Genomic DNA, 144,179 nt, shown 5'->3' with positions numbered 1-144,179 from the left:
TACGGAACTAAAAATACGAATTTTAAAGTATACCTCTACTTAACTAGTACAAAAACAAAAATGTTGTCTAAGATACTAAAATTATGATAAAATACTCTTCTCTGACATCTAATACTCAAAATCACTTGACAAATCACATTTTAACAATTTTGGGTGTATTTTGTTCATAACTTGTTCAAATCCTCTCTCTTGGGCTACAACCTTGTCGCGGTGGAAAGGCTTGCGCGTTCCTATGACCCCTAGAGCTGCAGTGGCGGGATTAATTCTAAATTATTCCCGGTAGGGCAACCCATGCCAGATTGGTCGAAGGGTCGGAGCCAGATGAAAGGTAGTCCACGTGATGGTGTCACGTTAAACACTGTTCGAATAAGAGTGGAAAACCCTACCAACTATTGGTTCCCTGAAAACATGGATTTTGAATGTACGAGTCTCGGACGGAATCGCGGGACTCAGCCCTATAAGGGCGGGTGTCCCAGGTGGCAGCGAGGCCGGCAAGGTCCTGGGGGTCCTAATCATGCAAAATCCTGTCATAGACATATCATCACTAGAGATACGTGAAAATCGCACTTTCATTTTTATTTTATCGCACTTTCAATAACAGTTTATCGCATTTTGTAGCGTCTATTTATTTCATTATGAGGTAGATGATTACAAAATGTAGTGAAACACAGTTATATGACAAAATACAGAATATTTTAAATAATGATGTTGTAGAACAATAATAAATTAAGGAATAAGACATATAGTGGCAGAAGTGTAGCTTGCCCGCGCCCACTTGTAGTTCGCGACCACGTAGAGTCCCAGACAACTAGCAGCTGGCCAGTAGCTCACATGCTTTAAGTGGTGATTGTCGGCGGAGCATTTAAACTGCGCTCGGCACAAAATGTACGAATTTTACCGTCGAAAAGGCAAATTTGCGTAAAATATCATAAAGTTCCAGTCATCGCATCTATGTCACATTTATTTGTGCACATCGCATCTATATCGCATTCATCGCATTTGCAATTTTCACGCATCTCTAATCATCATATGTTTCAGCAGAAGCATCTAAGGTGGATGACAAAAAGACCAAGATGATGGAGATGAAGAAGGCATAGACGATTGTAGGGGCGTGGAACGTGAGGACTGTAATGAGGGCTGGCAAACTAGAATATATAAAAAGGGAAATGCAGAGAGAGAGGATAGATATCTTGGATCAATCCAAAGCTAGGTGTAAGGACAGTGGGGACTACTGGAGTGACGGGTAGAGAGTGATATATAGTGGTGGAGAAGAAAGTCAAGGACGTGTGGCTTTAGTATTAAACGGAAAGATGGGTAAGCGTGGTAAATGGGACTATGAGGAGAGAATATCAGGTACTAGTAGACAATAGTATCCGGGAAATTGGAAGTACACCGACTGTAGAGGAAGGGTGGGACAATATTAAAACGGAAATATTCTTAGCGGCGGAGAAGCCAATTGGCCACGTTGACAGCAGAAGGATAAAGAAGCGTTGGATTATGGAAGCGATGGAAAAAGAAATGGAGGAAAGAAGGAAGTGGAAGAACGTGAACACAGAGCAGGGCAAAAGAATGTATAGGGAACTAAATAATCGATTACGACGTAAAACTAAGAGGGCAAGAGAGGCTTGGTGGAAAAGACAGTGTGAAGAAATGCAAAAGTTCCAGAAGCATGGAGAAAAAGCGCGTTGTACGCCAAAGTTAAGCTGCTATGGGGTGGCAAAAGAGGACAAGCCTTGTTTAAAAATCAGGCTTAAGATGGGAGAATGCTAACCTAGCGAGAAGAGGAACAGAGTAGGTGGAAGGAATACGTGGATGATCTGTATGACGGAAGAAACAGGTCGGAGAGATTGGCTTTAGAGGAGGAACGTGCAGTGGAGGAGGATAATCTTGAGCGGAGAATATTAGATTCGGAAAAAGAGAGAGAGCTTCGTGATACGAAGGCCAGGAAAGGAGTAGGCACGGACAATATCCTATGTAAGCTTCTGAAGAATTTAGGGAAGGATGGTAAGGAAAGGTTTTTCTAAGTAGTACGCAGGATCTATGAGGAGGGTTGTTGGCCGGAGGAATTACGTGAAGACGGTTCTGATTCCGCAAACGAAAAAGAAGAAAGCGGAGGAATGCGGAGATTATAGGCACATCAGTCTAATGCCACATGCGGTGAATGTGGTATTGAGGATATTGAACATACGAATGGAGGCGAGGGCAAGCGAGTATTTGGGTGAAGATCAATTTGGCTTCAGAAAAGGGAAGTCAACTCGTGATGCAATTGCAATAATGAGGTCCCTCGTGGAGGGGAACCTAGAATATGACCAGGACGTATATGCCTGTTTCAAGGATTTTGAAAAGGCGTTTGATAGGGTGAACAGGGTAAATTTAATGGATATCCTCAAGAGAATATGTGTAGATCGGAGGTATAGACGACTAATTCGTAATCTGTATATGGCCCAGACTGCGCAAGTGAGGGTGGAGGAAGGAAAATCTGGTCGGATAAGCATTGGCCAAGGTGTGAGGTAAGGCTGTCCTCTATCGCCGCTGCTTTTTAACGTATACTCTGAGGAGATGGCAAAAAAAGCGTGGGACGAGTTGGACGTTGGAGTGAAAGTCAGAGGAATTATGTTTAAACCGGTAAGGTTCGCGGATGATCAGACGCTGATTAGCTAGTCAGCGAGGGGACTGCAAGCTCTAGTGGATGCGTTAGACGAGCGGTGCGAGGAGCATGGGATGAGGCTTAATCACAAGAAGACTAAGGTAATACGATTTTTAAAGCATCGCAAGCGAGGAATGTGAGACTTAAGATAAAAGTAGGTGGGGAAACACTTGAGCAGATAATGCAAGTAGAGGAGAGTAGGTAGAGGAAGGAGGACGAGAGATGATTGGAGGCATTCGAGATGTGGGTACGGAGAAGAATGGAGAAGGTGAAATGGGCATAGAGGAAAAGAAACGACGAAGTACAGGATATGGTTGGCAAGGTGAGGGAGCTTTCAGATAAGATACGGAGGAGACAGAAGCTATGTATGGGGGGAGTACTTAGCGGGTAGGGGATGTTGAAAATGGTGTTAGAGGGGAGAAGGATAAGGAAACGAGGGAGGGGAAGGAAAAGAGTAGGATTTTTAGGTAGATTGAAAGGGAGTAGGCCTTACAGTGAATTGAAGAAGGCAGTGCTGGAAGGAAAGAGAAGCTCCCAGATCACTTCTTTAGTACTTACTGCATAGAAACCTACCTTAATCGGTTGAGTACTATAGTAATTATAATTTTTGAGAATATTATTAACGAATTTGTGGGACAAATTTTGAAAAACTATGTACGTTCACAGATAAAATACAAATAGGCACCCACTGAAAAGCATTGGTAAGATTAGCAGGACCTGGAATTTAACTATATCTTGCCATTGTGAAACTCATAAAATGTTTTATTCTTTTCTTCACTTTGTTCTTGTTTACGTGAGGAGACGTTTGATTCTTTGATCACAGTTATAATTACTTTTTAAAGACTTCCTATAAAATAATTAAAATAAAATACTATTTTTTATTAATATTATTACTATGCTTATTATTATATAGCGTCAATGATTGTGTGCTCCCTTTAGTGACGTTTCAAACAAGTTACAATGTATATGCTTACGAGCAGTGGAGGTCCTGAATGTCAATGACCGCTGGCACTACAAGCATGTGTCCATTGAGCCTCTCCAACGCAGACGTTGGCCTTATTTCCTTGGAGGCGTACCGCAGGAGCTTGAAGACCTCGCAGTCGCACAAGAAAGGGTTGTGTCCCAGAAGTAATTTGACACGGGAATACTTGCTGTCTATGTCGCAGCCGGGGATGACTACTTCAATCTGAAAGGGAGAAATGAACACAGATGATAATATAACCTCTGTAATATAACCTGAAAGTTAATTTTCCGCAGAAAATTTGCTTTTCCTCTTATTTCTACATAAATAGAAGAGATAAATATATTTTTAACACTAGAACCGCTGAACTTTCCAACCCCACCAAAACCGCGGCATGGGACTTTTTTTGTCCCATTGACAAAATACGTTGATACTGTCATGTTTAAGTATAATTGACGGTTTTTTTGTGGTTTGTGTGAACAAAACACGTGTTTAGGTAATGTTTAAAATGTTTTATCAAGTATAACTAGGAATACAGTAAACTTATTTTGACGTGTTGATTGCAAGCTCAGACCTGCAGACGCGCCGGGCAGAGGTGACGCGGCCGGCGCTGCGTGAGTAGGCGGCCGGCGCAGTGCACAGATTATTCCCTTCTGCGCTTCTAACTGGCAGAATAACGGTATCTGTGCATCAATCCCCTTCGTAATAAATTTTTATTATGCTGAATACAAAATAATTGTACACAAAAAACTGAAATTGTATGTTTTCCCTATATGGGACAAAAAAGTCCCATCTCGCGGTTCTAGGTAAATCGTCGTTTTTTTCTCGCGAACCAAACATCGTACAATGTTTTCGACATAACCATTCGAAAGAACATAAAAAATGAGAAAAATCAGGAAATTTCAAAGGGATCAAAGTACATGAATGGCAAGCATTGGCAAAGGGCAATGGGACAAAAAAGTCCCGTCCGCGGCTCTAGTGTTAAATTATCGTAGCGTTAGTGCATATCCCATGATACGTAAAAATATGGCAACAATTACATGGAAAGCATTTTATGAAAAAATAAAAATTTTGCACACATTCTGAGTGTTGGTGTAAATATAAGGTCGTGTTATTGAAATAGTATTAAATTAGTATTTAAGAATAGAACTCATATTTCTAAATGCCACTACTCACTCATTGTAGAATAACACCAAGACTTCGTCAGCGACCACGGCTGAGATTCAAGAGAGATATGGAAAACAGGTGAGTGAGTTCAAGCGTAGCATGTATAGAATACGTTACAAGCAGCGCTCAGCACTTGGAAACACTATTAGATCAGGAAATAATAAAAAAAAATCAGATCCGTCTCAAATTAAACAGTGTGACTGAAGGGGATTAACTATTTCTATAACTAGTATGCATTTCATGAAAAATCGTTAATTTTTATTTCTCCCGTGCTCTTAATCAATTAGTTTAATGGACCTTTTATAGTTTCACTCTGAAATTGCGTCGATAATAGTTTAGTCTCTTCTGACGTAGTGACCGTATTTGTCTGAATTCTAACTGAATTTTCTGGTGGAAGTATCACATTTTTTTCGGAGGCAGTTACATTACCATATTGAGCAGGTAGAGCAATTCAACTATATAGTCAGCTCATTAGAGGAAAGCGGATAGAGTTGAAAAGTCATCAGGATGAGAATTGCTTTGGAAAAGGAGGCGTTCATTAAGAGGATGGAGCTTATGAGCGATTCGTTATGTAAGAGTGTAAAGAAAAGGTAAGTGAAGATATTGATTTGGAGTGTGCCTCTTTAAAATACCGAAACGTGGACACTTAAGATGGAGAACCGAAGTCGTCCGAGGTGTGGGTATGGCGAGGAAAGCAGAAAGTTAAGTGGACTTGGAGGAAAAGGAACGAAGTGCTGAGCATGGTGGGTGACGAGAGGCAGCTTTTAGATCAGTTACGCAGGAGACAGAAGGTATGGCTGAAGCCAGTATTTAGCGAGTAGGGGACGTTGGAAACGGCGTTGGAAGGAGGAATGTGAAGTAAGTAGGGAGGGAAAGGAAGAGAAAGGGATTTTTATAATCAAGGAAAGGGAGTGGGCGTTACATTGAATCAAAGGCGGAAGTGATTGATGATAAGGGAAGCTCCCATAATGGCTCTTAGGTACTCCATGGAAACCTAGCTTGATCGACAGAATACTGTAATAATTATCAGCGGATTCTAAATGGGCTCTAACGATGGAGAAGTAGCTAATTTATTTAACTTTTTCGTCGCATTTTCCTAAGACTCTTTCAACAAAACCCAATTTACGAGTAGCTTGGCCTGTTATTAACCGAATGTTTGCTCCATGGTCAATCATTATTGAGTTCAGCTGTTGGGCATTTCACGGATTTTAAAGTTTTAAATTTCTCACTCCAATGGTTACCATCCTTCCCGAGTAACGCCGGGTGGCCTGCTTGTAAGATTAAAAAAAAAATAATTTTCGTAAATAAGTGATAAATTTTAGTTTTTGGACGGATTAAAATGAGAATGAAAACTCAGATTTAATTTAAGGAAAAGTGTATCCTCTTCAGTCATACAGTTTCATTTCAGATGCATCTGGGTTTTTTTTTATTATTTCCTGATCTAAGACCACCTCCAAGTGTTGAGCGCCGTTTGTAACGTATTCTATACATTCTACGCTTGAAATCAATCAGCTGCTTCCATATCTCCCTTGAATCTCAGTCGTGGTCGATGACAAAAGATTCGAGTTTTGGTGTTACTAATTGTAATTGTAGTACAACATGTTACAATACCTTCTCGTCTGAGAGTTACGGAGGAGAGAGAAAGTGTGGACGAAGACAGTTTTCAGCGAGGAGGGGATGCTGAAAACGGTGTTGGAGGGTAGAATGTTGGGTAAATGAGGGAGAGGAAGAAAGAGAAAAGGATTATTAGAATCAATAAAAGGAGTGGGCGTCACTGTAATATTTAAAGACGGGAGTGTTTGACGATAAGGGAAGCTCCCAGAATGCCTCTTAGGTACTCCATGGAAACCTACCTTAACCCATTAATCCCCAGCGTTGCGTTAACGCAACATTATTGAATTCTAATTGTCAGAACAAGTTTCTACCTCAGAATAATTTTTTCTTCGATTTACTGACTTTTTTTTAAGTATCTCTAGTTCTAATTTTGTCACATCCACCAACATCCTCATTCATATAATTGTATTCTTATGACTGATGGCGTTTGGCATAAAAATCGATGCGCACGTACGGGACACCCCAGGAAAAATTGCATTCCCCTGCATGTCCGTTGAAAGGCAGAATGGGGCATTTCCTTCAAAGGAATACTCATTACTCCCGGCGAAGATGTCGAGTGTACAAATCAAGATAAAAAATAAAAGATGTAACCTAATTTTTAAAAATTACTTTTCTTATGAATAAAATCTTCTCGGGTTAAGCACCGGGTCAGGCTTTTTGAGGCCAACGTTTCAATGAGTACCTCACTCATCGTCTTCAGGGCTGAGACTGAAGACATTCAGTCGGCATTCAGTCTAAGCCCTGAAGACGATGAGTGAGGTACTCATTGAAACGTTGGCCTCAAAAAGCCTGACCCGGTGCTTAACCCGAGAAGATTTTATTCATTCGATTCGCCGGGAAAAACTACGATCATTTACTTTTCTTATGTTTATTTACCGGGGTTTTCCCAGCGTTGCGTATACGCAGTATTTGAAAAAATCATGTAACATAATAAAAATATTTTTTCCAAAAATTCATCTTAATTACGCCAAAATAAATCGGAAAATGCGAAACAACCGAAGTAAAAAGTCCTACATACAGTCTGGGGAATAATGGGTTAATCGACAGTATACTGTAATAATTGTAGCACAACATGTTACATTACCTTATCGTCTGGGAGTTGCAGAGAAGCGATGAAGTTGTGCCTGAGGTCGATCGTCAGATTTTTCGAACCTGGATATCGATTAAGGAAGGCTTCCGGACCTAATACACTAATATATCTCGTCCGAAACAATTCCAGGTCCATGTTTTCCCGGGCTCTGGTGAAAAGAAGATCTCCATGCCACAGTCGTTTGATTTTGTTATGGGTTAGATCGACGAAACGTAGGTTTGGCAGGTAGTGCTGGAACTCCATGGGTAAGTAGGCAATTTGATTGTGGGATAGTATGATGACCTGCGATTAAAGTTGAAAGGTATGTTGTAATTAGAGATGCGTGGAAATAGCACTATCATTTTAATTTTATACCATTTTCACCAACAGTTTGTAGAATTTTGTGACATCTTTTTTTTTCTTTATTTTCATAACTTTTCACTAGTAGTTGACGGCAGAGTGGGACGAAACACATTTATTTGAAAGAATACGGAATAGCTTAAATAATTACGGATTATAATAATGATAAATTAAGGAATTATATTCAAAAAAGTAATTAAAATGATGCTGGTAGCCTGAATATAATTTGCACTAGTCGAACATCAACATTGAACAAGTCTCAACACTTTCTTTCTTCAACCGGTTGCATGTACCAGTCACAACTACCCAGACAGCACAGAATCCTCCGTATCTAATTCGTATGCAGATAGTATCCATTGACGGAAAGCGACGGAGCGGTAGTCAATGGATGCATACGAATTAGATACGGAGGATTCTGTGCCGTCTGGGTAGATTTTACTGGTTGAAAACCCTCCCTGCATCCATTGTGCTAACTGGCGTTCTGATTTTGCGGAAAGGAGATTTACCAAACCATTTTTTTTTTTCGAGGTAGATGGCAGGAAATATTTGCTCGACATCGCATAATCTACCAGGGTTCTCTCAGAACTTCTCAAGTCGCTGCCGATGAAAATACATGTAATAGGTTAGTTTCCTTCATCAAAGAAAACGAAAGGCATTGATTGCGATTCGTTACCCACCATTAGTGTGTTCATAATATACAAGTTATTTGGTTTTAGAAATCCCAGTTCAGACGAAATGGCAATGGTCACTTTTAACCTCATTTGAAAAAGGCCAGATTGGCGCCCATGCGATTCCACTCCACGTGACGTCACAGGGACCTAGTTTCTATGCATGAGGCACAGAGCTCAGGGAAACAGTTCTTAACAATCTCCTATTAAAATGACTTAAGTTCGAAAATTTTATCCTCAGGCAAGATTGGCGCCCATACGATTCCACTCCGCGTGACGTCACAGGGGCCCAGATGCTATACGAGTAGATAGGAGTTTTACATCGTCTGAGATTACCAATGCATGCATGAGGCTCAGAGCTCAGGGAAACATGTCTTAATAATCACCTATTAAAACTGGCTAAGGTCGGAAAGTTTTCTTCGTTTGATAAGGTTTTAATAATCCTTATTTAAGCCAAGCGCTACCTGCTAGCAAGGTACTCTGCTACCTGCTAGCATCCCGCGTCGTATCAGCGTTCAGGGCCTCGCCCCAAGGTCACCCCACTTGCGGCAGCGGGAAGCAGAACGACGTCACGCGGAGTTTTTCCCGCCATTCATTCTTACCCGTCGCGTTTTCGCGCGCTTGACATTTTTCACTTTTCATATAATCGCGAAAAATAGATATCGTCGTTTAAAAATCTAAAAGCGTGAAATACGTACTCTTTCGATTCAGGCAATAAAAAAATGATAGAATACCACCCTATTATCTAAGTAGCAGTAAGGCCCAGCGTTCAGTGGCACAGCAAGAGGCGGGTTTGGCTTTAAATTTACGAAATTCGCCAAAAAAGAAAAGTCAAACATGCGTTTAAAAATCATATAAGTTCAGTCATCGCGCCAAAGTCGCATTTATTCACGTGCAATGCATCAAAATTGCATTAACCCGGTAACGCCTGAATTTAAAAGTTTCTGCGATTTTTGTGGTGATCATGTACCTAAATATCAATGAAATTCGGAGTCATTAGGTGCAACATTTATTTTTTTACCACTAATAATTACGCCTTATGGTAAGTTACCACTTATAGCGGTACCATGTGTTACCGTTAAACTTTTTTGCATCATCGCATCCCTAATATTAGGCTCATATCAAATAACCATATTTTATATGAGATGTACATGTTTTACCAACCATATTTTCATAATAAAACCTCTTAATTAACAGTACATAAGGCGTAAGTTAAGAAAATCGTAATGCTTGGTCTAAGAATTCCGTTATTTTTTTTTGGGCTACTTGATTATTCACAAATTTCAAACGGCTCTAAATCCGTTTATCACGGCTTTAAATACTAAGATTTTCGGAAACATTTTATTTAAAATATATTTTTCTCAATTGAAAACTCAAAAACCCTAATAAATTACGATGAATGACAAAAAAAGTTACGTTTAGCACTGCACTACCAGAGGGTACCATTTGGTACCGCTTGGCGTTAACGGGTAAATTTCATGCACGATTTTCACGTATCACTCATCATTTTTTTTACAAATAATATACCCTAAATTTTCTCACCTCCAGTGCAGCAAGCCCGCTTATGGGCGAGAAACATCCCCACACAAGCCTTGCGGAATGCATATACTCGCTGCATTCCTCCAGGTCGATACGGTTGTGGGAGAGATCCACGTGTTTCGTCTTCCCAGATTGCCAGAGCCAATGATCGAAGAATTCAACCGACTTTAAACGGTTACGTGACACGTCAAAGGTCTCAAGTGCTAGATCAATCAACAATGTTTTCCGTATTTCAGGTTTGAACGCAAACTCTGTGATGCAGTTACCGCTGAGGTTGAGGTGTGTTAAGGTGGTAACGATGGACGAAATGTTAGGACAAACTGTCAATCGGTTAGATCATAGGTCGATGACTTTCAATTTTGACAAATGACTGCTGAAGAGTGTAACATCCTTGCCGGGCTTCAATTCCGGCATATCAACAGTATGAATCAGGTTCCGGGAAAGGTTGACCTCTCTCAGACGTGGTGCTTGCGACAACATGTCGGATTTGATCAAAGCCAGTTTATTTTCGGATAGCCTTAGGTGTGTCAACAACGGAAGCGACAACATCGGCAAATCCTCCAGACGATTCCCGCTCATATCGAGAACGAATTCGTTACATCTCGTGTGCCGTGCTAGGAAAGGTTTAAATATCTTGTCTGGCAAATGGCGGATCCTGTAAAGAAAAAAAAGACTTATTTTTTATATTTCCTTTATCAGCTTATTCTTAAAACGTAATTATATTCAAACCTGTTGTTGTTGAGATAAATGAAGCATAATGAACTGGAATTACTGAAGAAATCCAAGTCGAGAGTGCCGATTAAATTGTGCGACAGGTCCAGTGTATTTAGTCTGCTGTTGTTTCTCAATAGTGTCGCCGAAAGGTGGGTGAAGCTGTTGTTCGAAGCCAGGAGCTTTGTTAGATTTTTGTTGCGGGAAAAAATATTTTCAGGCAAGTTCGTAATGTTGTTTCTGGAAATGTTCAAGAATTTAAGTCCGTCCATACCGTAGAATGCTTCATGCGGCAGTGACGATAAGGAATTATTGTCCAGGTGAAGCTCCTCTATCGAAGACCAGCCGATCCATGCATTATTTAAGTTTTCAGAATGCTTAAGCATTGAAGATGAGTTTGGAAACGTTTCATCAGAGCTCAATGCTTTGTTGTAGGTTTGTGTTGGCCTTTCCAATGCAAGCCCCATGGTTACAAGCTTGTTACCGTTGAGGTAAATACTAGACAGGGATCGGAGGCCATGTAAACAATCTTGAGGGATGAAACTGATCCTATTATAATCTAAATATAGATATGTAAGATTTCTTAGGTGGCATAAACTCGTCGGTATTGTTTTGAGTAAGTTATTTTCTAAATCGAGGAAAATCAACTTCTCCGTTTGCAGAAAAGTATCGTCGGCCAAGCTTTCTATCTCGTTTTCACGAAGAATGAGTACTTCTATATTTCTCACGCTGCTCAGAATATTACGTCGAAGTGACCCGAGCTTATTTTTCGGAAGATCTAACCACTTGATCATTTCCATGTCCGCGAAAAACCTTTTTGGTAAATCTCGCAATTCCGTTTCTGTTATTTCAAGGTACTCGAGTCGTTGTGATGACCCAGACAGAAATTCCTTATCTAAGCTCGACATTTTTGGACAGACGAGTCTGAGTTTCTTCAGTTTTTTTAGGCCACTCCAATTCTGCTTGGAAATATGTGAGTTTTTCGACTCCTTGCAATGTATCGTTAGAATTTCCAGAGGAAGGTCCCTCCAGCCACCAATGGTACCAGAACTCCCATCTCCAAGTGGTACAGATTGATTACTAGACGTAGCTGAACAGTTAGTCACATCCAAGCGGGCCCCGGTTGTGTTCACGTAGGAAGGCGCTGAGAAGTTGGCGAATAGAAGAATGGAGAGGTAATTATATGGATCTACCACTGTTTCTCCCATGCATTCCATTTGATAGTGTACCGGCATACCCGCGTCCACGCTTCGGCGTAATAATACCTTGTCTTCGCAGACGATGACATTATTTCTCTGATTCCTCGCACTGAAACACAGACACCTGGGATCAGCTTCACAATGATAGCCCGTCATCTTTCCGTCTTCGCCATCAATCGCCAATTGTTCTGTAGAACAACCCATGAAAGTTATCACGGTAATGACGATATAAAAGTATCTATGTCCTGTGCCTACATTGATCCTGCTGCGCTCTTCAGCTCCAGACATTATTTGTACCTGAAAAAAATCAATAATATTACTATTTTTTTAAATAATAATATTTATTTACTACATATTTATATAAGTAATCTTTCCCTAAATATATTTAAAAACTTTTTCATTATCTCATTTTTATATAGTGTTATTTCTGGTTCTCTAAACCAAAATCGACCCTTCAGCATGTGCACCATTACGCTTTACAATTTGTGTCATGCCAAAAAACAAAAATTAAGATATTTAATAAAAATTCTAAATGGCAAAAACATTACCATTCCATAAATAATTTTACACATTTACAACCAGAAAGTATTCATGTCTTAATTTTTTTACCTTCTCAATGTTTTCAAATATATCAATACACTCTTTAGATTTTTAAGCAGTTTAGGAACAAATACTTCAAACTGCCTGAAACCCTTAAGTACATAACATGGCGGAATCTAATACTTTAATAAAGCTCTCCATTTTATATTAGCACTATTATTTCTCCCTCATGTATTTATCATTAAAATAATAAAAATTATAAAAATAGTAAAGATAATAACTATTTATTTACTAACTAATAACTATTTAATCAAATACAATGACAGAATTTACCAAGAAAATATCAAGCCAATTCATTAGAATAAACAAAAAATATACAAAAATCTTTAATGAAATTAACGTAGATTCTTTGTAGGAAGAAAATTTTTCAAGAATAATAATTTATAATTTTTAAAGAAGCTTTTTGAGTTGCATAACGTGGATAATTAAGTACTTAATTAAAAAAGTACCAATGTACCAAAAAGTACCACCTTGATAATGTTATTCTGTAACGAAACCATGGTCGGTCTCAATAAATTACTATGTGGAAAAAGCAAAGTCATTATTCCTTCTATTCCTACGATATAGGATTTCCACCAAGTTTCGCCCGCTAATATTAATCATAAAAAACATAATTAAAATGATAACCCAAGTGTTATTGATATCAGTTTTTGATCATGTTTCAAATGACAATTTCACTGAAAAAGTTGGTTCCTATTTGGAATGCATAATAATGAATATAAGTTTTGTAATGTTTGAGGAGTCAAAGAAACATTAAACTAAGCAATAAAAATGACTTTGCAACGTTTTACGAATGTTTTCTTAATTGCGGTCTCCCAGACCGCACGTCACTGGCAGTGTAAAAAGAATTGCACGTCACTTGTTAATGATTAACATAGTACGAGGTCACATGGTCATAAATATTAACATTGTATAATATATAATCTTAACATTAACATTGTATATCTTGTACCAGAACTTAACATAGTTTGTAATTTATTTATTAAATCACCGGTTAGGTCAGAAAATACAAGTGAGCAATAATCAATGTGCTGAATTAACAAAGAATTTACCAGCTTCATTCGTAACTCCTGTGGAATAAAAGATTTGAATTGTTTCATCTGCGCTAGTGTTTTGCATATATTCTTTAAAACAGACGATACATGTTCATTCCAGGTAAGTTTGTTATTAATATGAACACCTAAGTTAGTAACTTCATTTGAGTACTCAATTGCAGTGATTTCTGCTTTAATTTTCGGGATTACATCATAAATTAGCTTACTGACAAGCAGAGTAGTGCCGATTATTATAGATTTTGTTTTATTAGGGTTTATTTTCAACAAATTTGCATTGGCCCAGTTACAAATACTGCAAACGTCTTCATTCATTTGTGTAATAGCCCTGCCGATGTGAGATGGGTGACAGTTTAAGTAATTTTTTTTAAATTTGTAAGTCATCTGCGTAGAATTGATATTTATAATGAACAATTGAAAGAGGCAGATCGCGTATAAATATAGAAAAAAGAAGAGGACCGAGAATTGAGCCCTGCGGCACACCACAAGGGACCATCGATAAACTAGAAATTTGATCTCCATCTCCTTTTAAGACCTGAGTTTTCCGAGATAAATAAGAACGAAACCAATGCACAGTTGTGAGAGAAAATCCCAGTCGGTGCATCTTTGCCAACAGAAGATTGTGATCTACACAATCAAATGCCTTGAGGAAGCAAAATGCACAAGTATAGTAATTTTTTGTTGTCCATTGAGAGGCGAATGTCTTCTATCACTTTGATAAGGGCGGTTTAAGTATTGTGTTCCTTACGGAATCCTGACTGGTACTTATAAAGCAAATTATTTAATGATAAAAAATGAATAACTGAATTATGAACAAATCTCTCAAGTGGTTTAAATACAGTGGATGACAGTGAGATTGGGCGACAATGTGAAGGTTGTGTAGGATTCCTGGATTTATTAATGGGTAATGAGATTAGGTGGGATTAGGTGAGATTAGGGATGTAGATGAAGGAGCGAATAGCAATAAATGACTAGTTACGCTAATGAGTTTACTATTTCAGCGAAGAAATTGCTGACACAGTCCAGGGATGAGAGGATGCCATGTAATCAGATAGAGCATATAGGACAAGAACAGATAATAATTGGAAGAAAGAAAGAGGAAAGAAAGTTCGAAGGGCTTAAATATCTAAGAGCAACAAATTAGAATATCGCCTGTAATTGGATAAACAAATTGCAAGTATGAGTTCTGTCTAAAAACGTTTATTCTCAGTATCGTACAATCAGTCATGATGAGGACATTGCGAGAGATCTACAAAGAAGCCTTTCTGGTCACGTACCAGTCATGGTAGAGTCACTATATAAAATATGTAAATGACCAAGAGCAGTACTTGGAAGAATTTGAGGAGTTTATGCAAATCTATTCAAAAAATGATTTCCAAAAAAATATTCGCATTACTTTCGTAGCAAACTCTCTATGCATTGTAAAGATAGTCAGAAAACCGCAGCCTCTCCTTAAGCTTAAAAATTAGGACGGAAGTCGAGAGAAACAAATAATATGCATCGCAAATCCACATCCGGTGATGATACAAAGTTCGATCATCAGAGTTATTTGGAGCATTGATAAATATCGATAAAAAAAATTATTTCCGGTACGACAGAGGAGTAGGCTCACAATTTTACTTTGAAAAGAAATTTTAAACATCATAATTCTTCAACTTGAACACTTGATTGTATTTCTTTTTCAATCAAATATTTATCATCATATTTATCGTTCTGTCCTTCTGGGTAAGCTATAATAGTAAATCAACGTCACTGATGTATGAATTACCATTTTAAATGATGAACTGACGAAAAATACTAATACAATATAAAATATTACTACTTACCAATTAATTTGAATAATTAGTTTCGATAGTTCGATTCAGAATACTCGATCGAGGTATATCGACCCACAATTTTTTTATTCTAATCTTAATGAAGGTTTAAAAACCCGTAAAATATCCATAACTAAACCAACGAAACGTAGACCAAACATGAAAAAATATTTAAAAAAGAGAATCTATTTGAAAGGGTGATTAATTAAACAGAAATAAATTGAACTAAGATTCTCAATGTCCGATCTTTCATTATAGTTGTAATTAGTTTTATATACATGAACCATTTATTTGAATAATCTTATTTTCAAATCAATTTCATAATCTAAAATTTCGGAGTTATCACAATCGAAAATATGAATGTTGTTTATGCTATGGTTAGCTAGGGCACATGATGATACGCTATTTTTATTAAATTTCTCGTTTCCTTTTATTTATGTATCAATATTGTACGCTCATTGTTTTCATTTACAACGCTGAGAGCAGTTTGCCATTGGAAGTAGCATTCGTCGTTAAACTACTGTAAAGCTTTCTATGCGCTCGGTCATAAAATTTTCTCCTGGTGTAAAGGAAGAAAATTTCGTAAGGCAGCAATGAATATCTCCATGGAGAGATAAAATCAGTCATTTTCTGGAATCTTTCCTGAGATTATAACCTGTTAGATTGTCGGCTGTTTCAATAAAACATATATAGGGTTCTATCTAAAAATGTAAATGATCAGTATAGTACTAAAAGACATTACGAGGACTTTGCAAGAGGTATCCAAAATAGACTCCTGGGAGTATCGCTTGTGGTTGGATAATCATATTGCAAATGTGAATTCTGTCGAAAACAGTAAATTATCTGTATTGTACAAACAGTCATGACGAGGACCTTGCCAGAGGTCTACAATAGAAGCCTTCCTGGTCGCGTATCGGTCATTGTAGAATAATGAAGAAGAATTTATTAAAGAATATATTAAATGAGAATTAAAGAATATTATTAAGAACTAATTTTTCCAGTAATACTCATTTTTCAACAAAAATTGAAATTATTTTTTTCAGCAAACTGTTTATTATTAAATATATATTAAAAATACGATGTGTATGAATAGAAAGTAACATCATTTATATATTAAAATATAATATGCTTTTATTTCTTTTATTTAATATGCTTTAAACCTATAATTGTTCACTATACACATAAAAGAAACTGCCTTAAATTGTACTGACCTGTATTTTTATAGCGTGTACACTCTTCTGCACGTTCATGCACGAGCTCTTTATATTTAATGAACTTATACGATATACACTAAAGATTTTTATTTTCAATTTTAATATTTTTTAAACAAAAAGACTTTAACGGACTATACATTAACAATATACTAACAAAGTGTATATATTAATCTCTATTAACAGTCTACAAAATAATACACACTGTATAGAAAAAGTACATATGTACAGAATAGAACTAGAAGCAGACAGATGCCAGCATTCAGTATGTAAAAGTATAGCGGTGACGCAACCTATACCATTGTATACACTATACACACTATACATACGTATATCTCGCTGTAGCGATCGCGGTGTCGGGTCGGTGACGCTCACGCGAATTCTATGCTTTTTCCCCATCCCGCAAAAGTGCTTAACGCCGCTAAAGAAGTTTTCACTTCAAAAAGTTCATATTGCAATATTTTAAACAAAGTTCTAATTACATTTCAAATTTGAAAGCAGAAAGAATATGCGCACGATTCACGAAAAAGATGAACATATACATACATGTAAATTCAAAGGTAAGGAAAGAAAGGGATAGGAACATGGAATAGAAAAAAGGACGAGGACAATGGTGCTGTGGTTTATGGAAAAAGCCAGAAATCAGAGGGTAAAAATGCGGCCTGACTGGGACTCGAACCCAGAGCCTCATGGTTGCCGGCCAGGTGCTCTACCAGTTGCGCTACCAGGACGCTTAGATTTACTAGGTTGGTGAGTGGTGAGCTGCCCCAGTGCCATCTATTGGTTACTCTAGTGGGCCAAAGCAAAGAGAGTTTCCTGTGTATAAACCCCCGCCGAAATCATGGGAACGAAATAATATATATCGCGAATCCACTTCCGGCGATGATACAAAGTTCAAGCATCGGAGTAATTTGCAGCATTGATAAAAATCGATAATGAAATTCATTTCCGATACGACAGAAAGAAAGCGTCAGAAGAGTAGGCTAACCATTTTATTTTGAGAATAAATTTTAAGCCACATAGTTCTTCAAATTAAATACAGAATATGCTAGGTAAACTGAGGAAGTCCATGCTGAGATATATCAGCATAGCATTAAATAACAAATTGTATAGGAATTGCCGAAATCAGTTTTGAAATCAGTCTGTTAACGTGACTGCGACTCAAATAATGGAAGAAAAAATCTTATTATAAAGGACATACATCATGACTAGAAAGTTAGTAGTACGAATCAACATAACCGCCCTGACACTGTCCACCAACATTTATTTCATGGTTATTGCAGCCGATAGTAAAAAACTTGTCGTATTTTCGCAGCACCATTTTATTTTGAAAAAAAAATTTAACAACTTAATTCTTCAACATAAACAGAGACTATGTTAGGTAAACACTGAGGTAAAGTATGCAATTATCCTCTGATATACCAGCGCAACATAAAGAAACAGATTGTATAGAAAATGCAGAAAATCAGTCGTGAATTCAGTTTGTTAAAGTGACTGGAGGAAAAAATCTTGTCATAGACGACATACATAATGAGCAGAACATTTGTTGTACCGATCAAAATGAGCGCTCTGGCTCTATTAGGCTCTGTTTATACGTCATGGCTGATGTCGGCGATAATAAAAATACTTGGCTAGTGGTCGAAGGACGAAAATCATTAAAAATTACGAAACTTTAACAATTTTAACCGCCGCTATGAAGGATAAGACCATTTGAAATTCAAAAACGGGTAAATTGACATCTCTGGCGCTTCTATTTTTATCCCTTCCGCGAATGCGCGCGGTAACTCGGTTACCCCAAATTTTGTTAATGCTGTTTAATTTTTTTACCTTTTGCTTTTCCTTTCTGATATTTTTTGTATTTTAGCTCAGCCACTTTGTCGTTTATGAGGCAATGAATGATTTTTTTTAGATTTAAATTGTCCTTGAAAACAGCTGCTGGCGGTTAGAAAAAAAACTTTTTATATGACTAACTGATACATACTCGCATTGGATTACTAGTACAATGTATTACAGTTGCAAATACACGGCTCATGAGATGTATGTGTTATTTTATAAACCCTACCGCGTGAGCGGCGGTGAAATATTCATGAATTGCTTTTATAAAACGTTCCCCACGACCGGGAATCGAACCACGGATCTATAGCATAACGGGCCAATGCGCGGACCACTATGCTATCCAGATTTCTTGATTCTTATGGCTGCTTTACCGGAGCTCACGTCACTACATGTTAGGCCTTCGCCGTCCATCAACGATGGCAACGCGAGTGGGAAAGTAAGTCACAACCGGTTGAGAGCCTCAAACCTGCGCTACAACCGCGAAAATCGTGGGTAACATTTCAAATTTTGAACTCGTGTTAAAAGAATATTAAAACAAGTGCGAGAAGAAAGTGAGAGAAATTAGCTAAACCTCCCTCGTATGACTTTATTTAGAATACAATGCCAGTGTTTGGGATTCTAATGGAATAGGAATGGAAACAGAGTTAGAACGAGTGCAGAGAAGAGCTGCCAGGTAGTATAGGGGAATAAAGCATCCCAACAAAGTTTCTGCCCCCGCTATCGCTCCGCGGGATGGTGGGTTTCCTTTCCAGTGGGTTGTTATTCTTTGCTCAGTGAGGGAAATTCAAACAAGACAAAGCATTTCCTATCTTCGCCGTCCAAATAAGCGATCGATTACTGAGTCTTCCGCAACCCAGAGCATGACTCGCGATGAACTCCGCATAATTGAGGCGCGTTCGACGGCATCATGTGCGCACATTGGGAACGCTCCTAAGAATTTTCCTCCGCCTATCCCAACGAAACGGCAAAAATCATAGCAAAACGGGCCACAGCAAGCTGTCTCGTAAGGTAAACAAGATAGTCAACGAGAAGATTCGATGGGCCACGTATTTGAATGAAGTTGATTTTGAAGAAGTTTGAACTTTTCCGTAGGGACTGACGAGCACATGGCCAGAACGCGTTTTTCTTTCGATCGAGAAGGATATATTCCTATCTTGATTGAAAATGCTTTTGTAAGCAGGCGAAAGAGGGAAAAGTAAACCAGACAGTCGATGAGTGCAGAGAGGAGCTGCCAGGTGAAATAAAATCAAATATAATAATAACGTATAAAGTCGTTATTATAGTCTTGTTAGTGTTCTTGATCTATTAATTAAATTCGGATGAGAATGCCTACCAGGTTTTAGACTGAATAATAGATTAAACCAATTAGATAAATTCATGAGCATTTCCGATGAAATTAGCCATGTAATACGAGCGCCAACATACTACGGTAGTTAAAATCATATACATAAAATAAATGAGATGGGCTAAAGAAAAGGTTTATACTCCTGTTTTTCCTAGATAAATAAGAGACAATAACGGCAGCATTAGATTGACCTATTATTGTGTCTAACTCCTTGGTATTTCATGGATTCTACAGTCCCTCGCGAGTTTCCCTGAATGATATAGCTAGATGTAGGGGAGTTATATATGATTCAACACTTTACCGGCGAACAATATTTGAAAAATCTTCTCGGGATACCGCGCGGGTAAGATTATATGAGAGCGCCGACGTTTCGGGTACCGACTCGCTACCCATTCTCACGGCTACTGACAGAAAATTCGAAGCGACCTTTGAAGCCCAGCATTAGGAGGGGCCGGATTGGTCGAGATTCGATTGTTGTCGCGGAAGACCGTGAACCAGAGTGGACTTAGCTCTGGCAAGCATAACTCTTTTAACGGTTCTATTCCAAGAGCTGCTGATTGAAAGTCCGGTGTCTCTGTGTACATTCTTATTTTCAAGTCTTATTTCAATCGCCTCTTTGGTTAAACGATCCCAGAAATGATCTGATCGCCATAAAACTCTGGTGTCATCCCACCGTATTTTATGGTCCTCATCGAAGCTATGCTCGACTATGGCAGATTTTTCCGGTTGACCAAGTCGGAAATGCCTTTGATGTTCTTTGAGACGAGTGGATATTGTTCGCCCAGTCTCACCCACGTAGACATTACCACACTCACAGGGGATTTTATGAGCTTTTTTATTTTTGTAGGGGAGTTGTTTTTTTTCAATAAATTCATTACTGCGCATCTTTTCAAATTCATAGGTTAGTAGCACTGATTACACTATAGCAAAGACTTTAAATGTTCCTCTTATCTGTACGAGTTCTAACTCAGAAAGGGCACAAATTCAGGAGGGGGACCATAAAGAATCATAGAAAAGAAAAACTAACTACGGGTCGGACTTAACCCTTGACCGGTGACGTAAGGTCCTAGAGAACGCTGCGTTTCTAAAATTATGAAAATTTTCAAAATTGCTATTTCAAAATATTTATAATCCTCTTAATTTTGTATAATAAGGACAAAGCACTCTTCAAATTTAACATTCTTATTATTTATTTCTGAATATTTGCAACTGAATTTTAGTAGTGGTGTGTCAGACGTCACGTCACCAAATTGGAAATACCAATGAACGTAATTATGGTGGAAATGGTTAAAAAAAAAGTTGTTAAAAACAATACGTAGTGATTGTTCAAGAATAATAGTAAATAATAATTTTATAATGAATCATTTTTAGATGCATAACGTGGGTAATAAGTACTTTATTTAAAAAAAAAAGTACGATGATAATAACTCAAGTGTTTTTAATATCATTTTTTAGATCCTGTTTCAAATAAAAATTTTTACTGAAAAAGTTGGTTCGTATTTGGAATGCATAATATTAAATATAAGTTTTATTATAGTTGAGAAGTCAAAGAAACATTGAACTAAGCACAAAAAATGACTTTGCAACTTCTTATGCATTTTTGTTTTATTGCGGTCTCCCAGACCGCACGTCACTGGTAGTGTAACGAGAATTGCACGTCACTGGTTAAGAGTTATGAATCATAGAAAATAAAAACTAACTACGGGTCAGATTTAATTTCCGACCAGCAGATTAAATGTAAAAATACTTACGGTCCAGTAACTGCTGGCTCTGATCAATCTCACACGTCTATAGCTCTGGCCGGAAATAATGTCCTATAAGTAGACCGCTTAGGGGGCCTTTTAAGCCCGGCTCTGCGTTGACGCCACCGCTCGCAAGCCAATCAGTGCCCTTCTTTGAGAGTTGATGATGTCATGTCGCCAGCTCGCCTAGTCATCGCAGAAAAATCTTATCGTGTCATATTTTTATCTACGATATGACGGCCGTACGCCGGTGATTACGAATTGGGTGTTTCTTTATGGCAAGCTTAGGTATACAAACATGCAGTGGTGTCTCGCAAGGGAATAACGATTGCTATTTAACTTATTATTCGCTATTATTGAGAAGTTTAAAGCTTATATTTTTATATATTTCCTAAGAATAAGACACATTTTAACCCTAGGTCAGGTTACAATACCTGAGGAGCATAGATTAGCGTCATACATACCTGTCAATGGTATCACAAGCAAAACATAGCGTAAGAGCTGCTTGCTGGTGATTACTGTCGTTTCTATTTCAATTTCTATAATGCAATTATGCCCTCATGATCTACTCAGATGAAGCTATTTGGATAACATGGCTGTTTGAACAATAGTTATCATAAATAAATCATCCTGATAACTTTTCACGATACAATTGTTCTCTTTGTGTATGCAATTTGTTGTTTTTCGTATATTCCGAGTTAGGAAATAAAACATAAAGGCCATTATAATGCAACGGCAAGTGCCATAATGGCATGCATTATTAGCGGCTCTGTGGCGGACTTATTTACTTCTCATGCAATCAATAGTGAAAGAGAATATTTTGAGGAATGATTCGACGCGAAAATGTAATCTTCAGCATACGTATTGTGCGTTTGGTTCGACATCATAAGATGAAATGCTCCCGGACTGACTTTCCGAGGCCGTCGCATCTAACCTTGCATTTGTTTTATCAACGCTTAGATGTGAACGCCGGGTCTACAGTAGTAACTTAAGTGACTACGTAAGTTGATTCTCTACGGTTGGGGTGGGGCCCACAAAACGACATTGAACCCTGCAGTGGTACCTACTTCAAAAAAAGTTAATTAGAATAATTGCCAATAAAAATCATTTTGAGCCTTTTTACCACCTATTTGTTAGTCTTAAGTTATTGCCATTGGGGTACATGTTTGTTTATAAAACTTTAAAGTTATTTTTTTGCGAAGTGGTAGTTTTCCAGCAATTTCTGGAACCGAGCATGGTTATAACTTACGTAGTAATGTTAATTTTATAGTTCCTAAGCCTAATCTTTCTTTATTTAAAAGATCATTTCTTTATTTGGGGCCAAAGAATGTTTTTAATAAATTACCTTGTTTGATCAAAGAGTTAAGGAGTATAAATAAGTTTTGTAAAAAGTCCAAAGATTGGTTGTTATCCCATGATAATATAAATGTTCTTTTTTGATGTGTTTGTGAATAATATACATATTATTATATATTATTTTCATATTTTTATGAAAGGAGGAAAAAGAAATTTATTTTGTTTTGTCCATATATTAAACTTTGTTCCAGTTAATTGTAAGTTATTTTCACGTATATGTTTCACAGTGATAATGTTTCAAAAAATGAAACTTTCTTTTTGTTTTCTGGTCTGTCTTGAAAATAATTTTTTAATATGGTAGTTTCCATGCTGGTTCTTTTTATTTTAGCCATTGAAGCTACCTAAAGCTCCATTAATTTTGTGCTGTTAAAAAAGTGTACATTCAAGGTTGGAGTAATAAAATTCATTCATTCATTTAAGGTGGTAGTGTACGTGTCACCAGCTTCCTTTAACCCATTAATCCCTAGCGTTTCGTTTATAGGATTAGCAGGACGTAATATTACGCCCATGGTACGCAGAGTGTTAACCCGGTAACACCTGAATTAAAACCTTTCTGCGATTTTTATGGCAAACATTTATCTAAATGTCATTGAAACTCTGATTCATTAGGTGCAAAATTTATCCTTTTACCACTAAGAGTTACGCCTAGCGGTACCATATGGTACCACCAACATATTTTGCATCATAACATCCCTAATATTAGGCTCACATCAGATAATCATACTTTATACGAGATGTACAGGCAACAAAAATCGTAATTACATAATAAAACCTTTGCATTAGCAATACATGGGGCGTAAGTAAAGAAAATGAAATGCTTGCTCTGAAAGATTCCGTTTGTTTGGGCCAGTTGATAATTCTCAAATTTCATACGGCTCTAAATTCGTTTAATACAGCTTTAAAATACCAAACTTTTCTGAAAATGTCATTATAAATGTTCTCAGCAATTAAAAACTCTCAAAAACCCTAATAAATTACTATAAATAATAAAAAAAGTTACGTTTAACACTGCACTACCTGCTGGTACCATTTGGTACCGCTAGGCGTTAACGGGTTAACATTGAGGCAAAATTATCAAAATGACTTTTGCCATTGGCATTGGCAAAAACTGGCAAGGGGGACGTTTCTTAGGAGAACACATGATTGACCTATTTCTTGATTTTCGTCGTAACTTTCGTCGTCTAGACACCAAGTCATTTCCTTTTCTCCACCAACATCGTGCTTTCAAAGTTATAGGAAACTGTCCTTACTTCTCCCTTATTATTTAACCCATAAATCCCCAGCGTTGCGTTGACCCAACATTATTGCATCCCAATGCTCAGAGCAAGTTTCTGATTCAGAATAGTTTTTTCTTGGATTTACCGACTGTTTAAAAGTATATCTAGTTTTAAGTTTGACATTTCCACCAACATTTTCATTCACATAATAGACCTCTGGACACCTATCAAGGTAAAGACCTTTCTGAAAAGTACGTGTAAATATTAATCTAAGTGGCGTAACACTTTGGCCGTATAATCTTGCATTTTTTTATTTCGAGCATTTCAAATAGCTGTCACTTGCCATGCAAGAAGAACGTAATTCGCACCACTGCCATCTTGAATGACGTCAGCTCATGCAATAGTGTTGTTCGCGTCCGTGCGCATTACTGTAGAGGAGGTAAAGAATTAGTGATTTTGTGGATATTACGCCGTTTCTGCTGTCGTACGTATTTCGTCGATTTGTCGAAGCGCAGCTATAAGTACGGCATTGTGCCTATGTGCAGTAATACTTGTGGAAATGGCTCAAATAAGTATTTTCACACGGTCCCCCAAGACGGTGGACGACGAACTGTTCGGATGAAAAAGTGCAGACGAATTTCAGTCTCTTGATTTATTGGTACTTACTACGAAAACTCTAATATAATTAACTGAAGTAATTCTTTCTTGAAACTAGGGAAAGACTGGACAATGTTAGAGTAACTCGAATATATGCTTACAAAACCAAATGAATAAGTACCGTAGAACTCTACAGCTCATCGATAGGTAACAAATGTAATAATAATAAGCGGATAGTTTTATTTCCTATATTTTTGCTGTAGGTAAAGAATGTAAGGAACAACAACAGAAAAAGGGGATTTTTTTATCCCATTAAGTTACTTAAAAGTGAAATTTTGAGCAAGTGTGCTACTTCGAAGAAGTTCCATATTATATTTTCCACACTTCAGGAAATACTAATTATTATGTCTATTAAATCGGAGATTTCACCACTTAAAAATTTCATCAGGTTTTTCTACACGAATAAATAACGGGAAAATTTGTTTTCCTTAAAATGCCAAATAAAAAAGATACAATACCACTTAGAGTAAAGTCTTACGTACCCAAACTGGCTATGCAATCCTTACACGAAAGAGTCACAACTTCGCTTTCGCCGCTCTCCTCCAAAAGACGGGCTTCAACAATATCGCTCTTAGCGATCAGATTACGTTACCCATCGGCTACATCGATATATTGTTTCCGTACCTAGACAACACAAAAGTAAAAATAAGGGAAGTTTAAATTTTAATAACGATCTCTGCCACTCACCTTATTAGATTGTATGATTGACAAACTGTAATTAACAACTTTGGTTTGCAATAAACAAAAATTAATTTCTTTAAATTTTGCCTGCAGAAAATGTAGGTTTTTTTGGAGATTGACCCAGTTACACTTTTCCTCACTCTCTGGACTCTTTGCGCCTGTTTCCTACCCCCTCTCAAAACATTTGAAATCCTCACCACCACCTTCTAATGTATATAAAGGTGATCTTTATATTTATCACAATATCTTGTACCGGAGGATGGCTATGTGAGCCCAAAAGCGTTGTACGTATTACAATATTGTGGAAAGGTGCTGCCAACTTTCATTTAAATACATGGAACGTGTTAAGATTTCTTTGAAAATCGTAATTTAGTAATTTCCCGGATAATGTCGTTTTCATCTTCGGAAAATTTACTAAGTACTTTGGTAGTCAAGGTTTTTCGAATTAGTTTGCCGAGAGTTACTTTTACGAATGGTTGAGAATAAAAAACCGAGGTGAGACATTGGAACCTGATTTTTTTTATTTCTCTGGACTAACTGCCAAAGCCTTTTTAGGTGCGCGAATTATTCGATTACGGATTACCGCAATAATAATTTTTTGTCAGAACTTCCACCGTATAATGTCTGAAACTGTTTAACTTATTCGAACTGTTCCTCTCCCTAAAATTAAATCGCAAATACGAATATCGCTCATTAGGCCCTGTTCATTCCCTCCAGACGACGTTTAAAAATGTTTATATGATTCATTGTTGTGGTCGAATAAAGAATGAGTAAAACTATATATATTTTGGGTGAATTTCATACAAATGTCTAAATTTCTGCTTTCTAGCAAGTTTTCGCCGGTAGAGGATAGTTTTAAAAAGCCTTACTAAATAATAGCTGCATCAGGAAAAAGTTCTGAAATTTACGAAAAAAAAATACGAAAAACAGTCAAAATTTTATTGGTCGAAAATTATCAAAGAACTTTTACCATATAACAGCCTGTAAACAAGCTGCCATGTTGTTTATTTAAATGAATTAACACAAACAATAGTAGTGAGGAGGCAATAATGGTAGGGAGGGACGCGAAAAGAAAACGGGGAGTCGTGTATGGAGAGAAGGAAGAGATAGACGTGTTATAAAAGATCGGGAGAAAAATTAAAGTAGTGGTGTATTGAGAGACCGGAGGAAGAAATACGGCAGATCTCAAGATCGGCAGAAAGAAGAAAAGGACGCAGAGAACAAGGAGGCATCTACGAGAGAGAAAGAGACCGGAGGAAAGGGATACGGCAGAACTCAAGATCCCCACTGGTGCAGTTCACGGCAGTGGTTCAGTGAGTGGTAGTACGGATAGTACAAATGGGATTGTAATTGTCATGGCGGCTTGTTGTTGTTGTTTTTGCTCACAAGTTTTAAATTGTAAAATTTATTTATAAAGTGTAACAAAATTATTAGTTAAGTAAGAGAAGGAAAGTAAATCAAAACGTTACGAATCTGTTGTACTTATTCAAACTGTTTTTCTTACTTAAAATAAACCACAAATACGAATATCGCCATGCTGGCAGTAGAAATCGCCGCGGGGCGACGTTTAAACAATGTGAAATGATACACTGTTGTCGTCGAACAAACAACGAGCAAAACTATATATATTACACGAACCTATTACCTGGAGTTTTGGCAGAATTTCATATCAATGTCTAAATTTCATCACTCTACCATTTTTGCCTTTCCCTTGGGCTACAACCTTGTCGCGGTGGAAAGGCTTGCGCGTTGCTATGACCCCTAGAGCTGCGCTGGCGGGATTAATTGCAATTATTCCAGGTAGGGCCACCCATGCCAGATAGGTCGAAGGGTAGGAGCCAGACGAAAGGTAGTCCACGTGATGGTGTCACGTAAAAAACACTGTTGGAATGGAAGTGGGAAACCCTACCAACTATCTCTTCCCTGAAAACATGGAGTTAGATCAAACTAGCCTCGGATGTAATCGCGGGACCCAACCCTTAAGGGCGGGTGTCGTAGGTAGCAACGAGGTCGGCAAGGTCCTCAGGGTCCTTATCATGCGAAATCCTTGCAGAGACATATCATCATCATCTTTTTCAGCATCAACAGCAGCATCCGAGGAGCAGGACAAGAAGACCAAAAGGAAGGAGAAGAAAAATGCGTCGATGAATGTAGGGACGTGGAATGTGAGAACAATGATGAGGGCGGGTAAACTAGAAAGTATAAAAAGGGAAATGCAGAAAGGGAATATAGGTATCTTGGGTCTATCCGAAGTTAGGTGGAAGGACAGTGGGGACTACTGGAGTGACGGGTACAGGGTTATAAATAGTGGTGGGGAGGAAAGTCAACGAGGGGTAGCTTTAGTAGTAAACGGGAAGATGGGAAAGCGTGTGGTAGGCATGGAGCAGGTAAGTGGTAGAAATTGAGGCACGACCCACCAACCTTGTGGTGGTTCAAGTTTACCTGCCCACAAGCAATCATAGGGAAGAAGAAGTAGATGAGGTGTACGAACAGCTGGAAGAAATAATTAGAGAAACAACGGGTAAGAAAAATCTGGTAGTAATGGGGGACTGGCACGCTTCAGTCGGGGAAGGGAGGGATGGAAACGAAGTAGGAGAATTTGGATTAGGAATTTGGAACGACAGGGGAGAGAAAGCAGCAGAATAAAGATACATATTGTCATTTCATCAGCAGTCTTTTCATGTTCCACTGATTTATATAATATTTGTTGATCTCATTTCCAAGATTTATATCTTATCTACTTATGTTCACAGGTTTCCATAGTTCACTGATCACAACAAGAAGTTTCAACTGCAAGGGAAAGATGAATTATTTCAAAATACCACTTATATATTCCATATCACTTAGTAGCAATTGATTTTCCAATGTACCTTCAGTATTAGAAGGCGGCCAGATGTCAAATTAGCATGTCTTTGGGAAACAAAGATATATATTGTCATTTCATCAGCAGTCTTTTCATGTTCCACTGATTCATACATTTCCTGATTTTATTTCTTAGAAGTACAACTCATCTACTTATGTTCACAGATTTTCATGGTTCACTGATCACAATAAGAAGTTTTAAGAAGAGGAGAGGGCCTGAAACACTGTGAGAGTAGCACCAGGGGACAACTTTAGGCGATCTAACTCGTAACTTTTAACTTCACCGTTCTTGTTCATGTAAGTTACACGGTGTAGGATATCACGCTCAGCACAATGCTTGACGCAAACTATTGCGCTTGAAGAAAGATTCCAATCCTTCCGAGGGATATTCTTCAGCCACTTCTGTCTTCTGCGTTCATCTTTGGTGAACTGGAACACAGTCACATACCCCTTGTTCTTGGTGGATAGGTAGTTGCTTCTGCAATATGGCACACAACAACGCTTGGGCACCTTAAATGAAAACAATGGAAAGTTGCATGAATAAAAATAGTTCCGCTGATCACAGAAAAAAAGTGGTGCATTCATGATTAGTTTCGAAAATATGAATAACATTAGTTCCTAGAAACATTAGTAGAGTTAATGAGTAGCCATTCTTCCTTCAATAATATACGACGTTATTATAAACACAACTACACATAGTTATTCACAAGGCACACCAAATATAGCAATCACTGTTAAACCAAGAATAATAATATTATAAAAAACAACGCAGCATTTAAATACCCGACAAATACTCTTCGTTTCATTTTTGTACTCTCAATGTTCCTTCGTGGCCGGCCGCCAAGAGACGCAATGCTTTGGATGAAATACTGCTGAATATCCACTCACAATAGGGAACTTGCATACATTTCAGATATAATCAATAGCCCCAAAATTATATAAAAATATATGTTTGCATACCTCGGTGAAAGTTTTTTTTATTATTTTATGACGTGGTTTGCGATATTTAATGCATCAAAGTTCACGAGAATTTTCAAATTCAAGTGAGAAGCGAAAACGCCCGATGATTGGCTGGTAGAAAAGTGACGTCATAGTTCAGTACGAGGCACGGCGGCACGGCCATAGTATAGGTTGCATACTTGAATACATGCGACGGCGTGGTTATGATTCATTTATTGAAGTGCAGACGTATCGGAGTTGTTCATTGTGACTTCAGGGCTATTATTTGATCTATTTCTCCTCCATTGAAAGCGATAGATTGCGTAAAGATGAAGGCATATGGTTATTCTTACGCTGATCCTAGCAAGCTTCCTGTTACTGATTCCATCATGATAACAGGGTATTTTAGTGAAACTGTAGACTCGGAAAGTCGATGCCGGGAAATGGAAAGGTAGCTGATGAGCATCTGTAATGTTTTATAGTTCATAACAAAGTGAGACTTGCGTATAATATTGGCGAAAGCCTATACTCATGTGAAATGTGTATTCTTTTGGCAGTCCGGTAGAGTCTTATGGTGAACTTATTTCCACCTCGAAGCTGTCGATGATACTTTCAACTTAAAAATACCTTGCCTGGAGGGCGACAGGAAGCTCTGAGGAAGCCAGAATATTAATGTTTCAATTTAGTAGCGATAATATAGACGAACTTTCAACACAATCTACCATCTTGTGACTCAAAACCCCGAAACCACTTCCTATTCTGCAGAAAGAATCGGTCAATCGCACTTCAATCATTATAATAAACACAACGTCTTCAGGTGTTAATAAGTTACTTTTGAAATGAAATACTTCCTAAATTAGCATTAAAATGTGCATGTTTTCCAAACAGAGTCTTTATTGCATTTTGGGAGCTTTTCTCACGATATATCTGAAACCTTCTCTAAAGGCGAGCTCATCGTCATTGCGATCGGTTGTCACTTAAAAATTCCGTATCGGAAATCCTAGAGGGATGACCTTCGACGATAATCATGATCACCTGCACTCTCACTATCACTGGAACCCGTGGTGAAAATATCATCCCAATCCAATTTCTATTTGGTTTTAACTGGGGAAAGAGCAACATAGAACTGCACATTCTTTGGGCAACTTTAGGTTTGACTTTCCCTCAAACACCCCATTTCCCCTGTGGTGCACATCAGGATCCTATCTTTATACGATGGCCTGACAACCTTTAAATGGATCCTTGGTTTATCCTGACAAAACCAACTAAATGGAAATTGCTGATCCACACGTCTTCCTCTTGTTACGTTTCCACCCACGGTAGGAGCATTAAAATAAACACTCAGATGTCTCGGGATTTAACTATTTATTCTACAGCACACTATCACATACAACCGGCCCATGTGGCCACACAACGCTTCCCCATCACTCCCACCAGGGGATGCCACATCACTCAAAAGACAATAGACTGTCGAAATACCAATACACCACACCTCTATCTCCACAGTTTCCAAATCAAGGGCCGCGGAGCATTCCTCTTGTGACTCAACTTTTTCTGAATAGCATAAGCAACGGCGTAGAATAAAATCAAAGAATGCTGCGATTTTTTTTTTGTGACCACCTCTGGATTCCATTATTTTTCCATCTACAACTTCCTTTATCTTTCGGGATAAACTATGGGACAAGATAATGTTTAAATATTTTCATTAATTTATAACAAAATATAAGTTCTAAAAATACCCTAAAGTCATTTTATTAATCCGCACTAATGAGTGTAAATTAATGTGGAAGATGAATGCTGTAGACGTAGTAGTTTTCCCTAGGTTGAGTTGCAAAGTTCATGAAGTTGACAAAACGGCTAATTTTTCGGTGCGCGGAGTCATTTATTGCACTGGCCGTGTCTACATTTTTGAAATTTTTTGTAATAAAATAAATCAGAATTTAGGATAAAATTTCCTTTAAAATGACGAATAGTTCATTATTATAGCATGCAGTGAAGCCAGGATATAAATTTGCAAAGTACAGCGGCACATCATTTTGACGCCGACAGTAAAAGAAAACGCTGACTTCTTGGCTGGCACTCGAATGCATGAGGATCAACGTTGCTCTATATTTTCATATTTCCTCCCTTGATTTTAAACATCATGGAATTTTCTATGTCCTTCCGTAACTGAAATTGAACAAGTGCCTTAATAATCATTAAGGCACTTTAATTTGAGTCCATCGTAACGATCGTAACCATCGAGAAACACCTATCTCGATTTTTGTTCGGAAGTTGAGTTTTTATTCTACGGCGGCCGAATTATCGAAAAATCTCAGTTTCAAGTTATTCAGTCAATTAAATATGGAAATATTATTTATATTAAAGTTATCTTCGCTCACATAGCACACGGGTTTATCATTCCGTTTATTATACTCTTATTTTTCCGCAACGCTCATCCCGACAGACGGCATGCATCGAGGCTTTTCTTCTAGTTTCCTCCGTGGGAATGCAGACGAAAATTTTTTCTGGGGTGTTATTGCACAGAGGAACAATGCACCACTTGTAATTTTTCCTTATTTCACCCGTGTTCTCCTTTAAACGCAACGTGGCTCTTCCAAACCTGCAGTTGCTGGGCTTGGATCTTGGACTCGTACTGAACTATGACGTCACAGCCAAAGATTAGTGGGGGCGGTATTTTTTAGCCCGCGAAACTCGGGCGACTTTTGGGAGTCATTTTCTAGGGTATAAACTGAATTTTAAGCGGAAAAAAGTATATTGCGGTACTAAGTATTTACTGTAGTATATCAGCACACTGTTTATAAAAAGTATGCAATTTCCCTATTCACTGAGAATATCTTTAAACTATTTTACTTACCGTAAGGCAAAACACAGTACAGAAAAATAATTCTTGTTCCCCATTTAAAACCAGTATTGTTGCACTCTCAATTCCCCTCCATTACGTTTTCTACACTACTTCCTCATAGGGTGTAAGGAAAGGAGAATGAATTTCACCTACCGTCTCTTGTAAAGGTGTGTTTAGAGTAATTATTTTCATACATGCTAATATTATTTCTGTTCATGCAATTTTAAGGGTAGAATATATGCTTGCTATGTACTCTATTACGACGAAATATGATGCTCATGGATTAGTATTAACATAATATAATTAAATCATCCTATATCTGCTCTAATGCACACCCTAGATAAATTACCACCAGCCGCCACTGGAACAGGGGCTATTTTGCCGTCACACGTCCATTCATTGTCGCGCGCGCTCTAGAAATTCACGCTTTACACGGTGCCATTTTGAGTGCGCCTTCGCACACGGCCTTGAGAGAAATAAGCCACCAATGCAACGTCCAGGCACCATATTTGCCATTCATCCGAATTATATTCATTTCAACAGCATCCGATCAAGGGAATTGCCATCATGGTTTCTGGTTACGCGAGAAGCATATCAGTCGTGCCGTCATTATTTGCTTCAGCGGTCTGTTTCCCCTAAGCTTCCCCTCCGTAGTTTTCTGTTGGCCATTTTCTAGCGATGCTCCGCCCTTCACCCTCCCCACGACCTTCACAGGGCGGCAGCGTTGCCAAGCAACCCATACGTATACTCCTATGAATTTATGGGAGCCGTGGAGCGACTATTCATTTCGTACGCTAGCTAGCTCCATGAAGGTTACAAAAGAGGATGCTCAATTCTCTCTAAATGTTATGTCATCAACCGCACATCCAAATGCGTAGACAGAATAGCCACTCGCGTCTCTGACGGACAAATAGATCCGATTTTCACGGAGAAATAAGGAATAAATAGGGGTATTTAATTTATTAATTTATTATTATTTAATTTTTTTATTTATTATTTCATTTTTAATTAAAAATATTATGTCACCAAAGACGTGCACAGGAGCACTATCGCGGACTGTAGGTAACGGTATTTTACTTGCACTTTCAGACATCACTTTATCTATCAAATTTTCCACTCCAACACGTAATCCACGTCAAATAACAGTCAATGATATTCGAAATGTAATTACTGAAGCATATAAGGCGAACTATCCCCTCCTTGCAATGAAACACAATGTTTTACACACACTTTACCAGTTGTCCCCTTCCCATTTTGTGATCAAGTCGTCTGAGAAGTTGGCACAGATAAATTTACAATTTACGGCATAGCCCGCAGGATAAGAATGCCATGCAATTTTGCGCCCTTAAAACTTCTTTTTAGGAAAATATTCACAACTCATTGCCATGCCTTCCAGCCCAATACATTTCACTACTCGAAGAATTACGAAGCAAAATACTAATAATTTTTAAAATTACAAATAAAATTCACGTAATATCATCAGAAACTGTAATTTGTCCGGATTCCAGCGGGTAACACAAACTAGAATGAGCATTTGCACAAGACGGGGTCGACATCGACTTGAAGAAGGCGATCTAATTCGTGGTCTTATCTGATAAACAAGACGACCTTTGGCGACTATGAATACAGGCGCGCTTGAGTATTTGCTTGCTAACTATTAGGCGCGACTATGAAAGTGGACAAGCTCGCCTTATTCCAAGGCGAGCTTGATCAAGCTCGTATCATTCAACAATGACTTGAGACCGTCTTTTTTGGCGACTATGAAACGGAAATTGCGAATAAGCTCATGCTTGAGGCGATCTTCGTCAATCAAATGCTTAAGACAAATACTCGAAATCGCTGCGAATACGGTGAAGATAGCTTCGGCTGCTACCACTGCTACCAACAGTATAATACAGAATGTCGAAATATATAGATAACGGTTTGAATAATGATGGTTTGAACATAAAATATGTTTAAGTATGCCGATGGGATTTTAATGATAGCCCATTATCAATTCCTTTACCATATCAAATTTATCGTGATTTACACTCAGAATCAAAACTATTCCGTCAAAAAAAATTTTTGCCTAATTTTCCAATTACTTCATTCGTTTCTTTTGTGAATAGCTCATTCATTGGAATTGGTCAAAGTAGCAGGAATAGTAGCGCCATAAATCATCGATTACTTTTAAGTTAGTTAAGAATGATTCTCCTCGGTTGTCTGCCACTCATCAGTAACGGTGCAATACTGATAAGTGGCAGGCACAGGTAACGAAAAGATTAGAAAATCACAGTTCCGCTTATAACTACTCACAACCCAAAATCGATTTCCAAGAGATCATACGTTTTGCCTAACTCCGCAAAGTAAGGGACTGAAAAGATCTGCTGTAAAATGGTAATGAAGCGAATCACTCAGAGCTTCGTGGCTACGTCTCCAATTGGTTTTTTAACAAAACAGAGCATAGTAGAGTAATTAAAATGCTTTATGATGGGTTCCTTGTCGATCATTGATGTGCTAACCAAATAAATGCATGACGGACACCCAAGTACATCTCATAAACACTGACTACTGTTGCCAACTCAATCGCATTGCAATTAGTTTCAAATTAAGTCCGCGGCGCGGTGATGAGGGCGACGTGATTCACTTTTTTGCAATATTCTGCTTTGTATTCTTTGTCACGACGAGGAGTGGCATTAAACTTGTATTAAATTCAGAGATTACATCTTAATACAAATGAGTTTCTATTAACACCCCTAATTATTCCTAATGTCTCCGTGAATATCGGATCAATTTGTCAGTCAGAGACGCGAGTGGCTATTCTGTCAACCTTTTTGCATGCGCGGTTGATAGCATCACATTTTGAGATGGTTGAGCACCCTATTTTGTAACCTTCATGGAGCTAGCTGGCGTAGGAAATGAATAGTCGCTCCACGGCTCCCATAAATCCATAGGAGTATACGTATGGGTTGCTTGGCAACGTTGCCGCCCTGTGAAGGTCGTGGGGAGGGTGAAGGGCGGAGCATCGCTAGAAAATGGCCAACAGAAAACTACGGAGGGGAAGCTTAGGGGAAATAGACCGCTGAAGCAAAAAATGTCGGGACGGCTCTTATACTTCGTGCGTACCCAGAAACCATGATGGCGATTCCCTTGATTGGGTGCTGTTGAAGTGAACGTAATTCCATAGAGTAAGTGTACTCTTACTCTATGGAATATATAAACTCTATGATAATTCGGATGAAAGGGAAACGATACGCCTGGATGTTGCATTGATGGCTTGAATCTCTCAAGGCCCTGCTCGAAGGCGCAATCAAAATTGCGAAGTGTAAAGCGGTAAATTTCAAGAACGCACACGACAATGAATGGATGTTAGATGGCAAAATAGCCCCTGTTATAATTTGTTCCCCCATTCGCGCAATTCCAAGCCACATAAGATATTTGTGGAGTTATAACCTGCGCAATTACATGCTCGAAATATTATTCATTATTGATAAGTTAGCAGATTTCTGAATCTCCAGGACATAATATTAAATTCTCAGGAGTTTCATCTACATCCAGTGGCGGATCTATGTGGGGGCCCAGGGGGTTTAGCCCTTTGTTATCCAATTTACACTAGATACAATTGTAATATGATCCCTATCCCCATTACTGCTGGTGCGTTAAACCCCCGATTAGCCCCCGCCTTGACCCTGATCTGGATCCGCCACTGTGTACATCTACGAGGTACCGCGCTACCCACAACCTGGATGTGTGGCACGGGATGATTCCATCGTGTTTCAACCGATGTTTCTGACATTTTACCTACTTTCAATCCCCACGGCTACAAGTGGGATGAAAACTCCTGCGATAATAAGTAGAAATTTTACAGGGAATAATCAATACAGAAAATGTATTTCCAATATAATTTTGGTTGTGCGCTAAAGGCAGAGTAGGAAGTTCATTCTTATTACCTTATTAGTTCTATCAGATTGTTTGATGATTTGTTTACGAACTTGTTGCCAGTGGCTAATTATTAGGCATGCTTTGTAAAATTCATGTTTGAAATCATGTTATACAAACATTTTTAATGTGGATATACCTAGCTAGGTCTGTAAACCTTTTCTTCTTACGATAGTTGGTGATTTATTACCATATTTAGCCCTGTTGATAGAAAACACCTTTTCCGAAACGACGGTCAGTTAGATTTTTTATTTGTTATCGATTATGATCTTAAATTCGGATAAGATAATATTAGGTACCTATTCGTTATTTTATACATTTTAGTTCATCACTTTTCATTCAAAAGTCCGATTTAGTTTTCATAACTTTCAAAAATAGTTCCTTACAAAATACATTTCATAATTTCTATATTTCTGTATCTCTTCCGCTCCGCCCCTGCATGTAATTCCTGGTAATAAAACCACAGGACTTGAAAAAATGCTTGATGCTCAAGAAATATTTCATCTTGAGCTTCATATCTCGTGATAGGTATATCATTTGAATAATTAAAAAATCGCTTCAAACGCCCAGTGAACAGTTAACACTCGTATAATTCTGGCTAGAAATGAATCTCAGCGTGTACTTTGACACTATTCATTCATTTATTCATTGCAGCAACATCATTAAGTAATAAAATTTCGAATCTTCAAATAAAATAGAAAAATAACTTCAAAATGGTCGCAAAAAAGGACCAATTTGGACACCGGAATTTTCGTGGTAAAGGAAGTCATAACGCACACTTTACGCAAAAATTAGCATTTTGTGACATTACTTTTGGTTTTTAGGACTGCCTGAAGGCGACTTAGCATTGAATGGACCGATCGTGATGTGACAATACGGGGTATTTTGTCCTTTCTTCTGGCTAAGCAGTCTTGAGATCATTCTCTTATGATACCATTATGCTTTTCCCTAATTTTTTCCTCCAGAATGCTCAACAGGTGCGCTTTCGGTTTGAGGCCTGGAGATAATGGAGGGGTTTTGAACTGTTTGGATGTGTTATAGACGATCCTCAGCTTCGTGCTCATATGTATGTTTTTATCAGTCCCATCCTCTTAGTATTAACTTAAAACTTTTGCTTCAGCATAACGATGTACATCTTGTGGTCCATGATCCCTTCCACAAAGTTAAAATTACCCACTTCAGAATATACCATGCACTCCCAAACCACCACAGAACCAACCCCATGTTTAGCTGCTGCTTCTTTGAAGTTATTGGGATCAAGATCAGTATTTGCTCTGACGCCACACCATTTGATGATCATCGGATCAGAATATGTTTTACTTGCTCTCGTAAGTGAAGATCACGAAATCCCACTACCCTAGAGGCTCAGATTGATGTTCCCCGCGAAATCTACCAGCTACTTGCGGTTGACCACTCTGATCCAAGGGATCCTCCTTGCTGCTCGGCCGTCGTAACCGTATTACTTCAACACGTTCCGGACGGTACATACTTAATCGTAAGCACCACACTTCCGTAGTTCAGCAGTTACCTTGTGAGAGCTGGTTTTTGGGTCCTTCTTTATCTCCCGCACAATGGTTCGTTTTTCACTCCCCGTTAATTTTTGCGGACGTCCGCTTCCGGTGCTTGTTTCGAACGGTGTCGGTCTTACCGAACCGATTAACTATGTCGTAAACTGTCGACCTAGGTCGTCCGACAAGTCCAGCTATTTGATTTAGCGATTGATTATAGTATCCAATTATGAGCTTTCGCTCAGCTTTGGTCGTCTCAGTCGCCTTTCGTCTCCTGCCTGTCAACTCTTCAGGTCGGCATTCGGTCAAAGATGCGTTTTATCTCGCCTCAGCCAAATGGGAAGCATGTGCGCCCACAACTAGACTGCAATGACACCGGATGACTCCGATAAACGCGGGTAAATCGAAGAGCACCGCGTGTCCGAATACATTTTGCGCGAGAAAGTTCAGCATATTTGTCTATAAGACTCAATTTATGGCAAATTAGTAACTAATTCTCGTTCTTTGAATATGTAAACCTTTACCGGAGCAGTAAATGATAATTCAACATTAATGTTGAATCCGAAGAACAAGTGCAAAGGAGTCAAAATAGCAATAGTGACTGGAAAAAAGAACTGTCCAAATACTTTTTGCTCTCACTGTACATGTACCTTGCGAGCCACTTCGACGGTGTTTTGCACGGGACGACCAGTCGCCAGCTTCCACTATGCAGAGGATTCCCTACATTCACATCACACGGCAATAAAAATGTTCAGTTTATTAAAAAAATGTACCTCCACATTCCTTCAAAGGCAATTGATACCCGTCAACTTATCATGGTGACAATCTTCATTTGATTTCATTATTTACTATTATTTTGAAGTGTAATAGATAGATATTTCGCATCTCTCCTAAACGTAAGGTAAATGTTAACCCTAAATTATATTACAGATTGTTTGCTGCAAAATAATTTCTTTTTCCCATCCTCAGTTTTTTTACAGATATTGAGGAACAAAAGTTAAAAATTTTAGTTGCCGACGTGTAGTAGGTGGCGACGGTGTAAAGTCCTCGACTGCCAAACAAGAGATCGCAGGTTCGAGTCTCGCTTGAGTAGTCCCAATATCCAGGGAGTGGTTGTTCGTGAATGTGTAATTGTTCAATTTGTTGAACACCACTATGTAAAATGGCCATTATGTGCTGTATTTGGTGCTTTTGGAATGAATAAAATAAATAACATAAGAATATTGAGTTTGAGCCGCGTACAAAGTCAGATGAGGGTAGTTTCCTTCATCAAAGAAACGAAAGGCATTGATTGCGATTCGTTACCCACCATTAGTGTTTTCATTATATAAAAATTATTTGGTTTTAGAAATACCGGTTTAGACGAATGGCAATGGTCAATTTTTTCCTCATTTGAAAAAGGCCAGATTGGCACCCATGCGATGCCACTCCACGTGACGTCACAGGGACCTAGTTTCTATACGAGTAGATAGGAGTTTTACATCATCTGAGATTACAAATGCATGCATGAGGCACAGAGCTCAGGGAAACATCTCTTAAAAATCACCTATTAAAACTACCTGAGGTCGGAAAGTTTCCTTCCTTCGTTTGATAAGGTATCAATAATCCTTATTTAAGCCAAGCGCTACCAGCTAGCATGGCACTCTGCTACCTGTTAGCATCCTGCGTCGTATCAGCGCTCAAGCCTCGCCCCAACGTCACCTCACAGGGCGGCAGCGGGAACCAGAAATACGTCACACGGAGTTTTCCTAGCATTCATACTTAGCCGTCGCGTTTTCGCGCGCTTGAAATTTTTCACTTTTCATTTAATCGCGAAAAATAAATATCATCATTTAAAAATCTAAAAGCGTGAAAGACGTACTCCAGGAGTAATAACCTTTCGATTTAGACAATAAAAAAATAATAGGAAACCACCCTATTACCACACTAGCAAGTGCGAATAATGATACGCTCGCGCGGCGCAGCGCGGGTGGCCGACGAAGGCTTGGTCCTGTTGTTTACATCAACGGTTCACCCCGAAATCTTGAGAGAAATGAATGGGTGAGCACATATTTATTCGACGACCCAAAGAAACTTTTTTTTGCTAGGCATCCTCCGTTGAGGGAGGTAGTGTAGATGTCTCCTCTATGCCACTCCTGGTCCACATCTACAACCCTAGCTTCGCGATATCATGGTTACTTTCCGTCCCATATTGATTTTCTACCCTTTTTCCCGTTTTTCGGTTTTCCATGGCCGTTGAGATAATTTATTAACTATTTATATTGTTGCCATTAATTACTAATTTCATTCGTTGCTTTCCTTTGTACTGCCACCACTCTCTAGGTCGCAATATTAGGCAATAGCTTAAGTTCTTACTTAAGATTTTCAGGATTGACGATAAGGTAATGAAAAAATATTTAGTGCTGTATGCCTTCTTCTCAACTTTCAATAAAAGGCAGGAGTCTTATAGAATGCTTGCATTTAATCTTAATCGAAATCCTTAATTTTCAATGCGAGTTTCAATATTTTAACTCATTTAAGCAAACAACTCCTCCCAAAAATGTCTTGGCATGTCTTATCTGATGATAAAATTAGACGTGCGGCTGAATGCAGTGGCACAGATTCAACTCCGGTATTAAGTGAAGAAAAAAGTGACGATAGGAATTCGGGAGAGAATATGACAACTTGAGTGAAAATTCAGTTCTTGAAGATGTGGTTCATTGCTGTGATGGTGACGACTAAGGGAGTGAGAATACAGTGTACTTTTATACGTCTCATGTGTATAATTTTTACATTTTATTGGCCTCAAATGGCAAAAGTAATATCATTGGATTTACGGTGCCGCCGAGGCTCTCGTCTCAATGTCGGGGACTGCAATGCCAATACTAATTGAAAAGTTAATATATTTCTTATGTTGCTGTGTCCGTAGACGCAGTTCGCCTGCACCCGTGAGTGCCGATGCATGAGCGTACCCAGAGGGGAGCAGGAGGGGGGAACTGTTCCCCCTAGAAGCGAAAATAAATTTAGTAAAAAACATAAGTTATGAACAAATTTTCCTTTTGAAGAAAAATGATAATAGTATAAGATAAAGATACGATGAAGGACACACGAGCATAAGAGACTGCTCAAAGTCACCTCCTCGCGACCTCTACACACTTGGGCTATCAAGGGGGCCCCGTGTGTCAAGGCACGGCTTTGCAAAAGCAAAGCGGATGTCACAGAGTGGGCTGAAATCGAAAAAAGCTGGCCAAAAATGATTTTTTCACTTTTTAATTTGGAGAAAACTATTACATTTTCAAATTATAGAGTGATCAGTGACCACATTACTGAAATTATTTTATTTATAACTCATTTTTTAAAGCGAGAGACGTCTGTCAATTTAATGAAAAATGATCTCAAAATATTTTTCCCATTTTTTTTAAAGTGACTGAAGTTTTTTGCAACTGTTGCGTTATGTTTTAAAATGCCTAAATTTAAATCATTGCATAATACAAATTAACATTTTTTGAATCCGTCGTAGTGAAATGTTTCATTCTATCGATAATTTTAATTACTTTTATTTAAACAATTAAAATCTCCTATTTTTCACGTATTTTTAACATAATGTAGAGAAAAACTTTATGTTTTTCACTTTGCTTCACGAAGTGTTTAGCACCACATTATAAAATAAAGTGTCAACTTTAGTTATCAATTGAAAAATCCTGCCCCAATTTGCCACCCCGCCTCTCCTATCAAGTTATGTGCGTGAATGTCCAACCGCCCGACATGGTGGTTAGATGCGAACATTTGTTCAGACTCAGCTGTAGTTGAGGATAATTCGCTAAAAGTGAGACGAAATTAGAGTTGCCCAAACTAACATACACTCCTAACATTTAGCATGCCACATTAGTCTTATTGTTACAATTTTTCTAAGGGCACATTACCATTTCCTTCCATAACACATAATGGACTCAACGATTGCACCGGCAAGTCAAATTCTTGTCTTCGGAAGCGGGCGGCTGCAAAGCATTACATAAAAAATTCTTGGAAAACGCAACACTATGCACTCGCATATTTTGCTCTCCACGCCCACCTAGACCTTTTATAACTCCCAGACAGTTCAAACACTGGAAAGGGCACACATGTGGCGGAGCACCGCCGCGGCGGCGGTGCAGGGTAGTGCCCGGCGCCACGGCGCGCCGTGGCGCCGGGCACTACCCTGCCGACCGCGTTAATCCCTATTGTACCCGTAAAAAAAAACCAACCAATGTGTTATGATTGTTACCTAGTGTTAAAGAAGTTCTGTACTCGATTCATAATTGTCCCTTTGTAGGAATGCCGCTTATTACTTTATTGCCTCAGTCTATGAAGGGGTTTTTGGACAGTTGAGGATCGCTTCCCTTCGACATCCGCGCAAACGTTTTCTACGAAGTAGAAAAATTCCAAGTACTTTCCGAAGTAGAAAAGTACTTTCCAATTGATTCAAAATTATTCTCTTTCACAATTATACCGAGAAAATTAGTCAGTTTGTCTTCTTGAGTGCGAAAGGATCTCAGTGCTTGTGCTACGGAAGCGAAGAACCAGGATTTATTTTCCCTATATCGTGAAATTTCAGCATTGAGGCGGAACTACCACTAGTGAAGGATATCTCGGAACGATAAAAAGGTACGTATTCCAAGTAAAATATCTCAGGCACTACTAATGATGGAAACACTGCCCTTTGTTTTCCTGATCCTAAGCTAAAATCAGAAATTACCACTATATTTACCATCAAAAACTCATATTTCATTTTTATTAATTATTTCCAAAATTTGTTATCAATATTTAGAATTTTTTTGGAGGAAGGATTTGGTGAGGACTTTTTTTTTCTTTTCAAATAGGCATTAATGAGGAACTCATCTCGAGGTTTGCCTCAATTTTAAAGCTCTGACACCTGGACTTGAGATAGATTACGCCAATTTCAGCGAGTACTGCTCAGAAACTGCATCCCTTTTTGTGGATTTGTATCCGTGGTAGTACATGCCGCCCACAGTGCACAAGGTGCTGTTTCATAAAGCATCAATTGCCAAGGCAGCAGTGCTTCCAATTGGCCAACTTTCGGAGGAAGCTTTGGAATCTCGCCACAAAGATGTCAGAAGATTCCGAATGCACCACACTACGCGAAAAATTTCACGCTTAGATTTTGAGATGAAATGGGAGATCTTTTCCCAAGGCAACTCCTTAATTCGGAGCCCCTAATATCCAATGGTTATGTTTGTATAAATTCTAAAATAAATTTTTCAAAGGATATACGAAACTTACTTGTATTAGTAGAGCCAACTTCTGATGAGGACGGTGACAGCTGGGAATCCGATGATAACTGGTAGTGGGCTGGATAATTTATCCCTTATGTTTTCTTATGCATTATATGTTTATGTTTATTTATTATGGTACATAAACAATTTTATGTGGCAATGTGGTTTATGGTATAAACTGTTTACTAGGTGATTTCTTATGTGTGTTCTCTCAGACAAAATGTTGACGTAAAGTTAATTGACTAAATCATTAATAATGTTTAAAAAATAATTTTATGTTTTTAATATTAAATTTTATTTGAATTATAAAATTTAATGTTAAACTACTTATTTTTTTACTTCTAACTATTAATTTCAATAAAATATTCCCTCTCTTCTAAAGCGGTCCAAATAGTTGATTTTTGTTTTTTTCCCGTCTCCTCGAATTTGTTTTTTTTTTAACTCCCCGGATCGATTTTTCGGAAAAATGTCGTTATATTCTTGTTATATAGCCTAAACTGGATTAGTAAGAAGAATTTCATGGAGCTAATTATAAAAATATGGAAGATATGATTTTTGGCCATTTTGGCCATAGAACAGGTAATTAACAATGTAAAAGAGAATAAATACATAGCTATGAAAAGACTAGCAGATAAGAGAGAGAAATGGAGAGCTACGTCAAACCAATCCTAGGATTTTGACTAATGGTGATGAACTTCCACTCATGAGGTAATTCAGGATTATTCAAAATCACATAAAAACGTTAAATAAAACTATGTATAATGGCGTGGCATTGTGATACAGGGTAAAAAAAGGTGGGGCATTAGTGAGAGTATACCTGAGGTAGCATACTCTTCTGATTCCTTGAAAAAGGGTTGGTACAGAGACGCTTGAAGAGTCTCTTCACAGCCTGTACAGCAAGCATGCATAGGAGTAATATCTGCCATGGTAAAAGATTTAAAATCATATTTTGTAGTACCATGGCCTAAAAATTAAGTACTTCAGCAATCATATCAATACCAGGGATTAAAATTTTATTTTTCACTGCCAAATAAAATAGCCAGGGTAGGGACCACCAACTTTGAATTTAATGAAGAGTTTAATACATGGCTAATGAGCAATTAGGAAGTTGAGTATTTGCTTAAAAAGGCTACATAAAATGTAAATAAGCCATGTCAACTTGTACATCGATATACTGTGTTTTAGATCCCATATGTATGCATTAATCTTTTGAAGATGAACACACAACACTGTCTTTCTAATAATTTTTTCATCACTGTATCACATACCATGTTATGCATGGTATGGTATTTGAAGGAGGTGACCGACAGCTGAGGTCATTTGTGCCATGAGGGAAGAGTATGGAAGGAAGGGTGGAGAGAAACCCAGCGTCCACATTAGCCTTCTCTTAACAAAAGGTGCCAAGGGGACCACGGCTTAACGTCCCATCCGACGGACGGAGTGTTGAAATGTCCTCCACTCAACACTCAAGCAGGGATCGGGCAGTCTGAAAATTCTCTGCCACTGCCGGGATTTGAACCCGAGCGCACCGGGTGGGAAGCCAACAGTCTAGCCACCGCACCAGCCCGATCCCCACTATGTAATGTAACTGTAGAAACTGAATCATGTAGCATCTTGCCTGCCCACCTTAAATTAATTATAATGGCAACCCTAATACTGGTGTTGGTCCACTGGGATAACTCTATTTCATTAATACGGATAAATTTCACAAGGAGGATAATATTTCAAGATTGAATTGGAATAAAATTCATTATTATTATTATTTTTCTGATTATCACAGCATTTTTGCTGGTTTTAGGCGAGGTACGGGTATCACCAAGTACTCTCATCTTTTTACTGTGTGTTGAAAAATTTTCTGTCAATCCGGCAAGAATTTAAAATTGCTGCTTTTTGTATTGTAATAAACAAGTTTTTCGGCAGTCCAATGGTTTGAAGACCTTGATGGATTGAATGAGGCACTACTCCATTTAAAATTATTACTATTATTATTATTAATTAGTGATATATGTAAACGAGTCCTGCATTTGTGGACAACAGGTGTGCCCTTTACTTCAAGCAATCATCATATAAACTTCTTAAAAAATTTTATTTTTCAAAAATACATAACACAAGCATCTTAACACAAATAAGTAACTTTTCACAAGAATAAATATAATTAAGGACATATCAATGTGACCTTAAAGTTCAAACTAATACGAAAAACATAGCAAAAACCTTGCTAGAGACAGCGTTGAACATTGAAAATCACTGTCTATAATGTTATTTTTATTGAGAAAAAATAAATAGCAAGCTAATAATAAATAGTCTGCTTAAAGCAAGTCAGAACTTAAACTACATATGAAAGTAAAAGAATTTATGCATTTATTATAAAACATGCAACATCATCATATCTTATTAAAAGCTTTTGCATCTTTTGGATGCTCATTATCATAAAATAAATAGTCATTACTTAACAGCCTTTCCAGGTAATAAGGACGGCAAATCTCAGCCCGCTAAGGAATTTCTCACATAGCATTTCTGAAAGGCACTTCTCACATACAGAATTTTTGGCACATGTGGTATTAGGCTATGGCTGACACAAAACAGAGAACAACATATTCTAAAGACAACCATCATACCAGAAGATTGCACCACAAACATAGCACCAAAAAAAGAAATTATGTTGAGCTTCAGATTCACTGGAAATTATTCTTCCATTATATTAAATTGGCATATAACTCATTAGATTATATTAGGATAATACTGAACTGGTAATTATCAAATGAAACAAATATCTTTACCAATTATTGAACTCTCATCCCAAATCATTCTTCTAGAGATCATCAAATTCACTTCCATCACTTTCCTCGGATGAGAGGGACTCCTCAATTTCAATACTTTCATCTTCTGATGAATTATTCACCTTCTCTCTGAAATATAAAGGTTCAAACATTACAAGAGCATGTATGGTGCATAATGGGCTATAGTAGCAGGTGTGTATATATGAGCAGTGTATAGCATGTCTCTATCATTCTCCCCATACAAGATAGGCATAGAATTTTCATACTAGTTGAAGGCTCTGCCACAGGCAAAACAATTCTAAGTAGAGATGGATCAGTTCCGGCACCCGGTTCTTGGTACTGCCGGTTCTTGCCTGTCGAACCGGTATCAAGAACCAATTGAATAAAGTCGGTACTTTAAAGTCGGAACGTTGACGAAGATTTGAATTTAGTGCCCAAAGCCGAAATAGTCTGCAGCATATTCAAAGTCAAAAAGTGAAGAAAAAAAAGATTAAAAAATGCATATATTACTATCCGATAGTATAGCGTCCACGATTTTTCCTTTTGAGAGTTTCTCGCTAACATGCACATTTAAAGGTTCGTCATTTTGTCGCTCTCGCCAACATCGTAACATTTCTGTAGCCGCAGCTGCATTCAAACGAACTCTTTGCCTGCCGCCGGTTTCAACTTACCATCAGTTTCTATGGGTGTCTATGTGTCACCCATTTGGCCCGGCAATGTGCCGTCTAGGAGGTGAAATGCAGACAAGGCTACCTTGAGTCCACTTTCAGACAAAACGCCTATTTGTCGGCAGTCGCTCATGTGAAATTCAGGCGGCTTTCAGACAAGACGACTCTCGGCAATGCCGTGTGCTGTGCCGTGAACGGCAGCCAGCGGAAAATCGTTTCATCTGAAAGTGGTCTTACGAGGGAATTATGTACAATTCTTCGACATACAAGCAAGATGCGTTCCGAGTGCTTGTTCGTAAGTTGATAATTCTATGCAAGCCATCAAAAAGTGTGGTTATCCTGCAGAATGTAACACCGTATTATAATTTTGCGTTAACTCACAGCCGCCCTGCCATGCAGTATGTAAAATGTGCTCCAATCATATTCTGTGCGGCCCTTCAAAATCAACACCGACCACTACTGTTTCCAGTGAACCCCTGTTCAGTACAGCAGGCAATATTTCTGCCAAAAAATGAATAGATTTAGACCCAGATAGCGTAAAAATTTTGAAGGTAGAACCAGTGGCTGCCTGATGTAATGTGACATATTGGTCGATCATGCATTCATTAACATGTTATTTTAACTCTTTCGCTGAGCAAATAAAATTATGAAGACAATCTTAAGTTTTTTTACAGAGCTTTCCTGCTAATTTACACCTTTAGTGAAATTATTTTCATTCACTTCTTGCGGTTGGTAGTTCATTTGAATTTGCTATCAATTCAGATAATAAGAGTTCATCCTTGGAACCGAGTATTGAGAACCTAGAACCGATGAGGGAGAACCAGACCGGTACCGGGAACCAAAAAAATTTAAGAACCGACTCATCCTTGATTTTAAGCCTTAACAAACTCTACCTATCCCACTTTCTTCTCAATATTTCTCCAAATACAACACAAATTAATATAAAAATACAGTAGACTAATAAAACTTAGTAGAATTATTTATAAAACATGCATTTTCTCCCTAACTTTTAAATCAAGCCCAAACTTCAAGGACTTCTCATGAATTTGAAAACAATAGTTTGCATTATCAAAAGATAAGTCATATAGAATTTTTCAACTTATTTAGATGAATTGCTAAGTATTACCCACTCTAAAAATGATTAACACAAAAATTATAAAATGAAATACAATACTAATGAAAAAACATTCAAAATTCATATAAAATAACTAGCATAGCATCTTTGATGTAAGCATGTAGGTAGAGCATGATTATTGCTTATGTACATAATTGGATAAAAACCTGTTAAAACTACAAGCAATACTAACAAGGTAGCAATAAGTACTTCACATGAGAAGTGTTTAAGCACAAAAATTCTTCTTTTTAATGTTAACAGATAAAAGTAAATAAAACAAATAGCAATTTCGTAAGAAAAAATACTATGAAAAATGAGAAGTTCACAGCTTATAAAATTTAATAATGCATTATGGTTCGATTATCTATTATTCAGTGAATTTGTTCTTTGAAAATGCACTGAAATCTAAAAAACTCTAATAAAATCTTTTTGAATAACCATTTCAAAAAAGCATTAGGTTTTCTTTTATCTGCTGATACTTTTATTTTTATATAATCTTTTTTCACTGAAAATGCATAGTGTTAAGCAACTAATGGAAACGTAGAATTTTATAACAGCAAAAAAACTTCGGCTTGAGTAATCCGAATCTATTTTAATTGCACCTTTCATATACGCTTCACGATAGACACAAGCATCGTGGGGGGCCCCTTAGCTTGGGCCCTCGACAATTGCCGACCAGCCGACCTGGCCAGACCGCTCTTGCTCTGCCTTATGGACACCCACCACACAAAGAACTGCATGAACAAACAAATACCATTGATTCCACCGAATTCTTATTTAAATACATTGATGAACAAACTCCTGCTCAATGAAAACTTCTGATTCACAAAAAAAAAAAGTTGACCCTTTCTCATGAAATTCACCTCTTCACTACAAATTTTGCCGAAAAAAATGGTATTGTTTGAGATAATCTTATTTTTTTGAGTTTGTTGATTCTGAAAGTACAGAATTTCTGCTAATGCTGGCATATAAATATGCCGAACAGATTTATCATTTATTGACATTTTTATTCCCAGTATCTTCCAAATTATGATTAATTAGAGGCACAGTTCTTGCAATTTTTGCATCGGTTAGCATTCTCCAGGCTGTGTCTATAGCGGCAATTATTGCGTCTACTACTATCTTTGAAAGTTCATAATTTATTCTCTACACCTAATTAAAAATTAATCTCTATAACTATTTCCTAGAATGGCAAATGCTTGCCAAAGTCTCAGACTTATTTATCTCAGACCTATTTTATTATTAGCATACATAAAAAACACAATATAACAAGGGAATTTCACCCATAATTCAATGACTAAGGAGCAATTTTATGGTCCTTCGGTGATGGCTCGGAGGAGTTTTCACTGTTTGTTTTTGGCAAATATGCTAACACTTTGTTTTAAAAATGTGAGGATGATGCAATGGCCATATGCCAGCAGAAAAAAAAACCTGGATGACTGCACCCTTATTTCAGCAGTGGTTGGCAGAAGTAGATGTGTATGGGAGAAAGACCAGGAATATAGTGTTGTTCCGTGACAAGTGCACAGCACACATTATGGAAAGCCTGATTTGAGGAATGCACACATTACATTCTTTGCTGCCACTGCACAAGCAAGCAGCAACCTTTGGATCTAGAGATAACTTCTATACTGAAAAAAGGGTGGAGTTTTTGCTTTGCCAGTTGGACTGAGTATAAAGTGCTTAACTACTGAGGTGGAATATTCTACAGAGAATGCAGCTCTTGTGAACAACATGGAAGTGTGTTGCGTCAAACACTATTGACAACTTTTTACCTAAACCTGGATTTTTACCCAAGAGCGAATGCGAAGATGTGAGAGAGGGCTCAATAGACAGCAAGTTCTGGGTGAGCTTGAAGAAGATGTGTATCAATGAGGAATTTCATTTGAGGAATATATGATTGTGGACTTCAACGTGGAAACATGTGCCGACACAATAGGGTAGTTTCCTTCATCAAAGAAAACGAAAGTCATTGATTGCGATTCGTAACCCACCATTACTGTATTCATAATGTACAAATTATTTTGTTTTAGAAATACCGGTTTAGACGAATGGCAATGGTCCATTTTTATCCTCATTTGAAAAGGGCCAGATTGGCGCCCATGCGATGCCACTCCACGTGACGTCACAGGGACCTAGTTTCTATACGAGAAGATAGGAGTTATACGTCGTCTGAGGTTACCAATGCATGCATGAGGCGCAGAGCTCAGGGAAACATGTCTTAATAATCACTTATTAAAACTGGCAAAGGTCGGAAAGTTTTCGTCATTGGATAAGGTATTAATAATCCTTATTTAAGCCAAGCGCTACCAGCCAGCAGGGTACTCAGCTACCCGCTAGCAGCCTGCGTCGTATCAGCGCTCAACTCGCCTCAAGGTCACCTCACAAGGCGGCAGCGGGAAACAGAAATACGCCACACGGAGAGATTTCCCGACATTCATACTTACGCGTCGCGTTTTCGCGCGCTAGAAAATTTTCACTTTTCATTTAATCGCGAAAAATAGATATCGTCATTTAAAAATCTAAAAGCATGAAATACGTACTCCAGGAGTAATAATCTTTCCATTTAGGCAATAAAAAAATAATAGGAAACCACCCTATTGAGGATGATGATTGAATTCAGAGTTCATTTAGAAGTTCGGAGAGAAGTTCATTTTGTATTTTTAATACAAGAAATATAATGAGTTTGTACTGGAAAGATACATTTTTAAAGACACCAAAGGGATGCAGAAACAGGCATCTTAGATGTCTCATTTTGAGAGAAAGTAAATGAAATAAATGTTTCAAAATGCATCATTGTTTACTAAGTCCATCCTTATCCAGGCAAATCAGTTGAAATGATCAGTCTTGAAATGATCAAGTGTTTTACAGCAGTGAGCTAAGTTACTAGATTTATTGCTAAGAGCCATGTTATTCATAATACCATTGCAATTGAAGGAGAATGATTATTTGGATAGGTCATTGTTTACCACCACAAGGGAAAAATCCTCTTAATTTCTCATCAATTGTTGTTGTGTTAGCAGTATGATAGTGTACACAGTATAATTTATAGAGCAGCCTTTACACTATTTCTCCATAATATTTTTAAGGCTTGGACTTTTCCTAAGATCCATAAATATTTTATAAGAATTCTCACAATCGTAAACTGGCCAATAGAAATTACATTAAGTGATATATTTTCCAGAAAAGCCACTATGCAAAACAATTATGTAATTAATTCTATTATATACTCAAATAACAAAGTCCTATTCACATTCCCATACTTCTGTAAATAAAATAATTTATCACGCATAGGAACAAATCGCTATAACAGAATCATTTATAAAACAGGGTTATTAGAATAAATAACTGGAGTTTCAAAAAAAGGATAGAGAAAAATAGCTCATAAAAACTAAAAAACTCAACATAAACTTATACACTCAAAACACAAGTCTGAAACCACTAAAAATGTTTTTAAATGTGATATAATCAATATATTGCAATGACTATGATAATCATTACAAAGGCCTAATATTAAAAAAACAGAATTACACAAATATATTATTTGTTAAGAATAAGGGTCACCCATGAGAATAAGTAGACAATTCCACAATGAACATGTATTCCTATGATTTTTGAAGAGATTGAAATTTTACACTATGAAAATAGTTGACCAAAAGAATTTTTTAAAGAAATACATATGCTAAATGACAAAAAAGCTAGAATGTCGTTAGAAAAAAGTGGTAACAAAAATTTATTAAAATTTAATAAATCAAAATAAACTTTGTAACTAGGAAACATGCATAAATGAAACCTCATGACCAATTTATCAACTGAAATGAAAACAATTATATGGTATGGTAAACTCCTTGACAGAAAAATCCTATCACTAAGAGCTGAAAACTTTCCCAAGAACCTAAAAAAAGGACTGCATTGAACGAATTTGGCAATGCCGCTGTACCACGACCACACTACAAAGGACAACAAACACTCCAAGCGTTGAGCAAGGGCCTTCTTTCTTTCTGGCCAATAAGATCCCTGAAGCCCAAGAAGGAAGACCATAGATTGTCATGACCTATTGCCCCTGGATGGGCTGATAACCCCCCACTCCTTTCTTCGAAAACATTTTAACCCTTTATGGCAAAGAAAAGGAACTAAGAAAGTAAAAAAAAGGAAATGGCTTGCTGACCCATTATTTCTTGAAGACTGGGTTGCTGAATCAACGCTATTCCCCATTTGCTTTAGCGAAGAATGAAATTTTGAAGTTTGTTGTTTTTTACGTAGGGTTTCAGATGACTGACTCAACGTTGAAAACCAAAGTCACTCAGTTCCCCTTGGACTTACAACCGGTGAAGAGGAGGGGGGAAGATAAGAAGTTTGTGTATGAGAAGCACCCCCATTTTTGGTTGCAGGTCTTACACGTGCTTATACAGTACATACTTTTTAAAAGACAAAATAAAGAAGAATAGAAAATAGGAGATCTAAAAAAATATAGCCTGCCATGGCACGTTATAGATTGTTACAAACGTGAAGAAAATAATTCTAATAAAAACGACGTAATCTTTAAAGCATGATGCAACAGAAATGTGATCGCAACTACTTCATTAGTATTTTACAAATGCATTTTTATATTAGAAAAGGAAACTAGGGCGTGTATTTGAAATACCAAATACAAATTACCAATGTATTTGAAATACTGCCCAGCCCTGAAAATAACCCATATGAATGTGTGGCAATGCCACTAAACCACATAGTAATCATCAGAAGAATATCACAGGTGATAAGGGCATTTTACGATAAAAAGGATCTACTTACAGTACGAAATGTAAACATAGAAAGATGAAAACTAATTATTGAAACCTAGATTAGGAGAATTTCCTCTACAGCAGCGAGATAACTAAAGCAGCAGAGAAGGCAAGAGTGGAGGTATGGACATGAGGAGCAACAGGAGAATGATGAAGATCAAATGGACCGATCGAGTGAGAAAAACTCTTGGGCATGTTAAGAAGAGTGGGAGAAAAAAGAGAAATCTTTAGAACAACTTAGGATTTGTTTTTACACATTAACTTAAAAGATTAGCTTTACATCTGCCAGTGAAGAGTGATCACTTGGAACTTAAGTGAGGCAGCTGAAGGTTGAAATAATACCATGCTTTGCCTAAATTTAGAACACAATTTCAACAGCTAAAAATGCATAAATGTGATTAAGTTTGCATCATCAATCATACACTTTCTGCAGACTTACTCAGTTGGTACGTCAACGATGAAGATTTCCTGGAATATTTCATTGGGTTCATCTTCAACAAACATATAGTCCAAGGTAGTCCTCCTGCAAGACGTATTTGAAACACAATCGTGAAAAGCTTCATACAATGTAGTGGGGAGTAATTTGACTCAATGTTTTCCCACAAGTCTTCAATACTCCAACCATGCTAAAAACCTTCAAATTTATGCATGATAATTTTTCAGCATGTTAAATAAGCAACGATATGGATATTATCATATTCATGTACATGAACACTTAACTAAAAGAAGGAAACTAGCCTGCACTTCCCAATAAAATGAGGGTTTCACCTTAAGTGCATCTTTGGCATATCTTTTGCTATAAACATCTTTGAACTCAACAAACAATTAGTTGCTTTTATGGAAAAATTCACCTGCTTATGCTTGCACACACTCACACCCTAGATGGTGGATATTCCACCAAGGTTAATTAAAGCCAGCCACCTTGGGGTTAGAACAATGGTAAGCCAAAAAGGGTTAAAGCGCAAAAAGAGCATGCAAAACACAGGAGAACAACTCTTTACAAGGCTCATAAGTAAATAACGTGTTATCAGACAGACATGAAGTTATAAGACCGACAATAGGGTAGTTTCCTTCATCAAGGAAAACGAAAGGCATTGATTGCGATTTAGTGTTTACATCATATACAAATTATTTCGTTTTCGAAATACCGGTTTAGACGAATGGCAATGGTCCATTTTTATCCTCATTTGAAAAGGGCCAGATTGGCGCCCATGCGATGCCACTCCACGTGACGTCACAGGGACCTAGTTTCTATACGAGAAGATAGGAGTTATACGTCGTCTGAGGTTACCAATGCATGCATGAGGCGCAGAGCTCAGGGAAACATGTCTTAATAATCACTTATTAAAACTGGCAAAGGTCGGAAAGTTTTCGTCATTGGATAAGGTATTAATAATCCTTATTTAAGCCAAGCGCTACCAGCCAGCAGGGTACTCAGCTACCCGCTAGCAGCCTGCGTCGTATCAGCGCTCAACTCGCCTCAAGGTCACCTCACAAGGCGGCAGCGGGAAACAGAAATACGCCACACGGAGAGATTTCCCGACATTCATACTTACGCGTCGCGTTTTCGCGCGCTAGAAAATTTTCACTTTTCATTTAATCGCGAAAAATAGATATCGTCATTTAAAAATCTAAAAGCGTGAAATATGTACTCCAGGAGTAATAATCTTTCGATTTAGGCAATAAAAAAATAATAGGAAACCACCCTATTTACCTACAATGAAAGAGAATCATAGTCAGGTGGCAGCTAAAGGATTGTAGTGAATTTGGAGCCATTTGTAGTCTTTCTTCACCATGCTCATATGAGAGCACCCAAAATCAACACTAGAATGCCAGGCAATTTGCATGTCCCAAGAACACCAGGAGGATGTCATTTTGACACCCATGTTTTTATAGCTGTATTACGTTGCAGACAATTTTTTTACATGGTCGCTAGTGTTAATTCATCAACTTCATTGCAATATTTGTTTTTACTTCCTTAATGTTTTGAAAAAAATAATTGTTTTTAAAGACATTACCATTGACGTAAAAAATTTTATGCAAAAAAATCTACCTACTCTCTTGGACTATCATTTTTTTGCAACTTGTTTTCGTCTTAAAATGTCAAAGTTTGCTTTAAAAGATGAAAATTTGAAAACAATACACTCAATTACGGCTATTTAACTACAAAATTGTATGAAAGACAATGGAAAAACTTTGTAAAAACACAAAAAGAAATCGAATACTTTTTCGTAGAAACTTACAAAAAGCTTGCAGGTTATCTAAATTGCAGGTTCTTCACATTTCTGGCACCTCTGCACTGTTTTGGCTGTACATAAGCCATATACTGACTTTTTACACAGCTTACAAAACCAGCAGTTGTTTTTATTGAATTTTATCTTTACTTGACAGTTCCAAGTCTGTTCTGGAACTCGCACTTCTTCACACTCTTTAGAAGGTTGACAAATGATACTTGCTCTCCTGCTAACTTTTGCAAAGACATGTTTGGGATATCTGCAGTGAAGACATTTACTTAGGCATTATTCAAGCATTTATAGCAGCCAAGTCAAGAATATTCTGGAAAGAACAAACAGGCCTGGATCCAGTTCTGACCAAATACTTCTGTCCCATCTAATCAATATAATAGGTATATTCACTCCAAACTTTGTCTCATTATGACACTTCACAGTTTTGGGCAATTTCTTAGAGTTGTCATTAATGACAACATGAGGGTGAAGAGCGCTTAGAACATGAATAGATTTTGTTGGTTTGCCCTGATAAAAAGTAAGTATTACGTCACCTTTTATATGCAATTCATGAGAATTAGACTTCCCCAGAAACATTTATTTCAGCAGAGATTTCCTTCTTTCCCTTATTTATGGTACCCAAAAGGCTTGTACCCTTTTTTTTCGAGCAAACCAAACTAAGTGATGTGAAATTGGCCAGTAGTAATATTTCTGCCCTTGGTCAAGTAGGGAGGGCCGCATAAGTTTCAATACAGCATGATCTATAATGCAATCACCAGGTTGACTAGAGTTGTCCTTGCCAAGGTGCAACCAGTATTATTATTATATTATGCAAGCCAGAAATTTTGCCCATATTTATCAGGCTTTGGTGTCATGGACTACGTGAATGGGCATATATGTAGCTATGTTTGGAAACAGCTATTCGTCAATGGTTGTGTATGGCCCAGACCCTTTCTCCGACACGACAGGAATATCATTCAGTATTGCAATAATTTGCTCCGGCATAACACGTCTATGCAGTGCCATTATGAAGACCAAGCTGCCTACGCAAGTGGAGTAGCACATCTCGACTGATCCAGTGGCGGTTTGCCCATAAGGACTCTCGGACGCCGCCCCTCCCAAATATTTGAAAAAGTAAAAAAAATAAATATCCATTAATTTATAATTATACATCTGATTAATCAAAGCGTTTTTTCAGTCCCATACATCGAAAGTGTTGGAAAAACACGAAAAGAAATAGCGCGAGAAGTTCGTATTTGTAGCCGTGGGGCGCTGGCCAGAACGTCCAAATCCATCCCCATGCAGTTATATGGAGAGTGGTAGTGGTGGGGGCCGCTGGTGCTATGACGCGTCTAACGTTGTGTCCTATGGAAGTCTTGGGACGTCGTCCGAAAATGCGCAGAGCGACGAGTGAGTTGACATCGCTGCGCAGGCCGGCGGGCGTATAATCTGGCGTCTACTTGGTGCTGCCACAGAAAAGGGACGTACGGAATCAGAATGGTCACTGTACTGGGTGTAGTTATACGATTTTAATTTTTAATTACTGGTAGGTATTGCTACAGAAAATAAATTTTCCCATTTTCCCACTGTGTTTGAATTCCGGAACACATAAAATCCAACCAGTTAAAGGCCGTATTGACGAAGGAAAACTATTCTCTAGTATTTGACACAGTTCTGTTATGATTACGAATTTCAAGAACCTTGGGGAAACTAATATTATAATATTTAGGCCTTAACAATGTATTCATATCTTCCCGATGATTAGAAATGCGGTACCTATTTTTCAGATAAATTTATCAAAAGACCTGCAGTATTAGGAAAAATCAGCTAACATTCCCCACTGATTTATAATTTAAGAAATAGTTGCGTGCGTGAAAGGGTGAAGGATTAAATATAATTTAAATCGTTAAGCGCGACTTTAAATAGAGTCATTCAATTAATGTCATGAAGTGCCGCGTACAATGCACCTTTTGTGTGTAGGTTCATCATTTTTCTAGCCGTCCTTGTTGTATTAGTTCATGTTCACCTAATTCCTCAGCGGCAGAGCGGTAGCTGTCTGACGGAAAATGCCCACTTGGGTCTGATTTATGTGGCCTCGAAGAGTTCATATCAATGCGGAAATCCTTACAGCTCCCATCTGTGGCTCAGTCGAGTCGTCTTCTTTTACGATCTAGAACTTATTTTCTATTATATCATGGCAATGATTTCGAAGACACGGTTATTCCAAATGCGACCCGTTGGCGTCTCGTGTGTTTACCACATATGAATCTTAGACTCAAGGAGATGGTCCGTGACGTCCTTTGTTTGCTTGAATGCCTTTGCTGACCTTAAATTCGTCCCTCAGCTGAATCAGCATTAGTGGACCACGACTTCTAACTCCCTTGAGTCTTCCTTATAGTAACGGCAAGACTCTCGGAAAGAACGGAGTGAAATGAGTTCAGACATCATTTTTGAGGGGTTAACTGTGCTTAATTGCCGATTAAGAAGTTTCTTAGTGCTGTGTGTACATTCAAGAAGACAATTTTGAATTAATCAACAGTGCTCGTTTTTTTAAGGGAAATATAGGGAAAAATTGTCCCAATTCTGTGTCCAGGCACCTTGTTCTTTTTGTTCGTATTTTTCGTCGGCCTATTTTGTGTCGTCCCTTGTTTATTTATAGACTAGTGCCCTTGCCATGTGTTTAATCAGAAAGAAATTGTTGTCCAGAGCTGATTTCAACGAACGTGTAATTGATCACTTTGCTGGACAGAATGAAAGAAGGATGGACTTTTGCAATATAACGAAAGGCCTGTGAGTATTTCATATTTTGTTTAAAATGTGTGAGAAATGTTTAATTGTTGATTTTAAATCATACTTTATTCAAGAAGCAACGCGAACACCGCCATCAAAGTTTACATCTGCAATAGCAAAGCGCGCGCATTCTAGTAGTGTTTGTTGCCTAGTGGAAGTCAGTGACACTCTCCTCCCTCCTCAGGTGTTACAAGTGTCATTGCTACCTAAATCATTGCAAATGTTGAATAGATTTGACAAATAACGCATTATGATTGAAAAACGAACACCATAAGTGTATTGCGGGCATATCCGCACGAAGAATGTAGGCGCTAAAACCTAAAGTTACGTATTTTCGTTTGTATTTGCAAAATATCGCAGCAAATATATTTTTAGTCTTCAAGATCATTGATCAGTATCATCGAGAGTCCGGACTAAGCCGATCCATATGACCGAGAGTCTACTGTATTTAGTATTTATTAATCAAGCTTTATTAGGAAAACTAGGTATTTTTGTTGAAAAAAACGGAACGTATGGCATCACAGAATTTAATTCCTAGATAGCCGTAAAAACTTAATAAAATACACGAAATATTAAAAAATTATGACCCCCCGGTGGAGTGCGCCCCCCCTAGCATTTGACTCACGAGCCGCCACTGGACTGATCGTGACATGCCAGCAAGCCAGTACGGCACAAACGAGACACCTGAACTGAACAAAGAAAAGATAAAATATACTGGGTGTCAAAATAACACCCTCCGGCATTCTAGTGTTAGTCAGAATAGCACCATTCCTGGCAGAGATGTATTTTTCCCACTAGGCAAGTCAAGTAAAACTCAATCAAAGTTCAGTGCAATTGTTGCCATCTGGGGTGGTTGTGACTGGTCACAAAAATTCATTACACAAAATATTTTGATTGCTCCTTGGGGTAAATTCTGTCAAGATTTTAATTTTGCAAACGTGGGCTCAATTTAACAGCATGCTACTATGCTTCCTGCTTGTAAAAATGCTGCAGGAAATGTTTTGGCATTAAAAAGTTTACAAGGATAGTGACATGGGACACACTCAAGTTCATCCACGGTTTTCTTATTTCAAAAAATGTGAAATTTCATACGATAACAAACTTCATTCTGGACATAGGTGAACTTCCAAAATTGATGAAAATGTTGAAAAGGTTTACGAGTACAGTTAACTCCTCATTGAGCTCCTCCCTCCATGATCTCTTTATGACTTTGGCAATTAGAGTAGATTAGATTGCATGCTTTCTTAGTGAATTGCAGTGATGAACTCTTCTTGGGCTAGACACTCGGCAAGTGCATTTAATGTTGCTGATGTTTCAGGTGGTAACTCACCACCCATCCTCAGGGTAAATGTCAGGAGTCTAGACTGTCCACTGGCTTGATACGGATGCTGGTGGTGGGGGATTAGACAAGCTCAAATAGGGTAGTTTCCTTCATCAAAGAAAACGAAAGGTATTGATTGCGATACGTTACCCACCATTAATGAATTCATAATATGCAAATTATGTGGTTTTAGAAATCCCAGTTTAGACGAATGTCAATGGTCAATTTTAACCACATTTGAAAATGCCCAGATTGGCGCTGATACCATGCCACTCCACGTGACGTCACAGGGACCTAGTTTCTATACGAGTAGATACGAGTTTTTACATCGTCTGAGATTACCAATGCATGCATGAGGCACAGAGCTAAGGGAAACATGTCTTAATAATCACCTATTAAAACCGCCTAAGGTCAGAAAGTTTCCTTCGTTTGATAATGTATTAATAATCCTTATTTAAGCCAAGCGCTAAATTTCCTGTAGGCCAGTGAACACTCGTATAATCCCAATTAATCTGATGGTCCAGACAGAGGCTATGTTCAATCATCTCTGATTTCTTTGGTTGTCCAAATCAAAAATGCCTTCAGCGTTCCCTAAGTTGAGTTTGATCTCTCTCTCCCACATAGACCTCGTCATATTTACAGAGTATTTTACAGACCCCCAGAGTCATGAGACTGTCTGGGCCTTTCACTCTCATGAGATGAAATGAGACTCAAAAGATGAATTTGCCAGGAAAAAGTGAAATCTTACTTCACAAGCTTCTACAAGGACAATGTAGACCGCAGTACACATATACAAGTTAGAAAGACTGCAAAAGGAGAAGGCATATTCAACATGGACAGCTGGAGAAATCAGTATTGGCTGAACATAGCCACAGTCTCAAACATTGGATTGGACGATATGAGTACATATTCTCGGGCCCACAGGAAATTTTTGGGATCCCTCAGAGAAGGAAGCGATATAAATGAGAATGGAGAGGAAGAACTTAAACTGAGATTCAGGCTACACAATCAGTAGCAGTATTACAAAATAGAATCCTGAAAATAAAACAAATGGACAGAGTGAAGCCAACGGTCAGCAGCTCAGTTAAACAGTCCAACTGTAAGGTTCAGTCATCAATGGTCCTCTAGTCCAATAATTAGGGCTCGACCAATCCCTCTTCACCGGCATCTGTATAAAACCAGCGGACGGTCTAGACTCCGGACATTTACCTTGAGGATGGGTAGTTGCCACCCAAAACACGAGAAACATTAAATTCACTCACCCAGTGAAGATCCAAAGAAGAGTACATTAAGTGAAGAAAGGTAAGAAAGATAACACATGACATGACATGGGAACAGTAGAGAAAAAACAAGGAGAGGCGATAGAGAAACAATAACAGAAGCTGACAGACATCACAACAGATATGCTTGAAAAATTTGAATGGATGAAATTGCAGATTGGAAAAATGCATTTAGGGTATGGAGGTGATTAAGCTAAGCAGGTGAATAAGTTTTTTTCCTCGAGTTAAATGCATGCCTCTTTCATTAATTATCATTATTTTTTGGGAACTTATTCATAGACTGTTACCAAGCAATAGTAATTGTATCAGGGCAATAATGAAGGAATAAAGGCATTGGATAATAATGGTGAGGTGAAATAAGTTGGCAAACAATAGCATAGTTGGTAAGTAAATGAATGCAAATGGTAAAGCATGATGAAAAATGGAAAATTGTATGAAATAAGACCATTGTATGGCTAGTTTCGTTCCCTGAAACAGAATTTTACAGCAGGGCATCAGTTAGTTATGTAAAATAAGCTGTCATAACCAGACCAGCATTCAGAAATCCAAAACAAAGCATAAAATATTCATCATTATCATATGTGCATAGGTATGTGCATGTACAAGGCCACTGAACATCCCAAGCCCAAAATAAAACACGAGATGAAACTAAATTATGTGCATGTACAAGGCCACTGAACATCCCAAGCCCAAAATAAAACACGAGATGAAACTAAATTAAATTAAACTAAACTAAATGAAATTAAACTAAACTAAACTAAATTAAATGAAATTAAACATGATGACATTCTTACGAAGACAACATTCACATCATATACACTCAAAATGCATTTTATGAACTAATAACACTAGAATATACACCATAGACAAAAGACAACGCACAAACAAGCATTTAATCAAACAGCAAACATGAACCAATTACAAAAATTAAAAGATGGAAATCTGTGTAAAAGTGAAAAAACTAGAGACATGCGATTAATAAAAATTTTAACTGCCTTAATATGTACTTACTTAAATTTTTACCCAAGGTTCCTGAAAGGATGTTGTGGAAACAGTTAGCAATTTCAATAACAATGCGCTGGAAGTGCATTTTGCTTTTCAGATTTATAATTGGGTTTTTGTTCATTTATTCATAGTTTGTTCATCCAATTTTCCTTAATCTTGAATCTCCGATAGTGTCTGTACTTCCCAACTTTTTTCTTTCAAACTACTGAGGAGGGCTCACGTGCATTCAATTGCATTTTTTATGATGCTATAAATATTACTTATTTCGTTACTGATTATTTTTATTAATAATAAGAATTCCTTCCCCTTGGGCCACAACCTTGACAGGGTGGAAAGGCTTGTGTGTTCCTATGACTCCAAGAGCTGCACTGGTGGGATTAATTCTATATTATTCCAGGGAGGGCTACCCATGCCAGACAGGTCAAAGGATAGGAGCCAGAGAAAAGGTAGTCCACGTGACGGGGTCATGTAAAAGTTACAGTGGGAATGGAAGTGGGAAACCCTACCAACTATCTCTTCCCTGAAAACATGGAATTTGATTGAAAGAGCCTCGGATGGCATCGCAGGACCCAGCCCTAAAGGGTGGGAGTCGTAGGTGGTGGCAAGGTCGGCAAGGTCCTCGAGGTCCTAATTATGTGAAATCCTTGCCGAGACGTATCATCATCTTTTGCAGCATCAACAGCAGCAGCATCTAAGGATGAGGATAAGAAAACCAAGAGGATGTAGAGGAAGGAGGCATCGATGAGCGTAGGCAAAAGGAATGTGAGGACAATGATAAGGGTGGGTAAACTAAAAAATATAAAAAGGGAAAAGCAGAACGGGAGGATAGATATCTTGGGTCTATCCGAAGAGGGGTGGAAGGACAGTGGGGACTACTGGAATGATGAGTACAGGGTTAGATATAGTGGTGGGGAGGAAAGTCGACGAGGGGTAACTTCAGTATTAAACAGGAAGATGGGTAAGTGTGTGGTAGGCATAGACCAGGTAAGCGAAAGAATTCTTGAGACAGAGATTGAGGCACAGCCCAAAAACCTTGTGGTGGTTCCAGTTTACATGCCCAGTATCAATCATAGGGAAGAAGAAGTTGATGAGGGGTATGAACAGCTTGAGGAAATAATTAGAGAAACCCCAGGTAAAAAGAATCTGGTAGTGATGGGGGACTGGAACGCTTCCGCCAGGGAAGGGAGGGATGGAAACGAAGTGGGAGAATTTGGATTAGGAATTCAGAATGACAGGGGAGAGAAAGCAGCATAATTTTGCTCGAGGAACGAGTTATCACAAAAACTTGGTTAAATCATCATAAAGGGAAAAGGTACACATGGAAAAGTGCTGACGATAAGGGGAGATATCAGATGGATTACATCACGGTAATACAGAGGTTTAAGAATAGAGTGAAAAACTCATGCAGCTTCTCTGCAGGGGAGGCGGATTCAGACCACAGCCAAGTACTTATGAAATGCAATGTAAGACAGACTTATGAAAGATAGGAAGGCAAGGAAATGGAATGTAGAAGCTCTGAAGGGGACTATGAGGAGAGAATACCAGGAACTTGTTGAAAATAGTATCCAGCAGATTGAAAGTAGACAGACTGTAAAGGAAAGATGGGATAATAATAAAACTGGAATAATCAAAGCAGCTGAGAAGTCAATTGGCTACGTTGGCAGTAGAAGGATAAAGAAGCCATGGATAATGGAGGAAATAATAAAAGAAATGGAGGAGAGGAGAAAGCAGAAGAACATGGGCACAGAGCAAGGCAAAAGATTGTATAGGCAAATAAATAATCGATTACAGCATGAAACTAAGAGGGCAAGAAAGGCTCAGTGGAAAAGACAGTCTGAGGAAATGGAAAAGTTTCAGAAGGAAGGAGAGGTAGACAAATTTTACGCCAAAGTTCGTCACTGTTGGGCAGCAAAAGAGGGCAAGACATATCTAAAATTAAGGCTAAAGTTGGAAGGATGCTAAAAGAGTGAGAAGAGGTACAGAGTAGATGGAAAGAATACGTGGAGGATCTGTATGACAGAAGGAACAGGCCAGAGAGATTGACTTTAGAGGAGGAAAGTGCAGTGGAGGAGGATAATCTTGGGCTGGCGATCTTAGATGTAGAAATCGAGAGAATACTTGGGGATAATTAAGGTTAGGAAAGCAGTGGGCATGGACAATATCCCATGTGAGCTTCTGAAGAATCTATGGAGATATTGAGATTTTTTGAACTAATACACAGGATCTATGAGGAAGGATGTTTGGTGGATGATTTCATGAGGACGCTTCTAATTCTGCCACCAAAAAAGAAGAAATCTGTGGAATGGGTAGATCATAGGAGTATAAGCCTATACTAACCTAATATCTAATATAAACTATATTAGCCTAATATAGCACACGGTGAAAGTGGTGCTGAGGATATAGAACAGACAAATAGAGGCAAGGGCAAACGAGTATTTGGGCGAATCAGTTTGGTTTTAGAAAAGGGAAGTCAACTCATGATGCAATAGCGATAATGAGGTGCCTGGTTGAGAGGAGCCGAGAATATGACCACGACGTGCATGCCTGTTTCGTGGATTTTGAAAAAGCATTTGATAGAGTGAACTGGGTGAAGTTAATAGATATTCTCATGAAAATAGGTGTTGATTGGAGGGATAGGCGACTGATTCATAATCTGTATATGGCCCAGAATGCACAAGTGTGGGTAGCGGAGGGAGAATCGCAAGCATTGGCCAGTAGCGGATGGCAATTGTGGCCAGTAGTGGATGGCAAGCATTGGCTGAGGTGTTGGGCAAGGTTGTCCCCTATCACCACTTCTTTTTAATGTGTATGCTGAGGAGACGGTAAGGGAAGCGTGGGATGAGTTGCAAGCTGAAGTAAACGTGGGAGGAATGATGTTCAAATCAGTTAGGTTCGCAGATTATCAGGCGTTGATTAGCCAGTCAGCAAGAGGGCTTCAGGCTCTAGTAGATGCATTAAACAAGCATCACACATTAAGCATTGTTCAATTTTTAATAACTTTGCAAATCTGAAAACAGCATTTCTCTTTTATTCCTTCAATCAATCACAATGTTACTTTCCTGAAAATATTCTCATTTAATGCACGTCGTAAGTAATCAAAGTAATATTTGAATTTAAAGAAGATAAAAAAGGAAAAAACTATAGAAAGTGTACATTGAATAGTCAAGACGAAAAAATTAATAAAACAAAATGTAACCATAACCAATGCTTATTTTTTTAACTTAACTGTTCATAACTACAACTGAAACAAAAAATGCTTAACCACACACTCCTCGAGGAGAAAAGCGATAACATCTCAATTGGGTACTTTTTAACCCTTTCGCTGCTGTGAACGTACCTTTACATCCACCATGCCATGCGCATACCACTTATGCCGCATGTGACAGGAAGGTTTCTGGAAGGTGGACCGCAGCAAAAGGGTTAAAACCGCTCATCCGTGAATTTCATGATACATTTATCCCTAAGATGTTTAAGGCTGCTATTGAGATATTAAAAACAGAATACATTAAGTCCTCACTTAACGACGACCCGTTTAAGGACAACTCGAATTTACAATGAACTTTCACAAATAACCATGAATTTTGATCTATGACCAAATTTCAAAGATATGTCGAATGTCCGAATGATATTTTTGAATTCTGCGCTGGAGCAGTGACAGCACAGTGGAATTCTGTGTACAATAGAGAGCTGGCAGTGCAGTCTCCATCACAGTTCATCCCGGCAACGAGATTGCTCTTTCTCACGCCGAGCATACACACAAGAACTTAGTTAGTTCTTTTAAAATTTTGCAAAAAAACTTATCCCATCAACATGGCTGACAAAAGGAGGAGTACAACTCCTACAAGATCTTCCACTAAGAAGAACAGAAAAACCCTTGAGATAGAGAAAAAGATGAAGATCATACAGAAATACAATGGTGGAATCAAAGTAAATATCGGCAATTGCTAGTAGCATGAGGGTTTCTCATTCCACCATACTTAAAGATAAAGAGAAAGTGAATGAGACAGCAAAAATTACTGTGGGATATAAGGCTGTTATCAACAGGCAGTTCAAGGGCCTGACCCATGAAATGGAGTAACTTCTGGCAATATGGATTGACAACCAAATAAGCAAGAAAATCCCAATTAGTTTCCATATCAAAAAGAGCAAGGCACTTGGCATCTTTGCCACACTGAAAGCATGGCAAAAGAAAAGGGTACCAAAACATTTAGCGCAAGTAAAGGTTGGTTACATCACTTTCAACGGCGATTCAGCCTACACAACAGGAGCATTCACAGTGAAGCCACAAGTGCGGATTCGGAGGCGGCTGAGTAATTTTTGGATGCTCTGGGTGATATAATCAAGGAAGGCGAATATCGACCAGAATAAATTTTGAGACAGTGTTGTTCTGGGAAAATTTCCCAAAAGAACATACACTCATAAAGACGCTGCCAACATGCCTGGGTTCAAGGTCTTCCGGAATCTATTCAGAATTCCGGTCATGAAACTTATAAAAAATACGAAGTTAAAACTACCAAACTAAAAACTAACAAGGAGGAAGTTATCATAAGTGAATAATGATACATACTTTGCAGTTGAATTGATGCAATGAATCATAGCCTTAGCGATCAGAGGGGGAGGTCTGGGTTTGAAACCTCCATCAAAATTTGATGTTTTGCGCATGATTTCATGGAATCAACTTAACATAATGAAAAAGAAAAACTTTGTAATTCAACATAAATTATTTGAAGTCTTTTAAAACAATGTATGTGGAATTACAAAGTTTTACTTTTCATAATCTCACATACAATGATTGCGAGATACTTTAAGGGACTGACTGGTTCCCCATTGGCAATGTAGCCCAAGAGATCTAATCTTTGTCTTTGGGGCTCGGCAGGGCCAAACCACACCTAGCAAGTCTGCCCCTGCATACAATAATAGGTGCACCTGCTACAAATGAACACCCCAATAATGCACTTCTTATTCATATGAACCCCATCCAGAATCAGCCATGCAAAGTGTAGTATGTGGTTTCCTTTTGGATTGTGAGAATCTCGGGTATCATCTTTCTCGAGGGTATGAAATAGGGACCTCCTCTTAATGAGGGCGCTCCAACATGATTTCCAACTGCAATTCCACTCCCTCAAGCTCAAACGACAAATAAAGATAATGTTTGCAACATAATTAGTTGATGTGATACTTTTACATATACTTACAACATAATTTGTTAGTGAGATAAAGCCGACTAAGGGATACTTTTCCTAGGCAAAACATGATGCAGGTCTTGGCAGTTCATGCAACAATACCCAGATAATTACTTATGCCATTGCAAGATAAAATTACAAGGGTAAGAAATTTATAATTATTATTTCTATGTAGGAACGGAAGACTAGAAACCAAAGAATATGCATCCCTCCTCCTAGGTCACGGAGAATTTGTCCCATGATACAAGTAAGGTTTCAAATTTTCCATTCCATAACTTTTCTAAACCAAACCTCTGGCTAACGCATTGTAATTTTTCAGCAACAAAATTGTTCAGATTAGTTAAATATGTGAAGAAGAATATCCCAAGCGCTGGCCACCTATTTATCAAAGATTTCAATTAAAATAGATGAAATCACCCACAGTTCCAAAGAGCAGAACACTGTTGTGCAAGCTATTCCATTACGTTAATTTTAAAGAAGACCATATAAGTGCAAATGCAAGCAAGATAGCATGCGAATAAGTAAAAGCAAGGAATAAAACATTCAGATCATTTCAAATGATTATGCAGCAAAAAAATTATATTTTTCAAGGATTGGAAGTACAGTAAAACTTCGATTTTACGCACTTCGATTTTACATCAAGTCTCGTTTTTACGCAGCGACACTCAAGTCCGGCCGGAAAGCATAGGGAGTTGCTATGGTGAAACTTCGATTTTACATCTTTTCTTGATTTTACGCAGTTTTTCGATTTTGCGCAGCATAACCCCAGCCCCTAAGAGGCCGCTAATCTTGATTTTACGCAGTTGTCTTTCGACTTGTTTTAAAATTCCGACTGGGGCAATATGAAGTTAGGTTATTTATTCGTCTCAATGAGTTGCAAAAATGAATACAGGAACGGTTGAAATGACGTAGCGCTGTTGAGCGTGAAACTAAAAACATCGCGAATCTAATAATTGCTTCCCCGTGCGCCCTCTCAGTAATATTTCAGGCTCCTTTACGAACTCGAATATCGCTCTTAGTTCAAATTTGACGTAGAAGGATATCGAAACCTAAAACATACGGCAATCGACGTGTACCTATGCGTAACTACTTTTGATTAAGACAGATGATCGCCGGAGTTATTAATATTATCACCTTTCGTTTATTATTCGGCTTATTGATCGACACTGTTTATAACATATTTATTGTAATTACAGTAGATGGTCGTTAATCCGAAATTATGAGCTACTGAATATCTATCCCTAACAGAAGGTTTTGTAGAATTTTGCCAACGCTGTTTTCCGTCGCCCCAGCGAAATATAACGGCGAAATGAGTCGTTAAAAATCCTCCCGTGCCAAAATTTTGGCTTCCAAGGTGATCCAAAAAAGAGAGTCGTACTTCTAGTATGGACATAGATAGTCAATGGTGATTCGACACGATGGTAAAAGCAGCATGCGTTGTCTCATTCCGCGGGCTAACCCCACATCTGCGGGACGAATGGAGGCGAGGGAAAGTTGCTTGCGCGGCGCACTTTTCAGAACTGACTCAACTTGTATCTCATTGCCAGTGGGTTTTAATGAAACATGATCGGAACTTTATAGCTATTAGCTTAACTCCGCTAGGTGGAAAGCGTTTATTTTTAACTGAGTTAATGCCCTCGGAGAATAACTCGCGTCGTCAATCGTCATGTAATCATTAAAGTCAAATTCAAGACGTGAGTGATATGGCAGTCCCTTTAAACTCAGGAATGGCTTAGCACCATTAAATCGAAATACAAAAAGTGTCCGGTGTTGTTATCAGATATGGGGAAGCAAAATCTTACGTGAAGATGAGTCACACGGCTTGTAAGTCGACGGTCCCGGCGCTGAATTCGCGGAAGAATGCCGACAGAGAAGCTATACCCGGTAGATTCAATCTACTAATGCTAAAATTTCTTCGGAAAATGCTTTTTTAATGCGTAAAATTTATAAAGAGGGAAAATTTTTCCGTACTATTAATAATTTTTTTATTCGTCACTGGCGGCATGACGGAAGTTGCGCGGTTATTTAAATGGCTCACTTAAAAAATGTGATCCAAACACCAGAAAATTTTAAATTTCCGAATATCCCGGGTCCTGAGTGGTATTATCTATGGTATGCTATAATTTGGAAGGAGGTAACCGACAGCTGGGGCCTTTAGCGCCATAAAGTAAGGGCTGGGGGATAGGAACCCTGTATGTTGGCATTAGCCAGGTTGTAATGATAGGCTCCAAAGGGACCAGGACTTAATGTCCCATCTGCTGGACAGAGTGGTGCACTGTAAGTGCCCTCCACATTACCCTCAAATAGGGATAGGGCCATTTCTGATAAGTTTCTGCTACTGCCAGGACTTGAACCCAGGCTCACAGGGTGTAAAGCCTTAGTGATGTAGGTACAGTAGATTCCGGTTAATTGGGACAAATCGGGACTTGTGATTTTTGCCCCAATTAGGCGGCTGCCCCAATTAGGCGAACTCTCTTGTATATGGGCATAAACAAACGTTGAAATGATAGAAAGTAGACTAAAGAATGTTTATAATGCAACATAAGTTTATTAAAATATTAATTTGATTAATAAATCAGCGAGTTTAGCTAATTTATTATCATTTTAAAGAATTATAATATTTTTGTTAAAAATATTTTTCACAGGCTCAGGCGACGCTGAATGAGTGTCTTTTACTAAGCCCTAAAAAAGAAAAGTCTTATGCTCTTGCGGATAGTATAACAACAAGAGCTTTCAAAATAGGGCAAGAATAGGAACATTTGTGAAAAATACGAGTAAATCAAAGGAGGAAATTTAAAGAAAATTGTATTCTGAAAACAAAAAAAATTAATTTCGTCACGAGTATAGAGTCTATGTCGCCGACTCATGGCCCAATAAAGCGGCAAGCTGTCCCAATTAAGCGGAGTATACTCTGGGATATTCCTCTATTGGGTTCTGTTCTTCAAGATCTGCTCCAATTAAGCGGCTGCCCCAAGTAACCGGTGGACCCATTAAACGGAATCTACTGTATTAGCAAAATTTTGCTCCCTGTTAATGGGGTTAATTTGGATGACTATCATCAGATACCTCATTTCTTCAACCTCCAATCTCTGTTTGTCTGCCGGTGGTTAAACAGATTTCCTGAAAACTGCTTTCAATGAGAATATTTTCGAAAATCAGCCTCTTTGCTAGCATTTAGTATCACCATTCCGAAATTTCTCCTGGGTAACAGAAGTAATCTTAGTGCCAGAAATGCTAGCAATTCAACCATGGGAAAAATTGTTCAGGAATGCAACGTTGTTTCTCTTAAGGTAACATGCCCTCTGTGGTGTTGCTTGTGAGTAAATAAGATTATTAGGCTTCATTTTCTTGCCTCCAAATGAGTAATTGAATCCGGGAAACATATATCTGACGCGATTGAAAAGGATTCCATGCCCTTTTACCATAAAACCTCACATATGAGACTTTTTCTGGTTGCGGTTCTGGCTTAAATCAGAACTATACTAAAGCGTATGACTAAGCCTTCTAAAAATAATGAGCAAGTGTTATCCTGAAAACTATACTACTCCTCAACACCAACTCTTGATTTTACACACTTTGATTTTACACAGTGCCCATATTTCGGTCCCTCCAACTGCGTAAAATCAAAGTTTTACTGTATTTTGGTGAAATTTATCATCAGAAAACTAACGCTAATAATGCCAGAACACAGCTCAATAAGAGACCTTGTTCTATGTTGAGATGTGTAATTCAATAAAATTGTACATTTACTACAATGCTTTGCAAGACATTAAATTGAATAGAATCTGAGAATTAACACCTGAATCAAAGTTCTGCATATTTGATTAAAGAGTGCATTAGTGTTTTCCTTGTGATGGTCTCATATGAAGAAACAATTCTGCTTGTGAAGGGGCACTTCTAATATCCCCTTCCACCAAGAAACATTCCATGACCATCGTAAAATATAGCAGCAAAGCTTTAGAGCTTAATTAAAAGTTCATCTACATCTATATAATACCCCGCAAGCCACCTAAGATGCATGTGGTAGGGAATGTTAGGGCACCAGCCGTTAACAAATAAAAAGGAAGTGCTCTACAGAAATTACAACTAGCATTTATTACAATCCTTTATGGTTCGGGGGAAAAACGAATTCCCATATCTGTCCGTTTGGCAAAATATCTCTCTCAAATTATCTTTTTCTAAGTTAAGAAAATACCTCCATGAAAATGGGATGACCTTTGAAATGCTTCAATTTTACATCATAAATAAATAAAATCCATAATTTGGCACTAGATATTGATGTAAAAGGTGGTTGCATTTAGAGCATAACTTTGCCCAAACATTTCAAATGATTTCAAAAGACAACATGCACTTCCTTCCAAACATTAAAAAGACTAATCATTAAAGGAAGAACATTAAGGATGATAAATTTATTAATGCTAGAAAAATCCTACACAGTCCGGCCACTAGTAGAAACCACAATATATTCTGTTTGAGATAGTAAATTAATCTAATACAGTGAACTTAAGTAGCACAATCACAAATTATTAGTAAGCACAAACTTTTCATAGACCATTGAGTACCAGGGACAACAACACACACTAACACATGCAACCACATTTTTCATCTTAAGTTGCAATTAACAACATTGACATTCCCGCCCAAGACCAAAACTTTTATAAATTGGCCAGAATGCATAAAATTGCAGTACAAAATGGAAACCAGAACCTTTCAAGCAACCCACATTTCACCATGTTACGTATAAGATGCCTAAAAAATTTATCTTACCTCACATTCATTAATTGAGAAACCTCATGGATGAATTTCCTTTGATCTAAAGAGAGAGAAAACCCGTAAGTTATTAAAGTCTATTCCACGCCATGGAAATAGGCTGTGAAAATGTTTTTCTTGAATTAATGAAGCAAATTTAAGTAGAAGCATAATTGAAACCATAAGTTCAGCAACAACTCATAAATGTGAAGACAACACTTGCCACTTGAAAGAGCTTCCATGTCCATGTCGACTAAAAATGGACATACTTCAGTCAACAATGTCTGGGGTGGAAGAGAAGAAGAGGGAAATAAATCGTGACATTTCCTCCATCTGTAAGAGTAAATACAAACGCCTCTATTTATCATGCAGATTTCTAAGAGGTAAGCAGAGACCAAATCTTGTGATACAGAGATTTCATCATCCAGAATTGGAAAGGACATAAATACCTCACTCAATCACTCAGTGATTCAACCCGAAGGTTGGTTTGGATAGGAGAGGGTACAGCTCACCTTGTACTAAGCCACAGGCATATGAATTTGACACATTCACATAAATAGCATTTCATATAAAATATTCATCACACACATTCCCAAACTCTTACTCCATGTATAAACATTACTATATTAGATACTGGCATTAATTTCAATGATAGTTTTCATAATTAAATACTAATGGACGATAATTTCACAATGCACTATTAAAAATATTTTAAAACCATAAATGTCATTTTAACATATTCCCTGCAGCTTAAACTTAATTACCTCCCCTACAGCTCGTGGTCCAACATAGAGAGCACACTAATGGCAATTGGCATCACTAAACGTCATGAGAGAGGTCAGGGGATGCCAAAAGGCATGCTCTGCTCTGGAGCACTTATGACTCTGCGAGGTCACATTACAGCGCTACCCATAGGTACATCAGGTAATTTCACAGCAGAGCTTAACAAAACAATATTTATGCATAAATTGAAAATGACAGAACAGCAAATAATTACGCCCATCATGCTGTAATTCATACCTTGACAGTGATATTTAGGTTGCTTAATTATTCACTCAAGTACTTTCGCTCCAATATAGACATCGCCTTCTTTAAAACTAACTATATGGAGGGAGGCCTTGATATAGGACACCCTTTTACACATTTTTTCGAGATTTTGGGAAAAACAGGGGGCACACTAATGGCACACACATTCAAAAAATAATTACTGTACATTCAGAGATGTACAGTAATTATTTTGTGACATCAAATTTTTTCCCAAGTGGAGTTCCAAAAAAAGGGGGGTTGTCTTAGAACCATGTTTGTCTTAGATTCATGCAAATATGGTGCAATTGTTATATGATATAACCTCAGAGTTGGCCATGTACAACTTTGTACATAAATCTGGTGGATAATGGTGGAAATACCTCCAAATTCAGATGTCACTAGCAAAATATTAATGTAATTCATAGAAATGGTATAGAAGCTTAGATTTAAGAAGCAGCCTTTCTTCATCTAAATGAAGGAGGTGGATACTAAGTTCTTCAGAGAAAAACCAATTTTTGCATCATGTATGTTAAATATCGCATTAAAATGGATTAAAAGAAAAAAATTGGCATGATCCAACAAAGTTGCCATAACTGACAACTTTCCAAGTAGAACCAAGCTTTAACGTCCCCATAAATTCACTTAAATTCCATCAAGCTTAAAAATTCCTCCAATGATGTCTCTAACTTCACAGTACGACTTCTTCCCCTTCTTCAAACTTACTCAAATTTTAAATGGTTCACCACATACAACAGGTCACAAAAATAAGCAAAGAAGAGAGCATTTTTATTCAGTACAACTACCATATGAAAACTATGAAAAACTCTATAAATAAAGATTAAGCTACACAGAATTTCAAATTAAATCTTTTTATAATACAGGCTATTGTATTTTACGCATATACATAATTAGATAAAAGTACAGTGAGTGTTGACCAATTGCATTCTATTTTCGCCCATAAGGCAACATAATCTAAGTAACGCAGTGTACTAAGAGGGATAATATCGACCTGTATCCAAAAGGCCAGCACTTGACAGGTTCCACAGTGCCATGACATCATACTCATGTAATAAGGCCACATTGATTGCTAGCATATTGAACACACATGTGATAAAAGTCAAACAGAATACAATAGTTTTCCAATTACCTAGTTAGGTAAGTTAATGCAAAAAAATATTCTTATGAGAGAAAAATTTGGCCTTGAGTACATGAAGTGAAATTTTGATGTTGTTCCCTTCTTAAGAGAAGACATTTTAGTATTAAAGAAGTAATAGGTGAGCGTTATGATACTTTGACTTTCAACCAACTATTCACCACTTCCTGTGATAAAATGCTTGGTTGAGCACTCTCTAGTTGCCAGCGACATGAAGCCACTGTTAAGATTTCACCACATTCAATGTATGTTTTTTGTATTCGGCAACTCTTTTTGTTTATCTACATGTGCTCTCCCCTTTTTGGATGTATCTGTAAGTGGTGTTTGTGGCGCCTCCATGCGGTGGCGTCAGTGCATTAAAGTTCAGTTCGTAGAGAGAAATCTGACGTGTGCAGTTGTAATTTCAAGCATTCCTTACAATTCCCTGCGATCGGCATAGTATTCAGCATAGTATTAGAAGAAGTTATTCTAACAGGTGTTAAATTCAACAGCCACATGGGCTCCACCCTTAGACCTGCACTCTACGGTATGCAATGAAGTGAAGACATGCTACACACATAGTTTACCTTTTTTAACAGACAGACAAATTACCATAAAAAATGAACTAATATTCCAATTTCTTTTAATTTTTTCCTGTTCATATATTCTCTTAGAAGACTTTACCATTTTTTGCCAATAACTAGAAGTGAAGATGTGCGACGCTGACCGTGGTCATACAGGAGATTTTGGATGAGGCAGAGAAGAATGGGGGTCACGGCCTGATGCATCACCCATTGCTGCGGGAGAGGCTTGAATAGTTCCATTCAAGTCTATTTTTTGTTCTCAAGCATAGTACAATGTTGTCAAGGATTTTAAAATTATTCCCATTGTATCCACTTTATTTTACTGATAGTTGCATGATGCAAGAATTTTTTTTTAAATGAATGAATATTCTTATTTCTTTTGATTTTTTCCTGTTTATACACTATTGGATGGATCTTTACCATTTTTTTGCCAATAACTAGAAGTGATACACAGATTAAAAATGAGTTGTCATTAGTTTACATATCAGGATAAGAAGGGAAAAAATTTAGTTTTACAAGCCCATCTGATGATAATCATCACTGGCAATGGGCTACATTGGAGGTGAATGGTGAATCATGTTGGCAGGAAATCACAGAACTAGTGGAATGTGGTAATACATGAGTCTAATTCATAGGAAATAATGCATGTAGGTACACTCATTGTTGCAATGTGATCTTATAATTGCTAACTTTATGGTTTATAACCAATAATACGATGCCAAGTGCAAAGATGAAATATGCTATACGTATTTAGTATGAATGAAACTGTTCCATTTAGAAATTAATTACAATATCCAAGAGTAGATTGTTCAAAAAGTGAAATAATGTTAGGGGACAAATGTGTTAGGATAGAACAGATTAGTGACATTAAATATTTGGCAAATATATGAAGATGAAAACTGTAAATGGAAAGTTCATGTGAATTAGTTAAAATCAGAAATCTAATGCGCTGTCAGAAAACGCATGGAATTATCTTCTGGGTAGGTGAAATATATATTAAAACTAAGCCCTTGAAAATTGTGGGGAAAAAGGCTATTAGGACTATCACGTGTCCATTGAGAAACTGCCACTCATTCCATCTTTTTAAGAAAATAAATTTCCAAACACTTAGGTTCCTGTTCATACACTAGGTACAGTAGGCCGGCCCTTATTTTTCATAATTGCGAAAAGATTTGTTTTCCTAGTCTCAAAATGATCCAAATGAAGTTTATATTCACATGTTAAAATTTGGTTACTTAAAAATAAGGGCAACCCGTGCCCCAAGGGCCCTAAGTACTGAGGACCCTCAATTGAGTTTTTGGAGCAGAAAAAGTGCTATCCCTACGTAAAACATAAAAGTAAAGCCCTTCTGTTCCGATTTTCTGTTTGTTTTGACCTATCTCTAAGCGTTTACGAGATATCGTCCGTCGTAATGCAATCCACCCCCCGGGCGCTACCCCGCACCGCGGCGCCACTGAAGTACGCGCCGCACCACTTACTAGAGACTTCCCCTACACCCCCTCCCCTCCCTAGAAAAAGTCTTTACTCCCACTAGCAATATCTAGCCTCTGAAAAAATGTGCTTACTTTGGAAAGAATTAAATTGGCACTTAGTAATAAATTTTTAAAGCTTTCTTCCTTAACTGACTAAAAACCTTGAATTTGTTTCACCCCTCTCTCTGCACAATCATTTACCACTTGTGGACCGAGTATAATTTGGAAATCGTTCTTGGTTGTTCATCCCATCCTTGCATGTGCGCATCAAAGAATGGAGTGCATATTTAAAATGTAGCTTTCTCGAATTAGTAGTGACAAAATTTGATATAGATATCTTTGTCATGTCTTTATGTTTATAGAATTCCTTCTTCGGTGGATCATATTTTCCCCCGCATGTCCTCATAGGGAGTATCACATTTTCCTTGTTTTACCTAGAAAAGGATCCATCAAAGAATGCCAGGCCTACAACTCCACACTCAGGTACCACAAGTGGTTTGGAAACCTCTTTTGTACTGCTTTCGCTATGTCCAGGTTAACACTTTCACAATTAACAATCCTTTTTAGGAACTGTGGGTCCCTGTTGGAAGCGGAGAACCACATCTTTTTCTTTCTTTTTGAATATATTGAAATCTATTCCACTAATAACTGCAATTAGTGCTCCTCTTTGATTGCATAAGAATTTTACTTCTTCAGCCCAAGCACATTTATCCGAGAGATTTACTGCACTTTCCTCCTCGGGCGTCAAAAATTCAATGGTACCGCTCCTTGCAATGTCAAACAAATCATCAAGTTTTGTTACGAAAGATTCTCTTCTCTTCATATCCACTGTATTTCGCGCTCTCTCTTTATTTGGTCGCACGTTCATCCATTCTTTGCGTAATTTTTCTAGCTTTTCAATCGCTTTATTTTCCATAATAGCAGGAATTCTCGTTTTGTACTATGGATGAAATGCATTTCTTGCGGTTTTTCTCGCACTAAGTCTCATGCATTTCGAACCCATTAGGTGATAGAGAAAACACACAGTACTATTCTCACTGTAGGTAACTTTCAGCCAAGTTTTTCTTCACTTTCTTTTCCAACCAGTTCAATGCCTGGATTTAGTCTTGATTTCATGCCTTTCATTGTTGGCCTATTCTTAAAATGAATGTCACGTGTATTCATGATAAACTACTTATTTCGCCATTATTCTCCTTACATCCTAAAAAACTTAGCACTTCCTATCCTTTGCACACTGTACACTAGAACTATCTCTCCACTGTCCGTGAACTGACTGCCTCGTTTCTTCTTCCTTGAATATTTCTATCTACTGTTGGAGCCTTGGAAGCCCTGCTCATCTCCTTCATTCCTTTATAACTCACAGACACAATGCTTGTAATATTTTGTACATAAAGAGCATTTTGGAACTTGCTGGAATGGTTCGCGGCCGTATGGTGGCAACAAATTAAGGTTTAAGGGGTCAGTGCATAGGATGGCACTGAAGGGTTAAAATTGACATTGTAGGCTTAAACAACATTAATCATGACACAAGAGGAACAACCTGTTCAACTCTGTACCACTAGCATGTAAATATTGTCATCAGGAGGAAAGTCTTTGTCGAGGGAGGGGAGGGGGTGTGGGGGAAGTCTCTAGTATGTGGTGCGGCGCATACCTCAGCGGCGCCGCGGTGCGGGGTAGCGCCCTGGGGGGTGGATTGCATTACGACGGACGATATCTCGTAAACACTTAGAGATAGGTCAAAACAAACAGAAAATCGGCCCTAAAGGGCTTTACTTTTACGTTTTACATAGGGATAGCACTTTTTCTGCTCCAAAAAACTCAATTGATGGTCCTCAGTACTTGGGCCCTTGGGGCACGGGTTGCCCTTATTTTAAAGTAACCAAATTTTAACATGTGAATATAAACTTCATTTGGATCATTTTGAGACTAGGAAAACATAACTTTTCGCAATTCTGAAAAATAAGGGCCGGCCTAAGGTACAGTGTTCTACAATCGTAGAGGTGAAAACACTCGGCTACCCACTTCGATTTAATAGAATATGGGACATGCCTAGGCCAATGATTTTTTAAGTACAAAGGGCCAAAATTATTTTGTTCCATGCCAGGTAATGTAAAAAATAAAAGAATCAAATGGAGCTTCAGCGTGCAAGTTAAAAAATGGCTAATGAAACGAGAGTAAGTTAGTTTTTACTTTTACTCAAGGTAATATAAAAATGCATAAATTAATTTTAACCTCTTCAATTTCATTGCATATTCATAAATACCTGTATTTATCATTTTATGTAATACACCAATTTATATAAATGTAGTCCTATAATTATGTCATTTTGTGTTTGATTGAATGAGGGCCACATATGTTGTTGTAGAGGTGTATTTATATTCCATTAAAAATGTGAATTTGGTTACTGTATCATTTAATTATTTTTATTTTTATGGAATATAATTTTACTCTTACTATATATTCATAAATAAGCTTTAGTCAAACAAAAACCAAATATTTTAGGACACTCTCTGCCTATTACATGCATAATCCTTTCAAGTAGGTATATAAAACTACATGCATACTGTTTAGTTCTCGGTTTAATAAATACCATTTAATTTAAATGTACTGCATTGAGGTCAAACTGAAGCACTGACAAAAGTAAATCTAAGCAAAATGAGGACTTAATTAATTTACCCTCACATTCTCCAAGTTTTAAAATGACTAATAAACCATAAAATTACTAAAATTCACATAACTTATCCACTTTAAACAACCCTTTCTAAATTTTATAATGCAGATAGAAATAGTAAATCAATTCATGGAATTTTAATTCTTATCTGTAAAGAGTACATAACTGAAATTAGATAAAATATAATCCATAATACAGGCATTTACGATAAAAACTAACTAGAACCAACCTTGAACGTGCAGATATCTTAACTTCAGTGATTCTTGCTCCCTTAAAGGGCAAAAATTTCCTTGCCACTACACTTGGAGGTAAGTTCATGAGCCCATGAATAGATACATTTATTGAATATTTTTTGTTCATCTCTCCTTCCTGAGGAAGAAATTAATCATTATAACATAATGAAGATGCAGGGAGTATAATGTTTTTTTTATATATAGCCTTCTTTCTGAGGACTACTCAAAGTTATCAAAGTAGGAAGTTAAATGTCAGATTTCAGTTAAAATTTACTAGTAATGATCCCAAAGGAATTCAGTTGAATTCAAATGATTTCTGAGCACTGGCTTTAGATTAAAATAATTTTGTATCAATTATTTTATATTTTCAGGGAACATACTGAAAGAAATAATTTAAAAGGTAGCCACACCCAGAGAACTGGGTAGGTATTAAAATATGTATAGACAAATAATGAACCAGGTACACAAGAGCACCAGAGAATGGCATTGAGATTATACTAATGATCTTTTTGCTTCATCCTGAGTTTTCATGCACAATTCTGAGGTACTACCCTTATTTATGCATAGTAGTTACATGCCAATTCACTGAAATATTCCCTCAATCTGATTATCAACTGCTAGTCTTTAAATTCAGTCAACAATTCAAGTCAATTCAAACAAACAGCAAACATTCAACTTACCGTATGCTTGTTAAGCATCACATCTGTCTGGCTTAGTACATCAGAGGCACTAGCAATAGAATTTACGTCGCTAATTACACCAGGATAATTTTCAAACAACAAGCCATGAAAAAGATTGGGTACAGACGACATTTTGGATGATATCTCCTCTGGATCATGGGTAGGCTTTTGAGTAACAGCGCCAGTCTCCTTGTCAGTGACTGTTGTCTCTGAAATTTGATAAGTGCAATTAGTCTACACCAGAGAATATCATGTGAAAGAAGAAAAGACAGTGAAAAAATGATCAGTTTGAAGAAGTGAGGTCCATGAAAGTGGTTTTATTTTTTGCTAAAATTCGTTTTAAAACCATGTGATTTCGGTGTTATAGAAAACCTTGACAGTGTTACTATAATGCTACAATTTTTCCACGTTTATAGCCGTTTCATTATTCTATGGTACACGTTTCATGAATATGTACTTATACTTTTATTAAGCATTTTACAAAACATTTAGCACAATTTCGATTGTACAAAATTTCTGATAAAACTAAATGAAGGAAATGGTTCAAGGTGTATATGAATGGTTCAAGTATGTAGTCTTGGCAAATACGATGATGTCCCCATGCTTCTAGGTTTCACCATGCGAATTTTCTTTGCAATGACAGTTTCTCCAGTATTCCAACCGGCATCTTCAGGTCGACATCAACCTGAAGCCGGTTTGCTACTAACTAAACTACGCATCATCTTGGCAAATATGATCGGCAAAACGGCAAATCCCCACTATCTTATATGTGTATGCTTCAAGAGCCATTCCAGAATTTTTGGATTGTCAAGTTTCTCTACACTAAATAAAGCCTTTAAAAATGTTTCAGTGGTAGCAACAACAACCTCCTCCTTCACTTTCTTTGCCTGAGTGACTGTGTGTTCAAATGATAGCTGTCGTTTGGCGGGTCCCCTTTCTTTCGCACGTTTATGTGTATCGCTACTGATGAGCTATAACAATGTGCCACATCTTTCATATTCAAATCTTTTATCACAAACTTTGCACAGCAATACTCTGTCTTTCACATAAAATCCTTCTGCGCTGATTTCACTTACGCTGGTAAGAGCGGTATCACTCGCTTTAAGCATTATAAAATTCCTTTCCTTCTTTCGATATTTAAAGCTGGAACTATGATTTAAAAAAAACAGTCCAACCACACAACACAACCACTCACAATGGTGTTTTCAAACTGAGTGCTGGGTAAATACGGTATAACCATAGTACTGTATAACTTACAAATTGGTCAAAATGTTTCATGTCGTGGGTTCCCTTTCGATACCCCTCACCCAGGTGTTGAGGGAAGGTAGGACAGCAGCTAGATACAACAAAATCGCTTAGTTTTGATTACAGCTGTTGCCAATTGGTCAGAAAAGGCAGTTAAAGAAGCACACACAACTAAAAATAATCGAATTCAAAGAAACTTGAAAAATTATTTCCCGTTCATCAATCCTGAAACATCTAAAATGAGATGCTTTCTCACCTGACGAATTAGATATTAGATTTGGCCATTTTAGAAATGATTCTTTTTGCTTTGAAGCTCAGTGGAGAGCCAAATATCTAACGATCCGTCCACTAATAAGGAGAACCCCCTCTCCTCCCATCCTGTCTGTTCCTTCCTTCCCTTCCCCCAACTGCTAGCGCTTTGTGCTTTCAAATAACCACATGTGTCTATGGATGCCTTAAAACAAATTGAATTGTGCAGTTGACAGCACGGTGCCGTTGACGGCCGCCATGGTCACCATTTCAATCCGGCCCGCTAGTGCGCCGTCTACGGCGTGAAATACAGACAGTGTTACATTGAGGCCACTTTCTGACGAAATGACTTTTCGCCGGCCGCCGTTCACGTCACAACACCGTCAAATTCAGGCCGAGACGACTCTCTGCCACGCTATGGGCCATGCCGAGAACGGCAGCCCGTTCCCACCCAGTGGCCATGTTTAAGTCAACGAAATTGTTACATTAGGCCCACACTCAAGGTTTTCCTGCAACAAGTTATCCAATATGCTGTCTAATGCATCGCTGTAAGTCACCGGAATTACTGCTCGGCATTGACGGGTGCTGGGCGAGTAAGCTTGTATTTCCGCTCTTCCACGGCCACATTAAATTTCTTTCAGCACTTTTTAATTCATAATATCTAATTCTTCAGGTGAGAAAGCACCTCATTCTAAATAATTCAGGATTGATACATGGGAATTGAAGAGATAGCCTGTGATAAATTTAACAGCAAATTCTGGCGGAAAAATCACTATAGTGCGCGATATTACGCGGATGCATTATGCACGAGACAAAACAAGCCAAATGACCTTTGAATTGCAATGAGATGAACGTCGGCAGCATTAATTAATGAAGGCTCAGGCTTTAATAGATTTTGACTCATTAGATGTATTTTTTTGCTAATTCACCTAAAATGGCAAAAAACGCGAAATTTCATTTTTATATGTATACTGATTTTGCATTATTTCGTGTTATTTTTCATTATTTTGCAATATCGCATCTCACGAATTTCACAGACCTGTAGTTATCTCATATGAAATGTTAAAATAAGTTGCTGCTTAAAAAGTTTTCAAGTTTCAAAACTGCTCTGTTATTTTGAACTTTAAGAAAGGACAATTCTGACCATTTTCCTTGCTTCAGATTAAATAAGGAGATCATTCAGGAATTCAACCAATCTTACACAAGTGTTAAATAAAGTCAGAAATAACCAGATCTTTTGGTAAGTTAATACTGATATTAACTATTTTAGGGACAGGATACCCTAGCATGAAGTAAGTTTTCATCAATCAGCACTTCTGCACAAAAAGCTTGTTCATCCACAACCATTTCCATGTTACACATTCACACACAACCATTAAGGAATAAATAAGGGTAGTGCATTCAGAAATGGAATTTATTTCTAGTAATAGTAATAATTAAGGATGAGTCAGTTGAACTTTTTCGGTTTGCGGTACCGGCCCGGTTCTCTCCAATCAGTTCTCAGTTCTCGATACACAGTTCCACAGGGTTCCCACTCAAACTAAATTATAAAATTCACGCTTTTTTCCAGGTTTTCACATTCAAAATGTCGTCAAATTCACAGTCTGTTGATAAGCCATTTTAGACAGAAATTTTTATCACGAAACAATCACCGGACGCACGTTAACTAAAAATTTTTCAAACGTGACAGACGCCGTGAAAGCAAACGCAGCAATGAAAATGCCATCTCTTATGACGTCACCTACTTATCGTTAGCAAAATTCAGGGCCGGCTAATGGTTGTGAGTAGGAAATCAGAGGGAGCAGGGTGGCAGGGGAGTGAAGAAGTCTGTTTTTTCGCCAGATTTAACGAACACTTTGGTTACCGGTCTTCCAATCACAGGGGTAAGGCCAATGTGTCGTCATGGCACACGGACCAATAATTGCGCTTCGAATATACGTGACAAATACAAATACGTGCAGACAAATTCGTGGACAGTGACTGCCCGTGACTGACCTTGAAACATGAACGACGTATCGATTTTTCTTTTTATCCATCAATCGCTGTTGTACAATCAAGTTTGAATGATTTTTAAGGTTTTACGACGAAATTCACGGCTATTTCCAGGTTTTTTCACGATAGACGAAATTCACGGCCTATTCACGGTTTTAAGGTTTTCACGGTTGAGTGGGAACCCTGGTTCCAAGAATAAACTTTTATTATCTGAATTAATGGCAAATTTAAATGATAAACCAAAAGAAGTGAATGAAAATAATTTCACTAAAGGCGTGAATTAGGAGGAAAGTGTTGTAAAAAAACTTAAGATCGTCTCCATAATTTTATTTGCCAAGTAAAACAGTTTAAATACCACGTTGTTAAAAAATGCATGATCGACCAATTTGTCACACTATATCAGGTAGCCACTGGTTCTTTCTCCAGGTTTTGATTTTAAAAATTCAACATTTTTACCCTATTTATTCATTTTTTGACATAAATATTGCCTGCAGGACTAAACAGGTGTTCACTGAAAACAGTAGTAGTCAATGTTGATTTTGAAGGCCTGCATGAAATATGCTTGGTGTACAGTTTGCATACTGCATAGCATCAGGAAAAAATTGTGAAACTCCCCCAACTCCTGATGACATCATCCATTAATTTGTTGTAACTTGTGAGACAGTTCAGAATATATTCTGTACTCTGCGACGTAGCTTAATTTGTTACTTTAAATAGTTGACAACTTATTCGCATGTTCACTGCCACAGTTCTTATAACCTCAACAATAAATGGCTCAACACGCTGGTACAGCGACACCATGGATAAACTGAGCGGCTATGAGATAATGCAAAATTGTAATGCAGTGTTGCATTCTGCAGGATAACCACACTTTTCGATGCCTTGCATTGGTTTACCAACTTACGAATAAGTTCTCGGAACGCATCTTGCTCGTAAGTCAAAGAATTGCTGTATGTGTACATGATTCAATTTTAAGACCACTTTCAGACGAAACGATTTTTGCCAGCCAATGTTCATGGCACAGCACATGGCATTGCAGAGAGCCGTCTCATTGGAAATCCACCTGAATTTCACCTGAACGGCGGTCGGCAGTAAGCCGTCGTCTGAAAGCAGCCTCAATGTAGCATTGTCTGTATTTCACACCTTAGAAGGCGTATCGCCAGGCCGGATTGAAATGGACGCCATGCCATCAGTGACACGATTCTACTCATTAGACATAGGGTGCATCCAGGGGGAGCTCGGCTCACTGAGTGGTTGGTGAGCAAACCACCGCTCTCCCCTGGATGCGACAGCTCACCACCCCGATCACTACTGAGCAGCCGCCATATTTGTGAGCATGTGGCATGATCAAGCACTTGCCAAGTAGGTGAGCGGTGCGAGTTCAAAATGGTGCTGGAAGAACTGTCAAGTCGGCCAGCCATATCAGTTATATGTATGTTGTAACATATCGTGCACTGGATGCCTTATAAGTTATAAGTACAGTGAAACCTCTATACAACGAACCCCTATACAACGAAATTTTAAGAAAACCCCTCTATTTCGAAGTCAATGGCCCGGTCCCGGTTCCTTCCAATGGTTAATGCACGCAAAAAAACCTCGCGTAACGAACCTCTCTAATTACGAAAACTCCGTACAACGAAGTCCACACTTGGGCCCAAAACAGGAAAAGTGCCCCTCTAGAACGAATTATTGAGAATAACCGCAGTATTTAACATTTTATAATTTTTCCTTAGATATTTACGTAATAAGCAGGAAGTAGAACTGCAGCGGAGGGTGCCGTTGACGTGTCTGCTAAGGCAATGAAGATAGTATTGACGGCAACATCGGAAAAGGTGCAAGCTCAAACGCGCCCTCGGATTCACATGCATATTTTCTAAACGCGTGAGAGTGTAACACGGCCCCCATAAGTCATACTATGTAGGACTGGCTCGCCACCATCTGCTTGTCTCGTATCAACTCACTTTGCGACCCCTGTTCCGAAAGTACGTATCAAATGTCTCTTCGGAGTTGTTGCGAGCGAAGTTAGGAGGGGAGTTGCCTTTTTCTCCCCCTCCCCCCCAGTTAGCTGGAGGATGAGAGCGGGTCGGATGACTAATAGACCGAGAGGGGCTGGGGCGTAACAGTGGCAGCCGGCCAGCTGTAACCCAGTACAGAAAGGTAACCTGAGAAGATTTCTACGTAATGTGATCTTGCTCGGTGAAGGCCATAGTCAACTAAGATAACTACTGATTATTCATCCACTCCTCTATCACCCTTCTCAGCTAACGGGGAGCGAAGCATTGGCTGTACGTATTTGTACCTACTTTTTCTTATGGTGGGAGCCGTCGGAGTTGACAATGTATGTTTACTATGGCGAAGTATTCAAAACTTCATTGGTTGGTGTTCAACCAATGAGCGCAAATTTTTGTCTACTCCGTCCCCATCCCAGAAGAATATCTGGAGAATCCCCTCCACCAAATATATATATATATAACCGTCTTTTCCTTGATAGATGTAGTCTGTTAACCTGCAAGTGGTGCGTTTGCTCGAGATCGTACATATATTTGCTCGATTGCGTGAGGATACCATCTTCATTGTGTTTATGGAACGCCCATAATTCGACGGGGATCTGCTCCAACTGGAAGAATTTCGAAGCTGTTTTGGATTCCACGCCGATCGCCAAGAAATTTAATGCTTGTGACACGGATTGGGCGAATACGTTGCGGAAGACAGGTAAGACTGAAAGCGAATTTAAGTATACCGGGACTAGCCACGGTGATAACTTTTACGGGAGTCACCCGCAAGACACACACAAGACTGAAAGCATTTTATTTGATGATTCTCTACCAATTTTTCTATTACGTCATGAAATTATTTTGCCGTTTAAAATCACTGATGTTTTGAAGTATTGCACCTCGTAAAGTAAATCATCTGTTGCAATTGTATAATAATCAAAGGCAATTTATTTCACAATTTTGAATAAAATTATCAGTGATCCTTCAAGATATAGCATTTACTACGTTTTTGATAACAAAATATTGGTACTCAAAAACTGCAGCTCCACTTTCACGGCTAATTATTACGTTCTACCGCTTTATCCTATTCCCATCACCTGTGGCAATAAACCTCTTCCGTACCTTCACCCTACCCTTTCTCCTAGTGACATGGTATGACGAATGGCCTGAGGTGCCTTGCCTATCACATCATACCTTTCCTCTTCCCGTCCCCCCTTCCAACCCGCCACGTCCCTCCAGCGCACCCGTTCCCCACTTGACCAGTCACTAACTCCCACCAACCAAATTTTCATGCATGGTACATACCTGATGGCATCGCTCAGCAATGTCAAGTAATGTAAAAGAATTTATTTTTGACGTTACTTGACATTATTTACGTTTTGCTCAAAACCAAATATTTTTTATTTATCGAGGAATCACTGATGATATAAAAAATGTGGCTAGTCTTCAACTTATTTTATCTTCATCGCAATGGATGCGACTCTTCAGACTCGAATATCTTTCCTGTGTGCGAGGACTGGAACTCATTCCCTGTTCGCTTTACTGATTATTAGGAGCTGAGAAAATATAGGAATAGTCTGTCCTAGTCTGCTTTAGTCATTACCAGTGGAAACGGCTGCACGAGTTGATTGTGACAACAGGACTTGCTTCTACGGTACGAACTGGAAAATAATTTGAGATTATTCTTTCTTAATTTTTCTATAAATTGAGTATTTTTCTGTTATTTTTATTCCTTCCTTATTATTATATTTATTCCTTTACAGTAAAATGGCCAATACCACCAAAAAACGCCGACAACTCTCCATTGAAACGAAGTTGCAAATTTTGGAATCGGTCGACACCGGAGAGAAAAAAACGGCAATTGCAGAGAGATTTAACATTCCGGCATCCACACTTTCCACAATTATTGCCAACAGGCACAAGATGGGAAATGGTATTGAGAAATTTGGTCCGGAAAGGAAGAGGTCTCGGTCATGCAAAAATGACGAATTAGACAGGAAAGTATTTGAGTGGTTTACGGAAGTGAGAAGTGCCAATTTCCCGTTATCTGGGTCCATCCTACAGGACCGGGCGAAAACAATAGCCCTAAAATTAGGGATAGATGATTTCCACGCCTCTAATGGATGGCTCTCAAGATTTAAGCGTCGGTGGAATTTGACGACTCTCAGGGTATGTGGGGAGGAAGCAGCAGTCGACGTGGCCGTGGTGGAGGAGTGGAAGAAAAATTTGCCTTCCTTGGTGGCTGGGTATGATCCCAAAGACATTTTTAACGCCGATGAGTCTGGCTTCTTCTATAATCTCCTTCCGGACTCCACGTTAGCTACCAAGGGAGAAATTTGCCATGGGGGCAAACGAAGTAAAGAAAGATTGACCGTTCTTTTCTGCACTAATAGTGACGGGTCAGAAAAGTTGAAGCCGTTCGTGATTGGTAAGTTTGCTAGTCCGAGGTGCTTCAAGCATGTTAAAAAATTGCCATGCCGTTATGGGAATAACAAAAGTGCGTGGATGACGGCAATTTTATTTAGAGAGTGGCTCGCATCACTTGACGCAGTCATGGGGGGTAAAAATAGAAAAATTCTTCTTTTCCTTGACGGCTGCACCGCTCACAAAACATCAGATATGAAGCTGAGAAACGTGAAAGTCGTACATTTTCCCCCTAATTGCACGAGCAAAGTGCAACCACTCGATCAAGGGATTATTTCCCTCGTGAAGAGGGCATATAGAAGGCAGCTGGTTGAATACCTTCTACCTAGAATAGGAAACACGGAAGACATCAAGTCACTGAAGTGGAACATCCTGCAAGCCATTCAGCGTCTCTGTGTTGCATGGGATGGAGTAGAGAAGAGCGCAATCACAAATTGCTTCAGGAGGGCAGGCTTTCCCGGAGAGATGGACGTCCAAGACGACCCACAGCCGGAGGAGAGGGAGGAATGGGGCGAAGTCGCACAATTGTTAAACATTAAAGGGGTATCTTTCGAAGACTTTGCAAACATTGATGATGGTCTCGCTGTTTTTGGCAAGAATGAGGACCCTGAAATAATCACAGAGATGCAGGATGTGAGCGATGAAGAGAGAGAAGAGTCCAGCAATTGCGTAGTGCGCCCCAGTTGGAAGGAAGTGGTGGACGCAGTAGATGTTTTGGAGCGAGTTTTTATTACTTCAGAAGATGGAATAGAAAATTTGAAAATTCTGCGGCAGGTTGAGCAAGCAGCCAGTAAAGAAATGAGAAAAAGGATGAGACAGACAACTTTGCAAAACTATTTTAAATAGAATAATTTTGGATTAAAAAACTTAAAAACAGATACCGTCTCTTATTTATTAAAAATATTATTTAAACCCATTTTTTCGAAATTTGTTTAAACTTCCTGAAATGTACTCATTTGCAAAGAATATGGAATGTTTCGGCTGAGGTAAGTCTCAAGAGAGCTGACTGTATATACAGCGAGGACAGTAGACGATGCTGTATTTATATTTGTGATGAGGTAAGTGAAGGAGAGATAAATCGAAAGGCAGATTACTAATACATGAATTTTGTCCTCCTTCTGGGTGTGTGTCAAATAAGTTGGGTTACTTGAAGAGCGGCAGACCACAGGGTCACGCACTGTCGGAGACGCATGAGATTTCAGTTAGGGGAAGGGGAATCACTGAGGAGAGGAATGGGCGAGGGAGGGCTCCCCGAAGAAACGTGGAAGGGGAGGGGAGATAACTGCAGCATTGTAGAGAAACAGTCGACTAAGTGCGTAGTTCTTCTTCCTTTCGGAGGGGAAATGTTATTGAATAATAGACATTTTGGAATGAAATGTTTGGAAGTGGTTAGTTTTAAATCCACTCCTTTCCTCCTCATTTCAGTGCGTGCGTGGGGTTAGACTTCTTGCTGTGCCCAACTGGAAACATCTCCACTCCAAATTGTTAGCATGAAATATTACCAGTGCAACTAGAGTTTTCAGATTATCGATCTTCGACTGGTTTCGGCAGAAGTCCTTCCAAGTGTCATAAAAGACGCGAAAAGGAGTGGGATCAGGTTCTTTCACGTGTTTTTATTCTCTGCTAACGTAACGTAACTGATTGCTAACGTAAGTCGTATTGAATTGGTTAGATAGTGCTTTAGTGACTAATTATTCCAGTTTAATAGTTTTGGCCTGCAAATGGCACGTACGAGAGATACGTTCGGTAAAGGACTGAAAAACCACAAACCTCGCAAAAATTGACTAACAATAAGTATGAAGAGGTGAACTGGATGAATTCCCAGCGATTCCAACTGTCCTTATACTCGGGGAATACTTTTTTTGTCGTTTTTTGTCTATCAGTGGGTAAAGTAATTGCGTAAGCTTGGTTTCGCTGAGCGTAGCCCGGGGCAGCCTACTGATGACGGTTCCGGGATTTCCTTCCTTACCTTCCAATTCTATCCTCTCCCGAGGGCGTCGGCGGGCTCCTTTGTCACGACGACCCCCTCCTTTTCCCTACCTTTTTACCACCCCCTCCTTGGGTAACTCGGGCGTATAAGTCTCGGACTTGGTTCTCGGGCTAAAGTTGAAACCGTATGGAGATTTTTAGTCTCTCCTAAACACTGGATGAAAGACGACAAAGCGTGGATTCAAATATTACGTGGCTTACTCGAGGATAGTACTGCGTTTTGGCACCGAGGAATGGGTGTACCAGCAGAATACCGATCGTGTCCAGCTTCTATTAAGTCATACCTGAGAGGAGTATCGGTCATACTGAATGCATTATCATTTGAGATTGCCATTGTTACTTCGATTGCCAACTTCCACGATTTTACTCGCGGTAAATAACACGCCCCACCTAACTTCCATCATCGTTTATAGATATCAGTACACACCGGTCACGAACATAGATATTTACCGGAATTTCAATAGGATGCCAACAATGCACTTTATTTCGTAAGTCTTTGGGCAATATTGCTCTTTCAGGCAAATTTGCTGCACAAAACTGCCATTTGCAATCGACTTCAATTATTGCACTCAAAGAATAATGCCGACTAGATACTCAGGAAAATTATGGATCACTCTTTAAGACGTGATCCTTTGAATATTAATTTTGGCGCTCCTTATAGTTAAAGTAAGCGATGAGACGTAGAGCAGAATGGATGATGAAAATAGTAATTTCAATAAGAAATACGCAGATTGAAAATCACGCGGTGATAGCCACGGTATTAGAAGGTAAAAAATAAAAATTGTTTATCATCACTCTAGGGAAGGTTTTAATGGCGAATGAAGCAAGATTGATAAATTTACTCGACTTGCATCGTAAAGCACACGGAACACTTTGTGCCCCTGAGAAGACGCAACCCGCTCGTTACCCCTATACAACGAAACCCTCTACAGCGAAGTCATGATTTTCCCGGTCCCCTTAAATTCGTTGTACGGAGGTTTTACTGTAATGTAGGCACATGAAATGCAATTGGCAGAAGGTCTTTTGTTATTTACTAACTTAATACATTAGGTAGCCAAAATATTATTCTGAGATGGAATTTTGTCGTAAGCCATGTAGTTCAGATGTAGTCTTCGCTGAAAAAGGGATTTTTGAGTTGAAATGTGTTTATAATTCTTTATTGATGTCTTATAGGCTTTAGAGAAATTCAAATATATCTATTTGCACAAATTGCAGGGTATTACTTGCCGGGTTGGATAAGTAGGTGTCACTCTACCAGCAATGGCCCCAACATCTATGAAACAAATTTGGCTGCCCAATATGTGATGCTTAGGACCAGGAGAGCAGTTCATGCTTTTTAGAACTGTAATGGTTCATTTAGGGTCTAGTGGATTGAGATATTTTAGGTCTAGAGTGGAAATCCAAAAGAAGTTTGCAACATCTATCAGGTGCACCAGACAAAGTTTAATAATGGTATTTCACAAAAAAATCATTAATTGATTAAGTTACATCAAAACACTTAGCTTTTCATCAATTTTTGCAATTTTTTAAATTTAATGTTTTATCTCCATCAAAGCAAAAGATTTTTCAATAAATCTTTATTTTTCATTCTTTATAATAAAGTGCTTCCCAATTTTCCTGTAGAGGAAATAACTTTGGCACTTTATAAACGTATGTACTTAATTTGATTCCCCATGAAAAAAATACACCGAAATACATTTTCTAAATTTTGAGGCCTGAGATAACTTTTTATGACATTGACATTAACTTCAGTCTCAATCTAAAACAGAGGTGGCATGGCCTCTTAAAAACAACTGATATTGCATCGCATGCCTTAAATTACACAACACTCATTTTAAAACAAGCATATAATAATATGTACTCACGTTTATTGTACAGCAAAGCTCCCAGGCATCGGAAGATATCTGCTGCCCTGTCCTTCATTGATTTGCCGGGTTCACAATTTGGACCACCTTTTCCTACATTTTTAGCCAATACTTTTTCCGGAGGAACACAGCATATAACTGGAGCTGGAGATAAAAAAGTATCTCAAAAATATTCCCATAAAATACAACAATTATCTCATTTGAACACTGGAAAACTCAAGGCTTTAAAATAAAGGGGATAGAGGGTTTCACTATATTTCACTATTTACAATGGGGGAAAAAGTATCCCAACAAAAATAGTGCCACCACTATCACTCAATGGAAAAATAGGTTTCCTCTACAGTGAGTTTTTATTCATTGACCAACAAGGGAAATTCAAGCAAAGCAAACCATCTTCATTTTCTCATCGTTAAAATACGCAATGGATAAGTAGGTGTCACTCTACCAGCAATGGCCCCAACTCCATGAAACGGAGTTAGATGGCATTATGTGATCATTGGAGGCATTCCCTTGAATTCTCCTTCACATTTGTTCATGAAACAACAATAAAAAATGGATGTTCTTCTTAAAATAACCTATGGATAACCAATGATAGCTATCTTCTGAGAGAAACACAACAATCAACTAGCGGATTCCATGGTTTATGTGTGTGACAACAGTTGAGTTTGAAAACATTTCAGGTTTGCAAGGACTGATGACCTCATTGTCAAAACATTGCATTAGGATAGAGTTCCCTACTCAGAGATGCCATTGAATCCACGCAAGAGAGGAAAATTAGTAGCCATCATTGAGGTATGATTAACAGTAGCTGAAATATAATGGAAGATTAATAAATAATTATTAAATTATTTATTTATTTATTTATTTCCATTACCCCATAAACAGCACATTTTCGGCCTTTACAATGGGGAGTTAACGATTAACAATGAAGGACATTGACATACGCCCATGCCCTGGATAAGGGTAACTTACCCAGGCGGGACTCGAACCCGCGACCTTCGGTTTGGCAAGCGAGGACTTTACCCCGACGCCACCGAGGCCGGCAATATATAATTAAATATAAGTAGCATGGATGAAACATTAAAAAATTTGAGAAGCGGAGGGAGGCCAACTTTTGGAGTAAAATGGAATGATATACTGTTGAGCAATGAAATTTCACACCATGTGATCAAATGTAGATGTAAACATTCTCATTAGGGGAAAAGGGCTCTTCAAATAGGGTGGTTTCCTATTATCTTTTTATTGCCTAAATCGAAAGATAAGTAAGTATTTCACGCAATTAGATTTTTAAATGACGATATCTATTTTTCGCGATTAAATGAAAATTGAAAATTTTCAAGTGCACGAAAATGCGACGGGTAAGTATGAATGCCGGGAAAATTCCGTGTGACGTCGTTCTAGTTCCCGCTGCCGTGTCAGGTGACCCTGGGGCGAGGCTGTGAGCGCTGATACGACGCAGGATGCTAGCAGGTAGCAGAGTGCCATACTAGCAGGTAGCACTTGGCTTAAATAAGGATTATTAATACCTTATCATACGAAGGAAACTTTCCGACCATAGGCAGTTTTTATAGGTGATTATTAAGACATGCTTCCCTGAGCTCTATGCCTCATGCATGCATTGGTAATATCAGACAATGCAAAGCTCCTATCTACTCGTATAGAAACTAGGTCCCTGTGACATCACATGGAGTGGCATCGCATGGGTGCCAATCTGGCCTTTTTCAAAGGAGGTTAAAATTGACCATTGCCTTTCGTCTATACTGGGATTTCTAAAACCAAATAATTTGTATATTATGAATACACTAATGGTGGGTAACGAATTGCAATCAATGCCTTTTGTTTTCTTTGATAAAGGAAACTACCCTATTGCGGTGTCTTACTTTTTACTAATACAATTCTGCATATTACGTCCTCCATTCAAAAGTAATTAATTGGCAATAATAATAATAATTATAATTCCGACTGCTGCCACCCAAAAACTGTACAAGCATAAAATTAATCAATTTTTTTATGTGACTGAGGTGTGAAATCCAGAAAATAAAATTTCTGATTCAACGTTCAAATGGTAGTTTAACATTTCGAACCATTATTTTATCAATATAATTTGATCGCTATCATGGTGACTTTCTTTGAATGCGCATTAATATCTTGTGCCAAGACATGCCACATCAAGATGGTTCTATACCTATGTGGTTCGCGCCGAGGTGTCCCACGCCAAAACAGTCTCATGTCAAGGTGGCTCATGCCCAGACGTTCTAGACCCAGTTGAGTGCGGTTTGGATTGTCAGTAATCAATATGGCATCAAAATCGCCCACAGCTTGAATTAATCAACTTTCCAATTCTGATTGTGTTGATCTATGCATAAAATTCTTGTGAAAAGAACGTAATTCAAAATCAGTAAAAGATTGCGGGAATATGTTCAGACACTTCATGATAATGAAGCTCATGCGAGACAGAATGCTGTTGAGAAATCCAAATTACAGGGGCTCCTTGACGATTCAAAATATCTGGAGAATGGGACAAACATAATTCTGTAGGAAAGTATAATTGTAGCCACGTGGCAATGGGAACTTCTGTTAGGTGGCCAAGTGAGTGAAAGTGTAATGGACTTCTTGGACAAATTTAGTAGATTCAAGCAGTACTTCAAATTGAAAGATAGTTTAACATAGAAATTAATTGCTGAAATTTTATGTGATAGAGCAAGAAATTGGTGTTGGGCAAATAGCTTTTCTAGAGAAAATGATTTTTTTGGAGGCTAAGGTGGCCTCTAGTGCCCCTAATTATCAAACATATTTAAAGAAAGATATTTATAACAGAATGCAAGGTATAAGTAAATTTATGAAAAATACAATATATGTACATGCAAATCCTTTGCTGAGTACATCATCGTCATACAGAGCATGAATTGGATGCTAAATGGACCCTTTCCCTAAGGAACTCAATTAGAAGTTATTCACAGCAATCTGAAGCCTAATTATAGTTGGCAGCTAATCAACAAGCCGAGGTTGCTTGATGAACTGGTCCATTGGGGCCACACTTACGATGAGAGGTGAGGGGTTGCCAAGTCGTATAGGGAGAGGCGTCCATGCCAAGAAATGGCACACGACAAGATAGGTGATGGAAATGGCATGCCAGGACTACATAGGGTAGGCAAATAGATAACAAGGGAGAGGAAAGGTTAGGGATTGAGAGCTGCAAAACCCTCCTCCTTAACACGTTGCGTACGGATGGCGAGAATTCTCGTCATTTTTTTTCCTAACGTTCCGGACGGATGACGAAGATTCTCGTCATTTAGGCGCGTCAACCTAAACAATTTTAAAGTGTACAATACGTATTTGTTAGTATGTTTTCAGTTGTTGTTCGTCATTCATAATGAATTGATGCATCATAATGTTTGATTGGGTAAAGTTATATTCTAAATATTAGCTTTTTAACCATGTTTAAACCATAGGCATTATGCCCTAATAGGCACATATTTCCAGAATCGGCGTTCTTAGGAATTTAAATACCCCGATACGCAACGTGCTAATGAGAATGAGCAGCCAATGGGTTGCACAGCACCATCTGCAGAGCAGTGTGTCACCAGCACTGAACCAAGTCTCCCTCGCGACCATTTTGGTACTGGCTCATATACAGCTACTGTGCCACTAACCTCACTATAGTATGAATTCATGGGAATTTTTTGTTAGCATAAAATTTGCAAATTCATTTGAATCTTTGAAAAATGTATTAAGGATATTAACAAGAAATTTCACAGGGAGGAATCTATCATCTATACTGCTCTAATTTGACAAAATATGTTTACGAAGTGACTGATGCTAAGTACTGGGCAAATGGTTTGATTCCTAATCTACAGTAAACTAATGTGGTGAAGCTTTTTCGTATTCGGTGTTATTCTCCATCCTTTCCAATGCTCAAGGTAACTCCTAGAATTTGCTACTTTGCATATTATGTCTTTAGTAAATATTTTTTTTTAATTTTCAGAGAAAAGAGAGAGAAAGGTGATGGGTTTCATTCTATAGAGCTTGAACGAGTGTTTAAATAGTAGGTGCAAAGCATCTAGCGTTAAACAAATCGATGTTACCAACTTTTAGAGAAGTTATGAAATAATTTTAGACCTGCGCACGCAGGAAAGGAGACTACGGTCTATGAAGACGCCTCTCGAGTGGCTATGAAGGTGTGCAAACTATGGTGACGCGCTTCTCTTCCATTATGAATGTGACTAAATGGATTTAGCGGTACCACAGGAAGTACTAAACCTTATGGAAAATCCTAATAGGCCAAAAGTGGGTTTTATTAATAATAATAATAATAATATTTATTATACGGACAAATGTCCTTTTACAAAAAATTACCATAGAAATTGTTACATTGAAATAAAATACAAATGAAAGTAAAGTTATACATTTTGGCGAACAAATTTTTTTAATGCATTTTGGGATGAATGAAAAATATCTGATGAGTTACAATGTTTGTTAAAATCCCTCATTATCTGAAAAACTGGTAGGTGAAACATGTAATTGGTTCTCAAATGCGGAATATGAAAAAGGAAGTGACATCTGGAGTGAACTGATGGAACCCTTAGGTTAATTAATGATAAAAGATAAGAACACTTAATGTGATTATTAAGCAATGAGTGTAAAAATATTAGTCCTATTTGTTTTCTACGTGCAGAAAGGGTGAGGATATTGAGTACTTTCAAAATATTGTCATATTCACCACTTTCCCTTACCATTCCGGCCTTAAAGGCCACAAATCTAAGAAATTTATTTTGAACCTTCTCTAGGCCTAACTCATATTTATGATAGAATGGAAACCAAATCATAGAGCAATATTCCAGAATCGGTCTAACTAGGGTGATGTATAGGAGTCTAATACAAGCCATATTATTAAAGTCTCTGGAATTGCGAAAAATGAAGCCGAGAGTTTTGTAAGCTTTTGTAATTGTAACTTCAATGTGGCTGTAAAAAGTTAAATCAGAGTCAAATATTACTCCCAGGTCAAGTTTCTGGTTCACTCTAACAAGGTCTTGTCCAGACATAGAGTAATCGACAAGAACCGGAATCTTAGATTTACAAAAGGTTAGTACATTACATTTACTAATATTTAAATGCAAGGCATTCATTTTACACCATTCGGAAATATTTGTCAGACATCTTTGAAGTACAAGATTGAAGTATAAGACTCAAACAATTTTAAAGGAACATTTTAAATTATGCGATATTTTTGCGTGTAAGAGCATGGAGGAGCATAAGTATTTTGAGAGACAATCTGACGAAAAGAAAGAAGATGGCTGCTGGATTGAACCCTAAAGAAGCTGGACAACTGAGGAAAAAAGGGAATCAAAGGAGAACGTTGAGTCATCATCGTCAATTCTTGTACGGGAAAATACTATCAAAAATTTTCTTCATCAATTCATCCGAAGAAAATTAAACTGGCGAGAAATTAGCCGATTTGTATCTCTACTTTCCTCATGAAATAAACATTAAGGACTATAACCTCAAATTGGAACTTCTTCGGGGAAAATGCGTCTGCCAACTGTGATAGAGGTATATGCAAGAACCAAGAAACAGCAATGCTCGTTCCCGCAACTTTAGCTGACGCAAAAGTCATAACTTCGTAAGATACATAAAAGCTAGTGTATCAGAATTACTAACGTATACAGAAAAAGATGGTAATTCCTGTAAATAAGAAAAGAGGGGTGTCATCAAAGGGTTCCATTTTATTGGAATGAAAGACTATACTCTTGTCTGATGAAAAAAGGCAAGTGGACTTATCAATAGAAGTTTAGAGGGGAATGTGTGGTGTTAGTTGAAGAAACAGGGTCCCACTTTTGGAGGTTTGCCTCCCCCGTCGGAGGATTAGCAAAAGTTATAAAATCTGCGATTATCGATTCCTTTCCGAGTGAATATTAGGTACACAGAATTAAAAAGGATTTGATTATGATGGTACCAAGCGAATACCGCCCAAAAAGGAGGCATCATCCCTTTGCTATAAGCATAATTCCAACATCCCTTGCAGTGTGGGTAAACTCTTCTCGGGATTCCCACCGGGTTAATTTTTCCATAATGGCCAACATTTCAAGCTCCGACTGAGGGCTCATCCTAAGGGATAAATTTTGTTGAACCCCGAAAAGAGTTTACCCACATCATTCGCCGGGAAAGCATCAAATCGTATTTCATCCCTTACAGTGGTCTATTTGCTAATTGCACTATGTTGACTTTGATTTGCGACATAAACGTTGGGAGGGTAATCTAGGGACCCAATTTGCGTTTCTGCAAGGATGCGTTTGGTGACCAATCCGAGATTTTTTTAATTGCTGGATTTTAATATCGACATAAAGGCTGATGATATATTGGAGAGAGACTCCGGTTCCTTCGGCTATATCTGAGCTTAGCGCTGTGGAATTTAAAAATCTATTGATGAAAGTTCAACTTTAAATTTCAATATTCCTTTTATTATACATACGGACGAGAGATTCGCGAAAGAATTTACCAAAACTTTGTTGAAAGCAGCAAAAGACGAGGAATGACACTAACATAAGAAATACAGACTGGAAAGCAGGTAATTGAGTAATTCCTTCGTGATTGTTCCTCACTGGACGATGCTGATACATCAAATATTAGTAAGACTAACGAAGAAAGACGCACTTGGTGTGAATTTTGTTGCATCTGGGGCGTTCGAGAGGAGATCGGGGAGGGTACGCCGGCGGCCTTCACCCTTATTCATCCATTTAGTCACAGCTGTCGGAAAATACCGGAATAGAAATGCATAACCTAAGTTTCCAAACCTTCATAGCCACTCGAGAGGCATCTTCATAGACCATAGTCTCCTTTCCTGCGTGCGCAGGTCTAAAATTATTTCATAACTTCTCTAAAAGTTGGTAACATCGATTTGTTTAACGCCGACGAGGCGCCAAATAAGGGACAAGTCGTCTCACTACGCATCGCATTTTACCTTCTACCATCTTCTGATTTATATTATCAAAGACAAACGACCTCCTAGCAGCATGCGCGGGATAAATTTTGCTGTATTAGAGGCGTGGGAGGGGGAGAAGCGAGCGTGGAGGGGAAGGGATCGGCCTGCGGCTCTGGTATCCGCGATGCTGCGTGGGCGTTGGAATATTTTCTTTGCGGACGCGGACTCAAATTAGGAGTTTTGTGGCTAAACGGTGGCATATACGTCAAAATCCACGAAATTTTTTCCCTAAAAGAACAGGCACTCGTCAAAATCTATAGGGAATGACCATAAAATATTGTATTTTTCGAATTTTGACCCTCCCCCCCTAAATTGCATTTGAGCGAGGGTCAGGGGTTCACGTACAGGTCTCAAATTTTTCAGGCCTTATTTTTGATCGGTCCTACAACTTTTTTTCATTGGGCCAGATGGATTTGAAAAAAATCGATTTTTGCGATCCGCCCTAGTACACAGTTGATATTGTCAAAACTTTGGGTTTTAAAAAATACCATAATTGAATTTCCCCTCATCTCCATCCTAAAGGCAATGCATTCTCAGAAAGAAAAGGAAATCAATATGCCATAGAGAAAAAGTAGCAGCTAAAATTTTGTTGGGATACAGTTTTCTTGCATAGGTCATTAGGTCAGGTCAGGTACAATATGTCAGGAACATCTTTGCAATACACTATAGCTACAATAATTGAAAACTAATAAAATAAAAATAGCATTAACTTTACCCCTTTCTCCTAAAAGCATATATTGAAGGTGATTCACGGCAAATCTGATATCACCATTAGCTACATCCACAGCATCATCAATGTTCATCAACTCCATATCACTAATACTTTGATCTGTTCTCGCAGCTTTCAGAATTCTCTCCAAAGCTTTGAACATTAGAGTCTTATTTACTGGATTAAAGCTGGAATGAAGAAAGAAACACAGCTTTGACCAGGCAAAAAACCATCATAAAATTCACCTTTGCTACATAAAGATTTAAAGTCTTCCTTTGAAGAAATATTTTGGAAAAATCCTCAAATTAAGAACTTTACCTTATTATTTTTATCTGATGTTCCACTTGTAATTTACGGAATAACTTCTCCACGTTCTGATTTGTTCCACTAGCAAGGATGAAAACAAGTGGACATCTTCCCACTTCTACATACTTCCTGCAAGTGAAGAGAGTGACATTAATCATGAAGTCAGGGTTGGATCGTTACAGATGGGCATCTAATGATGTATTTTGAATAGGGATGGACAGATCCAGAATTTTTCCAGATCTTGATTGGATACTCCATTTCAAGTGTCTGATCTTCGGATATTTTCACATCCAAATGTATTTTTTAATGCCTGCCATAAAGCAAAGTAATTATTCAAGTTTCCTCAGGTACATACAAACAAAGGAATGCTACTTAGATTGTCATACACATTTTAATGTTTTTAATAGGGTAGTTTCCTTCATCAAAGAAAACGAAAGGCATTGATTTCGATTCGTTACCCACCATTAGTGTATTCATAATATACAAATTATTTCGTTTTAGAAATACCGGTTTAGACGAATGGCATGGTCCATTTTTATCCTCATTTGAAAAGGGCCAGATTGGCGCCCATGCGATGCCACTCCACGTGACGTCACAGGGTCCTAGTTTCTATAGGAGAAGATAGGAGTTATACATCGTCTGAGGTTATCAATGCATGCATGAGGCGCAGAGCTCAGGGAAACCTGTCTTAATAATCACTTATTAAAACTGGCTAAGGTCGGAAAGTTTTCCTCGTTTGATAAGGTATTAATAATCCTTATTTAAGCCAAGCGCTACCAGCCAGCAGGGTACTCAGCTACCCGCTAGAAGCCTGCGTCGGATCAGCGCTAAGCCTCGCCTCAAGGTCACCTCACAGGGCGGCAGCGGGAACCAGAAATACGTCACACGGAGAGATTTCCCGGCATTCATACTTACGCGGCGCGTTTTCACGCGCTTGAAAATTTTCACTTTTCATTTAATTGCGAAAAATAGATATCGTCATTTAAAAATCTAAAAGCGTGAAATACGTACTCCACGAGTAATAATCTTTCGATTTAGGCAATAAAAAAATAATAGAAAACCACCCTATTATTAAAAAATATTTTTATGAGCTTTCAAGTTATTTTATAAAAACGAACTTCACACGCTCCGCATCTAAACTATTACGCTTGGGTTTGGCAATGAAAATAGGTTTCAAACTGCGAACAAACCAATCGCCTGTACTCATATTTTCCTTACAAATATTTCACCCAAAATTTATAACTTTCTCGTCACATGACCAGTGTTTCACCAGCAAATCCTTCAGTTGTGGCGAGGTGGATTTTGCACTTCCTCGTGATAGTTACACGCCACAATGCGCAAACATGCCATACAATGAGTTCTCCTTATCTCAATAAAAATGTTTCTACACATTAATGGTATTTTTATCGGTATATCATGAAATTAAATTGCAAATGCGCAATCTGCAACACAATCAATAATGTTAAGAACAACATTGATGTTTTATGCAACAAGTTGTGGGGATAGAAAGAAACAACCGCACAACGAGAGGAAGGGGAGTGCAGCAGAAGTAAAGGAGAGGTGGAGTGGAAGAAGCAAAATCCCTCCGTCTTTCAAGCAGCAAGGCTATAAATGAGGGAGTCAAGGACACACATGTCAGATCTTGCTTTAATGGTCTTGCTATATGGTGGGTCACCATAATTTCCGTGGAATTATGGTGACACACTCATTACCGATCATAAATTGGTTGTACATTAAGTCCTCTTCTTACGAACATTCGATTTATGAACTTTCAGAGACACAAACATTTGAAAATTTCAAGTGTGTCCATAATTTCAAATTTGGAGCCTTTGGAGTTGGCCAATGCGACATGGTGTGGCATAGAGGGACTGGCACTTTGTACACAGTCTGAACAAAGGATCAATTAATCTGTCAGGAACTGTTCAGCATATTGCCTGTTCTTCCTTCCCACCTGTTCTTGCATTGCACGCGCAGCCAGGTCAGTTCATCACAATCGTGAGTAAATGCAAAATTGTAATGCAGTGTTGCATTCTGTAGGATAACCACAATTTTCGATACCTTGCATAGGTTATTCAACTCACGAACAAGGTCTCGGAACGCATCTTGTTCGCATGCCTAGGACTTACTGCATTTGGGAAGATATCAACCCTTGATTACATCATGCAGCAGCCAAGGAGTTTGCGTTTCACACATGGATGCATCTGATGCAAGATGATCATGACAACGGGAAGGGAACCTAGAAACTGCCAAATGAATTCAGAAGGCAAGAGCTAGGCAGTCGAAAATTATGTTTTCCCTAGGATCACTTTTCAAGCAGATGACTTCAAAGCCAAACAAAAATATTTTAAGATATTATTTTGTAAGAAATTCACCTCTTTTGATGAAAAACATTCTAGAGAGTGCAATAGACACTTAAGTTCATTTATGTGATAAGATACTATGGTCATTTCAAATCTATCTTTTGTCAATTTGATTTCCATCGAGCTATCCCTGGTAGATATGATTATTCTACAGTGTAATTACAGTTACATATTATCTAGTTTTTTTATAAATGATACTTTATGATTGAGGAAGTTCTGGGATTAATGGAATTCACCCGCTCTCTTCTATTAATAATAATAATAATAATATAAACGTGTCTTCATTCGGGCAAGGTTGAGACTAATAAGTCCCCTCTTTCACCTAATCCCTTGATAGCGTCATTGCAAACATTTAAAAACAGTAAATAAAAGTTTACAAAACAAAAAATATACAATATACACTATTGGTGAAATGTGAAACAAGATAAACGAGTACAGTGGAATCCTGATTTAACGTTTCTCAGGGGGGACAAAATTTAAAACACTAAATGCGGAAAAAAACTAAATGAGGAAAAACTAAATGACAATAAAGTAGATGGTGGGCTACAAAAAGGAATCAATTCATTGACTTTATGTGAACATACATTGAATTTGGTGGTAGCATAAATACAATCACTTAGCATTCACCAAAAACCACACTAAGTCATCTGCATTACCACATAAAATCTACACATAGACGAATTATGGTTCCAGAAAAATAACACACAATCTAAAAAGATAAAAATTACATTCACTATATCCCTCTCCCCTGGCAGAATACATTGAAGGTGATTTACTGCAACTCCAGTATCACTGTAAGTAAAAATAGAATTCCAGAGAGTTTCACCTGATTGTTTTCTCCAGAAGTGATGAGTCTAGGAGATATATATTTGGGATGTCTTCAACCAGCAGCAGAGAACCCTTAGATGTGGACCCGAAAAGGTCCTCATACCTGCTAGCTCGAAAGAGGAAGTCCTCAAACTGTTCCACTTGATTGGTAGAGCCCACAAATTCTTGACCTGAGGACAATGAAACCAATTAGTTAAACCAGTAGAATCAATGGAAATTGTTAAGTACATACTCATGACCAAACATTAGGTAGATCTCATCCTGATTTGTATGAAAATGATGTTCATGTTACCATTGACTTAGCCCTTAACTGCATGAATTTCTATACACATGCCAAAAAAATATTTTCTTATAAAAAATATCCAGAAACGCTTCAATCACTATATTTAATTAACTTTTTCTGCCATTTTTTTTTTATTCTTAAGGAAAATTTAAAAAATATGATACATAATGGTTATAGATAAATTTTACATTAGATGTATATGTAACACATCTGATACACATACTTATTGAAAACTTCACATTGGCACTCCTCTAACTTTTCTAATTATTTTCTTATATGTAATGATAACATAATTATACTGATTACTCTAGAGATGGCTTGGAAAAACCGTCAGGGTGTCATGCAGAGAGCGGACTTCCTTCTACATACCCACATAGCACAAAATACCTTCTACATGTCCACAAAATGTCTAGAATGTCTTAAGCTAATGTCTAGAAAATATCGTGTAATATGTATCGCACGTGCACAAAATGACTTCATCTATCCATCCACCAAAAAGCATAGCAGTTATAGTTTTTTTTTCGAGATTTGGGTGCTTTCTGGCTAATTTCACTGGGAAAATACAAATCGAGTCTCCACTAAAAAGACATATCTAGGCATCTAGTAGATATTCAAAATATCCAAGACATTGAAGATATTTTCTAGACATCTAGAGATATTGTCTAGACATTTAGAAGATATTTTGTGCTATGTGGGTAATGAGATGCTGATCGCCTATAACACCTACTGACAGCTTCAAGAACCACACAGTGCAGCAGTGGGGTGTATCATACCTGATACACCATGTGTTAGAGAGGAAGAATTATTCCCTTCCAAAATAACCGCACTGAGCGTAGAGTATCATATATGATACAAAATGCAGTGAAGGGTAAGTGATACAATATCTCACGTGATTAGTAATGCTACTTGGGACAAAAAGAACAACAGTGTTACGCCCAAGGTGAAAATTACAGAGCAGGCAAAGCGATTTGTTATTAAATTGATTCTGAGGCTTAAGTTTTCAGAATGATGCTGTTTTTGTGCACCATGTATATATTATTGTAATGTGATTGTCTTGGAATGCAGACTGATTGCATCATATAAGAGAAAGAAGACAGTTTGTTCACTTGTTTTGTAATAGTGAAAGTTCATGTTTTTATGACCAATAATTAGGGCATGATTCAGTTAGGACTTTGATGGAAGCCTGTCATAAAGACCAATTAGAAATGGAATTAGTTTCTACGATAGATTCCTGCAACATATTTTATTGCATTTGGTGACACTGCACTGCAGTACTTCAATCACGTGCTGTTAAGTTGGCATCTACTTGAAAATTGCCTATATCAAGTTCCTTTTTGATAGTTCTTAAATTTCACACACTGAATGAGCTTTTTAATGTTAATTTATTTATTTATTTATTTCATCACTAAAAACGGCACAAAGGCCTTTACATTGGCTGTTCCTAAATAAATAATATATAAAGATAACAAACAATAGCACAGTAAATGAAAAGTAACAGTAAACAAAATTTTTAAACGTGAGAAGGGGCACTATTGATTAGACAATGGTGAATTATTGAGATGGTATTTTAAGGTGGCTTTGTAACTAGTAGCAGAGGAAAATAGGTCCAGGGAAGGGATTTTCGAAGCGATGGAGTTAAACAAGGAGGGGATTCGGAAGAACAGAGAGCGTTGAGAGATGGAGAGACGGAATCGCGGAATGTGAAGCAGAGAGTTGTTTCGTAAGGGGCGAGGAGGAATATGAAATCGGAAAAGAGGGAGAATTTTGTTTGTCCGTAGAGAACCACTAAAGACTTTATGTAGAAACATGAGATCTGATAAGAAACGGCGGCTTGTTATGTTAGGTATCCTGAGGGAGGAAAGGATAGCGTCACGGGCGTAATATCTGAGTGTGGGGATTCGATGGCGGACTACTGCAAGAAAGAAGTTTAAAGGACGGTTGAGCAAGCTTAGAGTAGTGGGGCAGGCGGTAGACCAGACTGGTGAGCAGTATTCAAGTATGGGGAGAATACAACCGAAAAAAACTGTTCTTAATGCGGTAGGGTCGTGAAGGTCTGTTAGTCTATAAAGCATACCAACAATGGCCATTGCTCTCCTCACGATCAGCGAAATATGATCATGAAATTTTAATTTATCGTCAAAAATCACACCAAGGTCGCAGTGGGAGGTTACAAGGGGGATAGGCTTATTTAAAAGGCAGTAGGAGTGCTTCAGGGGATTGTTTTTCAACGTGAATGTCATCATCACCGATTTGGAGGGGTTGACCCGCATCAGCCAAGTCGAGCACCAATCGGTGATAAAATTGAGTGCCGATTGAAGGGAATGTGAGTCGGTGGGGCGATCCACTCTTTTAAAAATCTTGCAATCGTCCGCGTACAACACAACATTGCAGCCAAAAGGGCTGATACCATCCGTAATATCGTCAATGAAGAGTGCGAATTCTATTACATTAACCTTCCTCTAATTTTATAACTTCTTCAATTTGCCAGAGTAGAATGCAACTTCCATTAGGTGTATTCTAAAATCTAAAAATTAAGGCTTTTGACTTGCTCCATGAGTATAATGCATAATCAATAATTTTTTTGCATCTGATTTTTCAAAGCTCAACTCCTAGTTGGTCAGCCTATATCATGTGATAAGAAAATCAGATTTAGGAAAAAGAAAGGGTTCTTATTTTCCCTCAAATAATTCCATGCAGTCAATTTCATATGACATCTCTGTTGCAAAGGCTATGATATCGCTCAGGGAAATGACATTTTAAATTTTTTTCATAATTTAGCAATATCAAAAACTTTCCATAACAAACTAATTTAGCTTAATAGCTAATGTGTATGGTATATGAACGCCCAAAATAAAATTGCATCTCATTTTTTTTTTATTGAGCAGCTCTTGGAATGGAACAGTGCTTGAACAATTGGAACAATGAATTCTGCCATCACTCTCTCTGAAGGAGCGTCTCTCAAAATTTGATCCTCACCTTAATTCCCACTTGAATTTGTAAAGAGGGAGCAACTGACAATATAGCCCTTAGCCTTGGTAAATTTTCCAATCAATTCTTGTAATAAAAGAAAAATCAGACTTGAATATCAAAAGCCTTTCAAGAAGAATATAATGCAATACACTTAGCACAAATAGTTGGCATTATTTTCACATTGAAATAAACTCTTCCATTTAGAATATACAGTAAAAGACTTTACTATTAACCTCCATGTGAAAAAAGCTTACAAAAACCTCCTTATAATGCAGTCATAGCCACTGTTCCAAGCCCTTCTGATTCATAATGCAACGAAAAAAAACTCCCATAACAACCTCCATAATTATCAAACCTTCCCATTACGAAGTCAACATGTAGACTCCAGTTACGAAAATTACCTTTCTACAAGAAAATAGTTCACTTATAAATTACTTAAATGTGTGTTTATATGCAATTTAAAATCCAAATTCTTAATTAACCTATGATTTTCTTTTTTGTGACCTACAGTATTGTTACATCAGACAGGTCTTGCCAAAAGCTGTGCTGCCTATGAGGAGCAGGTGTACCAGCATGGCCTAAGTGGTTTAACTTTAACTAAAAACAAAACATGCTTTACACAGCTGAATATTTAATTTCTATAGAATAAGTTTCTAGGGAGATTCAAGCTTTCAAATACTTTCAAAAGTTGTTTAAATTTTGAAATGGACAGCATAGAGGGAGCATAATCAAAGATTCTTTTCAAACCATTCCAATGAATTTCAAGCATAAATATCCCCTGCTTTAAATTATTTGGCTTATCATAGGAAGGCATTGCACTTGAAGCATAGTTACCTAATTGTTCAAAAATCCTTCACTTTAATTGGCTCGTCCTATTCTTGGTCATCACCATTTGTCGGCATTAACTTGAGCAACTTTTTATTGATAATATTTTTCAAGAACTTCTTGACAGTGGTTTGGAATCAAGTTCTTCATCGTGATACATGAAGGGAATCATTTTCTATGCAGCATGCATGAAGATTGAGAGCAATAAAATAGGAATATACAATGCATTTTAAAGCTTATCCAGTTGCTTGACACCATGCCTCTTCAGATATAACGGTAGAAACTTTTCTTGATCCAATGGTCACTTAGGCCGATTTATCTAAAGCAGCCCCTATATAGTTATGGCATGTATGACATCAATACAAGAAAACTTACTGGAAGTACCAGCACCACCTGTCTTGTAGTTCGATGGGTTTATCCATTCTTTCACTCTACATTCCATGCTCTTAGCAAGCACTTGCAGAGTAGCGGTCTTACCACAGCCACTGGGTCCCACCAGCACTCCAACGGGGCCAGTCTGCGAGAAAAAATTACCACGTTTATAGAGTTAGACATTAGGCTGAAGCTTATGAACCGTGACTGCCAAAAACTCTCATCGTAATAATAGGTATTTCATAAGAAATCAATCCATTTTAATGACATGAACAGGTTAGTTCGTATTTTTCGTTCAATGTATTCCTCATGTTATAACAACACCATTAAAAGGGAATAATCAACAAAACAAACCCCCTTTCTTCCATGAACTGCTGCGGTAAGCCAAGTTTCTACCTCGTGGACCTTTTTGATGTGTACAGCAAGGTGGTCTTTACTGGTCGGCTCGTAACTGTCAACCCATGCCTTCTCCTTTACTAATTTCGGTTTACTAGTGACACCTTCTCTCATCCTCGAGGAAGCTATACGTTCCAGAATTGGTCCCGGGATCCCTCCATCCTCTGACTCGAACGTCGGTTTAACCCAGCTCTATAATAGCCAAGAATACTATGATAAACACTAGCAAAAAACTAAAGCAAACCCAAAAGTACTTCCTAAATATTCTTTAACTTCACAAGACTACAAATAATATCTAAGATCGATATATTATAAATATCAACAGAATATTACCATAGCTCTAAAAGACCATAAATTGTCCCGGAAGTTGTGATGCAACTTAAATGGGATGAATACAGCTTATCTGGCGAAATAGAAACAGATAATGCCCACCACAAATGGCGTATGAGATTTCTTGTCCCGAATAAATATCTGCAGCCAACAATTACATGCTATGACATGCTACACGTACGGCGGTTCGGCTTTTCAAACCAGACCAAAACAAATGAAGTGATACCACTGCTCTTAGACCATTTAAGTAAGTAGACGTGCCATTCGGGCGGAACGCTGTGGCCAACATCGCACGGCGGGGAAGTGAGTGGGATGAGGGAGCGTGACGTCACGGTTGGGACTGGGACGATATTCCGTATGCGCGCTTGAGATATTTTAACGCTCATTCGCTGCAAAGTCGCTGAAAAGGGACGATATTGGGCACGCAAAATGATTATACACTTAATAAATATATTTTTACGATGAACTAAGGCATTTTATAGCCTTGACTGTGCGCAAAAAGCTAAATAAATCAAGATAAAGCTAGAAGCGATCGTATTAAATAAATTGATTAAGAATGTCATGGGCGTACCCAGCGAAGGCCAGGGGGAGCAGCTGTCCCCCTAGAAGCAAAAAACGCAAAAGTCTTTAAGCAAAATCAGTACTGAATTGGAACGAAAGTATTCAACAAATTTTCTTCAAACCAACGAAAAATGATATGTATTAGTATAAGTTAAGTAACTGAAATAAAACTATTTTTTCAAGGAAATGATCTCTTAAACTAATAAAGCGCTGTTATAATGTTCTTATAATGTTGGTTTCATTCATCTTTTCCATGCTAAAATGTCACAACTTGGCTTGCCCCCCCTCCTAGAACATGGCTTCCCCCCCTAGACCATGGCTTTCCTCCCCCTAGACCATACCTTTTCACCCCCTCTAGGTAAAAAGAAGGGGTCCTGGCAAGTATCACGTAATTTTTTCCGCAAAAACCAGTTTATTGCGATCTCGGTAATATTCAATAAAAATAATTAAACAAATCGTTTTATTTATAAGCCCAGTACAATGAAGCCTAGATTAACGTATTTACACTGAAAATACGCATTTTTAAAAATCCTACGTGAGATTAAAAAGAAGGCGTGGAGCAAAATCCCACGATATTTCACAAAGAGTGAAGGGAGGGGTCCATAAAAAGGCAAAATTATTTTTGAAATATTCCTTATTACTAGTAGATTAACCTAACGGTGACATTCCTAGAAAATGAATATTAAGACTGTCCCAACGGTCGTGTGTCATTTTTGACCCGTAATTTTAGTAACTTTGCATCGAGCAATATTCATAAAAATTGGCACATTTATGGGGAAAGGTCCTAAGTTTTGTTGAGTTTAAGGAAAATTTTTACAATTTTGACCTTTTGACCTCACAATGTGGGTCCAAACCAAAAATTTTAATTTGCCTTATGTGGTTTTAATGTAAAAAATCGAGATTGAAAAATGTCTAAATTTTATTGACCAAAAATGTCAATACTTGGGTTTTCGGACACAAGAAACCTGAAAAAAAAACACATAAGGTCATAAGGGTGGCAAAAAGAATAGCATACCAACAAAGGTGTCGATCCATGGATTTTATAGGGCACCCAAGTCATTGTTATTGTCCAAATACCCGTATTATTCACTAATTGACCTCCAAGGTTAATACGGAGGTCAAAGGCCGTAGAGGTAAACGTCCGGCCATCGTGACACCCAGGTTTCGAACCATATGTTTTCAAGGGTGCCAAAGTCGATTTTTCAGTTAATAGATCCGTATTGTTGATTTGTTGACCACCGAGGTCTCAATGGGGTCAAAGGTCATAGAGTTAAATGTCTGGCCATCAAGACAACAAACGTGTCAAACCATAGGTTTTGAAGGGTCCCAGAGTCGGTTACGCAGTTCATTCATCCGTACAACAATTTATTTTGACCTCCGAAAATCATAATGGGGGTCAAAGGTCATAGAGATTTTAGTCGACCGCTTTGACTTTCTGACCGCTTTTGATTCAGATATTTTAAACTTCATTCGCTACTTCGATTACCAAAATGTTATCTCCCTTAATAACTTAAATAGCATTTTAAAAAAGGTGATTGTTTGTTTTTAAACTCTAGCTTTTGAGGATTCTTTTTCAAAACTCTCTTCTACAATTCTAGGACATTAAGCCTGATATAGAAAGTAGGAATTCATGGTGTGGTATAATTTAAAAATTCTATCTACAGCTGACGAAAGAGGTAACTAGCGCGTTTTACAGTAACCAAGTACATATTTTCTTATACATGCGACTTCCGCAGTTTCACAAAATTCTTTCAGCATTTGAAGACGCACAGTGTAATGTAGAAATAGAAATATATTTTAATGACAATATTTTCCACATCTGCGGGCAACAAAACAGCAGCTGTTTGAACGGCCTTATGTATCATGTGCGCTGAAAAACCGATTTGATAACTTGTGATGAACAGACCTTAGATCTGAAGGAATGACTATAAAAAATAGAATGGAAATACATCCATCTGCTAATGCTAGTTTCTTTTCTTCGTTTTCATAAATTGTTTTTACTTAAAATTTCTGTATTTTGGAGGAAGATAGAGCAGTATTTAAATATCTTTTATGGTCTTGCGTCTCCAACTGCTTCGAAATATCATATACTGCCGTGAAAAATAGAAATTTATCCGTTACATTTCACACATTTGACAGAGTAATCGCGTCTGGATTTTTTTAATAATATGAGATTCACTTCTTAGATGATCTTTGAATCCACATCCTCTTTTCTTACGTATTGTGACAAGAATATAAAATTAAATTATGTCGTAAATTGTTTAAAAAAATTTAATTGAAAACTCTGTAAGTACATACGTACAAAATTACATAAAAATATTTAATAAGTTCTTCAATATACATATTAAATATAATTGATTGTTATAAAGCAAATTTATTTTTAAAATTATTTTAATCCAATCCTGTCTTTCTTTCTAATTATAAGTATGTTAATAGGTATTATTTATTCCCAGAATTTTCCGTAGCGTACGTAAATCGTAAGTGTCACTTGCAAAGCCGGCGCTAGACCTTTTTCCGCCATCGCAAAATATATATAACACGAGAGCAGTCTGCTAAGTAAAAAATTATGCATTTATGAAATAACTAAATTACTTACGTAAATAATATGAATGCTGATTTGTTGACATCCCTTTTTAGTAGCGCTAGCGCGCAGCTCAATTTGCATCGCATAATTGACCGTTTAAAAATTACTCTATGAGAAGGCGTTACTTCGTGGACGACCGGCAAATTCTTTACACCATGACCCTTTTCCTCTCTAAAATTCCCCCCGTTTACAACTTTTGTACAAGATTTCATGTTTTTATAACGATGTTCCGAATGATGCTAGATCGCTAACGAGATAAGAAAAAAATCTGCGGAAGTTTACAAAGGGCTTTGTCTTAATTTTACTGCCACAATATTTTTTCGTCGCTGCCAATGCCAAAAAATGCCAATGTTCATTAATTGTAAGTTCACCAATCCAACCATGGCTGAGAGAATACTTCTCGTACATAACACAATAAATATTAGTACTTTTAATTGAAAAATCGCGAAGAAAATGGTCAAAATACCGCAGTGATACAGTGAATCCCCATTCGTAGCCATGCGCTACGACGATGAGCGTCCCAACCGTGACGTCACGCCGCTTTAAAAGTGGGTGGGGAAGGAAGGGAGCGGAGGGGAGATGTTGGCCACACGGCGAGACATGGGTAGGGGTGGGGAATGGCGGGTCTAGTTCTTATATGGTCTAAGCCACTGCTTCCAAACAAAAGAGATACAAATTGCGTGAGGTGAATTTTTGCCGTAAACAAGGGGAATCCATTAAATTCGTGGCCGTAAATCGAGTTACATGGTACCATGAACATGTTCGTGCATGGTACATTCCTAGAGTATTTATGCCGTAAATATTGCACATGCTTATAATTGTTGCCATTCAAGGATATTAGAAGTCGATCATGAATTGTGATTTGAATTATCCGAATTTGTTCGTTATCTCCGCCCTTTTCTGCATAATCTGAAGTTAGAAAACTACGTAATATGTAATTATGTAGCTTGTAACTTGGCCTTGCAATCAGCCTCTTGATGGAACTTGAGCATTATTTCCATAGAGAGTTATGTATTAATCATGATTATTTCAGTAAAGGAATAGCCCGCCATGCGCAGCTTTTTTAATTCCTATGCATACATTTTCTTGGCATATCTTTTATATTCGCATTTGACGACTGGTGTGGTATGTATATTTGTTCACTTGGTAGTAGCTTCGAAGCGATCTCAGTAGAGATGCTGGAATGTGCTATTGCGAGACGGAATTGCTAGCACTACCATGTGACCTCTCCTTCGAATTTTAGGTTCAGCAGCCTGGATTTAACTTTCTGGCTTTAAATGAGTGTACCTCCATGAAAATATTCCAGTCTTATCTGAGAAAAAAATGTTAGGACAGTCTCCCATTTAGATTCTGTGATCCATGGGTATGGATCTCTCACGATATGAGGCTGGTAAAATCTGCTTCGTTCCTCATGAAATTCCAATGGATGCCTTGCTGCATGGTTAACAGAACCCTATGTTACTGGTCTGACTCTTGGTTCATGAGAAAAAATATATGTGCAAAAGGTACTGCAGATAAAGTGGGTAAACCCCAGGTTTTTGAGTTTTGTGTAATTCCTTTGGATACTTTTTTTGACGTGTCTTATATATCTTTGTAGATCTTGACAAAAGAAATTACTATTATTATACCTTTCAAAGAGCCCTTCTTCTGAGGAAAGAAATATGTACAATGAAATGAGACCGCCATAATCTGAAAATCAATGTGATGAAACCAAAATACCTCTGATGTAGGGGTAATAGAGGCCAGATGTCCAGCAAGGATTAGCATAGTTGCAAGTTGGACGATTCACCTCCCTCAGGAGTTGCATTACCTGGGACAGGGGAGGCACAACCGACATCAAGCATTGAATAACCTTACTTCGTGGCATTCTAGGCTCTCAGCCAAAAGGCTACTATACTAACAACTAACTTGTAAGTCCTGCTGAGGAGGCAAGGACACACTGAAAACAAGACAAACTCCATTCACCAGAATCATGGGCCATCAGAAAAACTAATGGAAATAAGTCTTCATGACATGGTACTGGAGGATTATATACTGAAGTATTTGTATCTGAAATTCCTTGCCAGTGTGGTCAACATGAAATCACTTGAGCCCCATGGCAAATATGAAGGTAATCTTACAGTACCTGCTCTGATCCATATATTATGATGCTTCTGAAATATAAACAAGTAAATGATGCAGGGGGAAAAGGGGATCAATAGTGACATTGCTCGACCAAAAACTTTTCATTAAAAATGATGCATGCATACAAGAAATGAAAATTCTTATCCATCACATTGAAATCTATGATGACGCTGGCATATATGCCAACGAAGATATGCACAGTTAAGCCCACATGGCACCATTTTTCATGCACTAATCCAGGGAACATTTGATCAACACTTCCATGGTACCATAGGTAAAAAAAATACCTTCTGAGAAAATTTACAATTTCATCAAATCATTAGCTTTGCAATTTAGTTCATTTCTTGGCCTGTGATTGTAAAATTAGTATTTTCATTTACAACGGGTGACATGATACATACTTGTTGCCACGTGCAGACTGGCAGTAGGTATTGCATATTTATGTAATCTGGGACAGAAAACATGATATAGTCAAATATGTGCACAACCAGGTGCAAATGTCGAAAGGTTCCTCCCATTACTTTCACCTCTGAAAAATAGCATTCCATAGCAATCGTTATCGCGGTCACTGACACTATCTCTCTGTGACAATTAGCCATATCATTCAGGATTTAAAAATTAGGGAATTTTCAGAAGAGAAATTAGCTTTGGTCATACATGAAAACTGGTCTAATGTAGAGGCACTTCCTATTCAAGAGACATTTTTCCACTATTCAGAAAAATTCAACAGGGTTGCCGATTATTATCAAACAAGTATCACCCAAGAGGAAAGGAATGAAGGCCCAATCGTCAAATAATTGCATTTTCTGTTATCTTAGCATTGATAATTTGCATTCTCAGAAAAACATTATAGATAATAAGAAGAAATTAAAAAATTCAATCTACAAAGGTATTAAATATGCTACATCAATGGATGAGTTAAAGAAGAAAACACACTTTGTTCCTTTGACCATTTATTCACTACAAAATTTGTGTGACATCTTTAACATTTCTGACATGGAGTCAAATGAAACAAGTTGATAAAATTCTCACACTCATCATCAGACAATGTAAATACAACATCCATAACATTACAAATGCATATCAGTTAACCACACAAAATAACTTTTAAGGCATGTCAAGGTAACCAGTCTTTTCTGGAAGGACATAATTAGATAAATTGTTGATGGAAATTTTGCTTCGAGGGATGGGCCTTATCCTTGAACACTTTTCAAATCCCTTTCGAGTTCACAATATGACAATACCAGGCATTATGGACATCATTCCACAAAAATTTGTATAAGTTTCCAACTCACTACGATCAATGAAAAAGTGAGTAACAACAGTAACTTAATAATGAAAATATCTACCGTAAAAATATACTGATGAAAGGAAGCAACCTCATCCCAACTGTAAGGACACCTCATAATCCCAGTCAACTATATCAGCAACATAAAAAAATTTACAGGTGAGGACATAAGGTGTTACAAAATTACACTAGTATAGACGGAGAGATATTTTTCCAACAGAAACAATAATTATGACAAATCCAATAAAATGTAGATCTAAAAAATTAAAGATTGTTCAACAATACATTTTGAAGATACATCACACTCATTCCAAGAGCATAAAGGAAATATACTTACATTATTAGAAGGAAATTAAAGGGTGTACATGAAAAAAATTGGTGTATGCCCATAACACAGGAGATACGAGCAGGAAAATAGAACTGTCACACTGCAGTGATACAAGAAAAAAATATAAATGATTAAAATGACCTACACACACTTTCAAGTAACATCCCAAATCCGCAACCTGAGCTTCTGATGCAAAGTTCCACCAGCAAAATTATGCCAATATACCGACCAATACCCTCCATATTTAAAAAAACCTATTACCTAAGACCTTTCCAAAATTCTCAGTAAATATCGCAAGAAATTAAAGTTTATCCTTCTCAAGTATTAGATATTAGGCACTAGGGGTGGATTCATGTAGTTGTTTTGGGGGTCTTTGATTCAGTTGAATATTTTCCATGTCTCCTAGAAGGTTTGCAATAACACAATGAAATGACGTACCTGCTTAGACAAGTAGCTTTAAGATATTCTCTATTTATATTTTAACATTGTTGGTAGAGCTGGTAAAATAAAAACTTGCATTGAAGAGCCACCTAAATGTATACCATCTTTTAGATATTACCAAAAAGCATGGGGGAGGAAGCCCATTCCCCTTTAACACACCCCTGTCAGGCACTATAGGGTACGCATGTCAACACATTTATTAGCTCTGCTCGACATTAGGATGGAGCTCTAACCAGGTAACTCAAAGGAAAATTATTTTTGAGATTCAGATACATATTTACTAAAATGTACGGTCAGAATTAATTACAATTAATTCATGTCAACCTCTTGGGGTGATGAGAATAAGGATTAATGAGAACTATAAAATGGGGGTCATAGGAATGGGCATACACACAATAATACTAAGGTATGATGATATATACACTTAACAACTTATGGCAACTCTTAGTGAACCACATAAATCCAGAAAACAGTTCACCATAAAAAGCATGCCATATTTATGTCAGATAGGAGACACCATACATACTGAGAATTTATGCTTATGTGCTTTCCAAAGCGAATATTTTAGAGCAAAGAGAACACATATTCCAATAATACATTAATTGGTGAAGAAAATGACAAAAATTTAAAATTTCTCACGGTGGTTTCAAAGATACTTGAATAGAGTAAATTTTATTTCTTGATTCTAAACAAATCAGTCACATGCACCAATACATTAGTCAAGAGCTACAGGTTTATGAAGCCAATTCAAAATCGTATACAGAACAGACATCCTAAAGAAATCAATTGCTACAAGACTAAAACATAGCAACAAGTGAAGGAACAAGATGTTACATAAAAATGTATATTAACAGCATAGAAATGCACTTTTAACATACCTTTCAAATTTTATTGGACATTAAGTCATAAATCAGGACACTATTATCTGCTCCGAGGAACAAAATACACATCTCTTTAACTGGCAACGATTACAGAGTGTATAAAAATACTGTACTTCAAAGAATTACACAATTGAACATATTAGTAAATGGTAGGACATTCAGACTTCTTAGTGATGTACTTATATTGTTAACCACAAAAAATATTTTAACGATACCATAGCACACTTTTTGGTATAAAAACATCCATATTTATAGAAATACCACAGAAACATTTACAACAGTAATTTTATTTGAGCAAGAACCTCTTTCAATACTCTTGAACAGATATTAACACCATTGACTGAGAAATTAACAACAAGCTATCTTAGATGTAAAATACTATCATAAACACCACATGTAAGTATAGCAAAGAAAAAAGCATAAATTAATAACAATTCATGTGTTTGGTGTTCATGCAAAACAGACGGATAAATTTTCAGAAATTTCAACAAACTATACTGGCTATCAGGAAGCCTAACTCCAATAATTAGCAACCGGTGTATCCATCATCAGTAGCCAACAGAAATCCATTACATGGATAAGTGATTCATGACATACACTAAGTACAATATGAAAAATTTTTGTTTCATCAAGTGAATTTACCAAATAATTCACTAATGAAGTTGAAGAATTCAGTTGCTCCAGAACCAATTTAAAAGCTATAAAGGCAACCCTATCTCCAGAAGCAAATCATCTTCAACCACGAAGCGCATAGGGAATTTTATAGCATATCAAAATAAATTTCATTGAAAACAAAGCATTAAGTTTTCATTCCAGAGAGGCTCTTAGTAGACATGCTAACCTTTTATAACGTGTTCAAATACAAATGAAAGACCAAGTGATATTGAGGACAGTAGTATCAGCCATTCTTTGAATATTGATGTATACTGACAGAGCAAATTCTCTGTAATGACAATTCATATAATAATAATAATTACTAATAATTCAAAGGGATGGCAGAAATTTAAATATCATAAGGAACTACTCAACATTAATGCCGATTACCTTGCGTTTCGAGTAATAAAGGAAACATGCAGATGGTAGTGGTGAAGCTGAAGGGTGATCGAGGCATCGGAGAATACCCAAAAAATCTATGGTACAAAATTTTATAAGAGCCATGAGGTTGCTCATCCATTTTACATTTCAAGAAAGCAGGGGAAAACAACATTTAGCCTAAATTCAATGCAGAGAATTTGTTGAAGTATTTTATAGGCTTTTGGGAGTCTGTTTATAGACTGAAGAATGATCGCAGCCATCCAGTGCTGCATGCACACGTCACATCAGACTCTATGTAATTCTTTGGGATTCTCAACATGATTTTTCTCACACTAGCAACCTCGTCTCTAACAAACTTCTGAGAGTTAGACAATGACTCAGAGAGGGTCAGAAGAGTAGATGAAAACTGGAGGGGGATCAAGACTTACTAACAAATTGCTAATGCTGAACTGATTGAAGAGTAATAAGCACGTCATTATAACTATACACTTATCATTTGATTCACCTCCTAATCAAAGTACACTGATTTCATTCAACTACTTTAATTTAACTTTGATATTGAAGTCCCAAGAAGATAAAAGGTACAAATGGGCCACCAAGCCCATTTCCACAAATTTAGCTTCACCACTGGCAGACAGTAATTTCCAGAACCAGGAGTAATGAATAAATAAAGGCAATGAGAAAAAATTAATTATTTACATAAAGAACGAAATGCACCATAAAAAACCATTCGGCTTAGCCAGGATTCAAACCTGGATCTCCCAATTGGCTGTCAGGTATCCTACCGCTCACTGGTCAAGCCAAGAGTTACATGCAGTACTTCGGCAAATTAGTAATGATTGATTCTAAAAATAAGAAAATAGATATTTGAAATTTCACTACACAGGATATATGTAAACTAATTCATAATTCAGAAAGATAAAGAAAAGATCTGAGATTTTTCTATTTAAGAAGGGGCAGGTACCCTTGTCCCAAGGCTAGATAAGCCACATGGAATGAAACTAGATTAAAGATCGCCAGAGCAAATAATGCCAATATTCTTTCAAAAATACAAAAAAATGGAAATATCTTAGTGAAATGAGACATTATATTTCCAGAGAACTTAAGGGCATTTAATTGTAACATACCATGGTCACAGGGACGTGAATGCTAGCCCAAATTTACTTTTCTGAGAAAACAGAAATTTGCTATTAACATTTCCAACTTGATATTTTCTGCCACAAGTCAAATGTAACACCTTTGTATTGGTTGGATAGAGCTCACTACCAAAATTAAGAAATTTTTCCACTTACAAAAAATAAAAGCCATTGAAAACTAACTGCCTTGCCATCAGACGAAGTATTCTGTAGATAATACCCCACATGCAGCACTAAATTGAATGAAGTTAGTATAAACAACTTATATTCCATAGCATCTTTTACCCTCCTCAATACTTAGCTAATTTTCAATGCATAGTTTCCAATGATTTTTAAAAAGCTACACTAAATTGCAATCAATATTCAAAGAAAGAATAACAGCTTTGTCATAATTTGCTCAAAACAGGCATTAAATGCCAACAAAAATCATTGAAATACATCTATTAATTCAATGTTACACCAGATGCCTGTCTTGAATAGGTTGCCAAGAACCAAAATTCATAATTAATATTAGCACCAAACCTACTAAATGTCACTTGATCTATCAATATTTTGTGTGATATTGGTTAAAAAATTTAGTTGAAATCTAAAAAGAATTTTATCACAAGAAAATCATTACTCACAGTCTATTGTCCAAAATTGAACTTCATACAAAAAATATGCACTTATTGTTAGAGCTTTGAGCAATAGGCACTTGCAGAGCACATCAGAACTTATAACTATATACTTCATCCATCAATGCTTTTACTCTGACCATGAAATTATTTAAAAGAAAAGAACCGGTTTAGCTTCATTTGATACTGGTAGCACTAACAATTAGCATCATCTTTCATGTTTTATTCCAGCATGTTTCCATAAATCCACAGAACAGCAAGCACACCATCGGCTCTCATAGAAAACACAGCCAACAAAGCAGTATATGTAAAATTGAAATTTCATGATTTGCAAGAACAAATTATTAATGCTGTTTCAATAAAATGATTGAAGGCATAGCAGAATGCACAATAACTAAAAGCTTCTCACAAAAATAATAAAATGACACAGAAGAAAATCAATTGCAGAGGCTGACTCTAATTGTTATGGGAAAAAGATATTGATCAACCTGTAAAATATAGTTCAGACATATATTATGGAGAATTCAAAACATTTCCAAAATATTCAGTTAATAAAATCAGTCCTCACAGAGCTCTAATGACATCAGTTTTTAATCTCATTAAAGAGACCAGCACGTATGTACAGATGAGAAATATCATCACAGCTCCATTACTAAGCCACAAACAACAATTTTCGTGGTCCTTTATCACTTAAGTGTGCCATGAAAGACATGAGGTTATCTTTCATTCAAATGTTTAAACTGAATGAAAACATTACGTCTTTTATGACTAAAACAGCAAAGTGCAGCAGCAATTATGTAGTTTTGATTTTGAATTCATGTAAGCACTCAAAAGCTAACAAATGAAATGATTTACTCACAAAGGAAAATAAAACAACTCTCCGAAGTAATAACGTTAAATATAAACTACTATCTTGATTCAATAACTGATCTCATTAAATCTGGGACTCTCCAATACACTTCTAACAATAAAGAAGACAATAAGATTCAAATAAATACAATGGCTAAGAGAACTAATCACATCTAATAGAACCTTCATGATATCTTGTCACCAAAACTATTGACAAAAATAATTTTTTTCAGGCTTTAGGCCTTCAAAACTATACTTAACAGATACATACTTTGCAAAGGTATACGAAAAAGAAACGCCACCTCACAGCCAAGCATGTCCTACTTAACCTGCTGGAGAAATTTTATTGTACTCCAAGCTATTTCACATATTAAAATAAAATGAGATGTATTGAACGTCATGAACATTCATATACTGATATAACAACACATTGATAAAATCTATTTTCACACAACAACTTTTTCATGGAGGAATTGCACCACTCTTATGGAATATATTGCCAGCTTCTTGCATACTCCAGGGGTTAAATGTACCAAAAATACCTAGTTTTCCTCGCACTTAACAAGTTACCAACATCTCGAAGATATTCAATATCATCTTATAGGATATACTGCAGTCTCCATAGCATCCAAAAATCTCAGAGTTAAAATAACTACATTAAATAAGAGGACTCCTTAAAGTTTTGGTAATACGCAATACACCAAAATAAACAGGCAAATTCCAGCATGTAAGTAACTGCTAAAACAGGAGTGGATTTACCCATTACTGCACAACTGAGGGTTCAGTACTTCCCTTTCTTCGTCTCTTGTTAAGGAGAGCATTATTAGAATTATCTAAGTTTTTTATATGCACTTGGTCATAATCCACACGCATAGTGGCTAAAGAACGAGTCATTTCCTCCTGAACTTCAGGCCATATATCTTCCCCTTCTCGGAGCATTCTTCCAGTATGCAGTGGTGTAAGAGGAACTTCAGTGTACAGCTGAAATAGTAATATATCATATTATATAAACAGTCAAAGGAATCTTATTAAGCCAGAGACAACAACAATTTCTAAAATACTAACAGCAATCCATTTGTTTCGCATCACCATCTCAATGGTAAGGCGATCTGATGGCTCAATGCAAAGCATTCCCTTGATTAAATCTTTGGCGTCCTGAGAGACATTTTTCCATTCAGGATTTGGGAAGTCATACTGCCCGGTTCTAATTCTCTTCTTCATACCAGGAGAGATGGCCAACCCATGGTTGCTGTAAAATGGGGGAAATCCACATAGCCTAAAATAAAGCAAAATGGTTAATGTAAACATAAGGTGAGTCCTAGGTTCAACAGGTGATAAAGAGCAAAGCCAGCAATAAAATTTACTCACAGAATATACATTATAACCCCCAATGACCATATATCACAGCTTTTGTCGTATTTTTCAGGCCCCAAGACTTCTGGAGCTGTAAAGAAAAGAAAATCAAACAATGAGACTTCATGCCTTCAATTCCTCTACTATCAATATTCTTCCATTAAATGCCTAACAAGCAAAAGAGGAGGCCCAATATTATTTGTGCCGTTCATCCGAAGACTAATTTCTATAATCCATTCCAAGGTCAGTTTCTATGGATGAACCGTAAAAGAACCGAGGAAGCGTTTTCCCTGACATGATGGTGGGTGAGAGCATTCTTTCTCTGTGGAAAAACATCAGATTACATCGTATTTAGATATCCCGGAGCCCATTCGCAACATGCAAACGGATATAATCGATGTCGATTCAAAGATCTGTTACCATTTATATGTTAAAAGAGAGTGGCAATCAGAGTTTCGACGACTGTATCACAATCCATGACTCTAAATAAATCACTCACACTGGAAAAAACACTGCATAATTATGGTAAAAATGATGAGCACGGAAAAATACGAAAATCCAACAGGAATTCCTAGGTGGTTGACTTCGACATTGTAACTCTGACGAAATTGCCGAACTCCATAGGCAGTGACAATTTTTCATATTAGCTAAAGATCTGTTGAAGATGAAATCATTTCACTGTGCAGAATTAGCTCATTTTTACTCAAGGATCAACCATGTTTTATTAATAACTAAATAAATATGAATAACAAGAAACAAGGTGATCAGCACGCTGAATAAGCAACTTCTCCTGGCTCCATTCGAACCTGCATGAGGCCGTGGATATATGACAACAAATCTGGTGTTAACATCGATTTTAATCACCTTTGACTAGTATGCACACTTGAAATAAGATACTCCTATTTTGGATGATCTCGGAATCCAGTATGTGCAAAATGTGAGGTTTTTTAACGGCTCATTTGGCCCTCATTCACTGAGGCAACACAATACATTAAGTTGGCAAAAATCCGGACAGCCTTCCACTAAATAGATATTCCGTAGTGAGCATAGAATTACAGATTAAGGATCTTCTACTGTCTCTTTTTTCACTAGTCATAATGATGCAATGTTGAGGATTTTTTGGGGAATCATACATATTATATAATTTTAGACTTGCTATAGTCAACAACATGTCACTTTTGTACATGGAATAAGTTTTTTAAACTCATCAAAGCCACTGAAAAATAAGTAAAAATGGAATCAAATTCATAGTAATATTCTGCGTGGAAATGCTTTTGTCAATGTATATTATAATTTTCTCATAATATAATCCACTCATTGCTTTATTTTACTTCCCCATTGATTTAGCTCTCTCTTGAAAATTGTTATGAAACTGTCTTATTGGGATAAGAACATTTAATCAATGAATATTTTTGCCGCATATGGCACTAGTGACAAGGGGGTGGGGTTTGGAATACTCCCCACACCCAAATATGAAAACTCAATTACTTTGATTCTTCATCAAAGAAAAGAAATTGTTGAAAGTTCATATATTTACATAAGATTTCTTTGAAAAATAAAGTTGTTTCCATCATAAAAAGTGTTAAAATCAGTTTAAAACCCTCTATTTTTTAAACTTTTTTGTATTTTCCCCCACACCCTATTTTTGGACCCCCCAAAGGACATTCCTGGCTACTCCACTGTGTGGCACCTTTTAGTGGCTTAAAAATATATTATTTATTAATATAAAGCCATTCCAATCATTTAAGACCCTAAAACCTGAATAAAATGGCTGGTCTTCATTTAGTGTTTTTCCGCATTTCGTGTTTTAAATTTTGTCCCCCCTGAGAAACATTAAATCAGGATTCCACTGTACCTATATTCAACCATTGGGCCTAAAGATCTTCAATCCTACCCTGGCTAGTTTCCTCTTTCATTTAGGAAGTGGACCTCCCAAATTCTCATGCTCGTCGATGTAAGCTCAATGGAAGCCCACAATTTTAGAGTAAATAAGCCTTTTTAAAGTCATAAGAATCAACTTTACATCCAATAAAAATACAGAATCTTATAATCCAGAAGCATCCATTGAACACTAATATTACGCCTTCAACATGAAAAATTATGTACAGATTGGTCGACCGGCTAGACATTTATACTGAATAAGACAAAAAACAACATGTTGATTTTGATGAAAGGTAAGTTTGTCCTTATGCATGATTACATATGCTATGACAACACCAATTTTACAACCATTAGGCAGACTAGGACCAGGTTTAGGCCCAATGTGGAAATAAATTTCATGTTTCTTCAAATACAAGACACATCTGACTTTAAGGTAAGCTGTCTTATCTGTAATTATCCATCACAAGGTTGGAAGAAACCATTCAAATAATATTAGATGGCATTGTATTACTTGCTTGGAAAATACAAATACCATAAATGTCATTGAGCAACAAAAATCAATCCTCTAAAAAGTGATAACATTTGAACAGAAAGAATTACCTTTGCAGTCTAGAAAATCCACAGATGAAATTCAAAGGAAATTCCTATCAAGATAATGACCAAACAGTTTTTCCCTCGATTTATTTTTCTTTTCAAACAATTTTTCAAAAATCTAATCAGCCATTTCTTTGAATGTGAGATGTTTTTCAGCTAAATGGCCTGGTTATTCACAGTTGGTTTTAAAAATGCTGCATCATCTTAAAACTTTGAATGTAAAAAAAGCTGCCCTGCTTAAATCATAACACAATATTACAAGTTAACGTCACCAAAAAACTTTCTCTGAAAAATTCAGCAAGTAAAAATATTACTTACAGTCACTAATAGAATAAAAGAGAAAACAAGTATCGACTCAGATATCAAGTTAGGATTTTGCATAGTTTTCTTTTCAGCTGTTTCAGCACAACTTTCATTCTTTAGATAAGATAAAAATCAATCATATACATAAACAAAGATATAATCCTTTAACACCATTAAGGCAGTTGGTCCCAACATCAACCTAGATTTGTATGCCACATTCATGATATGGTATTTGGAGGAGGCGACCAACAGCTAAGGTCATTTGTGCCATGAGGGAAGGGTATGGAGGGATGGATGGAGAGAAACCTGTCGTCTGCAATAGCCTACTCTCATCGAAAGCCACCAAGGGGACCACAGCTTAATGTCCTATCCAACAGATGGAGTGCTGCACTTGAAAAGCCTTCCACAAAGCACTCGAGCAGGGATTGGGCAGCCTCTGAAAAATTTCTACCACCACCAGGATTTGAACCTGGACCACCCGGTGGGGAAGCCAGCACTCTAGCCATCAGACCAACCCGATCCCTGCCAGATTCATTGGCTTCAACAAAGGTTCTTTATTTTTATCATGATACTCATTGTACGTCTTGAAAATATTTTAATCTTAACCTGATCTCATTGTTAACTTTTATGCCCATATATGTAGTTTTGGTAACTTTTCCAAGACTTTTGTCTAAGCCTATGAGTGGGGATGTCTAGTAAGTGTTTTTTCCTTGTGTTATAGTGATGATGAGTTTGGTTGCTGTAGAACATTTCCAGATTAGTATTAACATACCACAACAATTCATGTGTGTACAATATTCTAAGATTTTTAAATCGAGGTCAACAAGGTTCATGTGTTATCTGGTGCATGTATGTTTTTCTGTAGCTAGAAAATATTTTTCCAGCCACTTGAACTTCCCTATAACATTATTCCATATTTCATGATGGGATATAAATAACCATTGTGCATGGCAAGTTTTGTTTGCAATCTGATTACAGTACACTCCCGATTATCCAGGCTAATGATTGGGAGAGACAGCACGAATATGTAATCAGAAAACACAGACAACCCAAACTTTCACTTAAATGTCTTGTAATGCTCATAATTTATGTAAAAAAAACAATATATTATTATTTATGCAGTTATTCTGCTCTTTAAGAGTGCTTCCCGGACTCAATGAGAGCTTTCTTCACCAGTTCGCGATCTTTTTGGCGGTGATAAAATGGGTTTACTCGTTTCATTAATGCTCCATGTGAGGCCTGGTATCGAAAATCACTGCTTGTTGTCAGAAACTACAGTGTGAGACCCCACGCCACGTAGTCGCGTCTCGCACACGTTTCCCGGGTTTCAACTGCTGCCGGATGTATATCTGTGATCACGGAACGCAGTCGTGCACTTCAAGGCTTGGAAAACAGGAACATGGTGCTCCAGTGAATGCAGCTGGAACGCGATCACTTCTGTTTTACGAAGGGGATTCTTAGGGAAATAATAAGCCTGGTGTATTCTTGCATTAATGCATTAATTCCGATTATTTTGCATCTGATTTTATTTTTTTATAAAGATCGCGGAAAAAATTGAGCAAGAGTGAAAATCATGCATGGATAATCCGCAGCCCGGATAATCGGGAGTCTGCTGTACAGTGCAACCTCGATAAAACGACACCCCACGGTGCATCAATAAACACTCGCTTTAACGAATTGTCGCTTTACCGGAGGTGGAACAAATAATAGCCAAATAACCTGTTGTGAACAGTTAAACAGGAATAGGAGTGGTGCGGCGACAGATAAATTTATATTTATTTTCTATTAAATTTATTTTCTCGCTTAGACGTGTTTGGTGTTTTATGGCCATGTTGTCTGCCATCAAATGCTTTCTATTCACGCAACTCACGGACGTGCGGGTATGCTGCCGACTACTTTCTGCCGCCCGAGGAACAAAAGAAGATAAAGCATTCGCGAATGTTAATGCCACAATATTTTCACCAAAATGAACTACTTATTTATCGAACGACAGTTTACTACGTGAATTTGAGACTGAGCACTCCATGTTAACTTCATTTCTAACAGATCGCCAGAAATTACAGAGATTAGGGACTCTTGGTGAAGGTATTCCGGCGATGGAAACCCTCGCTATGGCGAGAGCCAACACCAAAAGGGCTTAGTTAAAACGAATAGGGATGAGTCGATTCCAAATGTCGATTCTCGATTCCACCGATTCTCGGGAACGGAACCGGAATCGAGAATCGATCGCCTAAAGTCGATTCAGATTCCATCGATTCCAGGAAGATGAATGTTTTGAGCATAGACTATAAGTTTGGGGCATAAAGGCTGCCATACACCTTAGCGGCCGCGGTGTCAGCCTTCCCCGCGCGGAGGATACGCCCAGCACGCGGGTGCTGCGACGAACATGCCTAAGAGGCCTCGGAAACATGAAAATGTCGGCAAGAGTGGCATTATGAATCACATTCGAAGATTCATTTGGACCACCAATTTTAAAGTATAATAGATCGAAATATTTTTTTTAAATTTTGAATGGTATTGGAAGTCTGACGATAATAAAAACGGGCAGAGAGCGAGTTCTCCTGTGAAAAAAGTTTCTTATAAATACGCGCTGAGAGAGGGTTTTTTATATTTGTAACTTTTTTTAGACTAACACGCGTCTGCGTCAATAATAAAAAATTTAGACACATTTGCGTTTGTATAGCCCAGTTTCATCAATGCAACCCTTGAGAAAGTTGATACTTGCTTGGCATAAGCCGCCGCGGCCTCCGGGCGGACTCGACAGGTTGCCCTCGGCCGCCACCGCGCACCCGCCAGGCTGCTCTGGTATGTATGGACGCAATGAACGCTACATTATTGTTTAGCCACCGCGGCTACTGTTAATTTTAGGGATGGTCGGATCAGATACCTCGGACCCAAATATCCGCGGATATTGCCCTTCATCGGATACATCGGATCCAAAGTCGCGGAAGACATCGGATCTGGATCCGAAATTTTAAATAATAGCTTCAGTGAATGCAACACCCCATCAGGGTGGATAGAGTTCCGATTCCCTCTTCGAATGCGCCGTCGCATGCGATTCTTGTCCTACTAATGAACCGTTTTGTATGAAAGCTCTCGCAGAGGTTACCAGTAGAATTTCAGCCGTGGCCAGGATTTTCAGCCAGAAAATAAAAAAGGGAAAATACGACTGGCACATAGTGCGACTCTTCCCAAGAGATTGAACAATCATTGGGGGACTCTCAGCGCCGTAGGATAATAAGGTAATAACCACGTCGAAAGTAACTACGTCGCGGATTTCAGAAAACCACCTTTGGTCGTCCATCAGCCCGTGCCTCTATTGTTGTTTTTTCGTATCCTAAATGAAACGGATCATAAATCATTGTCTTCTAAGGCAAATATCAAATCACACGAAAACAATTGAAGCGTGTTTCATCCCTACCTCGTCGCACCAACTGACCTTTTTTGGCCTACCTGCTTCAATTCTCCGTTTCTAGACGAAAAATGCTAGGAGAGTGACTTCTGGGCCCGAAGATATCTTGATAGCTTCGACAATAAGATGACATGCACGAGATTTAGAAAAGAATTAGACCAAAGGAGACGCATTCCTGACGATATTTCTGTTTATTTTTCAGCTCTAATTGAATGCCGCTCAGTTTTCTATCTACAATTCTACAATTAGACTTTACTGATATGCAACATTGCAAAAAACAGCACATTTTTCAAAGAAACAAGCGCAACATTAACCCCTCAAACAATTAGAGACGGATTGGAAACGCCTACTACATATATCACGCAGTGCGCCCGGCTTCGCTTTGAAGGCAACGACGTCACTGAAGCAAAATCTGACTCCGAACCGAACCGTGTGTGTGCACTGTGGTGTAAATTATCGTGAAGATGTGCTAAATCCACCTCACCATACTGAAGCATTTTCGGGTGAAATACAAGTCCGTATGCGATGAGAAAGTAAAATTCGGGGGAAACGTGCGTGAGGAAAATTTGAATTCAGTCGATGGCAGAGGGGTAGCCAGGAATTTTGTTAAGGGGGGGTCAAAAACCAGGGGGGAAAATTTTTAAACAACAGGGTACAAAGGAGAGGGTTTCAAACTAATTTTAACACCCTTCATAAAAGAAAAAAAATCATTTTGCAAAGATACATTTTTCTTTAATTTTTCATTTTTGTAAATTTATGATTTTTAAATATTTTGTTTCCTTTTATGAAGGAAAGCAATTGTGTTTTTATATTTTGGGGGGTCCTCTTGCTACGCCACTGGTCAGTGGTTCATCCTAAGATTTTTCCTATTTTCATTTCCAAACCCAAGCGTAACAGTTTAGGTCCTGAGCGTGTAAAGACGTTTTTAAAAAACAACTTGAAAGCCTATAAAAATGATTTTTGATTCATAAAACACTAATATGTGTACGAAAATCTAAAAAGCATTCTATTAATTGTATGTACCCAGAATAAACTTGAATAATGACTTTGTTTAGTGGCAGGAATTTGAAAATGCATTTGGAATCGAAAATATCCGATTCGAAAGATCAGGCTCCAAAAATCCTGGATCCGTTCATCCCTAGTTATTTTATTCCATTCAATTATTAAATTTTAACTATAGCAGTGCTACATATAAATCAAAATACCACCTGTTAGAAGGAATTAGAATCGATGGAATCGGAATCGAGAATCGGGAATCGATTTGAAGGAATCGGGATTGGAATAGGAATCGAAAAAAAGTGGAATCGACTCATCCCTAAAAACGAATATTTTAACATGCTTATAATAGGGCCAATTGACGGTGCATTGCCTACCTCTCGTAATAGCGGGGGTCTCGCTATAGCCCGTACTCGCTTTAACGAGGTTCCACTGTACATCATTAATGCTTGAAATGACAAAACAAGCTTTAGTAAGCAGTATTGAAACATTTTTCAGGTAATGTTTCCACTGCTCTCATCTAGTCACCCCAGATGTATACCACACATGCTAATATTTTTCAGGCTGGAATTGCAAAATACTGCAATACGATTATTATCAATTGAATGGTCATTTCTAATGCGAATTCCCTATTTCTATGCGAATCTGAGATGATTGGTTAGGTTAGATTTTGATTTTCTTTTTTGGCCGTATGCTGTAAATCATTCCCACATCACTGTACTCTATTAGCTCTACATGCATTCTCCTCAAGAGTTAAGATTAACAAAATAGCTTTTAATTGAATTGGTATTTTGTATAGGCTCAGTGATTTTAATTCCATTAAAAAAAATCTTTTTGGTTGTTTTTTCAGTGGGATGCCCAATTCCTTTTTTACCACATGCACAGCATGACTTGGTGTCATACTAGTGGTCCAGAGCAAACTCCCCATGATAAAGTTTTTATGTTGGCACCAATACTTTGCCCCATAAACACACATCCACTATTTACATGAGCAAAGATAATTAAGTGTGGCTTCACCATCTCGGCAGTATTTTCTTCCCTATTTCTATGCTAACTGGTTTTCATTACATGCCCATCTTACAATGAGCGGAAAAGGTTAGGATAACATCAACCACTAATTACTTGATTAAAGCTGCATTATAGATCTAATAAGGAGACACCATTAGCGGCAGCCTTGGAGAAGTTCAGTTTGGTGTGTACTATACATTTATAGCAAAACGCTAGAATTAAACTATTTTTGAGGAAGGCCTAAGGTAGTGAGATGGATGAAAAAAAATTCGAAATGAAGAGAAATTATGCAAGAAAAGAGGCTTCACAGAGCAATGCCGTACAAAACCACTTTACATGAACATTTAAATTATGCAGATGAACGAAAAGCAACAGTGACAAAGCAACAGCAAACAAATTTGTGGGTGTATTTGATGGAAAAGTCTCTGAAGAAGCTGAAGTCATAAAACAACATCCAGCATAAAAGATCACATGCTTTCTGAGAGAATAATGTTAATAATATCTTTTTGGTTTAGCATGAGGTAATGCTACTGAAGGCTGGCACTTCAACAAGTTACTCCATCAACATCATCCCTGATATCCACATTCCTCCATCTCCATCCATTGATTCAATCTAGACAAGCATCATCCCTGATGATGATGACGGAGTACTTGACTTATCATCAGGTTTACCTAGCACCAAACCCAAGGAGATTTTTGTAACTTCCAGCATAATGGCAATGCTATGGTAAGTAGACACAGTAAGAGAAGCGGAAGGTAGGTAAATGAGGGAGGAGGGGAGTGTGGAAGTAAGGACAAGGTGGATGAGTACAAGGCAAACCCTAAATTGGGAGTAGAATGGATAAGAGCCAGCCCGAGCCAGGCTTTCCTGCATTATCTAGCATTTACAAAAAACCATCCCCCATTCCTCCGTAAAAATCATAAAAATTTTAGAGTAGGTTGCAGGTAAACACCAAAACTGTCCGCAACTTGTTTGCCTGAGCATTCTTCTCACACTATTCCAAAGTTCTGAGTCAACTTCAATTTGAGCCTTTATCATTATCTATGAGTGATCGGAAATGAATGGTCAAAAAAATGGAATCAGCGTGCCTCAAACAGAAAATTTGAGCTAAGTAGCTTATTTAGGCTCCCTAAGATATTCGAGCAGATAAGAAAAAACTGAGGCTTTCCATTAAACTACTCTCGTTATACAGTGTTTCACTTCATTGTTCTATGGACAAAGCATCCATAGGAGATATATTCATAACTTCATAGTTAAAGTGATTATAATTAGCATTTTATCAAATCACTGGAGCAGAAATTAGTGAAACTGAAGGGGCTGACAACTTAGTTAGGTACTCATGAACCAATTTTTCTGAGCCCTAGGTAGACACAACTGCAATAATGCCACAGCATTGATTAAATCACCTCTTGCCAGACAGACACAAGGTAATTTAAAAGCATTACGAGAATGCACTAATATTTGAATCAACAGAGAAAAAGCACAGGAAGCGGAGTTCAGCTGCCAAAAATCATGTAACAAAGGTATAGAAGACTATGACCACACCAAATTTTGAAAAAAAAAAAATTTTAAAATTGGGCAATGAAATGTTTCCATTCATTATCCTCAACCCAATGGGAAAAGATAAGACAAGAGTTGCAGAGATTGGGTAACATTTTCCCTAAGATACTATCCAGAATTTAACTATGGCATCTGAAGACAAGTAGATGATTAAATTTCCCTGTAAGACTAAAATATTTTCATGATATCATAGGCCTTTTTTGAAAATTAAGAATACAAGTGAGCTATCAAGAAGGTTAATGACAGGGACCTTATCATATGAACTTTTACTGGTCAAATGAAATATTCAGCAGCAGAGAAAAATCACACTAATGATAAGTGATCCACTGATAAGTTTAAAGTATTATTGAATTACCTTGGGCTAAATAAAATTTCATCAAAGTAACTCCATGTTTTCACAATACAGATCTAAGAGACTGCAACAATTTATTTACTTTCCTACCTCTAGCGGTTTGCTCCTGCCTATTGTCCCAACACTTTCCAACTACAGTGCTAAGATGGGACCTTAATATTAGGAGCACCAGCCATTTGCATAAAGCAAGGCCCTTAATAAAAGTGGCATCTAGGAATTCCAGTAGTTCATGTTCAGAATGAAGGCCCACAACAGAGCCATGAGAACTCAAAGAATTTGCTGAGGTCTGTCACCACCATGGTATGTAGAAACCTATGACCCAAACCTACATCACTTCAGTTGAAGGGGTTTTGAAATGCTGCCAATTGCAATGAAATGAAAAACTTGATACCAAAAATTGCAAAAACTACAATTTCAACCTTATCCAAATGTTAGATCTGGAGCTTCACCCGTAAAATTGAAGTGAAAATTGTTCCATGGAATCTGACTAAGACTACTTAGGTCATGCAAGATACCCACAGCTTCTATGATTAACTAATACATCTGCTTCAGTGTAAAATGCTGGCCACTGCAATGACTATGATATAGAGGGCAAACCCAGAATGTGGCATTATTATTGAATGAGGGCTGATCAGACATTAAAACATATGTACACATGTAACTACATTGCAACCTCCTAATTGCCTTTCTATTAAAATCACAATTAATATGTATTTAGAAAAATAGCACTCAATCATGAGTTATTATAAGCAGGATGAGACTGCATCCATAAATACCTAACTTCACAAAATAAGGGGTCTTGGATACCTAATGTTAGTTTGAAATTCTATAAAGACATTAACTCAGATTTATTGTATGCATAGTGATAATATCCTCCAACAGACTGATTTCCCAATGATGTTGCTCAAAAGAGAGGCAAGATATTGAACTTACCCACATAATATGGAGTATAACATGGAGTTTGTAATGTGTCTTTGGAGAATGTCTCCTTGGCAAAACCAAAGTCTGTCAGTTTCAATATACCAGCTTGATCTGAAAAGAGAAAGAAAATCAATTTAAGTCTTACTTCACTAAATTTTACTGATGGAGGAATTAACATTCATTTTATCAGTTTCACCTCGGTAAAGAATTTTGAAAAAATGACACCCACAGATTTAACCCCTAATTTTCAATAAAGCACAGAGTGAACATAAAGTTGTGGTTTATATTTTAACACATTAAACATCCTGGCTTCATTTGGCTTTCAAATTGCATTTCTACTGGGTAACTGGGTAATACTTCAGACCTTAAGTCACAGAATGAGATTAAAAGTGATTACAAATCGGTCATCTTATACATGAATGGCAATCAGGTGCTCAGTTCTTAGAATAATTCAAAAGTATTCATCACTTTACAAAGCAAGAAAAAAAATTAATTTCCATTTCATAGAAAATGCACAAATAAAAATATGAAAATTTACGCAACACAGGAACTATTTAATATATTGTAATGTTTTCACACATCAAAAAACTATAAATTGACCCATATAACTCAAGAAATATAGGATATTATGAACATGCAAGAACTTAACAATTGAAAAAAGATAATTTTTAACTGTATCTTCAGAAAATATATTTGTAACTCAGTATTCATAGACGTTATTCACCTGCAGAGGGACTATATCGATTAAATTTACTCCCATAACCTCACTCACAGTAGACAAGCAAAAGGCAATAATCCCCCAAAGAACTAATGCCTACCTTATCAGCATCCACTACCATTAATAAGCACTGTGGATGGTTTAAAAAATGTACCAACTTCCTATAGGTAATAGAACTTTAACCATTGGAAGGAGGTGAGGCCTTAATCTGTAAACTTCTACTATCAACCTCCTGAGATCTTGATCTCTGCAGAAACATGAAATTCACACATCTTAGTACAGCATGAGGTAAGTCCTCTCACTGTGCCAACTGAGGTTTGGGTCATTCCACATCAAATCACCCAGATATTTTCAAAATGACACCCACCGACTCGGATTTTGATGAAATTTTTGTCACTAGCTACTATCACCTATCTAATGACCCATGTAAAATATTTCCTCTCTCACTCTCATAGTTTGCAAGATATGAGGAGTCAAAGTTTGAGGTGTTTGCTCAGAAGTGGCGCTAGTGGGAGTCAAATTCCAGAGTGCAGGGCACAGGGTAAAAATTCATAACTCAGAAACCACATAATATATTTGAATGAAATTTTGACCCCTTGTCTATCCAAGTACATAGCTTCCATAGTAATGTCTTTTATTCCCCTTGCATTGTTATGTTGGCCAAAATGATGTCAACAGTTGTTAATTAACCGATTTTTTTAGCTCAAAAACATTACTTCATATTTTCAGAATTATCACCTAAAGGCAGAGCAGTTAACTCATCCAATTTTTTTTTAAATTGAAGGTTAATATGTGCTCCAATATACTGTGAAATAAAAATGGTGGTGTTTTGACTGCCACTATGAGTATTTCAGGTTTTACTTTTTTTTCTGCCCCTGTGAGAGGGATTTTGGACACGTACTGTAAGATAATAAGTATAAGTGTATCCATACCTTCATGAGGATATATTTGAAATATTGGTCAGTAAATCTAAGACCAAACATGTAGTCTAGTGAATGTGGCTCTTGTTCATACAATTTTTTTTAATAGCAATACTTGGCTTGTGGCAGCTGAGGGTAAAAAAATCCAAATGGCTCAGAAATGTGAAATGATGCTTTTTTCCTGGAATTTACCCATTTTTCAAGTGTTTAGTTTATGGAAAAATTGGTATCAAAATACATTAGACTCTTACTGTGCATTAGAGGATAAATGGAAATACTAATTTAAATAAAATTATTTAAATAATACACTTCAATGTGTTTAAGGCATCTCTGGAGGCTCTCTCGGGCAACTAAATGCTTTACAATACCACCAATTCCATCACATGGGGATATTCCATGGCTTGTAGCAAAGAATGTCCATGATGCCATTAAGGAGAAATCCTGGTAATGCTTGCAAAGATTGAGAAATATTTTGCAGTTCTTGTACCGTCCTGCACAACCATCACTAAAGTAACTCAATTTTTTGACTAAAGTAAAATTTTCCTTAACAAAGCAAAATATTATTCTTTGGGTTTCATAAACAAAAGCTACGTCATGCTCCAAATCATCTGACAAGATGCATAAACTGGAAATAATAAGCTGTTTAGTCAGGTGATCTAGAGTATAAATCACAACAGGGTGTACCGTACAACTATCACTTGTCCAGTGATTCCCTTGTGCCTCATCTTTGATAACATATGAGTAGTTCTCACTGAAGTCAAAGAGAACAGCTGCTTCATGGGGTCCAAGATTTTCTTTCGTTTTCTTAAGGTAGTTTGCCTGTACCTTCGTAATAAATGAATGGGGCACCAGTTTTTCCACTCTTTGAATTTAAATTGATAGGTACTCATCAAATGTCACCGTGAAGTTCACCAGTTGATATCTGTCACTGGAAACCCACTGACTGTATGAAACTTCATCTCCGGGGTCACATTCTACAAACTTTTTCAGCAGTAAGCTTTTCAATTTTTCACGTGAAGGACACTGAGAGCAATGTCGCAGTATACAGTCCCTATTATTTCTAGAGCACACGAAATAACCAATTAGGTCCTGGCTTGTTTCCTCTATATTACAGGCACTAAGCAGTAGGTTGACATTTTAATGAATTGTGCAAAAACACACTGAATGCGTTCCAGGACATCCTGCTACCACAAACCATTTTGGACCTAGGTTACAGAATTTAGAAAAGCCAATTTTAATTCTGGGGAAGTCAAATTTAAAAGTGGAATACAATTCCTTCAAGTTAGCAAGTAATAATCTCTTCTGAACATGTACATTTTTGGAGATACTTATGGAATCTTTCTTTCCAGGCATCATTCTTGAGTATTCATCACTTTCATAGAAAGTCCTAACTAATTGTAATGTTTTATTTTTGCCTTCCCTTTTCTCAATTCAGGTGCAGCTAATTTTCCATTGTCTCTGAAAAGTTCTCTTGCTTGGCGGGCAGTGTACTCACTCACATGAAACTCTTCCATTACTTTCTTCCTGCTCCATAAAGTTGGTACCAATGATAACAGATGTACCTTTCCTTGATGGGTGCTTGATGTGTCAACTTTTTGTCTGATTAACCCGTCAGCGTCCAAAGTTTTTTTTAAATTCACACATATTTCACTTTTAAAAAATATGATACATATGAACTTCACACAAAGAACACAATTCAAACTGACTGAATAATGGAGGAAACCTTCTACTAAGTATGTGCACTGAAAGGTATGCTAAAATTCACATATTAAATACATTGCCGGAGCATTGGCTCAGCACTGCACTGGGTGCCCTATGGCACCCGTGGGCGTTGACGGGTTAAGTCTATGAGCACATCTATATCATGAACTTTCTGAAGTAGTTCTTTTGGCAGTTTTGGGTCATCCTTTTCTGGAGATAATTCTTTATCAAGAAGTCTTTTAACTTTCCTTTTAAAATTACTGCATGCTGACTCTACTTTCCTTTTAGCGTAGGTTGACCTTCTGTGAGATGATATGCCATGAAATTTTAAAGGTGACTCCTCTATATCTTGCAGGGTTCTGTTAAGTAGCTCAGTTGATTTTTCTTGGGATACTGTTGTTTCAAAATTCAAAATACTATCATTGCTGTCACTATCTACTGCTTCAACATCAGAAAGCTCATTTCCAAACCTAGAGTGTTTCTGTACTTCCTCCCTACATGGCTGGCATACTTTCATTCCTGGCACTAATTTCCGAAGAGTTGGGATTTTACAGGCCTTTTCTGCAAATTCAAGACTTACATTTCTCAGTGATTTTGATATTTTCTTCTTGTGGCTCTTAAAAGGATCAAGACAATATATTTGGTAGGTTTCATACTTTTTCAAATAGTATATTCTGTGATGTTCGCAGACATTGGATAGGACTTCCCCAGGTACACCACTTCTGAGAGATAACAGCTGTTTTTCAAGCATACTCATGATCTCAATTTTGTTCAGTTGCACCACTGGTGTGTAGCTTTTTTTGAGGTAATCAGATGCAGTTACTTTTCCAATGCTGCACAGTTCAACAATTTGCTCATTTTGAAGCATAGTGGAGACACTAACCTTTTTTAATGTCGAAGTTCACAATGAGCAGCTTTGCCTAACTCATAGCACACACAATTAATGTACAGGTAAAAATACACTGATCGTACACACAGAATAAACTTGGACACCCATGGAGCATCTTTACACAAGAAGACTTGGCAGAAGACTAAAAGTGGTACCCTAGAATCTATTTTGATTTATCATGCCCTCACTGTGATACATTGTAACACTTTATTCTTCCTAGAGGTTGCACTTAATTCTCTTATTCCTTGGGGAGATGGAATAACACTGAAAAGTGAGGCTGAATAGGTGGGATTATATTACCTTCTCAAGTTTGTCATGTAATACAATCATATGTGAGGCAGGGGAGAAAACAATGTGGCACATAATGTCAGCATTATCTCTCCCAGTGAAATAGAAATTTAATACTCCAGTTGCCATCAAGGAACGTGGATATTGGTGACAACCTGCTGCATATCTATAAGTAATACCATTTGCTCTGCCAGCTCTTCCATCACTAAGGGTTTGGAAGACCATACTTCTTCTGTGAAAGTGAGGCTAACTTCGTACAACTCCAGTTCAGCGGGACTCATTTAATCACTTTTTCACAGATCTTAACAAACTTGTACATTGCATGTGCTTATGATGACCACTGGTTTTTTGGATGAGTGATTTCTAAACACGAGGAAGAACATGATGTGAAAGTGAAATTTATGCACTCATATCGAAAATCCCCATGTGATGGAATTGGTGGTACTGTAAAGCGTTTAGTTTGCCCGAGAGAGCCTCCAGAGATGTTCGGGAGATGCCTTAAACACATTGAAGTATATTATTTAAATTAGTATTTCCATTTATCCTCTAATGCACAGTAAGGGTCTAATGTATTTTGATACCAATTTTTCCATAAACTAAACACTTGAAAAATGGGTAAATTCCAGGAAAAAAGCATCATTTCACATTTCTGAGCCATTTGGATTTTTTTACCCTCAGCTGCCACAAGCCAAGTATTGCTATTAAAAAAAATTGTATGAACAAGAGCCACATTCACTAGACTACATGTTTGGTCTTAGATTTACTGACCAATATTTCAAATATATCCTCATGAAGGTATGGATACACTTATACTTATTATCTTACAGTACGTGTCCAAAATCCCTCTCACAGGGGCAGAAAAAAAAGTAAAACCTGAAATACTCATAGTGGCAGTCAAAACACCACCATTTTTATTTCACAGTATATTGGAGCACATATTAACCTTCAATTTAAAAAAAAATTGGATGAGTTAACTGCTCTGCCTTTAGGTGATAATTCTGAAAATATGAAGTAATGTTTTTGAGCTAAAAAAATCGGTTAATTAACAACTGTTGACATCATTTTGGCCAACATAACAATGCAAGGGGAATAAAAGACATTACTATGGAAGCTATGTACTTGGATAGACAAGGGGTCAAAATTTCATTCAAATATATTATGTGGTTTCTGAGTTATGAATTTTTACCCTGTGCCCTGCACTCTGGAATTTGACTCCCACTAGCGCCACTTCTGAGCAAACACCTCAAACTTTGACTCCTCATATCTTGCAAACTATGAGAGTGAGAGAGGAAATATTTTACATGGGTCATTAGATAGGTGATAGTAGCTAGTGACAAAAATTTCATCAAAATCCGAGTCGGTGGGTGCCATGCCAGGGTGAACTGACATGGAATGACCCGTTTCTGATTCACATTTATGACCTGAAAAATCATACAACTAGGATTTAGCAATATTGGCTGGGAGGTCCTTTATTACCCAATTAGGAACATTATCCCTACCACTCATAGATACAGTACAGATTTTCATCCTATTTTTTAACAACCTTAATGACATTGGCATCTGATTAACCACATATGAACTCGCACACTACTAGAAGAAAAATGAACCCTTTAGCAGCTGGCTAGCCATACATTGGAGACATTGCAAGTGTTGAAGAACTGGCTAACCTGCGCATCACACTGAAGGGAACAATGACACTGAAAGCATACCATTTTTCCTCCACAAATTTAGGATGAAATCTATAATTGTTAGACCAGATAATGATCCATGGAAAATCTCAGCAGAACTGCCCAAGGTGGTTCACCCAAAACAATGCAGTGATACATTTTCAGCATATCTAGCACAGGATTTAAATGAAAATCGCATCGACACATTTGATGCACTATCGGTTAAAATGATGAACTTAAGATGGCATTATTAGAAACAATAGGTGAGACAACATTTAAGAGGAGATTATCTCACATTCAATCATCCCTTCTTCCACTCCTCCAACAACAAATCCCACTCCCTCCCAAACTCTCACTTTATTTCCCCTAAGCCGAGGGCCCCCCTTTCCTGTATTCCAGCTACTCAAATTCATTCTCAGATTTATAATTGATATAACTCATAACTGCCATTATTAATGACAATTACACTCCAAACACAGCTCACTCTCAACATACAGCAACAATGCACATATAGGTCTTGAAAATTTATATGAGAATTCAGTCAAAGCAGTTTTAAAATGCTGCCTCCTCTGGGTTTGAATACATACAGTACATTTTTCGGCAAAATTTAACTACTTTCCATTCCATTAGTGCCAATAATATTATTCTCCTTAGACATACGTTTATCTCGCCGCAGATCAACCATAGCTTTAAGTGTTCCCGATAGTAAGGCCAGCAAAACCGGAATAGCTAATATAAAAACAATAATAAGCAATGCACAGATGAGATTGCCAACGGCCAGTGATCATCCCAGATGGCTAATTTATTCCATATTCAGAATATTACTCGAGTGATCACAGCACACACAAAAACTCATGACGATACACATTATAGAACACAATTTACGAATAAGGTATTGGGTCTAAATTTCGGTGACATTATATACAAAATGTTCCCGAGAGACAATAAATTTCTCCGCTGAACAATACAAAAACATTACTTCGGAATTTGTATGCATATAAATGCAGCAGCATACTCACGCCGAGAGAAGTACCTACACTTATTAAAATCAGTACTTTACTCCTCACCTGGTTTCGTGTAAAGTAGATTTTCCGGCTTCAAGTCTCTGTGGGCTATGTTCATATCGTGAAGATACTTAACAGCCGAACATATTTCTCTCATTATTTGTGCAGCTTCTGCAAAAATGAATTGAGTATTGTTATTAGGAAAGAGGTTCCAAGATTGGTCTCAATTCTTTCTAATTTATAATAACTATTTGCTTCCAACAAAATAGTTAATCTAGTTACCTCTTTCGGTAAAAGCACCATCTTGTCTATCTTGAATCCTCATGAACAATTCGCCACCTTCCATACTACGGGAAAATTGAAAGACCCAGTTAAATAAATGAAAAGTTTTATGCGAACACAATTCAACTTCACAGAGTCGACAAGTTATGCAGGCTTACCATTCCATTACTACTAGCAGACATTTATTCCCACTGTAGTTGTTCTCATAAACATCAATAATATTGACAATATTCCTACAACCACTTGCTTGCCAGTGCAAATCCACTTCACGCCTTGATTTCGCAGAGTCATGCAGCACCTGAAGCGATGATATGGATATTAATGGCAAAATTAAACTACTTCCGTACCTGTCAAGAATCAATCCGGCTCACGTTCAACACAAAACCGAAAACAAACAGAGGTAGCACAGAATGAAACTGAATACAATTGTTTACTACCCACCTTCAGAGCGTATTTCTCCCTTGATGTTTTACTGTAACACTGCACCACTTTTCCACTCACGCCTAAACCCAACACTGTTGTGGATATTTCATAATCATCGGTAATAGGAGTTGTTTTCGGAGTCCTGGCAGCCTTTTTACTCGAATCATTCATGGCGGCTCAAGTTTGAACATTCACTGAAAACTAACAACAGGAAAAACTGCTCACAAAATACTCTTGGATTCCTTATCTCTTGAAAATGTCACTTAATTCAGCTGCCACAACCAATAAATGCTCTGCTAGACGAATAATATGCAAACAAAATTTCCGACAGACGAGTTATCAGTCAACAGCCATTAAGTGAGTCAGGTAAGAGTTAGTGGCAATTTCATGTTTAGCCGAAAAAAAAGAAGATATTTTGGTCATGAAAGTTATGTTTTTATGAAATAAATATATTGTAATTATTTTTCAATGGGTTTTTATGTCAACTTGTCCTCTGTTCCTGTATGTTTACTATTTAGTTTTTTAGTTGACTAGAATCTTCATTTCCTTTCAAAATTACTCTACTACATCATTTTATCATCAGTTTTCATCAAATTCAGAATGAATCAAAAATCAATAAATGTTTCAATCAACTTGTACTATAAAGTTCAACATTTCGATATGATAGTTTAACGGTTCACTACCAATGCGTTGCGGCAAGGAAAACCCGCCAAAATCAAATTCCTGTCAACATGAATATTGCGAAATTCGACTGCTTATCCGGAATTAATGATGAATTTCTCTCTTTAATTTGACATTCAAATACCAATTCATAGTTTCACCAACATCATCTATTACTAATATTTATACTTTCATAACGGTTCTAAAACTGTTATACATACAATTTTCAGTCGCTGTGTTGGCTAGGGGACCACGAAGGGCTTGGCGGAATGCATGATAGTATCAAAAGTGGGGATTACATTTCCAGTATGATAAATCTGCGCGATCTAAAAACCAAATACGCAGCAAAGGAATCTCTTTAAAGCTCTCTTTGTCTCATTAAAGCAGAATCGCCTTCTTGTGTAAGGTACTTAACCTCTGAGACTAATCTGTTGACTCACATTCGCAAATAATTTTATCCTCCGGACTTAGTACGGTATAACATTTTTCTTGGATATCTCGAAGATAGAAAACGTCAGAAAAAGGAGGAGATACGTAGCAATTGCTAATTAATGAGAACACAATAGCCGCGGTTCACTAAAAATCAGAGGCGATTGTTGCTGTTACGATAGCCAACACTTACCTGTTGTTAAGGAACAATTGTCATTGGAGAGGAAAAATCAGCCTTAATTATTTGTTGAGGTCATATAAATAAATACGTGCGTCAGCTTCCCCAGGTATGCTGTCCGGGAACTGGAGTGTCATGGAAGCCGTGACAGTACGATACATCTTCCATGGACCCGGGACCTCAGGGTCCGTCATGTAATAGGCCCCACATTGTAAGCGTGGATCAGTCTGTAAATATATAGAACAATCTTGGTTGCCCCCGTGCGCTGCAGAGATGTGCTTCTCCTCGCTGCGGTAAAAAGCGTTGGTATCCGAACACTGCAGTCTTATTGATAGTTTCAAAAATCAATGGCGAGGAAAAAAGCAATAAAGGTTACCCGAGCTGATTATACCTAATCTGTTCTACAATGAGTGAATGCCCAGAGAATATTACTTCTGCCAAATTACTTAGCGATCGGTTTTTCTTGCAATCCACTTCAGACCAAAATTTCCCGAAATGTGGCTGAACTACGATTTAACAATTCTGTAATCGCATGTGCGGATACAGAAAAAACTCAAGGGGGGCGCAAAAGATGTCTGGAGCTACCTTTAATTTTGTTGTAATGACAAATAATTAAGCCACGTGCAAAGTTTAAGAAAGTTTCATTTAAATTGATAATACGCATGTTCAAGACTGTGTGCCATCTAATGATATAAAAAAGTTACAACTATGGTTTTGCAATGTTCGGCAATGCGGGAAGCCCCGCAAGGGTAGGGCACGCGCCTCTGTGCCCCCCATACGTATCCGCCACTGTGTGATCGTGGGCAAATGACTATGATTTTCAAGAGCAATCAAATTTTAGCATCAGTAGCAATAAAATTTCAAGGGAAGATATTTCCTATAAATGAAAGAAAACAGCCTAAAGTTGAGTCTTGGAGAGTGTATTGAACAATACTGATACTTTTCCACAAGTAGACATTGTGACTTGGGACACGCTTTCCGGAATAAGCTACACCGGCTGCTCAAGCTTTTATCCTCATTGGCCAGCTGAGAACATAACCTGAATTTTAAAAGTAGGATTTGGGCAATTTCGAGAGGTTTTCCCCCAGAGCTCAGAGAAATTTTTTTATTTGAATCCATTTTACTTAATTGGATTGATATTACTAATAGAAAAGTGCAAGGATTAATAAAAATATCACTCAGAAAGCCGTAAAACTCAACATTTTGAACCATTTATCTTAAAATTCCGCAATTTATTAATCTCGCACCTACCGCTTATCCTGGGTATGCCATGCCCCCACACACCCCGTATTAGTTGCACCTAAACCCCCCAGCCATAATTCCTAGCTGCGCCCCAGCTCCACACAGCACTTAAGCAGGGATCGGGCACTCTCTGAAAATTCTCGGCCACTGCCGGGATTTGAACCGGAGCCCGAGGTGGGAAGCTGACACTCTAGCCACCACACCAACCTGATCCCCATCTAAACCATACCTAAGACTCTCTGAGTCCGAGAGGGATTCAAAAAAATCGTAGGTCACGACCACCACACCAAAAAGAAATTTGCAAAGAATACATCACTCACATTTCCTTTCCTTTAGCATAGAGTTTTTCTGCTTCCTCAGGACGCTTTGCACTTATAATATCTTTGGACAGTCTCATTTATTGATTGCTTTCACCAGCGCTCGCATCATTGCAGATAAAGGAGTCAATGCGGCATTTTCATTCACTCTGTGTACCCTTTAAGGGAGGACCTGCCTGCAAAAAACATTCCAAAGCCATCCCGGTTTTAAAGTCCATCCTGAAGACGGAGAAAGAGGAGGAATATGTATATCATACAACCATTGCCTTTGTTTCACATTTCTCAGTCATTGCTAAAATTATCATAAATTGGAGCAATTTTCTAGACTTTGTACGAAGAAATGGCTACCATTTTACGAGTGATATTAGCAACAGAAAATTCCTCGTCGTCATCATCACTGGTCAATAATCCTAGATTGGTTTGACGCAGCTCACCACTCAATTCTCATATTAGATCCTCATCAGTGGCGTAGCCAGGAATTTCGTTCGTGGGGGTAGGGGGGAAGAGGGGGGGAGGGGGGAAAAGGGGGGGGAGGGGATCCATAAGCAGGGGAGAAAATTTTCGAAAAATAGGGTGCTAAGTAGAGGGTTTTAAACTAATTTGAACACTTTTCATAATTGAAAAAACTTCATTTGCTAAAGAAATATTTGGTAAATTCATGACTTTTCAATATTTTGTTTTCTTTTATGAAGGAAAATAATTGTGCTTTTATATTTCGGAGGGGGTCCGGACACCCCGGACCCCCCATGGCTATGCCACTACTCCTCATTCTTCCTTCCTCATCACATGCATAAATTAGTATACCTACAATTGTCAAATTATGCCATTTTAACTTATTGCCAAATCAAGATTGTACTAAGAATAATATCAATTATTCCTTTAATGATCAAACTAACCAATCAATAACCAAATTAAATTTAGCATTTGATTTTTATTATAAAAAAGAATTAGCATTAATCAACCTTGCAAGGAAAGTGAATTATTTGTCATTTTAAACCTGACTATTGATACAATAACCAGGTCGAATAGTTACACGGAGACGATAAGTTCGTATACCGGAAAGAGCGAGAAGCCCAAATGCTTAGTTCACCTAGTCATTACACACACACGTTCATCCACCTTCCATACCCTGGGAGTCGCCGACAGCGGCGAGCGGCAGCAAGTGCCAGCCAGTGGCATAGCCAGGAATAGGGTGGTTTCCTATTTTTTTATTGCCTAAATCGAAAGATTATTACTCCTGGAGTACGTATTTCACGCTTTTAGATTTTTAAATGACGATATCTATTTTTCGCGTTTAAATGAAAAGTGAAAATTTTCAAGCGCGCGAAAACGCGACGCGTAAGTAGGAATGATGGGAAAAAGTCCGTGCACCGCATTTCTGGTTCCCCCTCCCGCCTTGTGAGGTGACCTTGATCGAGGCTCTGAGCGCTGATAGGACGCAGGATGCTAGCGGGTAGCTGAGTACCTTGCTGGCTGGTAGCTCTTGGTTTAAAAAAAGGTTTATTAATACCTTATCAAACGAAGAAAACTTTCCGACCTTAGCCAGTTTGAATAGGTGATTATTATGACATGTTTCCCTGAGCTCTGTGCCTCATGCATGCATTGGTAACCTCAGACGATGTATAACTCCTATCCTCTCGTGTAGAAACTAGGTCCCTGTGACGTCACGTGGAGTGGAATCGCATGGGCGCCAATCTGGCCTTTTTCAAATGAGGATAAAATTTGACCCTTGCCATTCGTCTAAACCGGTATTTCAAAAACCAAATAATTTGTGTATTATGAATACACTAATGGTGGGTAACGAATCGCAATCAATGCCTTTCGTTTTCTTTGATGAAGGAAACTACCCTATTTCGTTCGGGGGGGGGGTCCAAAACCAGGGGGGGAAATTTTTGATAAACAGGGTACTACGTAGAGGGTTTTAAACTAATTTGAACACTCTTCATAACAGAAAAAATTTCATTTGTTAAAAAAATATTTTGTAAATTCATGATTTTTCAATATTTTGTTTTCTTTTATGGGGAAAAAGTAATTGTTTTTATATTTCGGGGGGTCCGAACCCCCCTGGCTACGCCCTTGGTGCCAGCTGCGCAACAGAAAAAAGAAGAATGAAACTAAATGTACCCCTATATTGAGTTAAGCTCAACATTTAGCAGCGGATTACGGAATAAAAGAACTCCCGTATAAAACCATCTGTTGAGCCATCTATACGTTCACAAAGACATTGCTGTACACGATGCAAAATTTAGCGTCTTCATATTTATTTTAAGCTCGGTTTCTTTGTTTAATGGTAGGCGCCTATCAACCTCTTAATTTTTCATCCAATTCAAAATATTAAAAATAGGTTAGTACTAGTCAGTCAAGAAATAATTATTCACTGGGGTTTCAGAATTTATTTAATTCCATAATTAGGGCTCAGAAGTCTTACACCAGAATACTTAATCATCAGAATTATACATATATTGCCATGAAACCGGCTACTGTTTATGACACAATCCAAGTCAAAAGATCAAGTGCTGGTCAACACCTACCTATAATTTTGGATTGGACTCCTTATTTACCTACAAAATAAGGCGTGCCTCATCTACGGACAGCATGAACTCTTCCTTGCGGGGGTGAGGGGTTGAGGGGAGGAGGCGGTCCAACGCTTTACGTG

At 37.7% G+C, this 144,179-nt stretch overlaps 2 protein-coding genes across 3 annotated transcripts; both read right to left on the bottom strand.

Annotated features, from left to right (window-relative positions):
* Positions 1 to 44,837: 44,837 nt before the first annotated feature.
* LOC124171045 (cell cycle checkpoint protein RAD17) lies at positions 44,838 to 106,797 on the bottom strand. Of its 2 annotated transcripts, XM_046550193.1 has the most exons (13): positions 106,587 to 106,797; positions 106,212 to 106,445; positions 105,861 to 106,002; positions 101,406 to 101,577; positions 98,232 to 98,348; positions 97,920 to 98,101; positions 90,226 to 90,369; positions 78,468 to 78,676; positions 77,784 to 77,923; positions 70,893 to 71,002; positions 70,688 to 70,733; positions 52,556 to 52,639; positions 44,838 to 45,679 (listed from the first exon to the last, which is right to left on the bottom strand). In XM_046550193.1, exons 1-13 carry the CDS (start codon positions 106,587 to 106,589, stop codon positions 45,583 to 45,585), a joined length of 1,680 nt encoding a protein of 559 aa, XP_046406149.1. In that variant the 5' UTR covers positions 106,590 to 106,797; the 3' UTR covers positions 44,838 to 45,582. The 2 variants fall into 2 exon arrangements, with proteins under 2 accessions (XP_046406149.1, XP_046406150.1); XM_046550194.1 differs by lacking the exons at positions 70,688 to 70,733; positions 70,893 to 71,002.
* Positions 106,798 to 112,792: 5,995 nt separating this feature from the next.
* On the bottom strand, positions 112,793 to 139,058 carry LOC124171899 (MAP kinase-activated protein kinase 2). The gene is made up of 8 exons (XM_046551296.1): positions 138,716 to 139,058; positions 138,433 to 138,572; positions 138,275 to 138,339; positions 138,056 to 138,163; positions 130,818 to 130,916; positions 119,793 to 119,868; positions 119,490 to 119,700; positions 112,793 to 119,405 (listed from the first exon to the last, which is right to left on the bottom strand). Exons 1-8 carry the CDS (start codon positions 138,866 to 138,868, stop codon positions 119,187 to 119,189), a joined length of 1,071 nt encoding a protein of 356 aa, XP_046407252.1. The 5' UTR covers positions 138,869 to 139,058; the 3' UTR covers positions 112,793 to 119,186.
* Between the last annotated feature and the right edge of the window lie 5,121 nt (positions 139,059 to 144,179).

This window comes from Ischnura elegans, chromosome X (genome assembly GCF_921293095.1).
Source record: "Ischnura elegans chromosome X, ioIscEleg1.1, whole genome shotgun sequence".
Classification (NCBI taxonomy): Eukaryota; Metazoa; Arthropoda; class Insecta; order Odonata; family Coenagrionidae; genus Ischnura; species Ischnura elegans.
This window is presented reverse-complemented; position numbering and strand designations above follow the sequence as displayed.

What these genes read in the sequence shown, in the direction of transcription:
- LOC124171899 (XM_046551296.1), bottom strand. Translation starts at nt 138,868, where the DNA reads ATGAATGATTCGAGTAAAAAGGCTGCCAGGACTCCGAAAACAACTCCT. An exon ending in CTGCTAGTAGTAATGGAATG is followed by an intron (nt 138,340 to 138,432) that starts GTAAGCCTGCAT and finishes ATTTTCCCGTAG; the next exon opens with TATGGAAGGTGGCGAATTGT. An exon ending in TCTACTTTACACGAAACCAG is followed by an intron (nt 130,917 to 138,055) that starts GTGAGGAGTAAA and finishes TTCTCTTTTCAG; the next exon opens with ATCAAGCTGGTATATTGAAA.
- LOC124171045 (XM_046550193.1), bottom strand. An exon ending in CTTCTGGAGAAAACAATCAG is followed by an intron (nt 98,349 to 101,405) that starts GTGAAACTCTCT and finishes CTTCACTTGCAG; the next exon opens with GAAGTATGTAGAAGTGGGAA. An exon ending in TGATGCTTAACAAGCATACG is followed by an intron (nt 77,924 to 78,467) that starts GTAAGTTGAATG and finishes TTTCTTCCTCAG; the next exon opens with GAAGGAGAGATGAACAAAAA.